Source organism: Pezoporus occidentalis, unplaced genomic scaffold (assembly GCF_034315485.1).
Source record: "Pezoporus occidentalis ecotype Australia unplaced genomic scaffold, CSIRO_AGI_Poc_V1 ctg397, whole genome shotgun sequence".
NCBI lineage: Eukaryota > Metazoa > Chordata > Aves > Psittaciformes > Psittacidae > Pezoporus > Pezoporus occidentalis.
Genome location: NW_026915721.1, coordinates 2,955 through 121,020, shown reverse-complemented (window position 1 = coordinate 121,020; position 118,066 = coordinate 2,955). Strand labels below are relative to the sequence as shown.

At 51.2% G+C, this 118,066-nt stretch overlaps 2 protein-coding genes and 2 long non-coding RNA genes across 9 annotated transcripts; 3 read left to right on the top strand and 1 right to left on the bottom strand.

The window, feature by feature from the left end:
• Positions 1-21,610: 21,610 nt before the first annotated feature.
• On the top strand, positions 21,611-37,126 carry LDLRAP1 (low density lipoprotein receptor adaptor protein 1). 2 transcript variants are annotated; one of them, XM_062632761.1, is made up of 9 exons: positions 21,611-21,777; positions 24,061-24,203; positions 25,103-25,215; positions 27,757-27,871; positions 29,962-30,034; positions 30,454-30,531; positions 31,810-31,937; positions 33,431-33,465; positions 35,308-37,126. In XM_062632761.1, the coding sequence occupies exons 1-9, from the start codon at positions 21,693-21,695 to the stop codon at positions 35,450-35,452; spliced, it is 915 nt and encodes a 304-aa protein (XP_062488745.1). In that variant the 5' UTR covers positions 21,611-21,692; the 3' UTR covers positions 35,453-37,126. The 2 variants fall into 2 exon arrangements, with proteins under 2 accessions (XP_062488745.1, XP_062488744.1); XM_062632760.1 differs by having other exon boundaries at positions 31,807-31,937.
• Positions 37,127-42,179, top strand: LOC134170950 (uncharacterized). Of its 5 annotated transcripts, XR_009967422.1 has the most exons (4): positions 37,127-40,394; positions 40,470-41,010; positions 41,562-41,629; positions 41,740-42,179. It is a non-coding gene; the product is annotated as an uncharacterized LOC134170950 (long non-coding RNA). The 5 variants fall into 5 exon arrangements; XR_009967419.1 differs by having other exon boundaries at positions 41,562-42,179; XR_009967420.1 differs by lacking the exons at positions 41,562-41,629; positions 41,740-42,179 and having other exon boundaries at positions 37,127-38,722; positions 38,855-40,394; positions 40,470-41,159.
• An 11,177-nt stretch (positions 42,180-53,356) lies between these two features.
• Positions 53,357-54,352, bottom strand: LOC134170952 (uncharacterized). Its single transcript, XR_009967423.1, has 2 exons — positions 54,222-54,352; positions 53,357-53,490 (listed from the first exon to the last, which is right to left on the bottom strand). It is a non-coding gene; the product is annotated as an uncharacterized LOC134170952 (long non-coding RNA).
• A 1,952-nt stretch (positions 54,353-56,304) lies between these two features.
• Positions 56,305-113,553, top strand: MAN1C1 (mannosidase alpha class 1C member 1). The gene is made up of 12 exons (XM_062632759.1): positions 56,305-56,852; positions 74,508-74,604; positions 95,941-96,056; positions 98,181-98,261; positions 100,315-100,409; positions 103,277-103,400; positions 105,794-105,887; positions 109,058-109,173; positions 109,362-109,581; positions 111,643-111,815; positions 112,616-112,731; positions 113,349-113,553. The coding sequence occupies exons 1-12, from the start codon at positions 56,307-56,309 to the stop codon at positions 113,467-113,469; spliced, it is 1,899 nt and encodes a 632-aa protein (XP_062488743.1). The 5' UTR covers positions 56,305-56,306; the 3' UTR covers positions 113,470-113,553.
• The last annotated feature ends 4,513 nt before the right edge of the window (positions 113,554-118,066 follow it).

Below are 118,066 nucleotides of genomic sequence, written 5' to 3'. Positions count from 1 at the left end.
GTGTCCCTCTGGCCAGCGGGAATGAAGCTGCAGGTACCAGCTTCAGTGCAGGACAGGGGGTGAGCTGCCGTCTGCCTGAATGTAGCTGCTTCCTCGGAACTGTTTAACCAGGACAGACTCATGGTTTGCTTTTCCTTTTCCTTTCTTAATTGTTAAATCAGATTTGGAAGTTGTTCGCTTATCCTGAAGCACGCTGGAGTTGCACACTGGAGTAACTGGCTCCAAGAGTGATTCTTAAACCAAAAGAAGTGTGCCTTCAGCATGTCCTGATCCTGCCAGTGTGTCCAGGAGCTGGCTGCTCCACGTATGTTGCTGTTGATGGCGTTTGTATGCAACAGATGGGTTTTTTGCACTTTGAAATAAAAATGAGACTCCTTCCAATAGCATTGGATAGGAAAGGCTCTGTTAAAATGTTTAACCATTTCCTTTACCACTAGTGCCTGCTATTGAGAATAAGACTGTTCCCAAGATTAGCATCTGAGAGTGGGACGAGAGCCTAAGCCAAAGCCTGCACCTGAGCTGCAGGCAGGTTTGTGTACTGGTGGCACTGAGTACCACTGCACTGCAGCAGTGCTGCGGGTTGGGGCTTCTTTTGTTTGGGGTTTTTAACGAACCTCACAAGTTTCAGTCGCAAGCTCGGTGGCTGTTAAATACTCATCGGAGTTGGTGTGCAGTGAGGTATGTGTTTCTTACTACTGGACATTGCCTTTCTCTTGGCATTTGGAAACCAAGGTCAGAAACAGACCTTCAGCAAGTTAATACTAGCAGATTATACAAATTAAATCTGTGATGCCTCAGTATCTTAATTGAATCAGCTTCTATGATGCACTAAAATAACACACAACCATTTGCATCATTCTAACAAAAGAGATTAGGCAGAAAAAAAGGGCAAGAATCAATCAAGTTCAAATGCAAGTGGCTCATGTAGCTATAATATCTGAGTGGCCACGATGCTGTTCTAGAGCATCTTGTCAGGTTCAGAAGATACTGGTTTGTACTGCTTACAATGGAAGTCTTTGTCTTACCTAATTAAGAAATTATTTCCCATCAAGATTTAGCTGGTATGAACAATAATGGTTTGGTTATAATAACATAACAGTGGCAGTTAGGGAGAGAGTAGCCTGCTCCTTCACCTTGCCAGAAATGCTCCAAGAGCAGTCCATGTTTTGTGGGGAGATACACCTTTTTCTTGCTCAGCTGCTGCTCTGGGGTAAGCAATTTCCCTTCCCGACAACACAGCGTGGTATCCTGGCCATAAACCGTGTGTCAGCTTCAGGTGAATTTTCTTACCCTTTGCTTTCACGCCATTCCATTCAAAGTCTGATTGAAACGTTCCTTATGCAAAATGCACGGCAAGCGTTTTAACGACGATTTAAGATGGTGCTAAACCCAAGGGATTATTGCAGGTGTGAAAGAACTAGCATTTTACAATCTTTATCTCTGTAATTGCTCACTTAATCTGATCTATTTCTTCATATGTTTGCCATTGTATCCTACCTTCCATTAACACTGACTAAACAATTTGGTCTCCCGATGATGTTTTTGGCAGCCTCTGTTTGTTTGTAGACTTTTCTGGTGCGTTATCACTGAAACCCACCTGCTTATTTGTAATTTCTTTGGGGTTTTTTTTTTAGCTAGGTCTAGGGTTTGTGTTTGCTTGGTCGGGTTTTATCCTTAGCCCTCGCTCTGAATTACCTGCCCTATAGAATAACTGCAAGCAATTTCTGTCATGTAGAAGATTTATGCTTCATCTGCTTTTAGTCCCATTATCAAAAAAGCCAATTGAAGGGATTGTATAAGGTGCATCTGTTACCCATGGGAATATGCATTTCTGCCTGCAGAGCCCCTGGGCTCTTTGGAGGACATTAGAGCCCCCATCTGTAAAGAAACCAAATCACAGCCATCCTGAGAGAATGGAGCTTTAAAATGTTGAACTCTTTTGATAGGGAAAGAAGTTGAAGTAGTCTTTTATCCATGATTAGCTTGAAGAAGAGAAAATCCAAGTCCCCGTGAATCCTAAGGAAACTTGGATCCGAACCCAAGTGTTGTGGTTTCCAGCGAGAGTAGTTGAGATCTGGGGGGCCCAAACCCAAAGCACACGAGGCTTGGAGCTCTCTGAAGGGGAGGAGAAGAAAGGAAAAGTCCTTTGCGTTGGCTGCAAAGAGCCACGAGAGGGCCCAGGCAGCCTGTGCTGAGCCTGGCCCCGCTGAGCGCGCATCAGGAGCCCTGCTCAGCCACCAGCACCCCGGGGAAAAGCCATTGGTTTCTAACCGGACTTGTGATGCTATTCCATAGTCTTCCTGGTGTGGGGGAGAATAGGGAATCCCTAGATGGAAGCCCGGAGAGCTCAGGAATACATGGATTTACGTGCTAATAAAAATCAATATGCCCACATTCTCTCCCTGAGAGGCTATAGAGAGATTCAGAGAGGGAAGAAAGAAGGCTTTGCTTTACCCTCCATATCCAGAAGCCTTTCTGCTGCAGAGACTGCAGCGATGCAGATCCTTGGTCGATGTTTGATGCAAACACAGGAACCGTTGCGCCCTGTGTACACCTGTAGCATTTCACCCATGTTCTCTCCATGCTGATGGTAGTTACCTGCTCGACTGCCTTTACTGGGTGTCTGCCGGTGCAGCCGCAGCTTGCCTGTAGCTCTTCTCTCTACCTGCTTACCCATCTGTAAAATGGGCTTTTTGTTTCTTGGCTTCTCAGGGATGCACTTGAAAGCTTGCTCTGTGTTTATTGCTGCTTTGAAGGACCTCACTGAGCTCAGGTATACAGGAATGCAGAGGGTGCACGTAGTAGTTTTCAGGTAGGGATTTCTCTGACAGGTAAATATTTGGCAGCAAATTAGTAACAATAAAAGGAAAACTTAAATGCATGTGTGTTTTTAACACAAGAGTCAGCTATCTTCTGGTTGCTTTTACATTTGTTACTGATTTACCGTAGCTAAAGAAGAAAGGAGGGGTATGTAGTAACATGGTGGATGGAGACCAGCAGGACCCACACTTAAGGCACTGACGGGGGAGAAGCTGGAGGAATTGAAACCATGAGTTTTACTGCCTATTATGGCACCAAGTAACGCATTAACAGTCTGATTTTCATGCTGTGTTTCTAAATGGCAGCAATACTTAGAAAGACAAAACGCTTCTCAAGTATTCCAACACAAAGGCGAGAGTTACTCACTGCAGAGGGAGCCTGATCAATTATTCCACGTGTACAGAGCCACTCAAAGGGGAGCATTATGTGGTGGTTTAAACAGAGCTCAGCAAAGCCCTGAGCAAGGCGAAGTTCTGCTCTCAGCCCTGTCACTGCGACTTGATGCCGAAAGGGGGTTTGAATTGAGAGCTGGTAAGGCAGCTTCTTGCCCCATAGAAACTCATCTGGAGAGACACTGGGGACTGAGGAGGATTGAACAGGGTTTTCTCAGTGCTTGCTCCTTATTTTTGTCACCTCGGCGTGTTCAGTGATAGTTACATCAACCAACACTCACTGATTCCCGTCTGCCTTTAGCTGAGTTTCCTGTGCAATCCCTTTGCGTTTCAGTTCTGCCAGCCATGTGCCTGCCCTGCTTTTAAACAGATGGTGATCCAAGGAAGCATAAAGAGTAAGGGTAAGAAACACTGCTGAGTTCTTCCCACCTTGTCTGTGTGCCCTGGTTGACTCTTTAGTGAGCTTGTGAAACAGCAACTTCATTTGTTCTGCGGCAGCACTTAAAGGAGCTGTTGGACAGGGGTGCAAAGTGGTCCCTGGCAGCTGTGCACTGGCACGCATTGGTGTCCCCATTGGTGTCCCTCTTGCTTTTCTTGTGACCTCTGAAATTCCTGGGGCTCCCAGCACAACTGCACAGTCCCATGAGCCAAAGCAACCCCTGAGCTGAGGTATCTTGCTTGACAGGTCAGGTTATACCCCTGTGCTGGGCTCTCCATGCAGTGCAGCTCCAAAGATGTGCATCTCCCTCCACTCGCTGCTTGGCTCCTCAGTCTAAATGAGTTAATTTGCTTACCTGGACCTCTGTCTTCATCTCCCTTGCTTTGTGCAGCCAGTAAGCAGCTGATGGGGTTTCAACCTGTTGCATGTTTGTGGTCTTTCTTGTTTGGGTTTTGTCTTGCATGGCTGCCCTACTATTTCTCGAAGCCCAGGCTTTGGAAATCGCTTAGCCTTATGTTTGGCAGTTCAGTTAATAAGTTGCATAATTACAGTTCTAAGAGCAGGTCCAGTACCTTTAGAAAGTGCAGGGGAACCTAAATACCCTCTTCCTTCTCTGCCTTGAAATGGTATTAATTTCTTTCTCCTCTAAATGGCAACAGAATTAATTCTGGAGAGACCTGTTGCTCAAAGTAGAATCAGTGGATTAATAAAAGTGTTAATTATTCAAGCCTGCAAATGCTCCCTAATGATTGTTTAGTGCAAAGTTAATGTTTGATTGGAGAAGGTCATCTGCAAGCCTGAGTAGGAAATCTGTCTCTGTAATAGCAGGTGAAAGCCCAGCTACAAAGCACAATTCTCTTCATGCTATGCACTGGTGCTCTCCACTGCACTCTGCCTCACCATCCTGAACAATGGGCTTGGAAGCAGGGCTGGTTTTTGCCATAGGGCAGCTGCAACCCGAAGGATCACCCTTGTTAATGAAGTGGGAGCAATCGCACCCATCGCTGTGCCACCTCACTGCAGCCCTACCTGCAGGGGAGCCTCGGGCTGAGCATGGCTGCTCGCGTCTTGCACTGCACGCAGTCTCCTGAGAGCTCAGCCAACACGTGGCAGGCATGCAGAGGAAATCAGCGGGTGCTGTGGTTTTGCACCCATAGTCCCTGCTGCAATGCTGTGCAAATGGAAGCGTCCAGCAATCACTGGTGCTGCAAAACCTCAGCCTGCCGTGGGGCTGGGGCAGAGCTGTCAGCCCCAAACCTCTGTGTGCACTCCTCAGGGGTGGTTGAACCGGATGGCACCAGCAGGTTTCTTCCCCAACAGAGACAAGCACCCCATTGCTCCAGCTCAAGAATGAGTTTCTCTGTCAGTTCTAGGTCTAAGTCGCGCTGCTGAGCCTTTCTGAGCTTGCAGGGGCAGGTTAACTGCAGGACAGCCACAGCCTGGGACTGCTGCAGGACCGAATCCTGCGCTTTGACCGGTTTCCTCTACTGGGATTTAACTGGAAAGGACATCAAGAACCTGGCTTAACCTGGGCTTGGTTTTCCTGGCAGTGCTGAGGCTGGGAGGAGACCTCCCTTTTGCCAGCCGTGGCCCTCACTGCGTTTGTGGCTTTGGGCAAACCTGTGTGTGCTTGGAGCTGGTTTTCCTGTTCAAAGGGAGGACGGTAAGGTCCAACCTTGCGAGACCCCCTCGGAGGAAGGGCGTTGTGTCAGCGCTGCCAAGGTCTGCAGCTGTCAGAACGGATGTTTAACTTTACAGCCTCAAACCAAACAAACCCCTCTCTGAGTGAAGCCTTGCCTGGAGCTGCTGGGGTTTAGGCATTAATGGTGCGGGTCCCTGTAGATGCTCCTCGTTGCTCCATCAGAGCGATGAAACTGGTGTGTGTCTTGCAAAAGGAAGCGTAGCAAGAGGGGAGTCTCTGCCAGAGGTGAACCATCACAACCAAACAGGAGGAGAGCAGCCCCAACGCTCCTTGGTGCAGCTTAACCTCAAGGGAATGAGGGACACAACCTCCTTTGTAGCAAGCAAGGCACTCAGTAAAAGCAGAGCTGGAAAGAGCTGTTGCTGACATGAAGCTGCTGCTTTGACTTTCCCAACTGCCAAAGGCTTTGGAAGCGCCTGCTATGGAAGCGCTGCTCCCCAACAGGAAGAGGATGAGGGCTTTGAGATGTCTCCTGCGCAGCAGCAGCAGAAACCCCATCAGTCCAGTAACAGACTGTGGGAGATCATCAGGTGGGAGAGAACTGAAACGATTCCGACCTTTTTGGGTAGGAAAGCTCTTGCGCTTCATGGGCTGTCCACGCGATTGCTGCACCTTGGGGGATCTCTTCATTAACCTCTTGGATGTTCACAGGCAGGCTCAAAGCTTCTGGCTGCTGGGGTTTCGGCCCCGTGCTTTGCAGTGAAAGGGGATTGAGCAGGACCCAGGCTGCGCTTGCTCCCATCACGTCTCCTAACAGATTCTGACAAGAGGAGCCACGGTAGCAAGAAAACAAGCAGGCACTGTCTGGGACTGCAGGGGGTTGTGTATGCAGCCAATTGAGACTTCCCAGCCCTCTTTTCACTGTAATTCACAGGGACATGGGAATGTTTCCCTTACACCAGCACTGCCAGGCAGTGAATGGCTGCGACTCCAGGAGCTGGGGCAGCTCCTGCTCGTAGCTGTGGCTACACGAGTGCAGGGTGAAGCAGCCTGGCTGTACTCTGCCAGCGCCTGCAGTGAAGCCTGTCCAGCCTGTTCAAACGATGTCAAGGCTCAGCTCCAGGGAGAGGTCTCTCCCTTTCGCTCCCCTGATTTATGCTTGATCACTTAATATCCCCCATTCGAGCATTTCACTCAGCAGAAGAAAGGTCAAGAAGGGAGAGCAGGGTTCTTGGCTTGCGCATCTGCTGCGCCAGGCCCTCGAGGACCTGTCTGACACTTGTGGATCTTCACAGTGCCTGCTGGAGGATGTGGGTGTTGCAGCAGTGATGTAGGTCGGTATTTGTAAGCTGTCTGGGGCAGAGCCTCTTATCTGTGGAAGGATGTGGACAGCAGCTGACGGAGAGGGACCCGCACCTCATACGTGAGTGCTTCCAGAGCTGATGAGGATGAGTGATTCCTTCCCAGAACAGAAAAGCCTCCAAATCCTGCATGCAATTGAAGCTGCAGGAGGAATTAAGGTTGGCAGAACGTCATTATCTATACTGGAGCTCAGCCAGGACCCGGGGCTCTCCCTCCTCCTCCTGAGAAAGTGCCATTGGGTATTTGACAGCTCTATTGGGTCAATCCACTTGGGTTTAGGTATCCTCTGAACGACCGGAGTTGCTGGGGCAGGAACCCCCCTTGGCTTCTTGCTGGAGCTAAGACTGTAGATAGCACCTACCAAATCCTCCCGCGCTTGCAGCACCCAGGCTCCCTTTGGCAATCCCTGTCCGGGTTCTGGCAGCTGAGAGCCTGCTTCTCCGCATGTGGGGTCAGGCAGGATGGCAGCCCGTCTGCAGCTTTGTCTTTATTACTGCTATGGGAGGTGGCCACGGCTTTGGTCCATTTCTGCCCTGCACCCTCCTATATTCAACTGAACACCCCCAGAGCCTGCAGCAGGGAGGGGATGCAAGACAGACAGGTTACTCCATGCCTATGGCTTTTGCTGGTGCAGTTCCCCAAATCCCCTCTCCTTTGGCCACATCTGGACACGCCGGTGCCTGAAGAGTCCTGGTTTCCCTGCTGTGCCTGTGTAACGAGCCAGCCTTGCTCCGTCCTGGTGTCATCCACAGGACTGATGCTCCTCGGTGCCCTGAGGGTGCTCGGTGTCTGCAGGTCACGGCTTTGTCCCAGTGGCCACAACACACCAGGAAAGTTCTTTCTTCTGGATCCTTGACATCAATATTTGATGTGACCCGGGAGCATCCCAGCGGGGCTGCGCGGTGCGCCCTGAGCACGGGCCACGGGGATGGAGGTGGTGGATTAATTATTATGAAACAGCTCTGAGAAATAAATGCAGGTTGCCATGGAAGCACCAGCAGCGACAATGTCACCCCGGGGTTTAAGATGCTTTCAATGCTCCAAACACCATTTCCCTCCTCTTTCAAAACAAAATCTTCCAGGGGAGGGGAGATGGGGCTGTGTCCATAGGCTGTAAACCAGGCTCCCCTTTATTACAGCTGGGATCAACTTCTTGCCTAAGCCATAGGGAGAGGGCACAGGGGCTGCAGGCAGAGGAGCCAACCCAGGAGGCAAAGGGGAGTGCAGGCTGGAGACCAGGGAATAGGCTGGGGATGCAGAGGACAGCTTCTTGTGAGCCCTGCTCCTTGGGAGGTTTGGGGTGTAGCGGGAGAAGAGTTAAACATTAAAGAGGGTTGGAACATGACAGGGAAGCGTCTCTGAGGGTTTGAACGGAATAAATTGAGATCTTGTTTGAGAGAGGGAAAGAGGTGAGCAGAGATGTCGAGAATTGGTAATGCTGATTTAATGAATGCAAAAATTCAAATTACTGGAGCACCGCGTAAAAAACCCACACGAGGAAATGCCTGGAAGCTGGGCTCTGCCTGCCCCCTTCGCTCATCCGGATGAAGCAAGAAAGTGACCTTTTAACCCACTTTATTTTAATGACCCGTCTGTTGCCTGTCTCGCTGCAGGAGCTTGGGGCTTCGGTGCCTGCAGCCCGCACCAGCAAATCCAAGGGAATACCAGCTGTAGCCAGGTCTTGCCCTGTCTGTCCCATCCGCAGGCTGCAAGCATGCGGTGGTGTTTAGCTGGGGCTGTGGTGCCATCTGCCAGCAGAGCCACCCTGACCAAGTGATGGCTCGCTCCTTGTGTAAGCTCAGGCAGCTCCTGCAGCACCTCGGGTGGGCGTCAGCTGCTGGATTCACTGAGCCACTGAAACTTCTCGCGGCCCAGAAACCAACCGTGTCCTGGGCTGCATCCAAAGGAGCGTGACCAGCAGGTCATGGAGGTGATCCTGCCCCTCTGCTCTGCCCTCGTGAGACCTCACCTGGAGCATTGTGTGCAGTTCTGGTGTCCTCAGCATAAAAAGGACATGGAACTGTTGGAACAAGTCCAGAGGAGGCCACGAGGATGCTCAGGGGCTGGAGCACCTCCTGTATGGAGACAGGCTGAGAGAGTTGGGGCTGTTCAGCCTGGAGAAGAGAAGCTGCGTGGAGACCTCAGAGCAGCTTCCAGTGTCTGAAGGGGGCTATAGGGATGCTGGGGAGGGACTCTTCATTAGGAGCTGTATTGATAGATCAAGGGGTAATGGGTTAAAACTGAAACAGGGGAAGTTTAGATTGGATCTAAGGAAGAAGTTCTTTCCTGTAAGGGTGCTGAGGCACTGGAATGGGTTGCCCAGGGAGGTTGTGAATGCTCCATCCCTGGCGGTGTTCAAGGCCAGGTTGGACAGAGCCTTGGGTGACCTGGTTTAGTGTGAGGTGTCCCTGCCCATGCAGGGGGTTGGAACTGGATGATCTTAAGGTCCTTTCCAACCCAAACTTTCTATGATTCTATAAATGTGACCACCACAAGCCGGTGTCCTGCACTCTTCCAGGTGTTAACAGCAGCATTTGTCCTGTTCTGGTTGGGCTTGGCCTCTAACAAACTATTTCTGCCTTTAGAGCTGTGCTTGTTCTGATCCTGCAGTCAGTCTCTCACCCACTTCAGCTCCCTGGTTTCTTGATTCTGTGGCCCCTGCCTCACTTTTGGGGCTGTCTTTGGTGTAGTGCCCTGCATGCTTAAAAACCTGTGCTGGCAGCTGCACAGGGCCTTAAAAGGCTATTTCTGCAGTGCCTGGCTATGAGTAGAAATAGATTCAAAACTGGTGGAGGAAAAAAAAAACATTAAAATTTCATAGGTTCCTCAGAGCCAAAGTCTCTGCTTTCTGAAACCTTCCAGTGCAAGGATCTCTGCTGCCTTGGAGGCTCTTCATGGACATGCTAATTGCTAACACTGAGGGCAGCAAGATTCATCCAGGAAGGGAAGAATCACGGTCGGGGAGCTTGGGTCTGGCTCTCAGGCATAGAATCATAGAATCATTGGGGTTGGAAAGGACCTTAAGGTCCAGTTCCAAGCCTCTGCCGTGGGCATGTTTGCACAAAGGGGATTGTGCCCCTGTGTTTTCCCCCAGACCCTGAGAGGGGTCACTCCACTGCTCAGGACTGGCCTTAAAATCGATCTTGGACTAAAAAGGAGCATTACAACCCCTGTGCGTTTGGAACCTTCACACATGTTCACGGAGAGCTCCTGGGAAAAGGTGTGTTTTAACCACGTAACCAATGCCATAACTGAGCTCAGCCTTCCTTTTGTGCTGTTTGCTGCTGAGGTGAGGAGGCCAAAACCAAAATCAAAACGTAAAACCTCGCAATGCTTTTCCACAGCCTGGGATGGCCCCGTGCAGCAGGAGGACTGCACTGTTCCAGCTGTTCAATCAAGTGATTGTGGGTGTTGGTGATGGGCTGACAGGCAGTGATACCTCCCTGCAGTAACAGCAGGAGCCAGAGCCAAGCCAGCGGGCAGAGATGCAAAGTAAGTACTCTCCTTAGATTCATTTTAATTCCCTCTGTATCTTAGGGTACCCGCTAAATCATCGCCAGCAGGAATAGCATCTGCGGTTCTTAAAAGCAGCCGTCAGTCCACCTGGCCACTGTAGCTGTGCTGACCCCAGCCTGTCTGCCCGATGCTCCTGCTGTGCTGACCCTGCACCTCTGCAATGATAACGGGTGCTGATGGAAAAAAGAGGATGCAAAGCAGAGAAAGATGCACGGAGACGACAGCTGGATCTCTGGTACCTAACTCAGCCATGGGGCACTGGAGAAGTCACCTGAGGCCTGCTTGGCTCCAGCTCCACAGACCAGCCCATGGCCATCACCCTTCTCTCAGGCCTTCCTCTCCTCAGCTTCCCACCCCAGGGTCCATTCGCTCTTATTTCTGCTTCACTCCCAGACCCGATGCCCAGGCTGGTGCTGTTCAGTTGGAGCTCCTCGCAGGGAACAGCAGAGTACAAGGAAGGCAGTGATGGTTTCACGTGGCCTCATCCAGCAGAGGTGTAAAGCAGCATCCTCACATCCCATCAACTGCAATGAGACTTAAACGCTCCCAGCACCCCTTCACCATCAGTTTTAATGCTTTGGCATTGGGCTTGGAGGCTCTGGGGTAAAAGCCCTTCTCGCGGAACGATGAAGAAGGCAACCTCCGATCCCAGAGAGCAAACGTCAGCCTGAAGCTTGGGAAAGGGAGGGAAATAAACACCCAAGGCATCAAAGGGGATACAGATGGTCAAAACTTGATGGAGAGCCCAACTCCCTGGCAGTGAGCCTGCGGGCATTAATGTGAAAGCGATTGTTCTACAGATGCACAGTTCTTCTGACAAACCAACGTCGAGCAGCTAATGAGAAGCCAGGAGCCATGTAACTAAAGAGCAATGCAGATTTAGCACTGCAGTTTCGATGGGGTTTTTTGGAAGCAGTGAGGTTTGGGGGGGGGTTGTGTGTGTTTTACAAAGCCTCCTCTTTCATTTGAGTTTAGAAACAGTTCCTGCGTTTCCTATCCCTTCCATCTCCAACCTGTTTGTGCAGCAGCTGCTGAGGAGCCCAGCCCCACGTGCGGATGCGCAGCACCAGCAGCGAGCAGTTTCCAGCAGCCCGAGCAGTCAATGGCCTTTCTGTGCGGTGCTCAGCTGCTGGCAGTGCCCGTGCTGCTGCAATCAAGCTGCTCACAGAGCCAGGCTGGGCTGGGTGATGTGCACGGGGAGCCAGCCCCACACCGAGCTGTTGGCTTGCTCCAGCCTCCGGCGTGCAGCGAGCGGAGCGCTGTGGCCTGAGGGTGTCCCTGAACTCTTGCCATTGGTGATGAGCCATGTGAGCGTTCTTTTATGCGGCGTTCTTCATGGGTTCATTTGTCTTTTTCTCTTCCTTTGGCAGATGGAGAGCCTAAAACAGAGCGGAGCAACGTTTTGGCCAATTGTTATCATTGAACCCATCTGCAGGAGCCAGAATAAATCAGATTCACCCAAATGCCAGCGCAGCGGCGAGCCATGAGATAACGCTGCCCCCATCCTCTTCTCCCTATCAGGTTTTTTACAATGAGTCTTATTTATGCCTGAAGCACTGGAGTGCTACACACGATTCCAAAATGACTCCCCAAAACTTCCTGCCTCTTTCTGTGCGACAGAGCCCATGATGTGACACCCAGTGTGTAACATGGCACCAGCAGGGCCTACAGGGACAGGGGGATTTGATGCTCCTTTGCCAAAATCGGGCACCTGGGGCTGCAGCAGTTGGTCCCTGTGTCGGGTTTGGAGTGCTGAGAGCACCCTCGGGGAGGAAGCTCTGTCCTCACCGCCGCGATGCTCTGGATTGCTGCTTGCTCACACCAGACACAGACCAAACACAGATTTCTTCCTTACTGGGCCTGTGGTGGGCTGGAGGAGAACCCCGATACCCCCGCTCCTGCCCTGCACAGCTGATGATGTTTCTTGCAGCCCGGCACTCTCCACCCACCTCCTGGAAACTGCACAGAGCTGTTCCCAAAATACACAGGATGCAAGAGGAGCCCCGGCTTCAGCACAGCCCCTCTTCAGCAACTGGAGAAAATGAGAGCTGACAAAAGGTGCCCTTAAGGGTGTCTGCTTCCCAAAGGAATGACCTCAAGGGCGCTGTGAAGTGCACTGATGTTATTAAAAGGATGTGCGAGGGAGGCTTGTCAGCCCTAAGTGAAATGGATAAAAAGATGTTTTATGCAACAGGCTGTATCTGAATCGAAGGGACAATTTAAGCTGCTTTGTGGGTAATAGCATCTCTTTGATTGAGAAGCCGTGTTTTAAATATGGAATTAGTGAAAATGAGCGTGTTGGTGACCCTGTTTTCAGGGAAGGCTCTGTTATACACGTTGCAGTGAGCAATAGGACTTGAGGCACAGCAGAGTGGCTTTAACCATTCAGTGGCTTTCACCTGATTAAGAACAAGCCCCTCAGCTCTTTCCTGGCATGTCTGAGGTCTGGGTCTGGTCCCTGACCGCTCTGTGGAGGCTGTGCTCACTTGGGAGCACCAGATGTGGGGAGTGCAGGTGCTCAGCTGCTGACAGCAGAGGCAGAGCCTCACCAGCCCTGGCTGACCGCCTCCTGTCTGTGCGGGATCAGCCCCTGTTTTGGACAGCTATCACATTCATTATCCTCTCCATTCCGAGCTGTCATCTGATGTTACTGCTCCCTGACACGTTCCACCCCAGATCTTGGCTCCTTTCCAGGGCTCCCTTGATGCAGTTTGGCATCTGCCTGGCAAGAAGTGCTATTGCTGCCACCTTCCCCTATCAGCATCCCTTTCTTGTAGTGCCCTTCTGCCTTCGCGTTCAATACTATCAACTAATTAGCATCACATTATAATTGAATTGTCAAAAGGAGCTTGCATTAAGGTTGAGCAAGTCAGCAGGGTTACTGCTGTATCCTTTGGTCTTACGGCATCTTTTTAGCATCTCTTCTTCATTACTTCATCATTCATTAGTCATTACAACAGCTAAGGATTAGACTGGGAGCCTTTCGGGGCAAGCTCTATGTCTCCGTATCCCTTCTGCAGCACGCCTGCAGCACTGCAGGCAGCCAGAAAGCTGTGTCAAAGGCTGCTGTTTGGTCCCTACCCCGTCACTGACTTGCAGACTCCCTCTTCCTTCAAGCTGTGCTGAGTCTCCAGAGCGACTGAGGAGGATGTTTCCAGAGGCTTCAAGTGGCAGCAGATGTGCAGGGGTTGCCTGCCCAGGGAGTAGAAACAGCCACTAAAGCCAGAGCTGGGTAAAAGGGGCTTGAAGGAGCTCTTGCTCACTGCTGGTGCCTCTTAAGAGCTGCCCCATCCTCCTCTGTCCAGCCTCATTCCTATGGGACTGTGCTCTGTGCCCTGGTCCTGCTTCCAGCACTGAACCCTCTGCACTTGCCAGGGCTGGGGGTGAGCACCTCGACTCCTCTGCCAGCACAGCCCAGCTCCCGCTTGGCACAGACACACGAACGAGCCTCTGGTGCAGCAGGGGCAGAGCTCGGAGCCCGGCACTGCTGCTGGCTGCAGTCTCACATAGACCCACCTCCCTTCATGGCCCTCTCGGCCGTGAGTCTGGGGCTTCCCTTTCGGCGGCAGCAGCAGGGGGGTTGCGGATGGAAAGCAGCGCAGCAGAGCAGCGGGGCCGGAGCAGGAAGGAACCAATGTGGATTTGCCAGGCCCCACTGAACTCACCTCTTGTCAGCTGCCACTTTGCACAAGATGAATGCAGAGAGCACGCAGAAAGTGCCTTGGCAGAAACAAACACGTTTTCCATCCATCTGGGAACCCCAGCAGTCCCTGTTGATGCTCCTGCTCGTAGCCAAGCCACGAGCTCCCGAAACACCACTGGGACCCACTGTACAGCAGCACTTCCAAATAAAGGAATCAGTTCTTGCCCAGCGCCCTGCAGGGCTGAGGAAGCAAAGCTGCGTTGTCTTCTTTGCAGGTGCTTCGACCTCCTCTTCCTGAGGCTGTTCAGCAGCAGCACTTCCATTCTCCTCTCCCTTCATATCCCCGCTCCGGGAAGCTCCGAAATTCCTCAGGGAGCTCCTGTTGCTGTTCCCTCCACAGTGTGGAGAAGAGCCCGCATCACAGGCTGCAGACACCGAGGCACCCGGCTGCAGCGGTGGCTCAGGGGTGGCTGCTTTGCACCCAGCGAAGCTCTTCAGTAAAGATGGGCTCTTCTTTGAGGATTAGGCTGACTTCCCAGCGGATTCACATGCTGACTGAGGGTGGATCCATGGGAAGCACATAGGAACCACCCAAGGGCTGGAGCAAGAGATGTGATCCAGGAGATGTGCTCTGTGCCAGGGCCTGGCAGGCCAGGCCAGGTCCCTTCAGTGCTCCTGTCCACACAAGCGGGTGTCCCAAGGAACCTCTGAGGAGGGGAGGTTCAATTCAATCACTGCTGATGTAGAGGCATAGCTCCAAGGAGCTACTTGTGTGCTGGCCATCAGCACTGACCCGATGCTCACGTTCAGGGCTGCCTCTGGCAGCCCCTTCCTCACTGCTGGTTGCTGGGAACTTGAAGGAGTCCTCCCCTAGCTGGGGCTTGCGAGGTCCCTCGGAGCCTGTGGCACCCAGCCTGGCCCCGCACAGCCCCTGCTTTGCTGCAGGGCAGCAGCCGGTGCAGGCAGCATCACCGCAAAGCCTGCGCAGATGGGGGTTCATGTGCCAGCATAGCAGCACTCACCCCCCTGGTCCCACTGCGTGCTCTGCTGCTCTGTGGATGCTGCATCCCTCCGTGCATACACCCCTGGCCAGAGCCCCCGCAGGCTTCTTGGCTGCTGTATCTCTTTCCTCGCTGTAACTTGAACACCCAGAGCCCTGTGTTTCAAAGCCCTTCCCGTTCTGCGTGGACTGAGCTCCCTGGCTCTGTGCTTCCAGGAGCAGGGGCCTGGGCTTTGCTGCGGGCTGCAGGAGCCAGAGCTGCTCAATGTCCTGCATGGGAAGCCAGCCAGCCCTGCATCCCGTGCCCAGGGTCAGCGTGGCAACCTGCACCCCAGGGCTGCTGGCCAGAGAGAGAGAGCAGCCAGGACACAGCTGCCATCCCACTGCTCTTAAATGGAGCCCCTTAGCTGGGCACGCAGCTGAGGACTCGCCACCAGCACCCTGTTAATGCATTTCCCACGTTACAGTGCACCCCAACTCACACATGATTAATAGAAACCTCTTGTTGCTATGGGACTGACGTATCCCTGCCTCACCTCGTCTTTCACTTTTCGTTTTCCAGGTAAGTGCTCTTTGTTCTTCCATTTTCCTGCTCAGAAGTGGTGGAAAAGCCGGGACTGGGGAAAGCGAAGGGGTGGGAAGGGAGGTCTGGAGCTTGTGATGGGAAATGATGGATTTTTGTAAATACACAGGCAGCTTTTGCATACGGCGCAGCAGGAATAATCTGCTTTCTGTGGATCAGGAGCCATGCAATTGCACTGAGGCTGCCAGAAGGGCTTTCCAGAAGAGAGGCAGCAGAAGGGACCGGATACGCTGGGCAGCTGGGGACAGGGCTGGGGAGGTCACAGGGTGCACGTTAGTCCATCCCTGTTCTCACATGCTCTGCATCCCCAAACATCCAAGGCAGCCAGCCTGAGCATGCCATGATGTGAAGAGCCAGCATTTGGCATTCATCGGACTCAAAGCTGCACATCAAACCCCACGTTTGCTGCTGGGGTGGTCACGCACTTGTTGCATGATCCTGTTATTATCTGCCCTGGAAACAGCACTGTAAATAGCAGCAGGGCTTAACTCACTGCCCCACGGAGCTCAGTGCGGCAGCTCCTCGTTTCCCCACAGGGCAGCAGAGGAAGGGACCTCCCGAGGAGCTGGGTTTGGGTCTCCAAGACCTCTCCCAGGGTTGTGGGGAGCCGGGGTCAGCCCCAGCATGGGACTGATGCAGGGTGGCTGCTGTCGTGGTGTGGAGGCAGAGCTAAAAGCAGCAGCAGGGACCAGTCTGGCTCCCTTTGGGGTTAGCTCCTGTTGGTCTCAGTGCTGTAAAGAGGCCTGAGTCCAACTGTGTCCTTTGTGATGGCAGAGGCAGAGCAGGGACCACTCCTCTGTGCCAAAGATGCTCATGAGAAAGGTGCTAATCCCTTCCCCAGGAGATGGCTGTTCTAACACCTTTTGCTTTGCTCAAGGAGAGTTATCTTCCTTCTTTTAAGTCATTAACGTGGAATTAGCGATACCCATGTTCTGGTTTGTTATACCTCCTAGCAGGGTTCAAAGCAGATAGATTTCCAAAGAAATGTAATTGATGCAGTGCAAATGAGCACAGTGACATTCAGCATCGAGTTGGAGTACGAATCAGCGCTACCCGAGGCACAGGATATGAAGGTGATGCGGGGACCAGCAGCCTTCAGAGGAGCCGATGAGGGCCATGCGTGGATGGGTAGCTCTGCTATACCAGCAGGAGACCAGCAGCCATGGGAAAAGGAAGCTGGATTCAGAGCAAACTGATTTCTCAGCTGCACCTGGCATGAAACAACCTGAAACCCAGTATGCAGCCAGCTGAGTGACTGAAAGGTCAGAGGGGAGGGCTGGGATTGCCACTCTGGATTCCAGAATAGCAGAAGCTACAGGACTTAATTCTCCCTTTCAGCAAGGCTTAGCTTAGGTTTTTCCACTGCTAGAGGATGCAACCCAGCTCTTGACAAATTGCTCCAATTGCCCTTAATCTTGAAACACAGAACACCACAGAATCCCCAGTCTGGTCTGAGTCAGATTTACCCAGCTCCATCTTCCAGGGCTCGGGTAAGATCCCGTTGTCTCCCTGGTTAAAGAGCCTCTTTGGTCAAGCTGCTGTCCCGCAGGATGCTGCGCTGCAGACCCAGAGCGGTGGCTTTGCTCGAAGGAGAGAGAAGAGAGCATCGAGCTCTTTATCACCGCCCCTCTCACACACGGGTCTCCGACTTTCGGCTCAAGAAAACTCCTTTGCTTTGCAGCAGCAAGGAAACAAAAGCCAGCAAAGGGCAGGACGTTTCCAGCCAGGACCCAGTGACTTTTCAGAGCAGTCGGGGCAGGGCCTTCCCTTTGTGGTCACTCAGAGCTGAGCACCCAGCCCTGGCAGCGCCAAGCTCATCAGCATGTGACAGATTCCAGTATTACTATTAAAAGCTCAAGCCCCGGAGCCAGCTCCTCCTCCAGGCCTGAAGAGCACCAACAAAAGTCACATTTCTCTGCTTGCTCTCTGGGTTTTTGAACTCCTTCATGTTCTCGACCACAAAAATCCAGAAACCTCGTGTTTTAGGGGAAAACTTGGGATCCGATAACGCAACCCTCGGGGCTGTGTGTAAAACAAGGAGGCTTGCCAGAACTGGGCCCTCCAAAAGCTACAAAGCACATCCAGAGCAGAGAATGTGACCCCTGCTCTCTGCATGTCCTCAGCATGGAATGTTCTTTTGCTGGCCTCTTCTGCTCTGCCAGCTCTGCCTGCGCCTTCTGCATGGGAAGCAGGGAGGATGCTCTGTTGGGAAAGAGAATCCTTCACAAAGCCTTCGTCTGAGTGGTTGGGCATCCCTCACCAAAGGCAATGTGCATACAGAGGTGTCCTGGCTGCGAGGGATGATCTCAGCACACAAAGGAAACATCGGTCTGAACTGGGGGGTGAGGAGATTATAAGGATTAAACAAGATGGAGAGAGATGTTTACAGTTATTATTAGCTTCAAATTCAGCCCAACGAGAGCAGCAAGGCACTGCCCATCTGCTGTCTGACATTGACACAACCTCAGTGGTCCTGTTCCCGTCTGCACCTCAAATTTGATGTTCTGGTACAACCCCAATGTAAAGCAACACCAGCGGCAGCACAGTCTGACACTGGTGATGCAGCGCTGGCGGTACTGAAACTGCCCTGTGAGAAAAGCTTGGAGAGAAGGAAATAGCCTCTTAAATGCAGTAACCTAACGGGAGAGAGGACAGGGAGAGCTCTGCTGGGCAGGCAAAAGGCAACCCAGAGTGTTCTTAAGGAAAAACTGAGAAATGGTTATAATTAAGAACACATTAAATCGAGTGGTAACACTACATGAGGCGGTCGTGGCTTTTCACACAGTCCAAATTAACTCCCTTGGCATCTGTGTTACAAATTCCCTTATCCATGTCTGCTCTGTAACATGACAGAGAAATGTTGCTCTGAGCTGCCACAGCAGCAAAGCACATGAGTGAGGGGGATGGAGGATCTGCCAGGAGCTGGCTTTGGGAGATGGGAAGAGGATGAAAGCTTTTCCAAAGGAAATACACACAAATTAAGGGATGGATTTTCCGAGGTCTTTCCTAAGAAATCCTCATCTCAGCAAAGGGGCTATTTCCTAGGGAAAGATTTGCCTCTGAAAGGGGAGGACGCTGGACCCAGTGCAATCCTGGAGGGTTGGGGGGGTGTTTGTGCAGGGGGTTACATATGTAAACCATTCCTCAGACACCAATGCATCACTGTTTTCAGCTCATCATAGTCAACTCTTTCACAACGCATAAACACGTCCACATGGGAGCAGGAACCACCCTCTGCAGCGCCTGCCCTGAGCATCCCTGGAAGCCAGATTCTGCACTGGTGGTACCTGTGCTGAAGCCACAGTCCAGCCTCACCTCTGCAGCTTCTCAAAGGCAGCTCCCTTGTCCCCGCAGTGCTCAGCTTGCAGCCCTGGCCCATCAGCTGCAGCTCGTCAGGCACATTGACAAGGCTGCCAGGCCTTGATTGCAATTAGGTTGCAGCTACTCATTACCCCGGGCCTGTTTTCCATCAGCAGGGGCACTTCAGCCTGTGCAGCAGTCAGCCGGATTTTATTGGCGATCCAGGCAAGGCTATGGAGAAGTGAGCATAGCTCCAGAGTAGGATGCAAAAGCACGGCAAAGAATAGGAAATTGAGGCCATGGTGCTTGGGGGAGCACGTGAGGATGGTGCCAGCAGCGGGCAGGGTAATGGGTGTTTTAATCTGGAGGCCCGTGCTGCTGGCTGCCTGCACTGCGGGGGCTGTAAGGGAGGTGAGAGCAGCAGGGGCTCTGCCCGCTGTGTTTGTACCGAGCAGGGCAAGGAGCAGCATGAGCCAGACCCCCAGAGGAGACCCAATATCCCTGGCTCCAGGAGGGGCGGGTCCTCAGCCCCGCAGCTGCAGCTCCAGGGGTTTTAAGGATGCTCAGAAACCTTCCTTTTAGCTGGCAAAAGCTTCAGGATGGCAGCAGAGCCCCGTGCTGCGCCCGACAGCCCCCGTCCGGCTGCTGCTCACAGGAGCGGCTCACCTCAGACTGCGCTTCCCACCTCCAGCCTGGTGCTGCTTCCCAGCCAGCGCTGATCCCGGGCATCTGGCACGGACCGGGTGTGTGGTGCTGCCGGAGCTGGTCCCATCCACAGCCTCTGGAGAGCCCTTTGCGCGGGTGACACCACGACTGCTGCGACTGACACCGACCTCCCGTGACACGCACTGCAGCCAACAGCAGCACAGTGAGATACTGATTCTGCTCTATTTGACACTATGCATATTTATAATGCCCTTTCTTCACAGCATGTTAATTGAGTCATTAACAAAGTGTTAATGACTGCGGGAACTTAAGTCCTAAACATGCCCATAAATTAGAAGTTTGCTGATGATCTGAGGCCTGGGTCGGTTACAGTTCAGCCTCATGGCAGTGGGCGAGTTGAGGCGATCCCTGCTAGCAGGGAGCAGCTCGGCCTTCCCTGCACAGCCGTGGGAGCAGAGAGGACTTTTGTCATCCTGGAGACAGGGAACATCGCCCTCACAGCTACTCTCTTAGCCAGGACAGCTCGAATTATGGCAAACGAATGTCAATGAGAGCACATTTGTATTGCTGGTTTTACTTTCTCCTTAATGAAATGTCAAAGGAAGGGAAAATAGCCGCAAATGTCAGCAATTGGTCTTTTATCACACAGCCCGTTAGACACAGCCCTTTGCAGCAGAGATGCCGATTTATTCGGAGGCAAACCTCGGATGGGTTTGACAGAGTGGAAGGAGCTCAGATTTCCATTAGTGATCACCTTTTCACCAGCTCCAGATGTGCTAATTTGCTCTAAATGCACTTTGCTATAAACATGAAGCCATTAGAGGGCAGGGGCAGAGCCTCGGGAGCAAGCGCTGCCCTGGCGGGGGGATGTGGCTCTAATAACTTGATAAATCAAGGCAGGGAGTGCCTGAGCTCTGGCAGGACAGAATAACGCAGTCACTGGGCTTAGCCTGGGGTTGCCTGTGCCCAGTGCTCCAGAGGATTCAGGGATGGCTCCGGGGGCTGTGGCCCCTCCAGCTGCGGATCTTTCCCATTGGAATCACGCAGTAACTGCTCTTGGAAATTGCCATGGAGGAAAGGATGGGAAGGAAGCAGCAGAGCAGCACACGAGTGCCGAGAGAACCAGAGCACGGAGTGATGGATTTAAGCACAGAAACGGGAAACTAAATCAGGGCTGTATCCGATACCTGCCCGTGGCTTTCTCAGGTTAGTTTATCAGTGAATTAACTGCAAAGGTGTCTGCCTTAACTCATCACGTATTGGCAAGTGGAGAGCCCTCCAGAGCTGCGGGGTGGGAGCTGAGCTTCATCAGCCATTTAGGGAGATGTTTGAGCTTGTGCTTAAACCTCAGCCTTCAGTTAGGTCTGAGCATGTCCTTCAAGCGCAGATGCTTATGTGAGTTCCTGCAGGGATGATCTGTGCGTGTGCTTAAATGTGCTCCTGACTGCGGGGTTTCTGGTGTTTCCTTAGAGAGCCGCTCCATGCGGGGAGTGCTCAGGAGCGTTCCTGCTTCCAAGTTTCGGTCCCCGTTCCCAGCTCACCCCCTGCGTGCTGGTGTTTAAACCAGGCACTACGTGCACGTACTGGTGGCACCTATTTTAGATACGTCCTGGTTTAGATGGGGCTTTTTGGAAGAGGAATTCTGCTCAACCCTTCCAGCACCACCTGTGTGCTCGGAGGGGAACCGGTTCTGTTGGTGACTTCAGTTTGTTGGCCCCTGGCCATAACCGCGAGGGGGAACGTTAAAATTTAACTAAAAAGGCATTTTCAATTCCACAAATGTTTCTGTGGATAATAGGCTTTGTAAGGCATTACTGCACAAATCCCAAATAGGGGGTTTAACCTCCTGCTTATTATCCCTTTAATTTTGGAAAGCCTTTAAGGGCTTTAATCTTCCATACAATTATGTTCAGGCTGAGTTGAGGGCACGCTGGTGCCCGCGGTGACTCGGATGCTCTGGCTGAGCTTTATCAAATGTGGTATTTTAGTATCATGTCGTATTTTATCGGGGGGGGGGGGGGGCGGCAAACAAACACCGTTTGGGGTAAATTCAACTCTTTTGGTGTGTCCTGCTCTGAATCCGGGGGGGAAAGTGGGACCCCCATGGGAAAGGTGTTTGCACTGGGGGGGGGGGGATGCTCCCTATGGACCCGCTCTCGGAGATCCCCCCCACCCAGGTTTGGGTCCCGGGATTGCCCCGCGGGTCGATGGGGGCGTGGCCTCGTGACGTCACTTCATTTGCATGCGGGCCCCCGCCTCCGGACGCGGTCAGCGCTGGCGCCGCAGGAAAGTTTGCGGCGGGGCGGGCGCGGAGCGGAGCGGGGCCGGGATGGACGCGCTCAAGTCCGCGGGTCGCGCCCTGCTCCGCAGCCCCAGCGTGCACAAACCCTCCTGGGCCAGCGGCCGGCACAAGAGTGAGACCCGCACCCCCCTGCGCGACCCCTTCTTCCTCCCCGCCTTTATCCGGCTCCGCGCCCGCTCTTCTCCCTGCTCGAGTTTCCCCTCTCCTCGCTCCCTTTCCGCGCTGCTTTGCCCCGTCCGCTCTCCTGCCCCCCCCTCCCTTCCGTGCCTCCTGTACCCACTTTCTGCTTCAGTCCTGCCCTGCGCCTCTCTCTTCGCCCCTCCCGTTGCCCGCTTTGCCTCCACGCTTTTGCTCCCTTTCTCCCTTACCCGCGGGGCTCTCCCTGTCCCTGCCGGGGGGGGTTGTCCCCATTCCCGTGGCGCGGCGGTTTCTGGCTCCGTCCCACGATCGATGGCCCCCGGGCGGCCGCTCGGGTCCCCTGTGGCCGGGCAAGGGGGGGCCCAGCGCGGCTGAGCCTGCCCGGCCCGCGGGCGAGATCGAGCTTCTGCGTGTTGCTGATGTGGTGAGACCGACCCGGCCCCGCTGCGCCCTTTCGCTGGGATTAAGGGCCTGCGGGAGGCGAGGGGGGGCCGAGCTGCACATGTGGGGTGCTGGCTGTGGGGCTTTGAGGGACTCCACAGAGACCCTTCGGGGCACAGCAGCCCTGACCCTGCTATGGGGTGACCTTGCAAACCGCCCTGTGCCCTTTGCTGCGCGGAGCATCGCACGGGATGGATGCGCCCTTGGCCTGGCTGCAGTCACTTGGTTAACGGGGGGACAGTGAGGTGGTGGTGGATGGTGCAGAATGGGACGTGTGAAGGAGCGTCCGTGTCTGCCTTCTGCTGCCTTGGGTGCTCCTTCCTTACTGAAAGCAGCACTTAAACCACCCAGTTTTGTCCTCTGCCAGTGTGATCTGTGGGTGGCATCATCCTGGGATGCGCAGAGGGTCCCCATTGTCAGCAAGGCCTGGAGCTGCCCTGCGCAGGATCTAGGAGCAGTGCCTGGAGGTTCCATCACCCAGCTCACCTGGCTGTTCACTGGTGCTCTCTGGTTCTAGCTGGGATGCGAGGTGAACGCAGCATCCCTCCTGTCCTTGGGTTTTCCTTTCCACCTCCTTGTTTGGCACCCATGTGTCGGGCACGGAGCCCTCCCGGGACCGCTCCCACTCGGCTGCCGTCACTTTGACTTCCAGCCGCGGCCGTTCCCGGCGCTGGGAGTGGTGCTGGGTTCGTGGCTGCTCGTCCCGGAGCTGAGTCACCGGTCACCCCGGGGTGCGGCCGCCCGGGCTCCACAGGGAGCTGCAGTTTGGCCCCGCTGCGCTGAGGCGGCCGAAGGGGACGGAGCATAAAGGGGGAAGCCTTCAGGGACGTGTTTTGTCTGCGGCGTGCGGAGGCTGCTCTCTGGGAGCCCCACTGCCCCCCAGGGCTGGGAGGCACCTTGGGAGGGCTGTGGTTTGTTGCCACATGCTCAAAGCAAGATCCTCCTTAAGCACGAGAGTGGCAGATCCTGGGTGTCAGCTCCGTGTCTGGAAGTCAGCTCCGGTGGGGCGGTTTCAGGCTCTGAAATATCCCCGTGGCTTTCAGTTTGGTCCCAGACTTATCTCTGTGTTTAGAACCATTCTTCCCACCATCCCCCCAGCACTAAAGGAAGAGGCTGGAGGCCTCCTTGGTGGTTTCCAGGGGAGAGCAGAGACATCTCTGAGGCTTCACCCCGGCAGTGGCTCCGTGGGGCTGCTGGTGACTGATTTAGCAAGTCTGAGCACATCACCTGGATACCTGCGGCTGCACATGGGCTCAGCCAGCGGCAAATCCCAGCTTAGCCCTGGTGGGTGGGTGATGGGTAGCACAGGCTAAGGTTATCCCTGTGATAGGTAACACAGAGTAAGGTTATCCCTGTGATGGGTAACACAGGGTGAGGTTATCCACACAATGAGTAGCCCAGGGTGAGGTTATCCCTGTGATGGGTAGCCCAGGGTGAGGTTATCCCTGTGATGGGTAGCACAGGGTAAGATTATCCCCATGATGGGTAGCACAGGGTGAAGTTATTGCCATGATGAGGCAACCCTGTGTGTGGCTGGGGCTGATGCTCAGGATCAGGTTATGGTGTGGGCCTGGGCACTCACAATTAAGCTGAGGAGCGGATGGATCTTAAAGGGCTTCTGCTGTTTGCTGCAGCTCATGGCTGAAGCATGCTGTCACCTCTTCTGACAGCCCCATCTCCCCCCAGCACCTTGCATGCTGCAGGAGACCAGGCAGTAGCTAAACCAACACCTTGTTCATACCAAAACCCTCCCTCAGGGCTTCTCAGAGGTACCTTGGGGTGTCAGAATCCAAGAGCCTCTTTGTTGCCTCTCTAGAGCTCCCAGAGAACTGGACCGATACCCGTGAGACGCTGCTGGAGGGGATGCTCTTCAGCCTCAAGTACATGGGCATGACCCTGGTGGAGCAGCCCAAGGGAGAAGAGCTCTCTGCGGCCGCCGTCAAAAGGATCGTCGCTACCGTGAGTATCCGTGCTGGAGCAGAGCCCTTTCTCCTGATGCTCAAACCAGCCTGTCATGGGGAGAGCATCAGAAGCCACAGGTCTAGAGACCAAAGTGCTGTCCATCTGCAGGTCCAGCCCTTCCAGGGGTGAGCAGGCTCCTGGTGCTGTAGGTAGAGCTGTGGGCACTGGCACTGGGGAGCCTGCCCGTGGGGCAGGCTGTGGAAAGCTGTTGTTGCAACTCTGAGCTCTGGCTCCCCTTGATAAGCTCGGGTGACCCTGGGTGTGGAAGAAGCCTCTGACCCAGTAAAATCGGCCTTCCCCAAGGCTGTATCTCCTCTTGCAAGGCAGGGACAGCATTTGAATGTGGCCAGCATGTGGCTAAGAGCTGGCGGGCAGTTCTGGCTTCTCCTCGCTGGCATTTGGAGGGTTAAGGGGAGCAGGGAGCAGGAGTTAGCTCCCATTCCCAGCTAATACCACTCATCCCACTGTAACTCGGAGGTTACAGCCGTCCTCTAGCATGGAGCCTCCCTGGAGCCCCTGCTCACCAGGCTCCAAGTGAAATTAACACTTCTTTAAGCCCTCATAAAAGGGAATGAGGCAAAGCCCCGGTTGTACAGTTAACTGTTGTAAAGTCAATGGGGTGTCCAACTGCGCTGGGTAATGGCTGATCCGTGCCTGACATGTGCTGAGCTGGACAGAGGGGAGTGCTCGCATGGAACGGGAGCTGCTGGCAGAGCCCTTCACGTCTGCTCTGAGCAGCCAAGGACAGAGCCTTGAAATGAAACCCCTGGGGCTGAGGCCATTGGAGGGACAGGTCTGACCCCGGAGCTCACATGAGATCCCTGGGCAGCGGGGCTGAGGACCCGCTTCTGTCAGTTTTCTATCAGTGACTTTCCCCTCCCTCTTCTCCTTCAAAGGCAAAAGCAAGCGGAAAGAAACTGCAGAAAGTGACTCTGAAAGTGTCCCCACGAGGGATCGTGTTGAACGACAGCAGAACGAACGAGCTGATCGAGAACGTCTCCATATACAGGTGGGTTATGGGCTGCGTGTCCCGAGGCTCCTCCTCTGACCCCATCTGCACCCAGGCTGAGCTGGCACCTCACCGGCCATCACGTCTGATGGGAAGCAGAAGGTGGGGAGGGAGGGTGGTGGCTAAATTTAAGGTAAATTTACATCATCAGGACAGCTGGTGGGAAGCTTGGAGGTATGTGTGGACTGCAGATCCTCAGCCAAGTGCTTCATGGCCACGTGTGACTTTACAGCCTGTTTGTGGCTATAGCAATGACCAAACATCTGGGGCGACAGGAGGAGGTGGTGAGAGCATCTCTGAGTGGGGGAGAGCACAAACAGCAGAGCCTGGGCTGCCCTCCCCTTGCTGGCTGCTCCACACTTCTGATAGAGTTAAACAGCTCTGGTGAAGAGCAGGGCTGGGGCAGCAGTGGGGACCCAGTACCACCATGGGGAGGGCAAGGATGGATTACCCCATATCCACTCCTCTGGCTTTGACAGGTATTTCATCCAAAGAGGCTGGAGGCAGGCACAGTCCTGGTGGAACAGAGCTCAGCTCCGGTCCGGCCCTTTCCATCCTCTCTGTCCCTCTGCATCCCACACTCTGCTTCTGTCCTTCACCTGCTGCTCTGCCCCCCTTTGCTAAAGGTGGGGTGGGGAGCACTGGGTCGGGGTGCTCTCTGTAACCGGGCTACTAACCTGCTTGCTCTCCTCTTAGTTCAGACTAAGCTGTGTGCTCAGAGCTGTGGTGCTGAGCCCCAGCCCTCCCCAGGAGAGGAACTGCTAAAGAGCAGAGCCAGGATGGGGGTCACTGCTGGGTAGCAGCAGGCAGAGCCATGGGTCTGCACTTCTTAGGTGCTGCTTCAGCTCCCCCCGTTCAGACACTGTCAACAGCCATTGGTAAAGCTGCTCCCCCCGGTCCTTGCTCACCTCCAGGCACCCCCTGATTGAGCTGCCTGAGGTCAGCGCATCCTCAGCAGGCTGCTGGTGTGGGGCCTGGTGCTGCAGGAGCAGGGGGCACAGCAAACACTGGTGTGTGTGTACCTGGGGGGGCCGTGGCCCCACTCTGTGAGCGTGCCCCAGCAGCGGCGGTGCCAGGGCTTCCCTCTGACACCTCGGGTCTTCTCTTGGGGTTCTCTGTGCACCGGGATGATGCTGGCTCTGAGCTCTTGCCCGATCATGTGCTGGGGCAGGACACAGGGGCCGTGGCTAAGCCGCAGGCGCCGAGAGGCATCGGTTGTAACACGCGCACAGGCGGGTGCGAGTGACTCTTTCCCTGGGGATTCAATGGCCATCAGCTCTGGAGCTGGTGCTGGGGCTTTCCCATCTCTGCTCAGCGACCTTCTGCAGCTTTGTCAGCATCATTAAGAGTGGCCAAGCTGTTGTGTGGGAAAATGGGAGAAAGGGGTAAACTTCCAGGGACCTCTTTAATCCAGAGCAGGGCTCAGCTCTGGGAAACAACATCCAGGCCGTTGAGCAGAGGCATCCTCGCATGCGACAAGAAACTAATGCAGCGCAATGCGTTTTGAGTGTGGCTTTCTGGAAGTCATCTGCTGGGAGCCGGGACCTTCCTATCCCCTCCCTGCAACCTCTGAGGGCAGCGCAGGGCCATGGGAAAGCTTTCACCCAAGCGTCCCGCTTTCTCCTCAGGTTTTCTTTCCTTAACCCCCATTTGCTCTGTTGTACGCCCAGGGCAGAGGCTTTGCTCGCTGCTCGCGCCTGCTGCCTTGCACTAAAGCTCCGGGGCTGCTCCAGCCTCTGCTCGCTGCCTTCAGATGAGATGCTCAGTGCTGCAGCTCCTGGCACGGATGGGCCCGTGGGAGATGGTGGTGGCTGATGCTGAGGGACCCACTCACCTGCAGCAGGGAGCCGAGCCCCCAGTCACAGCCTGGGCTCCCCAGGCAGGTCAGCCCCTTGCTCTGCCAGAGCCTTGGTCAGCATTTGGAGTCAGCCCCGCTGCGATGCGGCCATCCCAGGGAGGCTGAGCCTCCTTCCCATGTCCCCTGGGCTCAGGGGTCTCAGAACGTCCTGTACCTCTGCTACTGCGGCCCTTGGAGCCTGACTTTCAGCTTTTCTTGAGCACCTCTGCATCAGTTTCCTTCCCTGGTTTGAGATGAAATCCTAGGCTGAGGGCAAGTCCTCCTCTCTCCTTGCCAGCTCATCCTCCAAAGCGAATCTGTGCGTGTCTCTTGTGGAGGCAGAGCATTCATCAGGCGCGGTCCCAGGTGGGACACTGCAGAGCCTTCCCCTTCCCTAACCTGCCCTTCCCCACAGGCTCAAGCACTTTCTCTCCTCTCCTCCCCTCTCCTGCCTCTGTGCACAAGTGCCCGTGGTTCACACCATGGCTGCCAGAGCCGTGCTGCGCTCCTCTTACGTTCACACCAGTGGCATCCGCTCCTCTGCTTTGGAAGCAGTTGCATTGAAGCCTGTTAATGCTCCTGTTGCTCCCTCTGCCTTCCCTGCTTGGCCCTGGCGCTGGAAGCCCTGGGGTAGGCGCTTCCTGGCAGACGAGAGGAGAGGTTGGTTGATCTCCCCGGACAAGACGTTTCGTTCTGTCTTTCAGGATATCCTACTGCACGGCAGACAAGATCCACGATAAAGTGTTTGCCTACATTGCCCAGAACCAGCTCAATGAGAACCTGGAGTGCCATGCCTTCCTCTGTACCAAACGGAAAATGGTCAGTCCAGAGGAAGAAATGGGGATGTGGCTGTAGGAGAGGGAAGCAGAGAGGGTCCGTGCCGGTGAGATAACGGCTCTGCCCCTAGACAGAGTGAGGGGGCCCTGCCATGGGGGAGCACCCCCCTCCCGCTGCTCGCAGGCAGTGATCCTGGCAGTGCTGCCTGGCCGTTGCTATCGAGCAGGCAGAACTCTGGGCTGGATTCAGCCAAGGTCTAGGGCAGGGGTGGGAGGACCTGGTCCTGCACCCCCCTGAGCCCTGCTGTGTGCTGTGGTCCCACCTGATGGGACCCTTCCCTGCTCACATCCACCTCCCCAGGCTGCCAGAGAGTGCCTGAGGTGGCCTTGCTGATGGGAGACGTGCAGCCAGCGGTGCTGGGCTCGCTGCCCTGGCTCCCATCCAGTGCTTCCCATGCAAGGTCCTCGTCTAATTTTTAGCAGCCTCTCTACAGACCAGAGCCGTGTGCTCCCTCCCCATGGGAGCAGCACAGGAGATCCTACTGCGTGCCGAAGATGGGGCTCAGGGCAGAGACCTGTGTATAGGAACAGTCTCTGGCTCTTGCTTTGAACCTGCTCAGGGGACTTTTTCCTGCTAATTCAGTACATCAGGATGGGCAGGGACCCACACCAGTGAGCTAGAGAGGGAGAGGCATGGGTCGCTGCTGCAAGTGGGGCAAGGAGCTCTCCCTGAGAGAGCCCCACAGCAGGAGGGGGCTTTAGGGGAGAGGAAGGGCAGGTTAGACCCATCTGCCCACAGTTACCCTTCCTCTGCTGCCTGTGGTGAGGCCCAGCTGGAGGATGGGATCCCCTGAATCCACAGGGAATCAAACCTGGGTGCCCATGCATCCCAGCGTGGTGATTCCTGGGTCCTTACAAGCGTTCCTGCGCTCAGCTCTTAATATTCTGCACTTCTCCCAGCTCCTTTTTTTTTCCTGGGGGAGAGAATAATGGGAGCCACAAGTTGTCTCCTTTCCGCCGTGCGTTCCCGTCCGTGCAGGCAGAGATAAGCCTCGTTCTGCAGATTAGAATTCAACTCTCTCCAGTGCTAAAAGCCTTATCTCGGTGCTCCATCAGCTCAGAGCATCTCCCTCCCAGCGCACTTCTCCATGGCTTTTTGTGGCAAAACCTAGATTGGATTGATTGTTTTTAGCTTGCCTGTAAAACACACGTGAGGTGCTGCCCTGCTCCTGGGGCAGGTCCCTGGATGGGCACACGGCTTCCAGGCTCGGGCGTGTAATCAGTCTGTATTTTTAGCCCTTGGGTAATTCTCAGCCGTAGCTGGTCTATTGAACTTGATTCAGATGTGACAGCTTAAACTGTAAACAGCTGTGAGGAGTTTCATACTTAATTATGTATTTAAGGTTCTGCCATAAAGCATTTGCACTCCATCAAGGATGTAAATAGCTCCAGCACTGGATGAGCTCTCCTGCTTGGCTGGGCTGGCACCACCGGCTCTCCTCACCCAGCCACAGCTCCAGGATCCAGGGCTGCGGGCTCCAGCCCCAGCTCTGCCTTCGCTTACTTTGTGACTTGGTAAAAGCAGCTCCCTCCCGGAGGCTGCTGCAGCAGTGCAGGGTGCTCCCGGTTACCCCTTTGTGCTTCAGCTGCTCTCGAGCTCTGCCTCCTCCTGATGAAACCGCCTTTTGTGCCACATTCAGCACCTCCAGCCGCTCGGGCTGGTCAAGGTGGAGGGGTTTTAAATGCTCCTCAGGCTGTCGGCATGGGGAGGAATGGAGGGACTGAAGGGGAAGGTGCTCCTGCTCAGCCCTGGCTGTTGCCAAGCCATCCCACGCTGGTGGTCCAAGCCAGCGAGACCCCAGCTCAACTCGGGAGAGCCAGGGGAGGACCCTGGGGTCTCTCTTATCCTGTCCCATTGCACCTAAAGATGTCTGCAACAAGCTGTGTCCTGCATGGAGCAAGTCTCTGCGTTCATCCGCATTCGATTACCCCTCCCCAGTCAGGAGGGGAGCCCGTGGAGCTGAGGCTGGATCCAGGTTTTAACATGAATCTGCAAAGCCAAACTTCCACGTGGTTGAGCCCCACACGAGGAGCCGTGGGTTAACGTTGTCTTTCTCACCCCTGTCTTCCCAGGCACAAGCAGTCACCCTCACCGTGGCCCAGGCCTTCAAAATCGCGTTTGAGTTCTGGCAGGCAGCGAAGGAAGGTGAGGCTTCTCCCCTCCTCCCCCTCTTCATGTGGAAGCTCAAGGGATGACTTTGGGTTTTTTCCCAGCTTTCAAGTGCCTTTTCCCCTCACCCTCTGAATTTCCAGGGTGCTGTTAAGGTTGATGCAACCTCTGATGTGATTTAAGGCATCTTCCACGTTTCTCTTGACAGCCTTATAAATCCAGCCAGGTTTTGGCTGTGCTCCTCTCTTGCAGGCGGAGAGTGAAGGTCTCGGGTACCCAGAGCCCTGCCACTGGCAGGATTTTTGCTTTCACCTTCAATGAGATGATAAAAGGCACCCAAAGCCTGGGCTGCTGTGGGCAGTGGAGACCTGGTGGTCCCTCCCCACTGTCCATCTTCCCTAAAGACTTGTGGGGAGCCCTTCCCCAGGCAGTGATGGGGTCTCCTCGTTTTGCAGAGAAAGAGAAGCGGGAAAGGTTGGAAGGAGAAGGGACAAGCAGGCCCAGCTCGGAAGCCCCTGCCCACCCCGACACACGTAAGTCCCCAAGAGCAGAGCTTTGCTTTAGGCTCGGGCATGAGGAACAGCCTGAGGCTGCGGGGTTTGCCTTGACCAGGGCATGCTCCTGGGAGGGTTTGGTGACCAGCGAGGAGCAAATGCTTCTGTCCTATCAGGGATGCTGCCCTCAGCAGAGTGCTTGGGGCAAAGTCCTTCCACCCCCAGATACATCTCATGCAGCCCCTCCTACACAGCTGCTGCCACCCCAAGTCTGGTTGCTTCTGCCCCAGGCGTATTGGCTGTAATGTCCTTACGAGCTTAGCGTGGACCCCCGCATCCCAAGTTTGGTTTTGGGTTTGTCTTGGACCCAAAACACTTGCCATCCCATTGGCTGAGGGAGATGGACATCCACATGCCACTCTGCCTCTGGCTTCCCTAAGGAAAGCCCCATAAACCTGCTCATCATTCAGTGCCATGGGTCCTCTGCTGCCTCTGAAACGCAGGATGCATGGCCAGGGAGAAATGGGACAAAAGGCTAATCTCTCTTCCATGCTGGCCATGGAGATTTGGCACAGAGGAAAATAGCATTAAACTGGGCTTCCTTGCAGGATGGCACATCTCATTTCTTCATGTGAAGGCTCAGGACTGGAGGAATCTGTCACAAACAGTGGCACATTGGGATGAGTGAGGCCCGGGGCTGCCACAGGTATAGGAAGGGGCTCCAGCCTCTGCCTGGGGGATGCTCCACAGCTGGGGCACTGATCCCCTGTTACTGCAGGGTGAGGAGGAGGATTTGAGGCTTCCCTGAAACTGGTGCACCAGCAGCCCCAAGGCTGGGAACTGTTCTTCACCCAGGGCAGGATTTGTCCTCAGTCCTATAAAACAAAGCATCTTTTATAAGATGCTGAACCGCACGCAGTGCGCTGAGCTGAGGAGGTCACCCAGGGCTGTTCCCACACTGCATTGGGATGTCCTGGGGTGGGACCTGGCAGCTCTGCCTGGGGCTGATCCTGACTCATCCTGAGCATAAGCAGGTACCTGGAAGCCCCCCTCATGGCTGCTGGAGGGATGAGCCAGCTGGCCCTCCCCTGTGTCCCTGTCAAGAGGTGCCTGAGCTGAGCATCAGTAATAATTCAGGCTGAAACCACAGCGAATGCAGCTCCTCCGTGCTAAAATCTGGGGCCATCCTGAAGGGATGCGATGCAACCGTTTGGTTCCCTTCTAGAGGGGAAGTGCTTCCTGCACAAAGACTTGGTTTCCTGACATCTCTGCTCTCCTCTCCCCTGTCTCATTCCTTCTCCCCTCTGCTCACAGCAGCAGCCACGGGGAACTTGCTGGATTTAGAAGATTCTGCCAAGTTGCCCGTGCCCAGCAGCACAAACTCCCCACACCTGGATAACAGCATGTTTGGGCCCAGCTCCTCTGTGAACAACAACATGGTGTGGGTAAGTACGTGCCCGGGGGTGCCATGCCACCTCCCTTTCCTTTGCTCCAGGTCCCATCACGGGGCTGCTTCTTGGATGGGTGCAGGCAGTGCAGGGCTGCCCGAGCGAGCTGGGTTTGGCGTCCTTGAGACGATCGATCGGTGTTCAAGCACCTCCTGCCTTTCTGAGGCTCTGTAGATAAATGATAGGTACCCTGAGCAATGCCACTGCAGGTGAGTGAGCAGTCCTTATCCTCACGCAGCAGTCCTCAGTGGTTTGGCACTTCATTGAGAGACCACCCGACTGCTCTGTGCAGGGGAAAAGTCATGATGCTGATGGCTTTTGTTTCATTAGAATCAGGTTAGATTTATGGTCGTTTTGCTCTTGTTTTTCCTTTGTTCTTGGTTGTGGCTGTATCTGGCTTGTAAGAGCATGATGCCTTTAAAGTGTTTTCAATAATCTGGCTTAATTGTTCCATGGACCACCACCAACCCAGCCCATGTGCCCATCACCAGCCAGGCTGGGGCTGATCTTTGAACCCCCAACCGACCTGGGACCTCATCCCAGCCACATGTTTCCCAATCTGGAAACAAGCTGAATGTTGCTAGGATTGTGGAGAATTGAATGCTAAATGCCTTTGCCTGAAGCCTGTTTCTTGAGTGTGGCAGGGCTGAGCCTGAGGCTTTTCAGGTTAAGCCTAAAGATCCACTTAAGTCATATCAAATCCTGGAGGCTTATCAGCGCTCTGCAGTCCCTCCCCTATCGCAGAGTTTTCATACTTTACATATTACATTAAGTCTGTGAGTGCATTACATGATTTTGGGAATAGTCAAGTCTGTCCATAGCAAAGCCCTTGCACTGCATGGGAAGCCTTTCTCCTGCAAGCAACTCAAATGCTTAAGAGCAGATCAGAGATAAAGAACCCCAGAGCTGCTTTCAAGCAGTGAAGGTTCCTCCTGTGCTGGTGCAGAGTGGCTTTCTGGGTTCCTGATCCAGATACGCCCCAAGGGATGCCTGGAGCCTGTTGCTGAGCTCCATCCAGGTCCCTCCTTCTAGCAGCACGTACCAGTCGCATGCCGAGAGCTGGAAGAGCTGAGGGCTGTGGTTAACCCCAGAGCGGGATGTGGTCCAGCTGACAGGCCAGATCCAACCCATGGGATCTGAATTAACCTGGTTTGGAGATGGTGGGAAAAGGCCAAGCGCCTGCCCCATCCCTGGGCTCTGAAAGGAGTGGTGCATCCCTGACCCGAGCCTTGGGATCTGCTCTGAGGAAGCCTGGACCACCTGGAGATACATCTCTTACCCTGGAGCTTGTACAGAGAGTGAGATAAAACCTGCCCGAGGAGGCAGATTGCTGAGAGGGCTGCTGCTTTAGGCACTCAGAAGTCAGTTTATACATATATAGATACATACTTTTTTGTCTGCTCTGCTGAAGTGTGGAGCCAGATCCCTAAATACACTTTTGTGCGTTCTCTTAGCAACTACTTCTCTCTCTTTTTATCTCTTTAACAAAGGAAATGGATGATGGTCTCGACGAGGCATTTTCAAGGTAATTCTAATAATTCCCTTTACAAGTTCAAGCCACTGGGGGCCAGCCCAGGAGACTCAAGTAGTGACTGGCTTTTAATAATGCTTCTAATCTAATCAGCTGCTGTGATCTGACCTGGGCAGCTGCCCCATCGGTGCCTCAGCTGTTAATTGAAAGACAGGCTTTGAGGCTGCCTCACAAGCCAAATATTTTGACAACCTTCTAAGGATGGAGGGAGGCTCTGTATGATAGGGAATTCAATTGCCCAAGCAGGCAGTGTGTTTGTTGGGCTTGCTGGAGTGGTTTGAGCCTGCAGCGATGCTGGCCCAAGCTCCTGGCCTGGGGGAGCTTTATCCTTCCTACCTTGTTCCCATCTGTTCCCAACCTGCAGCAGCTGCTGAGTGCAGCCTCCCTGCTCCACTGGCCCTTGCTTGCAGCGTGGTTGCATCAGGGTGAGTCTGAGGCACCAGTTTTGAATTCGTGCACCTGAGCACAGAGCTTGTGGCCATAGCTTCCTGTGCCTTAGTGCACTTCCCAATCCAAATGAAGAGCTTCCCTGCACACACATGTCCAGCTGTGTTAAACAAATCCGTTTTCTTTCAGGTGAGTTTCCCTGTGTGTGTGCTTGTGCAGGCAGCCCCTGCAGGGTGATGGGGATGCTTTAGGGTACAGGGGTCCCAGCGTCCGGCTCTGGGCATGAAGCCACCCAACTGGGTGCTGCAGAAGCCCCAGTTTGGGCAATGAACTGCATTGGATGCAGCTGGTGCAGGCAGCAGAGAGCTCCCAGGCTCCTGCTCCAGGGAGACATCCTGGAAGAGGGAGCTGAGCCCAAGGCTGTCGCCTCCGCCCAGGTTTAGAGCAGTGCAGAAACTGCACGCTCAGCCCTAAGGAAGCAGACCTTCCTGCCTTGTTGGGCTCTCAGGAATGATTTACAGCTTCCACTTCCACAGTGGCCCTGTCCCAAGTTGTGTTCGATAAAGGGGCTGCTTGAATTTATGTCTTAGTGTCATCTGTTTTCCTCACCTCTGTTCCTTGCCCTACTTACTGAAGCAGATGGTGTTGACTGCGGTGTTTTGGTTTGCCCTGCTGGGTGCTGACTGTCACATCAGCCTTGGCCTTGTGGTGACTCAGTATTTGGGCTGCTCATCCACTGGGGTGGGTGCTTCTCAAAGCGTTCCTGCCACAGCACCATCGCTGGACACTTCTTTATTAAAAGATGTGTTCAGGTTGAGGCCGTGCCTCCCCGGATGAAGCACCAAATACTTGAGTTAACCTTTGGCCCTGGGACAATTGATGCTGCAGTGGTGCATTTTCACAGAGGTATTTAATAACGCAGCAATAAATGGGGGCTTGTTAGGTTTTGTGAAACATCTCGTGACTCTGTGATCGGGGATGTGCTGGCATGACCTCTTCAAGCCGATCCTGTGGGTACTAAACATCATCTGAGTCCTGCCGTGTCTTAACCCACGTTGTTAGATGCTCAGGCCGGGGAGCACAGCCTGTGTGTGCACACACCACCGTGAAAACTCACCCGTGGTCAGCAGAGCCCTGCGCTGAGCTCAAACCCAGCTAAGGATGCACCCGCCAACAAGAGCTCAGGGGAGGAGAGCGGCACCGTTCTGCCAGACCATTAATACCTGGGATGTCCAGGCTGTAAATTCCCTGGGTGCCTATAGGGGAAATGTTAGGGTAAACCAGCAGCAAATGTTATGTGCCAGCTCTCCCCTTACTGAATGATTTCATTCCACTGGAGGATTTTGAAATGTGGACCTGCAGCTGGGGTTCAGCATTATGGATGCAGCAAGCATCCAGGCTATGAACTGCACAGATTTGTGTTCTTACTTTGTTTTTCTCCCCTGTTAGACTGGCTCAGTCGAGAACAAACCCTCACGTCCTTGACACAGGACTGACAGCTCAAGACATCCAGAGTGCAGAAACGCTCTCGCCAGTAGACTGGAACAAAATAGATTCCAACACAGGCGAGAAAGATGATCTGTTCATGTTTTGAGGTCAGAGGCATCTAAGAGCTGACAAGAGAATAACCACTGAAAGTCTGTGGACTGAATCATGCTGATCCAGGTGCTGTATGCAAGGGACTCTTCTTGGCTTTTCACCAAGTCAGGTGATGTTACAGCACAGTTTAGACCAAAGCTTTAGGAATCTAATGCAGATTTTTGTACTTTGCTTTTATCTAAACCACAAGATGCTCTTGAGCATATTTATTCATAACCGTTACAGTTTACATATACTATTGGAAGGTGTGTAGAGCATCTACAGTATTACATGGCAATATGCCATGGAAGAACCTTCAGCAGTGCCTGTTCCTCTCTGAAAAAAGACTATGCAACACCAAAGTCTCCCTGTAGATACTTTTGTAGACAAAGATCTGCAGATGCAAATGCAATTGCAAGCACAACTGTTACTAATCCACTGTTTTGGAACACAGCACCTGCCTAGGCGGAGCGGAGGAGATTTGCAGCAGCTGCTAACAGTGTTAAAATCAAAGAGGTAGCAGAGATCTTGCTTTTGTTATGAATGTCTGTGATACTCTCACAGTTGTCAATCACCCTTATGAGTTCTGGCTGTTTCCTTGCCAGCTTTGGATGGGAATTGACACTTTTTTTACCCAAAGACTCTATGAAGTTTTGCACTTTAAAACTTGAACTGAAAGCAGTGGTCCGAGCTGTCGAGGTAAGCAGTGCCTGTAACTTCTCTTCAGAAGCTATTAACCCCCCAAAACCCCAACCCAGCAGTGCTGCAGATCTGTTTCAGAACTGACTGCTCACGTGCACCGTTTCTGATGTGACTCAAACACTAAGGCTCCATTGCACTGTTGGCTTGAAAAGCAGAACCACTGGGGAGCAACAATTTGTTTTGCTGAAGCGTGTTGGAAGTTGCAGGTTGGGTGAAGCCAGTAGCACAATAGATCTGTGTTCTTAGCCCTGCTAAGTGGATTTGGCTGTGCGTGCCTTTTTACTGTCTCAGAACCATTTGGTTGTTGCTCACTCAATAGACTGAAATAGAATTGGATTAGGCAAGGCCAATACCTGGATGTTCAATTGGCAAGAGGTGCCCCTTCCAGCGGTGCTCTGATCCTCTGATCCGTGTCTCCCGCCAGGCTCGGGAAGCTGTCTTCATCTGCTCCTGGAGTTGAAACTAAGTAATGGAGGTATAAAGCTTATGCTAATTAAAAGATTAAGTTTAATGATCCTAAATAGTCGCACTGACAGTTTGCAGTGTTTGTGGCCTTATGTGAAGTATACTAATCTGTTTTATAGATTTGTAACTTGGGTTTGGAACACTAATTCATTCCCCAGATAGCTCTTTAGAACTTGCTTAAAACTGCTTGCAGAAGACAAAAAACCCAAGGAAAAACCTCGTTGTCAGCTGTAAGGATTTATTAGGGAACAGCTGAGTGACTCTGACTAAAATTTGTTCCCCCCCAAGTGTTATTGTGATAAAGTATCGAGGACTCGAGGAGCTGACTCATCATGTCTCTTAATCAAATGTGTGCTTTCGCCACAAAATTGTGTTTAAAGCAAGTTTCATCTGGAAGCTCCTGTGCCTGTGACTTGCTGGTCGTGTGTAGGGCAGCGGTCTCGCCATTGCAGGGGTTACTCCCACTTTGTCCATGCTCTGGAGACATGAACCTATCGCATCAGCAATGCCAGAGCCACGTAGAAGTGGTGATCTCCCTAGGGAAGAGCTTGGGCTGTGGGAATGGCCTGTGAGCATTTCTCTGTACATTGATCTTTCTCCTTTTCTAGAGCCTCTAGGAGCACATACTGAAATGCACAGTGCTACAGATGTACGTATATAGTTTTTTAAGGAAACCTTAAAGAATACCTGTACTGAGGGGAATAAAATTCTACCATTTTTTGGAGTGTCTGTGCTGGGTGACTTCATTTTTACCATGGCAATAGAGAAGCCTCTCTATTTCCAACTGGTTGAATCCTCCATCTTCCTTGATGCATACCAGTAAGCAATGGGAACATCCACGGGAGGTTTCTGGCTGTGGGAAAGCTGTGCCAGGGCCATCCTGGTGGGAAGATGACTGCAGCTGGACACTAGGCCACAGTGCTGCCTCCAGGAAATGCTTGTGGATCTGGATGTGGCCACGCTGGATGCACAGAGGGATGCACAGCAGCCGCCTGCCTGCATCACTGGGTTGGCCTCCAGGTAAGGGTGTGACTGGATGAGAAAAGGGAGGTTGGTGCTTCAGGCTTGTCTGCAGATTAACACAATGCTGGTAACATCAAAACCCCAAATCTCATAATTGATAGAGGTTCTGAGTTGCTCATTTAATGCATCCCCAAAACTGCAACAACCAACCCTCAGCGGCTTCTTGCTGCCAAACCCAGGCTGGGTTTACATGTGAAGTGCATCAAGTGTTGCTCTTTCCTCTCTGTTCAAGGCTTGCTCTTCAGTGATGCTCAGGTCAAATCCAGCTCTGAGCTCACGCACCGGCTGTCGGGGACGGTGCTGTGCGCCGCAGCAGGTACCAGCCTCTCAGCTTCTCTCTCCTTGGGGCACCAAGAGCCTTTGCAAATGTGTGCCAAGCTTGAGCAAGAGCTGTTGTTACCCAGATTGCTCTTGTTTAAAGCACAAGTAGAGCAACATTTCATCTGAACACCTGAATGCTGTTGTTTTTCATAGCCAGCCCCAGGGTGCTGGGGGCTGTGAGCAGCTCTGCGAGGCTTCCTTGTGCTCTGAAGCAAGAAGCAATAACTGTCCTTGTGGACAAGCACAAATGCATTTTGGCCGGGGATGGAGCGGGGACCGGGTGGGGATGGAGGCTGAACGTGTCAGCGCTGCGTGACGCCAACAGCCAGCTGCCAGAGCCCAGTGAGACTCATCCCTGTGGAAGCCAAGGGGTTGAACCAGAACAAACGCCAGGCAAAGACTGAAAAGCCTTGTGCTGGCCTTGCTGGCACCCAGGGCAGGGGCTTGCTCTGGATCAGCAGCCAGTGCCAATGGGGTGTTTTGCAAGTGTGTCACTGCCTTTGCTGTCCATCTTCTTCCAGGGTTTACAGCACTTAATAGCAGGAGATGATGGTGCAGCAGGAGAGCAGAGCAGGGATGGATGCAGCATTAGCAAATGGCTTTTGTCACAGCTTCCGTTGCAGGGAGCAGCGGAGCCACGTGCCATCGTGGTTGCCCTCAGTCCACACAGACAACGAGGGGTGCAGGGTTGTTCTGCCAAAGCCCTTCTGTGCATGGAAGTATATTGAGAAAATGCTGTCATTTCAGTGCCAGAAATTCCACGCACTTGTCGCAGGTAACTTCTTTATGCCTGTCCCTTCAGAGGAAATCCTGCTGATGCTCTGGTCCCCTTAACTGAGACCTCTAGAGCCTCAGTTCATCAGGTCGGTAACTTGGGATTGACAGTGCCCAGGTTGTGCCCCTGCAGCACAAGCCCCGTTGGTCACCTGGAGCCAAGTGAGATGCAACGAGGGCTGGGGAGAACCCAGGAGCTTTCTCCATCCGCAGCACGGGAGGACCCGGGAGCCCACAGCAGCAGCCATGGGGCCAGAAGCTGAAGTGTCCCAGCACAAAGCGAGCGAGCGGGGCCCTGCTGCAGCCTGTGGCTCAGAGGTTCTTCATGCAGCAAAGCAGCAGCTGACTGCAAGCAATCTATCAGGAGTGAGCAGACACTGCTTATGACAGAGGGAGTCTTAATATTGCATTACTTCATTTATTTAGCACCTCTCCTCTAATGCCCAGGGGAAGGACAATGGGAAAGTGTTGTGGGTTGCTGGGGGCTGGTTGTTTCTTCTCTTCCCTGCACAGAACAAACAGCCTCCAGATGGTTCTCGGCTGAGCGAAGAAATACTGGCTTTACAAAAAGAAGGGATGTCAAGTCATTAAAAGCTGCAGGAAGAGAAGTCTTCTGAGATGGGAGTGGAAATGGGGCCAAGAGAGCTGGAGCCAGAAAGCAGATGTAGGAAGCACAGGGAGACGGGAGGCAGTTGCACAGTGAATGCACAGTTAGAAGGTGATTCCTGACCAAGTGCTGGTTCAGCTCCTGCCACCAGCCTCTCTCACTGGACACACGCTCGGTCCCTTCTCCTCTGGGCTCTGATCCCTGTCAGCAGCAATTGCTTCCCACTCCAAGCTCTGGAGATGCTCCTGGCGTGGTGGCTCTGAGCCAGCAGAGCCAAAGGGACCCTCTGCTCTGCCCGGGGAGCGGATGAGGCCTCTGCCATGGGGCCACACGCCGCCGGCCCGCAGCCGGGGCTCTCCATCGCGCCCAGCGCCCGCCTGGCACCGCTCGGCTTTGGCAGCACCGAGCATCTCCTGGGGCATTGACCTGCTGGAAGGCTGCTGGGCTCGGCTGCCAGCAGGGATGTGTGTTTGCAACGGAGAGCTCATCGCCTGTTCCCCGCCGTGCGCCTGGGGGGGCTCCCTGGAAGCTGTTGCAGGAGCAGGGTTGTGCCAGCAAACCCAGCGTGGGAGCGCCAGGGAAAGCGGTGCCGGCTGCGCTCGCAGGCAGGGGCTGTGCCACCTCTCAGCTCTCCTCGTCGCTTTTCCTTCCAGGAGTGAGGTATGGTTGTCACCAGCGTCACTGCTCCCACGTCAGGGCTGTGGGGTCGCTCCTTTCCCTGCAGAGAAAATATAAGGAGAGGCAGGTTGTGAAACGTCAACCCCATCAGGTCTTGGCTCTAAAATCCCCGCTGACTCCTGTGATTTATCACTCACCCAGCTGCTACTTGCAGCTTGGATAAGATAAGCGGGGGGGGGGGAATATGAATTTTAAAAGCTTGGCTTTAAAGCCCACAGAGTAAGGCCAGGAATCCTCTCCTGGCCGAGGTAACAGGGCAAGAACATCACTGGTCACAGCTGAAATAAAACAGCCATCCGCTCCAGGCGGCCCTAGGAGAGGATAATTCTGCTGCCTTCTCTTCCCTGATGTGGTTTTTGACCCATGATGTGAGAAAACCAGTATTTAGGTACAAAACCCCCGCTGCCTTCCTTGTCTTTCCATTTATCACCCAGACACCTCGTTTGCTCTGGTTCCGTTTCAGGCAGCAGAAGCAAACCCGCGCCTGGGACAGCCCTGAGCCATCATCTCTCTGGGCACATGGGGTGATGCCCAGCGGGTTCTCCTTCCCCTCCTTTCCAACCAGCCACTCTGCGAGCTCTGCTCCAGCTCACTCACTTTCTGCCTCCATTGGGGTTTGCTTTGCACCTCTTCAGCCTCAACCATCAGCAGTTTCTCACCCAGCAAAGCCTCCGTCCTCCACGCGCGTTTCCTCCCGCTCTGACAGCAACCTCAGCAGCAGGTTCTGTCCCGGCTGCTGAGAGTCCCACAGATGGTAACACCACTGCAGGCACAGGTATTGCTTAAAAGCCTTGATGATGATCCTTTGCAGGGAGCTATTTGGCTTGTGCCTTTGTGCTTCCATCACCCTACCTGAATCCTGCCACAACAGCCCCCAGACTTGCTGCTTCTTGGGTCTTGTTTTAGCTACAACCCTCCTCCCTTTCCCTGCTTGGCAGCATGGATTTTCATGCGACGTCCCAGCACAAGGCCTGTCACTCGGCTATTGCCTGGATCACAAGCTCGTACGCACAAGCCCCAGGTCTAATGAATGTAATAAAATGTGTAAAAGTACTAAATCTCCTCAGGCGTGACAATTTGATCACTTCTATCCACTGTCACAGCACAAGGAAAACTGTCAGGGAAGAATAAACCAGTTCTGGCTCTGGCATTTTTTATGACTTTTAATACGTTTCCTTTTTTTGTTCCTGGAAATTTAAATTATAGTGGTATGCTTCACTAAAAAAAAAAGGAAGTCTCCATAGCAACAGGAACATCTAAATTATTACAGCTGATCACTTCCCCGCCAGAGTCACATCACCTGCCTTTGCCTTGTAGTCCCAGAGGTGCAGGCCTCTAATAGGGGCTTTGTAACTTATTTATTGTCGTGCTTATTATTTATATATCGTGCTTATTTATACAGTGTGCTTTGTAACTTATTTATTATAGTGCTGTGTACACACAGCGCTTTCTCCATTAATGGAGAAATCCTCCAGAAGGATTTAAGCCTGATACCTGGAGGCTGGGTTTCAGGTTTGCTCTGGGACTCCTTACTTCATGAGTCTTTCTCATCTAGGTGGGTGCTTTGGTCGTCCTGGGTGAAGGTGGAGCATTCAGCTGATGGGAATTCTTGCACTGGGGCAGGTAGGAGACAAGGTGCTGAGCCTGCAGCACCAGGAACGTGCTTGTTGCATTTACAAGCTGGAGTCACTTCTAGTTGTGTTTTCTTTCCAAGTTCCCATTTGTCATCCCAGAAACCTTCCGTGGCTGCTCGACATTCCAGTGGGAAGGTGCCGCCTGTTTTCCAGCCACCACCCCTACATCTGAGCCTCCTCAGTGACTTTGGGCTCCGAAGCAGTTGGAGCTTTCCACTCTGGAGGAATTCCTTCACATTAACTATGAGGAAAGCCTGACCGATTCAGAGCTGTCCAATGGAAGAGACAAATATGCTGGAAGAAATAAAGACTATTTATTTCCCCTCCGAGTTATAGGAATCATATGCATCAGCTGGATCAATAGGTTGAAAGTGCCCAGCCAGAAAGATGTTCTACATAAAAAAGCAGAAGCCCTCCTTTAAGCTCAGGTATTATCATGTTGTAAGTGAAATTATGATAGTAAACCGTGTTTAGAGGCTCTCTTGGAAAGCTCAGGTTAAGAACAAAAGCTTAATAAATGTACTTGTACGTAGTAACAAGATCCCTGTATGTATCTATCAGATCTTATCGTGTTCACTAATAGCAGAGATTTGCTTTTGTGTCCTCTAATTCCCACTGCCGTGTGGTGCGTTCCTGGGTAATCATTTCCTGCCTTTTCCCCCAGAGGTGGCTGCGATTCAGGGACCTGTTTGCAGGGCAGAGCATGGCAATGACAGAGGAATGCAGCAATCTTCACATGTCTCAAACATCACTTATCCCTTACCCTCTGGAGCACAAGAGCTGAGGTGCGGACAAGCGGCTGTGGTTCACTGAGGCCAGTCCAAAGCAGAAACGCTGAAAGCCCAGGGAATGTGTCAGAGTTCCTTGGCTGGCTTGAGTTGTTTGTGAGGATGGGCCAGGGAGCTCCAGAGAGGGGCCTCAAGGAGAGACCCCGCAGGTTCTGGGTACAGCTGTCACTGGGGCGATGCCAGGCAGACGCTGCCACAGGAGCGGGGTGCAGCGTCTGTCAGTGGCTTCCGGATCCATTTGGTTTCAGAGGCGAGTTAAAAAGAGTCAGAGTGAGAGAATGTGGGTGGTGAGAGGCTGAGAGTGATGCAAAGGATCTGTGGGACCTGCAGATCCGGCTCACGGCTGAAAATCACCTCTGTGGCTCCCGCGAAATCACCTTTTAATAGAGTCTGTAACAGGAACCTGTAATTGCGTGGGTGATGCGTGAGCCAGACACAACCCAGTTCACCCTCGTGTAGCTTCCTTACAGCCATGGCTCGAGCTGGAGGCAGAGATTTGCTTTCTGTTGAGCACACAAGATCCTACAGGAATGCTGGCACTGACCTTTGTAGCAGGCAGCAGTCAAAGCTGTCGCTCCCTGTCTCACCTCTCCCACTGTTTCCTACCAGGTTTAGCAAGGAGGTTTCCCTAATCCATAGGTGGAGCTTCTGACTCACCTGAACGCACCTCTTGCCTCTCAGGTAATGAAGTAAATCCCAGAAGCCACAGCCCCAGGTATGTGGGAGCATTTGTCATGCAGTCTGGGGGCAGGGAGATGGGTCTGTGCTGCTCTGCTTGGGATCTGCTTCTTTAACTGGGCCCGATTTGATCCTCAGTGTTTTTGTTTGAGGCTTGGATGCACCCATAAGTGGTCTGGGGATGGGCAGTGGGTCAGAGCTAATCAGCAAAGCGTGATTTGCTGTATGTGGCAGCAGTCAGCGCTGGGAGGGCAAGATCTTTGCTGTTAAGGGTGACAAGAGGGTGGACCTTGTTTCTTCATGGTGGTTGAAACACCGTGATCCAGCGGATGGCTGGTGTGTGAGTCAAGGCTAAATTCTGGGGGAAGACTGTCAGTATCTGGGTCACTTGTTCCTTCGGGGTCTTCCATGTATATATTGAGCTGACCTGACTCACACCTGTGGAATGTGATGGGAAAAGCTGCTGGTGAAGTTATTTAAGGACTTCAGGCAGGTACAAGCGCAGAAGGCATTTTACAACCATGACAGGAGAAACGTGGCGCTGGTTGTGCCTCCCCTGCCCTTGACGCTCCGTGCCTTCCCAGTTCTGCTTTTTACGTGCTCAGAAGGAGAGCGTGGTCTCTTGGGGCTGGGCTGAGGCAGAGCCAGCGCAGGCTGGAGCAGACCTTTCCAGTTACAAATGTTCCCTTGTCTTGTTGACCAGATTGCAGAAGGAGGTGCGACGCCGCTGAGCTCGGGATGACATCTCTTTATTTCTTACCGGCCGCAGCAGCAGCAGATGAGAGGTGCTGCTTCCTCAGAGGTGAGGAGACCTTTGGGTTTCATCTGGCTCATGGGGGCTCCAGGTGCCTGCAACCCCCCCAGCTGCGTGACAGCGGCTCCGGGCTGGCTCCGAGCAGAGCTTTGAGGGCGCTCACCCAGTGTTTCACTGGGATTTTGGGATGCAGCTGGTGTCTCCGTGATACCCAGCAAGAGGCTGTGACTCGACTCCTCCGAGAGCAGGGAACAGACTCTCCAACCCTGGAGGTCCTTTGTGCATCCTCACGCCCCAGTGTCCTGCCTGGCAATATGATCCCCCTTGTCATCCCCTCTCTGGTCCATGATCAGCAGATCGGGGCTGATGGCTGCAAGCTGATCTGCTCGTTTTCCTTGGAGCGAGTGCAGGTGTGGTCCTGCCCTTGTGTTTTCAACACTTCACCCCCTGCCAGCTTTGGCTGAATGTCATTGAATCAGTCTTTTCCAAGTGATTAACTCTCAACCCCTCGGTATGAACCACACGCTGAGCCAGGAGTGACAAGAGCTGGGAGATGAGATTTGTGATCAGAAATGGGAAACACTCCGTCTGCAGCAAGGTGAGCCTAATCCTAACCTGCCTCATGCTTCTTGCTGGGCCTGCAAAGTTTGAAGCAGGGAGTGATAAAGCCTCCTTTAACCTTGATGAGCTTGGCCTTTATGTGATCTGGGACTTACCGAGGCTATTTCAAGAAGGTGCTGAAGTGATAACACAGTATCTGGAAAGGCTCTTTCTGGCTGTGTGGTGCAAATAAGTGCAATAGACTGTGAAGCCAGGGGAAACCATTCCCAGCATCTAGTCCAATTTTAAACAGAAACACATGGTTTGAAGATGTGTCTCTGAAAGAGCTTCCCAGCCCTGACACAGAACTGTAACCCTCTCCTCAGAAGCCTGATCCACTAGTGTGAAAGGCTTTTCAGAGAGCAAGAAGACAGACAACTAGCTCGAGAGCCCCTGCCACATCAAGTGTTCTGCAATCAGTCCGTTGACCATCTGTCCCTGGATTTTACCTCTTGTCTCCAGGACAGCCCTCAGCAATGGCTATTTGAGGGCTGAAGTTCCTCCTCTTTTATCTCTCTGAGCTCCTGATGCCAGGGAAGATTTTTCAGGCTGGAATGGAAAGAGCCCTGAGCAAGCTGGGTGAAAAGCTTTCGAAGCAGACCCTTAGCAAAGCATTAAAGGCTGAGCTGCATTTGCCATTGGCAAGTACACGCAGGCTCCCTCCCAGCCCTGATCTGAGATGATGCTGGTGCTCCAGCCATCCTCAGGAGAGGAGGCCCGGTGCTCAGGTGCAGGTGCCTCTGCCCTCTGCACTGCACAGCCCATGGGCTGCCCTTGAGGCCGTTATGGGCTCGGTTGCTTGTGTCAGTGATGGCTGGAAAAACCACCTGACAAACTGAAGCAGACACAAAGCAACAACCTTCCAGTATCAGTGTAGGTGACATCGCCTTTCCCCCACCAACAGCTTGAAAATGAGCAATTACAACCTCCCGGCAGTGCTCGCTAACTCCTACAAAGGTACTTGAAAGTGTGTGGCCATGGGGATGAACTCCAAATCCCATACAGCACTTACAGCACATGGGCTTGTGTTGCAGGAAGCTCAGCCTGTCCTGAGTGTCCCTGGCTTCAAAGAGCCCCAGAACCTGGGAGAACAGCAGCAGCATGAAGGCTGTTGGTATCGCAGCTCCCCATCAGCAGCCACCAGCCAGGCCAGGGGACACTGTCCCCATGGGTCACACATTTCACAGCTTAACCAAGGAATCTTTGGGGTTTGTTTCCCTTCTGAAGCCAGGATCGGAGGACACTGCCCTGAAACACTCATTTCCTTACCTCTCCCTTCCCTTCCCTTGATTTCCCCCCTCACGCTTCTGATACCTCGCAGGTATTTTTATGATCCCACAGTTGCTGTTGCCTCCAGTTCTCATTTTCTGGTTTACAGCCTGCCCCATGGTCAGAGGCTCTCTCATCGGTATGCAGCGTGGGCCAGTGCAGCCCATAGGAGACCTGGCTTTAAAAATGTGAGCTAACACACAACTGCTTGAGGCTCAGAAATACTGATGCTTCTTCCCCCTCTTTTGAGCACTGCTGCAGCATGAGCACACTTGCTCACACAGACGTATGTACTGGGAGAGGGAGAAAGCACCAACCTATGCAAGGTTGGTTAGGGGCCTTGAAGAGGCTCTGTTTGGCCTGGGCAAGGATCCAAGGAAGATTTTTCTTGTTCTTTCGTGTGGGTTAGGCATTGTCCTATGTGCAAGCTTAAGGAAAAACAAACGTCTCCGGAAATGTAATTGGATCTGTGGGTCCAAGATTTGTCATTCCACGGGATCTCTTAGATAAGAGCTGGAGAGCGATGGGTCGGTGAGGCTGGGCTGGTACCACGCAGGGTTTTCATCTCAGGGAAAGCATTTCCCTGTTCCACAGGGCTCCAGCACCAGAAAATGATACTATTCTGCACTGAGCCAGGACAAACTGAAAAGCAACTGGGGAGGATGCTTCTGAGGTCAGATCAAACCCCACGCTCTCCCACCAGCACACAGCGGGGTCCTGCCTACAGCACAGGCTTTGCTGGTGCTCTTCCACCAGTGAAGCCCCACAGTGGCTGGTACTAGAAAAGGAAACTCCTGTGTCGATGGAGTGCAGTCACCTCTGCTGTGCTGGGGTGATGAGGCACCTACAAGCTGAGCCTGTGTGGAGGATGTGTTTTCCTTGCGGACATCTCCCTTCGCCAGACTTAGACTGGCAAAACGTCTACAGTGTGCTACAGACCTCCCCAGGCTCCGGTATAAACACAGTGCAGACAGTGATTCACCTGAGCAGCGTTAGGAATGACCTGTTTCTCAGGTTGGGAGAGATGAACTTCACCCTGAAGGTGACTTGAAAGTTATTCTGGGCTACGCTGAGCCCTCTCCATACCTCAGTGTTTCCCATGAAGCACGGTGCAGGGTACAGCAGAAAGAAGGCAACCATCTGAGGGGCATCGGGTCTTACTGGGGATAGGGGCACGCAGGGGAAAAGTTGTTTTTTGAGAAAGAGCAGCAGATTAGGGGAAGAAAACAACCTGCAAAATAGGAGTGGGGCTCCAGCAAGGCTGCAAAGTGCAGCTGCTGCTGCTCTTATGGCTTCAGCTTAGGACTTCCCATCATCATGGAAAATCTGAACTCTTTCTTGGGCAGGTACTACTGATTTGGCACTGGAACTCCCACTCTGGAAACGTCAGCTCCACAGTGTCTCTATTTTCCTGGATTGGTTAATGTCTGCATAGGGAAAAGAGTAGTTCCATAACCTTGCACAGCAATGCATAGCAAAGCGCTTCAGCGACTTTTACTCCTCTCTACAGGGAACAGAAATACATTCAGCTGCTGGAACATCTGCCCCATTAACCTTTTCTTTTCTTTCTTCCTAGGCACTATTGATCTCTTTAAAAGAGGTTTAAATTCTGCTTAGCTTGAAGGTCCCTGGGGAGGGACTTCACCTGCCAGGCACCAGGATCCATGCAAAATGTGAAGCATCTTCTCCCACTCAGTAACCTGGCAGCAGATTCAGATCACTGCAGACAGAGGCTGGTAACATCTGAGCAGTGCCAATAAAATACTCTGGAGCCTGTGTATTAGACTTAATATAATTGCCCAAAGGGCATCTACTGACCTACTTTACTGTACAGTTACTGTACAGTTGACAAATGATTTCAACAGAGCCTTAGTGGTCACCCAAGGATGGCCAATATATAGCACTCGAAGCTCAGATCTTCATTGCAGCACATATTTTAATGACTTTTAACTCTCTGGAAGTGCTGCTTTTTCCCTGTAATGGAAGCATTTGCGTTACCCAGTTCAAAAGCTCTAAGGTGTCTTTATTTCTCTTGGCCTGGCTTATAATGGCCTAGTTCAAAAGCATTAAAGTTTAAGGGAAATGAGCTTAGCACCAAGAGGAGCAGGAAAATACTTTTTCCTCTGTGAGCTGGATGTGTTTACGTGAGGAAGATGCTTGCTCTGCAATGGATCAGCTCCTCATTCACCGTGTGCAGGGGAGCGTCTGCAGCGGACTCAGGGTCTTTCCACATCACTTTAGTTTCACAGGGAAATAATCAAGAGGGGCTGAAGGTTTGATCCAATGAGTTTATCAAGGATTTCCTAATCCAACCGAAAGGCAGCAATGCTGGACAGTAAGTTATCCTATTGGCAGACAAATAGCCAGAGGACCTCCATGGCTCATGGAGTTATTGCTTGCCATTACACCTAATAACTCTAGTTGATAATCTGGCCCAAAGGTTTCTTGTACTGTTATCTCTGCTGAAGAAACAAGCCAAAACAAAAACCCAACCAGGACTGTCTGTCCTGTCACAGCTATTTCAATGCGGTTCTTTGCAACCCCCAGAAACTGGTGGGTTTTTAGTCTTTGACTTGTGGTCTCCAAAAAATTCATGTCATAGAATCATAGAATCATATCGAATAGTTTGGGTTGGAAAGGACCTTAAGATCATCGAGTTCCAATCCCCTGCCATGGGCAGGGACACCTCACACTAAACCAGGTCACCCAAGGCTCCATCCAACCTGGCCTTGAACACTGCCAGGGATGGAGCATTCACAACTTCCCTGGGCAACCCATTCCAGTGCCTCACCACCCTTACAGTAAAGAACTTCTTCCTTAGATCCAGTCTGAACTTCCCATTTCAGTTTTAATTGCTACAGAGCAGCGTATTAACCACCAGGATCTGCTAACTGCGAGCTGGAGATCACTGCCCTCATTTATTGGGGCACTTATCTATCAGCCCAGCAGAATTCACATGCTAATCCTCATCTAAAACTATCCCCTTTGGGCAAGATCCTCTTCAGGCTCAGCACCACAGCTGGAAGCTACCAGAGCCCTGCTTGCAGTCGCTGACCCCATGGCAACACTACCATCACAAGTGACAGTTTCAGCCCCGGGTCCAGAGAAGCCCATTGCTCAAGGGGCTGGTATAAACCTCAAGAGCTCTGCAGCAGGTAATGAAAGTGTGTGACTGCCTCTCATCCTTGGCTAAAGCAGAGCAGAACCAAAAGAATACATGGGTTTTTTTTTCTCCTACGCTGTGGACAATGAATCGGATGAGCAGGAAGGCTTCTCCTCCCGTGCTCCCACACGATGATTAATCTTCCCAGCATTTGAAGATGTTGGTCGTTATATCCTGGCTCGCTTTGAAATCCGCTCTTAAAAAGCAGCAGCAGGAGGTTATGTTTATATGATGAAAGATTTTTGTGAAACACGCATTTGTTTCAACGTCCTTGGAGCAAATCTAACCCAAACCCTTTAAGGAGAGCAGAGATTATCACAGCTGGGGGAAAGCAGAGACTGCTGCAGACGGCGATGTCTCTGGGTTCGGGCCTGACAATGGACTACACAGCTGATGGTCCAATGGAAATTCACCCTTTGGGAGGATATTTTCCTTCAAAGAGAAACCAGTCTTCAGTGATGATTACTAAAAGCCTGGCAGTTTCTGAAGGCATCATTCTGCTTGCTCCTTCTGTGGCTGGAAGATTCCTATATGCTGTCAAACAGGCTCCCCGGCGCATTTTGGAGCCATGCTTGGTCCCCACCATTGAAAGGGAAGACTGTAACCTCCTGGTTTCTTTCCAAGGAGTTCAGATGAGTGCATACTCGTTAGGAGACCTTGAATAGCCAGATTTTACCTGAAGAGGAGAGATCTTCCTGCTCCAAACAACTCGAGATAAAGCCTGCTATAGACAGAGCGTCTTTCATTCCCCAGGATGCCATTGGCCCCACCACATCTTACACAAACTGCTTTTTGGATTGACTCCAGGCACTCTTTTGACCCATTCCAAATATTTATGGTTGGTTTCAGACTGTTGGGTTTTCTTAATGCTTCTGTTTGTCAAACCCCCTCCTTGTTTCCCTTTCCTTGGAGTGCCAAGCAGTTTCATCAGCTTGTCTGCGGTTCTGGCCAGCCGGAGCTGCCTTTGCTGACAAGTCAACCCCTTGCCTGAAGATTATTCTTGGCTTTCCACTTGGGATCTTATTTCTGAAGCCATCTAAAATAGGACGTTGCTCCACATTCATGACAGCAAATTCATTGCATTCTCATGGCCCTTACCTTACTTAAGGAGGGGAAAACAGAATACAGACATTCTGATGATGCTGGATTTAACGGGAAACAAACCCAGCTTGTGTAGGCTGCTACATTAGTCACCTGGTGTTCCAAGAAAGGAATAAACTAGAACTGCTTCTGCTCTTTCCTCCCTGCACCTTATGCTATGTTTCTGGTTTTGCATTATTCTTCCTCTTGTTTTCTATTTTCCCTGGCACAGAAGAGGTTAAGACTGTGGAGATGTAGACCTTTACCATAACTAAGCAAGATTCTTCCTCTTGTGAAAGCTCATTCCTACCCAGTTCTGGTTTAAGAGACATAGAACAGATTGTTATCTCAGATGTGAATGACTTTTTCCCTTGTTCCTAGAAAACATAATGCTGGCTGAGGTTGTGGTGGGTTTCATATTGTGTAAATGTCTCTCCTGCTAGCAGAGAACTGCCATTTGAGTTCTCACCAAGGCTTCCGTGCAGCCCTAAATGTGAGTCTTAATTCAGATAATTAATATCTTCTATATATGAATGCGGAGTGAAAAGGAAAGCAGTGAAACCTGCAGAGCAGTGCATGATGATGTGTCTCAGTTCAGAGGTTTGGGGGCTAGATCTGCTGTTTTATGGCATTTCAATAGCTTCCTAGGCAGGGTGAGGTGACTGCCTTCTCTGCATCAGCCATTCGCTTTTGACTGTCAAAGGGATGAGCAGGCTTGGAAGCCCCTTGCTTTACAGGTTTGGCACATAGAATCATAGAATGGTTTGGGTTGGAAAGGACCTTAAGGTTCCAACCCCCTGCCATGGGCAGACACACCACACACTAGACCATGTCGCCCAAGACTCTGTTCAACCTTGCCTTGAACACTGCCATGGATGGGGCATTTATCACCTCCATGGGCACCCTGTGCCAGTGCCTCAGCACCCTCACAGGGAAGAGCTTCTGCCTTAGATCTAACCTGAACTTCTTCTGTTTCAGTTTGAACCCATCACCCCTGTCCTATCACTACAATCCCTGATGCAGAGCCCCTCTTCAGCATCCCTGTAGCCCCCTTCAGACACTGGAAGCTGCTCTGAGGTCTCCACGCAGCTTCTCTTCTCCAGGCTGAACAGCCCCAATGTTCTCAGCCTGGCTCCATACAGGAGCTGCTCCAGCCCCTGAGCGTCCTTGGGGCCTCCTCTTGCTCCAACAGCTCCATGCCCTTCTGTTGAGGACACCAGAACTGCAGCCAGTGCTGCAAGTGGGAGTTTTTATGCCTGCACACCACAGCCTAAATGAAATTGGGGTAAAATCCACCACTGGTTTATCTGTTCTTGTAACTTAACAGCCTGCAAACTTCCTCCTTGGCAGGACAAGATGGTCAATGGATGCTGACAGGATCATTTGGAGGAGGAGGAAGGCTATTCCAAAGATGCCTTAAACTTTTATCACCTACTTTATACTTTAGTTTTCTGGCACCATATGGAGGCTGGTACCCCAGGCTGGAGGGAACTTACTCTGTTGGCTGAAGTTGTCTGAACTATACAGACACGCTGTCTAGGTGACATTGCCATGGTTACGTTATTATCATCACTATTATTACATTTCAGCCTTTCAGGTGTTTTATTAGAATACCTCCTCCCAAAACAATCCCAGTAATCCATCAGCACATGGACTCATCTAACAACAAATCATGCTTTTCACTTTGCTCTTTAAGTAACCCAAGGCACGCTCTCCTAGGTTAAAAGCAAGCTACTACCCACCCTGTGAAACTGCAATCCACTTTCCCAGAGCAGATAACGAAGTCCTTAATTATCTGGGCTGCTCAGGAACCCTGTGTTCTCTGCCTGTATATCTAAAACCTTAAAATAATCAATATCAGACAGTTATCAGCCTGAATCCTTATGGGCCATCAGGGATTGTTTCGCTCATTCTCACTGCCTGTAGACGAGGGAGTTTAGGGCTGTTGTTTGCATAATGTATCAGCCGGTTTAAATGCATGGATTCACCCTTCTCTGATCACAACCAGATAAAAGGAGGGCAGCAGCAGTGGGCCTGACAGCCTACACACATCCAAGCCTTTAAATGGTCATTAGGGCCTCGCTGCTTGCAGGGGAGGAAGAGCCGCCTTGGGGCTGCACAGAGAGGGAGGATGCCTCGGAAGCTCTGTCCTCCCCACACACGGGGGAGAGCTGGGTGGGAGCACCCATCATCCCACATGGTGCAAGCCTGCAGGGACCCGGCAGCTCCTCAGATCAGGCTTCAGGAAGGAGAGCAGCAGATGAGGCTCCGTGCCACCGGGAAGCCTCAGAAAGCCCTTAACGGCGTGCGGAAAGCCGGCACCTTGTTCTGTCAACTGCCGAGCTTGTTCTCTTCGAACTAAAGGAGCCCTTCCTTTTTAAAGCTGGCAATTTCGCCCGGTTCTGCTGTCACTACCTACGCTTTGTAGTAGCTATCAACAGAGTTTAGGTGTTGTCTGGTTTACATGCTGAGGCTGCCCTGGTTTACAATGCATTTCAATGCACTTATCCCTTTCTTTATGCTTGCGTGAGACAAAGCGGGGTGGTTGGGTTTGGGTTTGGGTTTTCTTTCCTTTTGCAAAACCAACTCTGTTAACTCTGAAACTGGGCCAGTAACAGAGAGGCTTCCCTCCATCTGCCTGCTCCATCCTTTCACTGCCCTGATGCCTAAAAACCGCAGGTTTCAATGGTTCTCAGAGTCACAGAGGGCTTTCTGGCTACCACTGGAGTGCTGCTCGAGCACCAGGACACATCTCAACCACTGCTGCAGCCTCAACAGGAGCATTTCCTGCTGTGAGAGGGGGAAAAATACAGCCTATTTTCAAAGACAGGCTGGAGGCTTGAGCGTAATTATCTTGCCAATCTCTTTTGCCTTGAGTATTATCTATCACCCTGTAGTTTTCTTCCTCCCAGAAAAGCAGATATTAAATTCTACTTTTCTTATGGCCATAAAAGTAATTTTCTCCAAATTATTTCTTCCAGTCCTGCTAAAAACAAGACTGATAATGCAGCAGGACCCCCATCCTCCCAGTAATTACACTCTGCCTCCTCACTCCTTCAATACCAATTTCTCAATTTATTTGGCTTCTGTCTGGAGCTGCAGCCACACGCAGAGACTGGGCTCTCTGTCTTCTTATTACACAGACGAAATCGCTTCAAAAATGTAATTAAACGTTTACCTTGAAGACAACGCTTTGTCTTCTTTAAGAAGCATGGTATCTTAATTTAACCTCATTTAGAAAACCTTGCCTTTCTAAGCTTCTACCTTCAAGACATTACGCTAAACACCAAGCAAAACAGAAAGAGTTCCTCATTTAACCTGATTAAAAGATAAGCTTTCAACTTCTCCATCAGTGCTGTGTGAAACAACGAGCTTGGCATAGCCTTTTGGTTTGATCCAAACTGTCTATTTTATTATCCCTCTGCTTCGTTCTCAGCTGTCAATTTTATTATCCTCCTTGATGCCCACAAATCCTCTTAGAAAGCAGCATTCTCCAACCTTTTCAGTCCTGGGCCCATCTGTAAGAAGATGAAGGGACCACTATCACAGTAGCGGAGGTTTTAGGTCTGGGGGGGGGTTTGCTCAGGTTTTGGTGTTTTCTTTATGAGGCTGATACAAAACACAGCTTGAGGTCCCCCTGGGGAAGAGGAGGTCTGAGGAGGGTGAAGGATTATTACATTTAGTCTGAGGCCAAGGTGATAGGGGATGGAACAAGGGATGAGGGAAGCCCATGGTCTGCTGCTGGTCCCCGGGGACCACCGTTAAACGCAGAAGGCAGGGCAGCAGTGGAAGCGCTCCCAGCTGCACCAGCGCTCCCAGTGATGGCTCCGGCAGCTGGCTGTCAGGGTTCAGGACACATCATCACTGAGCCTCAGTCGAACAGCTCAAAGTGAGGGGAGCCCTGACCCAGCAATCAGATCAGGGATTCCATCCCCGTGGTGTCTGTTGCTTAGGAAGGAGCACACTAAAGCACAGGGACTCCAGGAGCAGATGACTTCTTCCCTCGCAGCTCCAGCTCCTTGCCAGCCTGCAAAACGTTCTCTTATAGCTCTTATAGTCACATCAGTGGCTGCAGCTCACCCTCTGCTGTGAGCCTGCTGCCCCTCTGCCTCATGCTGTCCCACCTCTGGTGACCTCCTCCACTCCCCCAGCTCTGAGCAGTTTCAGCTGCCTTTGGGTGCCCTTTTTTCTCTTTCCTCCTAAGATTTTGCTGGGGTTTGGGGGCTTTTTGTGGCTTTTTAACATTTACAATCAGAAACCCTTTGGTTCACCATCCTCCCCTCCGGTACAGCACACCTCACAGGGTGACTGTCAGATCTGGTTAGCGCTTGTACGGCACACTGACGGTTAAGGCGTGTGATGAGGCTTTAAGCACTCGGGATCCAGGTGTGCCTCGTGGCAGCTGGCTGCGGGCTTATAAACCCCAACGGGGCAGGTTTGTGTGCAGAAAGCCCGTTCCCGAGCCCTCTCCGAGGCTCCCGCTCCTCACCGCATGCCAGGCCCCCACGGACACCCACGGACACCCACGGACACCCACGGACACCCACGGACACCTCACCCCGGGCACCCTGAGGGCTGCGGGCCTCGGGAGCAGCGACGGAGAGACGAGTCCCGCACCTGCGCCCCCCGCCCCTGTTTGAAGCAGCCGGACACCCCTCGGCCAATGGCAGCGGGACGGGCCGCCCCCGCAGCCAATGGAAGCGGGACGGGCCGGCCCCGCAGCCAATGGAAGGCCCGCTGGAGGGAAGGGGCGGGGCGGGCGCGCCCCCGGCTGGAGCCGGGCAGCTGTGGTAAACAAGCAGGCGGGTCTCCCGCTTCCTTGGCGTTCAGGGGAGCCAATGGGCGAGCGGCTCCTCCGCCATCCAGCCAATAGAGAGCGAGGGCGGGGCGCGAGCGTCACGGCGGGCCTCACCCGGTCCGCTGATTGGCTGGCGGCGCCCCCGCCACCTCCCCCGCGCGGCCGTTGGCAGGGGGCGTGGCTCGGCGAGGGGCGTGGCCGGGGCGGTGCTGCCGGCGCTGTCGCAGTGAGCGGCGGGTGCGGGCGGGCAGCGGGAGGCTGCGGCGGGGCGGGAGCCGGGTGGCTCCGAGCGAGCGGGGCTTTCCCCCGGTGCCGCATGGGCAGAGCGGGAGCCGTGCCCCGGGAGCGCGCAGTGCGGCCGGCATCGTCCGCTGGGGCTCGCGGGCAGGGCTGAGGTGTTACCACTGCGGGACCCGGAGGGGCTGGGGCTTGCCGGCGGGTGAGTAACGGGGTGGGAGAGCAGCGCGCCGGGGGGGGGGGGGCGGTTGGCGGCGCCTTCGGGGTCGTGCCCGCCCGGGCGAGCAGGGCTGGGCTGGGCTGGGCTGGGGCAGCTCTTTCGGACGCGTGCGGCTGCTTGAACGGGGTCCCGCTCCCGTTCCTGGTCCGAAAGTTAAGCTCTGTCTCCTCCAGTGCCCGTAAGGAAGGGACTGGGGGGGAGAGGCAATGGAGAACTCTTCACAGCGAGGCCGAGGTTTGGGAGAAGGGGGGAATTTGCCGGGATCTGTTCAGCAAAAACAAAACCCGTGGAATTTTTTGCCTCAAGAAACTTATCCCGAGCCGAGCTTTCTCGTGGCTTGTTATGAGCCCGCCCGTCCCCAGCCCCTGACAGCCTGGAGAGCGGCGGAGAGGAGCCCCGCGTCCCCCTCGCTCTGGCCCCTCCGGGGGTTTCCTCGCCGGGTGCGGATCTTCCTCTCCGCTGCCCCGCCAGAGGAGCCCTGGGGACGGTGCAGAGCTGGGAGCCGCTTGCAGGCTGGGGACTTGGTGGCAGATCCGGATAGGGAAGCCGGGCAGGAGGGTGGGTGAGCGGCTGGGGAGACGGCAGCTCCTCCGGGACAAAGGCTTACACCGCCGGCTGCATCCGTCCTGGTGCTGAATGAACGCGCTCTTCTCTCCCCCGCCTCGCAGGGATGCCGCAGCATGAACCCACCGCTTAGAGAGCAGCGATCGCGCCGCCTCGGCACCGCTCCCTGAGCAAGCCCGACAGCAGCGTCCGGCGCGGAGCCTGCACGGGGACTGACGCCGGGAGCCGCTCCGCCGCCCGGCTCCGGCGGGATGCGATCGCCGCCGCCTTCATGCCGGCAGCAGGGACTCTGAGCCGCCGCTCCGCGCCCTGCGAGCCCCTCGGGCAGGGACCCCGGACAGCGGCGGGGCCCCGGACGGGAGCCGTGCACGCATCGCCCGCCGGCGGCTCCCGGTGAAGGCGCCCGCTGCAGCCGGCGCTGCGAGGGGGGCACCCCTGAGCCTTTCGCCGCCGAGACAAGCGGCGCATCCCGGGGTGGCGGCGGGTCCCACCCGGCGGCCGCGATCCGGTGCCCCATGGTGCTGCTGCGGAAGCTGCCGGGCATGCCGGGCTGGCCAACGGCGCTGGGGCTGCGGCTGCCGCAGAAGTTCCTGTTCCTGCTCTTCCTCTCGGGCCTGCTCACGCTGTGCTTCGGAGCCCTGTTCCTCCTGCCCGATTCCTCCCGCTTCAAGCGCCTCTTCTTGCCCCGCCGCGCCACCGCCTCCACCTCCTCTTCTTCCTCCGCCTCCTCCTCCGCCGCCGCCGCCGCCTCCTCCACCCGCGACACCGACCTGCCCCGCAGCCCGCCCGCCGCCGCCGAGCCCCGCCACGCCAGCCCCGCCGCGCCGCGCCGCCTGCGGGAGAAGCTGCGCTCCGCCGCCCGGCCCGCGCCCCGTGCCCGGCAGCAGGTGCAGGGCGACGGCCGAGCCGAGCCCGCCACCGGCGCTGCCCCCGCGCGGGACACGCGAGCCCCGTTCCGCTTCGACTACGAGCGGTTCCGCCGCAGCCTCCGGCACCCGGTGCGGGGCAGGCGGCCCGGCGAGGACCCCGAGACCCGCGCCCGCAGGATGAAGATAAAGGAGGTGAGGAGCAGCCGCGGCCCCCTCGCTCAGCCCTCGCAGCCTCTCCACTCTCCTCGCACCCCCCTCGCTTCCCCAGCCGTGCCCCCACATCCCACACGCCCCCCTTGCGCCTCCTTTTCCCAAGGAAGGCGGTGGGAATTGGGGAGGGTCTCTTTCCAACGGGCGTCCCGCAGCATGGCCCCACACACGTGCCGGTCAGCATCCGCACGCATCTCCTCCCCGGAGAGGAAAGGTGAGGGCAGGCTGTGACCTGAATTTAAAGGGATGAAATTAGGCAAAGGGAAATCTCATCTTGGTTATTAGGGTAAAAAATCATGCTTGGGGTTGTGCAAGAGGCGGCCCTGGTGTCCGTGTAAACGTGGCTGAGCTGCTCACTGATGAACGTTGTGCTGGTCCATGGGGATGGCGGGATGGGATGTGCCCCCGTGGCTGTCCCATAACCCGCTCCGGTGCTTGCTCTGGATGGAGCTGGCCTGGGGCTTGTAACCCACTAACAGCGACCCTCCGAGCCCAGGGAATGTCACCAGCAGGGAGGCACGGGGGTGACGGCGGGGACAGGCTGGCCTGGTGCCTACAGCTTGTGCATAAAAGCCTGGCACAAGCAATGCAGAGCAATCTGTGACCCAGTTAACTGAGAGCTATAGATTCTGTGTAGTATTTGATTGTGTTTGTCGTATCTTTTGCTATGATGGATAACCAGCTTGGAGGGAATTCTGGTCTAGAAAGAGCTGCCAGTAAGTAAAATGCATGGATGTAATTAAGCAGAGTATAATATTCCTGGGTTTGCTCTCTCACAGAGGTGTAGGCATTCACCAGAGTTGCTGCCCCAGGTTGAACAGAGAAGGAAGTCACAGGTAACATGCCGAGGGCTTTCATCCACCATATCCTGCATTTTAAAACCAGGGGCTTTTTAAAGCTCCCCTCCTGGTATCTCTGACCGTCATGAAAACAAAGGCTGCACCGCTGGTAAAATTCCAGCTTCTCTGGCAGACACAGCACACGCAAGGTGCTGTGTTTCTTCATGATCCCAAGCAGGATTGAGCCACCCTGTCCTTCTGCATCTTGGCTGCAGGGTATTCAGAATATTCCAGTTCCCAGCCCTCATGTGCTTGGAGCTGTGGAGCGTGTTGCTTGAATGTGCTGCATATTCCCACTGTCAAGGTATGGTGGGGTAGCAGAGCACACCCATGAATAACCCAGCTTCTACTCTGTACAAACAAATCGAATTGGAAATTGCATTTCTGGAAGCTAGTGGCACACAGTGCTTTAGTTGTAGTTAATTAGTTTTGAAATATAGGATTATTCCAAGTTGCATGGATTCAGCCCCATCTGTTTATAACAGCCATAATCAGTGCCGGGGAGCAGAGTTAGATTTTTTTCAAGGATGAGAATCCGTAAGTACTGGGTTTATGCTGACAGCTAATTACTCTTCAAACAGAGCCCTTATTCCTTAAAAGTGCCTCTGCCTCTATTTATGCAGAGCAAGAGAGAAACAAACACCGTGCTGAGATGGGAGCCTGAATGCACAAAAGGGACACAAGGTGCAGCCTGTGGGAGGGATAAGGTATGTTCTTTCTTCATGACTCAAAAAGACATGAAGAGAACAAACCAAGAGAGGCTGGAAGACAAACGCTGTATAAAAAGAAACAGATAGAAAAAAAAAACCCACCAAAGAAGAAAGAAGTCATGATGCAGCATTTGGGTTTAGCAGAGATTCTTCACGTGATGTGAGAGACGCCAGCAGGGGCAGGCAGTGGGTTTGCTGCTGTTGGAAGGTGGTGTGTGCAGTAGCTTTTCTCTCCTAGAGCTCTAAGCCCTTGACTTTGATAGAACGTGTTCCAGACTGGCCTGGTACTTAAAGCTTTGGGTTCCCTGCCTGCTCTCCTTTAGCCCATTCTTGCAGGTCAGCACCTCTGTAACAAGGAAGATGAATAGGGTTAGGATTTGTTTTCCTCCAGCTGTCTGCCAGAGCCTAGATGAAAGCCAGGAGAAGGAGCTGGTGCAGGATCAAAGACTAGGGCTGATGTGCAACCTGGAGACTTGGATCTTTCTATCTTCTGATAGGACCCTTCCATCTGAGCAGGCGTCTGCTCTTTCCCACCCAGCCTCTAAGCTGCTTGATGCTTCAGCCAAAGAGGAGGATGTATCGTTAGTTTCTTGGCTGTTATGCGTGGAAAGGATCAGCTAATGTCCTGTTAGACATTTTCTGCTTAGAAGACAGTGCTGCCCAGAGTAGGAAACCCACCACTGTGGTGGCTCCCACTTTACTGCTTCCTGGGAACACTCTGAGCAGTGCTGGGGCATCAGAGCTGCTTGCAGATGGGTCTGGCTGGGGGGTTATCTGCCTCACTTGCCATGTGCTTTGAGTGCTGTGTTTCCTACTAATGCAGCAAGGAAGAGAGGTGGGTTAGAGGGTTGAAATGACTCCTAAAAGCCTGTTAAAAGGAGTAAGTGGTGCACTGACCTGAGCTGTTGTGTGCATGCAGGTATACTGGTTTGCACTCGTGGGTAACTTAACAGAGTGGCTGCCCACTTAGGTTTGACTTAAGACAATTCCAGAGTCAATGAGCAGTTGTTTTCCTGAGAAGGAAAGAAGAGATGCTCTGTATTGCACCGGCTGCTGGCTGCAAAAGGTCATTGGTCACCTGGAGAATTGCCTGGGATGTGCTGCTCCGTGGTCCTGTGGGCGGCCGAGTGTCGGCGGCACGCTGACCTTTCAAAGAAAGCTGCAGTGAAACCAGGTGACAATCTCCCTATGCTGCAGGCTGGGAAACATAAAAGGGCCTGGGATTATTCATCTCTTAAAGTGAGCTCTGAGACACGTTTCAGTTGTGCAGTTGATCAGTCAGGCTTGGCTTCGGGAATAGCTGCTTTTTCACACGTGCCAAAGAGTAATCACTGATGTTCAAGAAAGGATAAAAAGAGAAGGGAAGTGGCTGCAGAAACGCCACAGTGGGATTCCAGAGTTATTTGCTCTCAACAATTTCCAGCTCAGATTGTGACTTTTCACTGAGCCAATGGTTTCCCCTCCAAGTGCCACTGCTGCGCACTCAGAGCTGGGAAAATCCGACCGTGTGGTTTCTGCCTTTTGCATCATAATCACTGAAAAAGGTGATGCTGTCGGAGCTGAGCTGACAGCTTTGCTGATGCTGGGTGAAGCAGAACGGAGTGCTCCGTGCTGTTGCTGTGTTGGCTTCGTGGGTCTCACAGGTAGGGAAGTAGTGGGGAGAGAGAACAGCTCTTCCCTAAAGTATTTTTATACCAGCTCTGCTAATGCCACCCAGTGCTTAGGGACAACAGCTGTGACAAGCTGGACCAGAAAGTGTTCATCAGTGGAATTCAGCTAGCGATCTGTCTTCTGGTCATGAGATGATGGGGAGAATGGAACAGTGAAAGAGATTTACTTTTTCTTTTCCTCTTTGGGCACAAAAAGCAAGTTTCCTTGCCTGGTGTCTGAGAATACCCAATTCCTGATGGTGTCCTTTGTCCCTTTCAAATAAGGGAATATGTCAAATTCAGGCAGGCTTTTAGTCCTCCGCTGGGATTGTACCCTTGGGTTTGACACATGCATTCATTTCCTCCAGACTAGTAACACTGAAGCCTATTCATTTTACAATATGGTTCTCTTCATCCTGGCTTTTCTCCTGTCTCCACCTTCCTCTCCCTCTCCTTGCTGTCTCCTGGCCTCGTTTAACACAGCTCTAAAGATGGATTGGCTTTTGAAAACCAGGCCCCAGGGGGAAGAAGTCCATCAGAGGCGGTGCACGCAGCTACCCTGCATCGCTCTCCTGTTAAGCTTAGCAGCTCCTGTTAAGGTAGATCAGTCTTTCAAACACAAACATATTGACAGTTTGTCACGAGAGGATCATTGGCAAGAAGCAGGAATGGTATCAGGAGCTCAGCTCTTCCGGACAGCTTCTTGGTGCTGGCTGCTGCTCCCATTGTGGGGTTTCACAGCCCTGAGCTGCCATCCGGGAGCAAGCTCCTGGTCTTGGGAAGCTCTGCTTCTTCTCCTGAGCCTGAGATGCTGCCCTGGTGGGAGAAGTGCCTGGTGGAGTGGGGCTTGGAGCAGCTTTCAGGTGAGTTACAAGGGGCCTGGTCACACACCTGTGAATCCCATTCTTGGTTGTCCTCAGCCATTTCATACCCGAAGCCAGAGGGAGAAAGACTTCAGACTCTCCCTTTCCCTGCCCTGTGCTATGTGTATTCCTGGAGAAAAAGCCTTTTCTGCCTGTAATCTGGGGGTGAGCACTACTGCAAGCAAATAACAGAGTCCCTCAGTGGCTTCCACCTGTATTTAACACCGCAGCACATCCCCATGCACACCTTTCTCACTGAGATCCATGGAAAACTCTTATCTGAGAGCATTTCTCCGCACTTTGAGGCCCTGGCTGCCTCCAGGCTTGCTGGAGTTTTCCTTTGCTCCCTCTTCCTTCTCATGCATTTATTTGCTGAACCTGTGCAAACGGGTTTTCTATACTGCACATCCCTCAGGCCGTGCATCCAGTGTGGGTTTTGCTTCCCCAGCCTCCGGTGGATTCACACAAACAAAGTTTAGACCTCGCCTGTCTGAGACTCTTTTGGCTCTTGAGGATGCAGGTAAAGGACTGAAAACTTATCTGTCCTATTGGCATGATGCATGAGTGTAGATAGTAGTTCCCATGCTGTGATCCGTGCTGCAGTGCTGTTTGCCATAGAGGTGCCAATGGCACCTTAGTGCATTTTGGAATTTGGGAGTACCGTGAGGATGTTTGTTCTTACCTACAGAATGCAGGAGGAAAGCACTTGTTCCACAACAGCTGAGTTTGGTACAAGGCTGATTTGGAAACTGCCACTTAGAGACAAATGCACTGTTCATCACACGACAAACTGGCTGGAGTGTGCACCTCTCCAGGCAATGTCTGACTGTGTGTGCTGGCTGTGGGGAAATGAGCTTCCAGGACACACACGTGTTGTGCAGAAGGACTTACACCTTGTGAATGCACACAGGCCCTTTGAAAGTTCTCAGCTATAAGGACAAGGGGTTTGGGCAGCAGGGCTGGAGCCTTGGTACCATCCCATACCCTGGGGGGGGCAAGACCAGATGTGGCTATGTCTGAAACAGGGGATGCATGGGGTGAGGTGCCCCTTGCTAGGACCAGAACTAGTATGGGCCAAGCTCCCATCACCCCTTCAGGCATCAGGCTGGGGACTGTGTGTGTGCACTTGTGCAAATATTTACTACAAAGCAGTCGCCTGGGTTAAGATTCCATCTTTCCAGCCAAAATATTTATAGGCTCCTGATTAACTTTTTAATCAACAATTAAATCTGCCCCTTAATGGAGAAAGATTTTTGCGTCTAGTGTTCTTTCCTTTGGATCTGTCTGCAGGGCTTTACCAGATGATGTTAATCAGTCGTGTTTGGTTTACTCTATCAGCCTATTATTGTTTAGCTTGTTTATCATCTCGTTTGGATGCTTTTCAGTATTTAAAGCAATTCAGATTTTAGATGGGAGACAGGGGGGGAAAGGAGAATGTATCTTGGATCAGTCTGTCATTGGGTTCTGAATATGAGACTTAGATGAAGCTGCCAGAAGGGGAAGGAAGGAAACAGCATTCACCTCATTGGTGGGAAGAGGGAATTGTGTGCTTGAAGCATTCTAATTTTTAAATATTCCCAAAAAAAAAGTCCTTTTCCATGAATGCTGTGGCTGGATTTGGCAGGAGGAATGAGCACACTCCATGACTGCTGTCTGTACTGCATATCCCCATGGTGCTGCAGGTCATCCTGTGACACAGTGTTCTGGAAGAGCTCCAGAGAGGCTGTCACCAGCAGTGGTGTCAGTGAGCCGTGCTTAATGGGAGTGGATTGTGCGTGATGGACCCAGACCACTGCAGGACACAGAGCACAGTGGGAACACTGAAGGACTGGGTAATAAACATCCTCTATTGATGGCACAGGGATGTTACTTGTTTGTAATCATATTAGAGGGGGCAGAGCACCTACTGTTAATCAGACCAGGACACATGGTCCCAGGTTCTGTTCCTGATGGCAGATTCATCGAGTCGCTCTATGGATCCAATTTGCATCTCTGTAAAATGGACACAGGGGTTTTTTATTCCTAATCCAGCAAACTGATACGTGGCAAAACTGTTCCAGGCACTTGAACATTCCCTGGGAGTACTCCGGAGTGTAAGTAATGGCTAGAGGTTGTACTCAACTGAAGGGACTTCAGTGCTTCCCTTTTGCATCTGCTTATCTTGACAGCGAAGATGCAGAGTCCCTTGTGTGGATGTCTGCTGTGTGCTAGAATCAAAGGCGAGATCTCGATGGTGTGTGAAAAGGGAAGGTGTGAGGTGTGCTCCTCAGACTGACTTCTTCCCTCAGCAGAAAGGTAACGGAGCCTGGCTCTCTAGCAATAGGAGTCCTGTTGTGACTTTCCCCTTCCTTGTGTCTGTAGTTCCTTCTGTGTCACCCACCCCTGCCCAGTGGCGTCTTCCTCCTCCCCGTGTCTGTGTGAGCCAGAGGTGATGCTCCAGCTCCAGGTGCTGGTACCCACAGCTGCCTGCAGCAGCCTGTGCTGCTCCCCTGCCTTCTGTGGGGCACCCTGCGGGTCCCCCCCCTGCCTTGGGGCTGTTTGCCCTGAACTTCTTTGTGTTTGTGACCTTTACCCTCTGTCAAACCCCATTGGAGTTTTCCAGCTCAAGGGGTTACTGAGGAGGACAGGCAGGAGACAGCGGAGCAGAAAACAGTTCTCAGGCTTCTCTGAGCTAATTGTTGTTATGGTCCCGACTGAGTGGGAGCCAGGAGCTCATTAGCTCTAATCTGGCTTCCAGCAATTCTATGGCATGGCCACAGAACTGTTGTTACCTTTCTCTCCTGGTTTATTAGTGGGTAGAGCGATATCCTAAGAGGAAGGCTGCAGAGAATAATAAATGCAAGAGATTAAGAAATTCTGCAGCATCTCATGGTGCCAACAGCACTTGCACAGGATGATGATATACAATGAAGTTATACATTCAGTACATCCTAGAGAATGTCTCTTCTCCGAGAGCTGGTACTTGCTTCAGAGGATGTCTGACACAGCTCCCACTGATTTATGGAGCTGGATGGCTCTGAGAGGCTGTGCTGAGAACTGGAGCTGCGTTAGTAACGTCCGAGCAAGCCGTGTTTAGACCAGGCTGCTTGCTCTAATTGTGTTAACATGATTTCCCTGGGCACTAAAGAAAGTGCATAACCGTGTTCTTTGCAAAGTAACGAAGGTAATTATAATGTAATCACATTTCATCTGTCCTGAAACCCTCGTGCTGTCTGGGTTAGCCAGCCCAGCTCATGAATAACAGAATTCCAGTGGAAATGGGTTGTTTCTGGCTCTTCCTCCATCCGAGCCTCTGTTTTAATCCGGAGCTATCTAGGAAGGAGACATGTTTATGTTGGTAGCTCAGCATTGTGCTGGATGAACCCAAACCAACCCTTGGCCGATTCCTGCCGCTGTTTTGACGTTCTTGAGAGCCTTGCTGCAGTACTGAGACCACATTAGGGTTCCTGCTGTAGTTGTATTTGATTATCTCATCTATCAGGCATTTGTTCTGCGTGTCGGTGGCCCTCTGACAAGCAGAAAGTTGTCACTGTTGGGTGTGGATCTGCCCACTCTCATCGGTGGCTGCACAGTGCAGTAGTTCCAGAGATGGAGCCTTTGCGGCAGCTCCCTGCCTGGGGTAGGGTGACGCAGTGGGCGGTTGTCTCCTCTTCTGGGTCTGTCATTTCTACATGTCAAAATAAACATTTGAGTGGAGTATTAGGGTGCAGTTTGGTAACCGGAGCAGTGGGAGTTTGTTCCTCAGGTCTCGAAGCACAGTCAGAGCAGTGCTGTGGGAGCCATTTCTGCGTTGACAGGGACATCGAGTTTCTGACCTGGGAGGTGCCTTCTGTCTCTAATTTTGATGAATCCTTATAGTTCTTATCTTTAGTTTATTACCCACATCCCTGAACTTGCCATTTCTTGCTTTATTCTTTCAGTAGTTCATTAATCATTGTTGCATGATGACTGTCTAGTGCAGTGCTGGAGCGAGGCCAGGCACTGGTCCCTGCCGTGATGGGAGGTCAGGCTAAATGAAAGCGAGCCCTTTTCCTCCTGCAGCTCAATTCCAACGTTGTTCCAACATCCACTCCACCCGCCTCGGTTATATTAAAGATCCAGTATCTGCAGCCTGATTTGTATGATTTATTGCTGCCTGTGGGACTCTTGGAAGAGTTTGTCAGCCTCCGGCTAATAAATTTGTTACTGTGGTCCAAGAATTCCTTGTAACACTTCTGTAAGGTGACAACTCTGACTTGGGGCTCTAGGAAGGCTGTGAGCAAGATTTTTGTGTCTGTTATTAGCTATTACCTTTGATAAATTATTGGACTGATCTCTGCTGTCTCCTCAATGCTTGCGAATTGCTCTGTTCCTCTCTTCAGAAGTTCACATCACCAGTAACTTGAAACAGGAGAGGAGGCAGAGGACAGCAATGCTCTGGTCTGTGCCTCGGAGCAAAGTCTGCAAAGACAGATGGGGAGCAGGTGAACCAGCAAGAAAGCATTAAACTAAACCCATCCTCCCACATCTCTCCTGTTAAGCCATCCAAGTGTGCGATAAAGCACGAGGTGTGCTGCCAGTCCTTGACTTCCCTCTTTTTGGCCTGTTCCAGCATTTGGATGGAGACAAAGGCAGTTTTCAAACACATTGAAAAAGAAAGAATAATGTCCCCACACTCCCCCGCCCCGCAGTCTGTCCGTTTTGGGTTAGTTATCACTACAGCTTCTTTTAGAGCATCCCCTTGGGCGCTGGCTTTCCAGAAATGAGAATCCTGTGCAGATGGTGTCTTTAGGGAAGGAGAAAATCACTTACCTTGTCATAATGCAGGTGTGGAAAACCAGTCCCTGCTTAGCATTTGTGTTTCATCTACCTTCCCTTTTAGTGTGGGGGTCCTTTTAGTGTTCTGGCCTGGGTGTTTAATTGATGGATGTGCATAACTGACCTGGAATGCTGGTCGCTTTTAAAGAGAATTTGTAGTCTGTGTGCAATTAGGGCTTCACTGTGAAGACTGTGCTGTACATGCTTGAAGGGATGTAGTTGGAGTGTAAGAGCCCTAAGGCAGCCCGTAGGTATGTCATGGTGCCCAAAATCTTGAGAGCTGGGGGAATTTCCTGCCTGATTTATGCTGCGGGCGCTAAGCTCAGGAGGGGAACTCGGAGGTGACATTTGAAGGAGCACACTTACGAGGTAAGTCATTGTTTCCAGTTCCTTTCCTCAAAGCATCCTGCAATGAAACAGGAGTCGCTAAGAAAAGCCATTGCCAGAGTGCCCAGCCTAGAGGTGACTCGAGAGCCCCTACTGATGGTGCCAGGCACAGTGTGTTGCTCGCTGTCAGGGTCCGCCTGCCATGCATTGTGTTTGCAGCCTGGCTGTAGCTGTGGAGTTTTGTGTTTGACAGACATCTCCTATGCAACTTCGCTAGCAAAAGTAATCTTGGGAGGTGAACCATTGCACGAGGATGTAAGGGTGATGACCTGTGACATAGCAGTAGTGCTGGGGAAGATGCTTGAGATGCCTCTTTGTGCATGGAAGTCTGTCCAGACGTGTTTGGATCCATGGCACTGGCGCTTCCAAAGTGCAGCACATACAGTAATCCCTGAAATGAGCATCACATAAAGTATAGCACAGAGTGATGGAGTTCATAGGTATATTTTAACACTTTTATGGATCTAATATTCTAATATTAGAATATTATTATTTGGTATTCCAGTATTTTACAAAAAGACATTTGTTTCCCATCTCCTGTTGTTGCTTGAGCACATTCTGATGCCTTCTACTTTGAAATCACTTTGAAGTGCTGCAGACACATCCTCACAGCTTAAATTTGCAGGTTTGAAATCTGCATGCACGGAAGCAGTAAATGAGAGCTAAGGTCAAATTTTGCAGAGACTCAAACCCCCCTTAAGGACCTTAAATTGCTTTCCTGATTTCTTCATACTCACAGATGTTGCTGAAATTACTACTTTTGCCTTCATTCTGCAGTAATAACAAGGGAGATGGGAATGATTCCTGTGCTCATCTCTCTGGAAGTGTCCTCTCCAGGTTTTGATCTTTCCTGTATCTCGCTATTCCCTTTCTGTGTGTTTGCTGGCAGGACATCTTCACAAGCTGTACTTAGATTTGCTATTTGACAGTGACCCAAATGGTTTTTGCAGGATGCCCAATTACCTTTTGAGTGTCCATCTGTGAGAGAAACCGTGTCTCAAGTCTGACAGAGTCTTAACAAGGGGTGATGGGTTCAGACTGAAACAGGGGAGGCTCAGGTTAGATATAAAGAAGTTCTTTAGTGTGAGGGTGCTGAGATACTGGAATGGGTTGCCCAAAGACACGATAAATGCTCCATCCCTGGCAGCGTTCAAGGCCAGGTTGGATGAGCCTTGGGCAACACGGTCTAATGTGAGGGTTGGAACTGAATGATCTTAAGGTCCTTTCCAACCCAAACCATTCTATGATAAGAATCTTCATGGGCTTATTGCTTGCTCTGTTGTACAGTGTCAGCTCAGCCGTGCTCTGGGATACTGTGTTTGATCAGTCCCGGTGGCCGAGAACACAAATCCCTTTTCTTTCTCTTACAACTTCCCACAAGCTCTCATTCCGGGAAGCGAAGGAGATGAGGCTCCAGCTCTGCTCGTCACTCCACTAAATCACCCCGTGCCTTGCTCTAGACTTGCATCTTTGCTCTCAGACCCGCTGCCGTCCCCTTGCAGGCTGGCATCTCATTAGGAAACTAACTGCAAAATCAACTGCTCTTGCTGACATGTTTCCTGATTTAGATGCAGCTGGATCCAGCTGGGTCTTAATGCCTCAGACAGCCCTATCAAAGGATTATTATTTTTCCCCTCTTGACACAGTTAAATCTAGTTGCATGAGGAATTTAATTAGGAGTTAGTTTAATTGTGTTTTGAGCTGTTCTCTCTCCCATTCAGCTTCCCTAGCAGGGGCTGTGAGTCAGGAAGACTCTTGGCTTCTATTTCTGTCCTTGTCACTAACACTGACGACCTTGGACTCTGTGCTGGGTTTCTTCAGTTCCCCCAGTGTTCAGGTCCTGCTTTTCTCCTGGCTGTGGTGGGAGGGAGGGAAGGATGCTTCCCCCTGCCCCTCTGAGCTCTGTTTCACCCTGCTGCACCCGCTGCCTGGGAGCAGAACCTGGAGCTCTCCTTTATTGCAGCTTGCTGGAAGGAGCCCTGTGGCTGTCTGATGGAAGGTGATTTCTCCTGCCTTCATAGAGAATTCCTCCTTTGCTTGCAGTGCTGGAGACCAGTTTTCTGTGCCATGGTCTGCTGTGTCTTTGGCTGTTGTGCAGGAGGGAGTGAGCCGATGTGATAAAAACCACCCGTGCAAGTTGCAAAACAAGCTGCCAAGGCTTTGCCAGACACAGCTGAAGCAAAGCCCCACTCACCCGCTGCCTGAATTGCTCGGTTATATTTGCTTACAGATGCAGCTACGTGTAGCAAGTAATTGCCAGTGTCTCTCGCCCATCTAACACGGAACAATCAGCTGCTGTATCTGCAGGCGGTTGGCTGCCGTGCTTTGAAATTTGGGGTTAGGATCTGTTGCAGGAGCTGGAGCCCATGGGAGGAGCTGTGTGCTCAGGCTGGTGCTTGGGCTGGGGAACACCAGCCTTTATCTCGTGCTTAGGGAGCAAGCGAGTACAGCAGTGGCAAAGGGAGCTGTCAGAGAGCGGAGGCTTTCCTGAGCCTTGAGCATCATTCCAAAGGGTGTCTGTGCAGGAACTTGCTTTGGAGGAGGTGGGTTTGCAACAGGAACCAGTCCTGTGTTATCTGAGGGCTGATTGACCTCCTACCCTGGTACAGGGTGTGTAATCCCAGCGTCCCCCCGCACACATCACCTCTTACACCTAAGGGTGTATGGGGAGGGTCAGGAATGGGAAGCAGAGAGGAAATACCCCTCCTGTTGGAGTCAATGAGGTTGTCTCCATGTGGCTTTGGCACTGGGTACAAACAGCCTCAGGTTTCCTGTGCAGTCACCCCTTCACCATCAGCTCAATCAATGTGATCACGTTGGATGGACACTGAGATGAGGCTCTCAGGAGTTACCAGTTGTGTGAAGGCCATGGATGAAAACAGCTGCAATTCACTTTGCTTTATTCCAAGGCGGAAGCTAACATGGATGCTATAAACTAGGCGGGCTACCCAGCATGTCTCTAAATTGCTCAAGTTCCTGTTGGGATCTATTGGATTTACTGTAATCTTTAATTATAAAAGGTAATTACTTCCAAATGGATTATCAGTGTTGGTGTCCGTTCCCGAGGGTTGCTTGGTAACGTCTCTCATGTGCTCAAGCACTGTGTTTTGTGAGGAACAGGCTCGGAAACTCGGCAGGGAAAAGCCAGTGAGTGGATATTAATGTTGCCTAAATGGAACCTTTCCATCACCTGGAGTTAACACGCAGCCTTTTTGTTCTTATTTTGCTGTTATGTAAAAACCTTTCTAAGGGCAGTGTCCCAAAAAGAAGCGGCCTGAGAAGTTATTCAGCTTCACATTAAATTCTAGTATTGTATAACATTCTGCCATGCTGTCTGTATGGAGGTGTCTATATATATATCTCCATATGATAATGTTGAAGCAGCAGCAGATAATAAACATGGTGCTGTTCCATTACCTTTCCCACAGCCAATCCTGAATTATACAAGTTTATGCAAGTCTGATTAGGAGACAATACCATCCATCATTCCCAATCGGAATGGCTCATCCTGATGTGCTCGGGCAGACTTTTACTGTCTGCAAGACTGACAGTTGGTTCCTCTTTTTTCTCTGCATCTGGCAAATCATTTTTATACAGCTGGGGAAAATGGCATTATATTGCAGGTTAAAACTCCAGCCCAGACAAGGGCTATTCTGGGGTAGCAGGAAGGTTAGAGATTGGAAAGAACAGGTCCTAAAATTGAGAGTAATGACAAGTCATCTTCCTCGTGCTGAGAAAGGAAGAGAAACCTTTCCGGTAATTTGAGGTGGCAAAAACCAAGTAAGAAATGCAATTGGGAAAGAAATACTTAAAAGTACACCCACCACCCCTTTTTACTTGGAAAAAATCCCCAACCCACCACCAGCAAGCCCACAACCCCCCTGGGAATTTCTGAGCTAGCCTCATGGTTCAGTATTTGAAGGGGAGTTGAAGAATCGAGATTAAAGAGCCTCAAAAGTGGTTACCTTGTGAAAATAATGGCTTTGTGTAATGTTCCTTGGAAGCACATGGAAAGGGCTGGTTGGTTGCTATATTTAGATTTCATCTTTTAAGCATTTGCTAATTATCCCAGCCAAGATGGACAAAGCTAATCAAATAGCTGTGTGGGAATGCTCCGAGTCTGAAACCTTCCTGCCAACAAAAGGAGGGCAAGTGAGAAGGGGGTGATTTGGTCTTTTCCCTTCTCATCTCTCTGTGTTTTGCCAGTACAGGACACCAGGGACTGTCAGTGGTTCAGTTATTACGTCTTAAAGAACATCACATTTGCACAGCTCTTCAGGGTGAAAGCACTTCCTTGGCCAAGTTTTTATCCTGAGCCCTGGTTCTTCACCAGCTGGATCACTTGCTATAGGTCTTTTGGGGCTGAATTCTTCCTGACTGCCTTTCCATTGGAGTTTGATTTTTCCATGACCTCAGGTTCCCTGAAAATCAGGGAAGATGCTTTTGTTTCCTGGGCCTGGAGTGGTGACTTCCAGTGTGTGATTTGGCATATTTGAGCTCAGAAAGCATGAGGAGTCTTGCTAAGGCACATCAACAGTAAATGGAAATGGGAGAATGGGCAAAGCTGTGGTAGCAGCGTAGGTGCTGCTGTAGTGTGCTCATTAGGATGGAGAGGTTTGGGGTGTCAGTGGAAAGCATTAAATACTTGTGTGATTTCCTGTAGTCTATGAAGGAACACAAGCATTTAGTGTTTGGCCCAGTATTTTAAAGGAGAGTGCTTATAAAGCTGATTTCCAAATGACAATATTTCCATAGATCGGAAAGAAAAGCCCTGGAAGCAGTTTTAACCTTGTTCTACACTGGGTTTGTGCAACCTGAACGCTGCAGTGTCAGGACCCTGCTAAGATGTAGTTGAAGACCCTGAAGCAGCAAAGAGCTTGGTGCAGGACAATGCCTTCAGTACCTGGCTCCGCATGGCTGCAGGGTGCAGCCCCTGTGACATACCTGGGGGCTTGTGAGTGATGTCTCTGTTGGGCTTGGCTGGAGCAATCACAAGCAAAGGTAATGGCCTGAATGATCAAAGTGGCAGGATTCAGTTTAGCTCCTTGCAGTTGATTTAACAGGTAATCATCTGGCCGGGAGCTGAAACTTCTGAAGGTAAAAACGCCCTCTCAGGTTATAGAAAAGAGCCAACCTGACAAGTTCCAGTATAAATTTGGCAGTCTCTGCTATAGATCAGCTGAAAGCCAGGGTGCGGCGAGTCTCAGGGCCAGCTAGATGATTGTCTATCAGATGGCACACTGGTAAGAACAAAATCTAAAATGATGGCTCTATTTCCATAATTTTGGTGGTTCTGGTGCCATTTTTCAGATCTAAACTGGCATAATGCTAATGCTGACGTATTGTGATCTCTCATGACGTCAACGACATAAAATACTGGCTTCTAACGTTGGCATCTCATCGCAAAGCTGACTTGAGCACCTCGCTGTGCAGTTTTGCACCTCTCGGCTCCATCCCCTTCTCTTTCAGCTTGGCATTCGGAACCTCTGTCAAAGCTTCTGAAAGCTCCATCTCAGTCCTGCATGCAGTATATAAATGTGGAGTCCCCACTTTTAGAAACTTGATGAATCTCTGTAGTGGTTTGGAAGTGGAACTGCTAAATTTGGGTTGAAAAGACAGCTGCAGAAAGCCAGAATGGGCAGAATGGTGCAGATGCTTTTGGCTTCTAAACTTTTCCCGTGGCTGCTTTTGGACCCATCATTAGAGGGAGGAAAGCTTAATCTTGGAAAATGGAAGGGTACCACGTTATGCATCCTGCCTCCCAAACACAGAGGGTTTAAAAGCAGTGAGCAAAATCCTGCTCACGTATAGGAAAGCTGTCAGTTTGATGCCGCAGAGCCTCATCCATCCCCTGCCTGATGATCAGCTCAGGGCAGAACAGAGAAGGGGAGTTTTAGACACTGCAGCCAGCACAGCCCAGGAAATCGTTTTGTAGTGGAACTTTTGCAGCACTGTGACAAATGCAGCTTACATGCTTCAATAGGCAAAGAATAAATGTATTAATTCAAAGTGCAAGAAAAGGTAATGGCCTAAATGATGAAAGTGACAGTGAGTCACTCCAGGGACTCTGCAGCAGCCTCACGCAGCTCCTCCTTGTGCCAGGAGACAGCAGGAGAGGAGGGAATTGCCCTGGTAGGATCTAAGTGGCTGTGGGAGGGAAACCTGGGGTAGTTTTTTGCCCATGATGGAGGTACCAGTGAGCTGGTCCCAAAGAGCCAGGGATGGGGCAGAGGGGCCTGCGTCTGGTGCAGGCTCTGCAGGAGGAACTTCAGCCCCGCTGGGATGGAGCGGTTAAAGCTGAGGGAAGGACATGGGTTTCATACTCAGCTTAAAATGAGGCTGATTCAGAATTGCAACACGAGGAGTTTCACGCAGCAGAGCAGAGCCATTTCCACATCCTGTCCATGTCCAGGCTGTCTGTGTGCCAGAAGGGTGGGTCCTCCTTCCTCAGCTCTGATTTAGAAGAGAAGTGAAGCGAATAGATTGCCTGGCTGTTTCCTGCCCGGGGCACGAGCCCTATCACTCACTGGGGGAAAGCTGTCATTATAGGAACACCATCTTCCCAGCAGTAAGCTTCAGGATCAAGCTCTGAGACATGCAAGCATTCACTCAGTACCATCAGAGGGAGTGCAGAGATGCCCTGTTAGGTTAATGAAGAATGAGAACTTCCCGCTCACAATAATGCTGCCACCAACCCCCCCCCCCCCAAACTCAAGTGAGATGATGGAGATGTGTTCGATGGATTCCATGGAGGTTTCTCCCCGCTCCCTGCCTGGCCATGGTTCAGTTTCTCGGGAGCAGAGCGCTCCAAGTGACTGATTGCTCCACGCTGGCTGTGTTTGCCCAACATTCCTTCTCTCGGTGGTGCCGGAGTCCGAACGTTTCCAATCGATTCAGCAAATGTTTATCCTCGTCCGTAGGAGCAGCTCTGGGAAACTTTGCTTTGGAAGGCTGATGTTTGGAAAGGGGAGGGGGGATGTGGTGGGGGGGCTCTCGGTGTGTGTGTGCTAGTGAAGGAGAGGAGGTTGCCAGAGGCTTGCGGTGTTGGGTTTGTGGAGCACTCGGCCGGAGGGAAGGGGAGTAAGAGCTGCAATGATGCTGGCAGTTTCAGACCAAAGAAGCCTACGTGTTCTGGTGCTGAAGCAGAGCAGTAAATGCTGTTGCAGGCACTAGACAGGGGCGCTCTGTAGAGGAATGATTTGGTTTAAACTGTCATTTTCTCTCAAATGTCTTGTTTGAGTGAAGCGTGTTCGAGGTCTCTTCTCTCTGTTGGCTGGCAGCGGAGAATCCTGTCAATGCTCGGAAGCAGCCTTCTCCCCTTGGTTAGCTTTCTGCCAGGGACTGAAGCAAAGAAGGTGCAGGTCACCGCCACTGCTCCTTGTCAGGCTGTGGGTATTCTAAAGGGCAGCTTTCTTTAAGGCGCTCCTTAGAAGCTGACAACCCCAGGCCCTCCTGCTGAGCACAGGGTACTTGGAGGTTTAAGTTTTCCTACCAGCTGGAGCCAAAGGGGCAGGAGGACAGAAAAAGCTGTGCTGGGCTCTGGGGCTGTGTGTGTTGGAACCTGCACAAAGACACTGCCTTGCGGTCCTCAGGCAAAGGTCAGTGGGCTGAGCCCGGGCAGGACAGTGCAGATGTCCCAAAAGGAATTGTTGGAGTTGGAAGGGGTTTCTCAGAAATCACCCAGCCCATCTCAGGATTCGCTTAAGGAAGCACGTTTGAGTTTCATAGGAAGACACCAAAATGTCCTGGGTCTCCCCTTTCTCCTTTATGAGCGGACTCGGTTAATTCATAGAAAACTTCAGTGCAGTCCTTAAACAAAGACCAATTTCTCCTTTGCTCACCACTGTGTTAAGTGCATCCTGTTCCTTCGTGGGCCTGCATGTGGGAGTGCTTTTGCAGTTTGATCAAGTTTTATTTGCGCTATGATAAAGAAATGGGAAAACCAAGAAGGGAACATCCCTGTAATCGGGGATGCCTCAGCTTTGGGTTTTTAGCCCATTTTAATCCCCATCCTGTGTAACCTGCTGGAGGTGGCCCTGCCTTGGCAGGGGGGTCGGACTCGATGATCTCCAGAGGTCCCTTCCAACCCCAGTGGTTCTGTGGTTCTGAAATACTGCTGCTCCATGGAAAAGGTCAGGACTTCTGAGATGGAGACATCTTCCCATCGTGCTGGGAATTGGGGTAGTGCAGGAATGTGCCGGTCCCAAGTTCTACCCAGGATGAGTCTGAGACTCCAGCAAACCGCTGAGTGCAGCGCTGTGCTGTGTTCGGTGCCAGCGGAGGTTTTATAACGGGTTGGTTGTTGGGTTCAGCAGTGAATGGGAAACCCCTGCTCCTTCCCGGGACGCTCGCGGTTCTGTTAAGCACTTCCACTCAATTTTTCTTTCTGCAGATGATGAAATTCGCTTGGGATAACTACAAACTCTATGCACTTGGGAAAAACGAACTGCGACCGCTGACCAAGAACGGCCACATCGGGAACATGTTTGGTGAGTCTTGGAGCAGGGTGGGTGCAGTTGCTTTGGGGTTTTTGAAGGGCACACATCCATGTCCGTTCCTGTCTCTGCAGTGCACTGAGGTACCTGTGGTGGCCTTGATTTCTTTCCTCTTTCTGTTTTTATGACACTTCCAATACAACTCCTAGGGGTTACCTGCCCGCATCCCATCGCCGGGAATCTCATTCCTACAAACATCCCTCAATGCCCAGCCTGTATCACCTGTGTACAGACCTAGCACCAAGCATGTCTGAGAACAGTGCTAAAACCAACCAGTGTCTTTATTCAAACATGAAGGCAGTCCAAACCTGGCGATGCTGCTGTTTCTCTGATCAGATGGACAGCAGGACATGACCAAACTGAGCATTTTCTCTCTTGTTGCTCCACTGTTGAGCAAGATGTGAATCCCATAAAATATTGAATGTCTGAATCAATAGTAAAGGCTCTTTATACCATGTGCTTACTGGGCTGTATAGTTGTACTCTTTAGCAGATTACCTCTCATTGTATGAGCCACTTGCATCATTTCAGTGCCATCCCCTGCCTGTTCCAGTGGGATACTTGTTGACCTTGGAGGATATAAGTTGCTTCTTTCCTCATTTGCACTCAGAGCTTTTCCCTGCTCTGCTCACTGTGCCCTACCTTGCAGCTTTGGGGAGCTGCAAAGGTACATGTGGGAATGAATGTTTGCAGGTGGAAATAGCATCCCAGGTCTGCTAGAATGGCCAAAACCTTGAGGAGCAGCAGTCCAGTTTGGCCTCTGGACTGCAAGGGCAGGTGGCCCTGCTGGAGATGCTAGAGGAAGGGCTGGCTTTTAGTTTAGCCACAGCACAGAGAGAAACCTTGGTGCTCTGCTTGTGCCGCCACCACCAAGTCCTTTTGTTGTTCCAGGTGAGGCACTTGGCTCTTTAGTTCCTGCAGAAGTACCAAGAGCGTTAAGTCACATCTGGCTGTGCAATGCTGCGTGTTGTGTGGAAGCCACGTTGCCAGTTGCTGAGTTCTGGACGTGTGCCTTGTACTGCCAGCACAGGCTCTGTGTGACCAGCCCCTGCTCTGGTCCACACTCACTCGGTCAGGAGCAGTGGTTTGGGTTTGTTTGCCCTTTGCCTTCCCCTTTCAACACCCCAGGAGCAGCAGGTTTCTTACTTGTGAATGAATTTGCAGTCACTTCAGCAGGATTTAAGCGTTTTGTGACTTTTCAATTCTGGCAAACTTGTCAAAATTCCTCAAGGAACGTGCTATAAACAGGCAAAAGTATTGAAAGCTTTTAAATGCAATTATCATGCTGAAACAATTGGCAGTACTTCCGTTTGTTTGCAGCGTGCGGGTGAGCACTCTCAAGGAAAATGCTTGGGAGCACAAGGATTTGCAGGCAGTTGCAGAAAAGAAGCTACGTGGTACATTTCAGACTCCTGATGGGCTTTTCCTCCTTGTAGCTGTGGCTGGGAAGGAATGGGAGCATTAGGCAATCCATTCCTGCAGCCCTGTCCCTCTTGTCTTCAGAGACGTCTAGAAAGGAGGACAGGGCACTACTTGCCTTCTTCATTGTTGCCTCTTCCCCCTCCTGTCACATCGTGCATCTTTGATTCCAGACTGGATGTAACGGAGGCAAATTGGTGCTCTCTGGGCTGGAGGTGTCAATATTAAGCAGAGATTTCTCTGCAGCTGCTTCCATGTGGCAGGGGAGGAACTTTTCACAGTGTTTGTGTGCACGAGAAGCAGTTGAGCTCTTGAAGGGTGATGCGTTTTCCTGTTGTGGATGCGATGCTCCCGTGGAGGCCAGCCTGGGGGAAGGGGGGAGATGGTCTTTATCAAATATTCTCTCTAATCGAAGTAGAAATACAAAATAAACACTCACCTTCTGCTCCTTCATAGCATTCTGCTGCTCTTAACAGCCCCGAGCCAGCATCCCTCCCCTGCATCTGCCCAGGTGGCAGGAAAGTCACAGGCAGAAACCTCTCGTATCTCCACCCAAGTTCATCTCCTTTCTCCTCTGCCTTGGAAGGCAGCAGCTCACATCTGGGAGGGTATCTGTGCAGTTTCCATGCTGCTTCATAGCTGGAGATCAGAACTGCCCACTACCCAAGTAAGTGCAGGGCTGCTCTGTACAGGAGGGCCGCGTTCCCACTCACTTGGACTTCGATCTGGTGACTTGGTCTTAACTTTCTTCCTTGTCATTGGTGCCCTCCAGGCTCTATTGCTAGGGCATCAATTTCATCAAGATTCTCCCATGTTCTCATGTGGCTTATTTGTACAGAAGTCTTCTGATTGCTGTAATTCACAATCATTGCAACCTGAAAGCCCTTTCATTAAACCCACTAGCTGTGGTCCTTTGAGAAGCTTTATTTATTCATGTGTGATGCTTGGGATAAGATGCACCGTGCTAAACATCCCATTCCATGCCCTCCAGTGGGGTAAATATGTTTTATACTTGCAGCCGTTTCAGATGTGTGATGATTTCCCTGGAAATTACACCATGGAAGTGGGCAGAGCACACTAGTAGGGTGGAAGGATGATCTCTGTTAGTATAAAAGCTGCACCACAAGATTCCAGTCGGAATGGCTGCACGACTGTGGGGTTTTCAGGATGATCTGCAGCACTTCTCTCCACACTGCAGCACTCTCAAGGAAGACCTGCAGAGTATCTGGCCACTGTTAGAATCAGGCTTGTTTAAAGTTAAATGGTGTAGCTGGGCCATGGGTAAGGGTGAAGGCTGGAGATGCACAGGCGTGGATTCTGCTCCCAGTTATTTTACCCTTCCTACCCCAGCATCTCACCATTCCTGTCTTTGGTGCTGTGAACATTAAGATCATAGAATGGTTTGGGTTGGGAAGGACCTTAAGATCATCCAATTCCAGCCCCCTGCCATGGACAGGGACATCTCACACTAGATTGTGTTGAATTCCTTGGAGTGAGGCTGCTGGAGAGATGCTTCAAGATGCTCCTGTCCTGTGGTACCCAGCATTAGGTGGCTGTATTCTCATCTGCCTGCTCCCTGCGCCTGTCAGAACCACTTATTTTTCTGACAAAATGGTTTTAAACTCCTGTTAGCTTTACAGAGTTTCTCTGGCTATGGGAGAGTGAGCTGGCATCTATTTCTGCTCGTGCATCAACTGAACTGTCAGCTACATTTGGATTGCAGAGTCTTTTAACAAAGATAAGGTAAGAAGCCTGATTTTCAGATATGTCTTGAAGTGTGCAGTGCTGGCAGCAGAAGAATCCTGCTTTGACTTTTAACCTGAGCCAATTTGCTCTGAAATCAGTGACAGCAAGTAAATATGGAACCTTGCTGTGCTGTTAGTCATTTTCACCACCGAACTACACATTAGTGTATTAATGTTCGTATAAAAATAGCAATCCTTAACTAGGTTCCCCCCCCCCCCTTTTTCCCCTCTCTTCACTTGAAATCATACTTAAAATCATGCCATTGCTTTTCTCAGCGTATGCTGGGTTTGTGCATCGTTGTGAGGCTCTGTAGCTTTATTTGATGTGAATCCATGTCGCAACCGTCACATCTAGGACACAGCCGGGTCAGCAGGCCCGGGTGGTGAAGAGCTATCAGCAGCTGGAGCTAAAAGACGTAACGTGTTTAGGCTGCATCCCGATGTTGTCCCACGTTTGACTGCGTGGTGACGGAGCGCTATCTGCGCAGGATGGATAACAGTTCCTGGAAGAAGCAGTGCTCAGGCAGTGTTTGTGTACTCGGCTCAGCCCTTGGCCTGAGCTGTCCTGACAGTTTGTTTTGCGCACAAGAGGTCGTTGCTCTCGGTTGCCAGGAAATCCTTTGCTATTTTGGCTCTCCAGGATAGGGAAAGGGTTTGAAGCGCTGGGGAGGAAAAGCAGTGACCACATGGGTATGGCCAGAGAGGCCTCTAGAACGTACCAAGGTGATCCTGGCGTTCAGAAACCTTCAGGTGTTTTTCCCCTGGCAAATGCAGGGCGATCCCACCGCGCTTCCCCTGCTCTGTGACGCTGGGAGCATCCCAGCCTCTGCTCTGGACGGAGGTTCAGGTGACATCTCCCTGCAGGACCTGCCACACCAAGCTCCTTTCAGCAGGTAGAGAGCTCTTTGCCAGCCACTCCAGTGCTGGACCCAGTTGGACACAAAAGGCTCCGCATCGCAGAGTTGGTCCCTTCAAGCAGCCAGTTCTGCCTCGTGCGTTTTCCAGATGGCTGCTTCCTTCCTCAGTGGTTTAGCTCAGAAGCCATGAAGCAGGCAGGGAATGTGCCCACCTCAACTAGAAGCAACAGGAGTTGATGTATGAATATTTAACATGGGAAACGTGATTGCATGAAAATATTAATTTAGCCATATCCACCCTACCAGAGGAGAAATGGTAACCTCCAATTGTGCCATCATTTGGTGCAACTTTTCTGCCCTGCCTGTGAGGCTCTTTCCCTGTGATCACAAAATTACAAACCCCTGGAGTGTCCTTTTATCTGATTCAAATAATAATAACAATAATACTAATTGCTCTCTGAATTTGTATGCTGAATTATTCCTGCTGCACATGACACTGGATGGTTGGCTCCATGGGCTCTTTAAAGAGAAAAACATATTGTAAGGAAGGTGTTGCCAGAGCACTGTTGCTCCCTGACTTCATCATCCTTCTTTCTATGCATAATGTTACTCAGTTGAATCTTACTTTCAGGAAGGGCATTTTGAGTTGACGTTGGCTTTTACTGTCACTGAAATCTGCAGCAGTAAACTTATTTCCTGTCAGCAGGAAGCAGTGAATCAGGATATCCTCCCAGTACCAAACTGTTGGAGATTGGTTGCATGAATCATGGTAGAGCTGACATTTATGCCTGTCATGTGTTTCTTTTCCCTGCTTTCTACCTGCCAAAGATCACTCCTTCCAGGCACCAGGGTTGTCATAGGAGATGTGTTCAACTCTGCTCTCACCTTGGGTCATGCTGAAAATGGTGGCTTCCTTCAAACGTGCTGTTTCAAGCATGAGCTCAAACATGAGGGTTTTGAGCCCTAAATTCATGCAGAGATTTAAGCTTATTACAGTGGCTCAGGTTGTAACTTGTCAGCTTGAAACAGTCATTTAAAGAGTTTAAACAGAAAAAAAACCATTAATGCCTCATGTAGTGGCCTGGGGCCTTCTTCAGACACTCTTGCTCGAGCTGGACCCGGTCAGCGCTGTTGTGGCAGCATTCTTGACAAAAATAATGTATTTGAACCCAACAGATTCATCTCCTCTCAGCTGAGATGAGAAACACCTTAGAAACAGAAACAAACTCGAGAAACCCCATGGAGAACAACCTTGGCTCAGAAGCAAAGAGCAGACGCGTGTTCCAGCGTCCTGTTGGGTTCAGCCCTTCAGATACGAGGAGAGTTGCACGGAGTGGGCAGCAAGGGTTTGGTCTGAGCCTGCCTTTAGCAGGAGGCCAGGCAAACTCCACGTTGTCTCAGGGTAAAGCCATTAATCATCCCAGGCTTCCTTACGAGTCTCATGAACTTTCCATTGACCCTGAACAGAGTCCTGAGTTTAATGAGGCCTTACAGTAGAAGAATGTCTTGGGATGTGTCAGAACTACTTTGCACAGCGAAATGGAGGAGGAGGAAACAAGAACATTTAGGAAAAGAGCCCTTAGAGCAGCGAACAAAAGCAAAAAAGGAAGGAAATTGTGTGGAGATGGTATGATCAGAGAGTGTTCTTTGGGACCTCTTTGGAAGATGCTGCGGAGTAGAACATAGAGTGGCGTGGAGGAAGCAAGCCACGTGTGCGCAGTGGATGGGTCCAGGCTGTAACTGTCTCTCTTTAAGGGACCTTCTCTTCAAGCTTCTCTCGTCTTTCTGTTTAATCACCCCGTTATGGATGTTGTTTGTGCCTCATTCTGGACCCTGATTATGCGGAAATAATTGTCTAATCTTCAGAGATACCGAGCGTGTGATTAAAAGGCAGCTGCGAGTGGGAGTACTTGGACTGCTCACCGCTTCCTCGCTGGATTACAGAGGCGTCGGTGGCAGCTCCACAGCGAAAGCCGAGTTGGAGCTTTGGCTCTTCCAACTGGCTTCATCCAACATCTTAACCGGCACCCGCTGTGGCAGCTTGGTAGTAACACAGAACGTAGGGAGCTGGATGCCACGCTTGGAGCTCCTGACTGCACACAAACCCCTGCCTTGGTCAGAATGTGTCTCTCAGAAACGCTGAGGGCTCTTTGTCTTCCAGCCACCGTTTGCAGTCAGATGCTTTCCACAGGGTCTGCTGCAGACACGAGCCCACCTGCAAGATGTGCGCTATGTAAAACAGCAGAGCAAGTGCAGAGGATTTTCAAATGTGCTTTTCGCTCTGCATTTTTATGTTGGAAATATCTTGAGGCTTCTGGTTTTCATATCTGTATCCCTCTGTATTTAGCTTTGCCTTGTTTATTCAGAGGAGATGGGTGGCTATAAACCGTGTTAGCAAAAAAACCCCACTGATCTTCTGTGGTTTTATTTCATTCCTTTTCCACTCTTGAAACTTCTGAAGAGCTGAGGCAGGTTCAGAACTTGCTTTGCTGTGTTAGATCTCACATTTAGAACATAAGTGCTTTATCAGGGAGCTGTTAGAGCGGGTCCGGAGGAGGCCATGGAGCTGCTGCGAGGGCTGGAGCAGCTCTGCTCTGGAGCCAGGCTGAGAGAGCTGGGCTGGGTCAGCCTGGAGAAGAGAAGGCTCCTGAAGGGGAGACCTGAGAGCAGCTCCAGTGCCTGAAGGGGCTGCAGGAAACCTGGAGAGGGGCTTGGGACAAGGGATGTAGGGACAGGCCAAGGGGAATGGCTTTAACCTGCCAGAGGGGAGACTGAGATGAGCTCTTAGGCAGAAGCTCTTCCCTGTGAGGGTGCTGAGGCGCTGGCACAGGGTGCCCAGAGAAGCTGTGGCTGCCCCATCCCTGGCAGTGTTCAAGGCCAGGTTGGACACAGGGGCTCGGAGCAAGCTGCTCCAGTGGGAGGTGTCCCTGCCCATGGCAGGGGTTGGAGCTGGATGAGCTTTAAGGTCCCTTCCAACACAACCCATATTCTATGATCACATCTCTCTTTATGCTACTGCTGAAGTTTCTTGCCACCTTCATTATGTATCTGGTAGATTCTGCCATTCTTCTGTTCACCCTTAGGTGATCACATCTCAAACGGCTCCTGCTCCAGAACTTTCTTTTCTAGAATTTCTCCAGGTCCTTATTTCCAAATTGTTTTTTTTTTATAGATATCTACTGCCTTTTGTGATGAGCAGTCTCGTATCTCACTTGATCACTAGGTTTAACATCGTCCTCTAGGATGCCGACTTCCAGATTTGTCATGGGTTTCAAGGTTGGATTTATGTGTTCAGGATGTTGTGGAAGGCATTTGTCATTTGAAGACCTTGATACCTTTAAAACACACCCCCTTTCAGCCTCCTGGGATTGTTCTTGTTGCTAGAGTGAATTGTTTGGAAGCTCAGGAAAATCCCTTTAGCCTTTGCTGGAGGCATCAGTGTGAAGAATAGGGAGGATTTTTTTGGACTTACTAAAATTGTTCATCCTTCTTCTGCTGTTTTATTCTCAAACGGTCTGCTGCACCCTAAACCACCCTGTAATGCAGCTCCCAAAGGAAAAACAGGAGAAGAAACTCAGTGCAGGGAAAAGAAGGTATTTCAGGTCCAAGTTCTAAAGGCAGAGGTTATTTCCATACCAGTCTCGATATACCCATAACTTCCTCACTCTAATACAAACATGCGGTTAAGAACACCTGAGTTATGCCTCTTTCTTGCCCTGTTCTTGGGGGTCTCATTGCTTCACAGAGCTGGAGGATGGGAAAGCACACACAGTGTGAGTGCTGAAACGGAGTGTGCTCCAGCATGACAGCATTCCTGGTGATGGTCATCGCAGCAGCCTTGGTTTGTCTGCCTCTCGTCTCCATTTCCAAACTCAAATCTCTGCTGTGTCCCACAAGCAAGAGCAGGTAATTCAGGAACAAAGAAACTGAGGATCGAGAGAGCTTTCACTGAGGCCTTCTTCAGGCATCTGGAAGTGGAAGTTGCCTTCAGGCATTAAAATTAACACCTTTTGACTAGGCTAGAACATTCCTTCTCTCTTGGCAGGCTGCATCCTGGTTGCTGTGGGAACCGGCATTTTTAATTTCCTGACTTCTGTGTACATCCAAAATTGTAACTGTGATGTGCTCTGTCACTAAGGTAGCTCTGGGGCTTTGCAGGGAATAGAGCCATCAGAAAGCATTTGACATAGCACTTCCTGCCCTCGGAATCACTTCGGTGTGTCTCAAGGGGCATCTTCGTGAGGCTTTTTTAGGGACCTGCAATTCGTATCAGCTTGATGAGTAATCACAGAATAAAATAGGAACAGTAAGAGGTTGTTTAATCCTTCCCTTCTTCAGCTATCCCTAAGCTACCCCATGTTGGAAAGTCATCACAGGCATTCTGCTTCAGTGCTCTGCAGTGTTGAAGCTTGCACTGGTGTCTGACCTCGCTCTCCTGGGGCAAGTTAAGCTGTGACTGCTTGGCCTCTCCTGTGTTGTGCAGACGGATTTGCCATCCTGTGCTTTGCAGCATCTCTCTGCCTCTTTGCAAAACGATGCCAAATTCCCTTCAGTCTTCCCCCCTCAAGGCTGAGCAACCCCAGACCTTTCCAGCTTTAACTGCAGGGCACGTTCTGTGGCCTTCTCCTCAGGGCCATTGCTCCCCAGTGATGTCTCCAAATGAGCCAAATGTTTCTTGGTGGAGTCTGTGCCCTGGCTGAGGCTCTGCTGGTGCAGAGTGGAGCCCATGAGCCCTTCCACGTCCCTGTATCCATCCTGGGGTGGGGTTTGCTCCAGTTTCCACCATTACTGCATTGTTGGTTGGAGCTGCAGTTGTGATCTGCTGATGCCTCAACACTGTTTGCTGTAGCAAACCATGTATTCTTTATGCTTCATGGTTCGTTGTTCTTCCCTCAGGGCGAAACACATTGTGTGTCCTTATTGGATTGCATCCTGGTTATTTCAGGCTATTTTCCCAATTTGCTGAGATTATATTGATACCTAATCCTGTCAAGCAACATGCTGGAGAGCATTTGGAGACTTTCAGCCAGGGTCTTGTTGATGGGACTTCAGCAGTGTGGGAGAGAAAAGGAAGAAGATGGACAGATGGTTTCAAGTGGTGGAGTTACCATGGCTTGGTGTGTTCATGCTCATCAGCTGAGACATGGTAATGGGCCACTGGCCCTCTGCGTTCACAAGTAACATGTATTTAGATTCTGTCATCGTTGATTATTAGGAATCTTAGCTCATGTGCACAAACCTGAGTGCTTAGCAGGATAGGGGTTGACAGGAGGTGTCCAGGCCCAGAACCTCCCATTCTGTTGCATACTAAACACATAATTAATCCCATTGACTTTCTTTTGAGGTTCCTCTATGTTTGAATTCTGCCCTCACATCTGGGCTCACGTTAAGGACCAGGTCATTTCTGAGAATGTTCTGTGAGAGGTGATGTTTGCTTGTCTGGACTATAGATAAACCCACATCAGGGATGAGGAGTTTTAGAACCCAAAGTAGAACACACTGTCTGTTCTGCAAAGCCCTTCCAGCACTATCTTATCTGCTGATGGAAGTCTGGTGCCTGGCGTTACAAGCTGCATCTCCCTCCTGGGCTGTCATAACACACCTGCCACAGCCGCTTTTTAGGAAGAGAGTTGGGAAGATAGAAGGGCACCTTCTTCCTGCTTATTATAACAAAGTGTCTCTCCTTGGAATAGCAGTCTCTGCTCATTAACTGCTCCCTGGGTCTCCTGGAGCCCATGGATAATAATTGCAGGTAGGATGTGCGTGTTTGTTTTAACAGGCCTGTTGGGACTCCTCGCGTTAAACGATGCAAGTCCTTCAGGAGCTATGTGAAGTAACAATAAATAGTATGTAATCAGATTACCTTTACCAGATAAAATTAATTGCAGGCATCCAGAAGAGGAGAGACCAGCAGTGGTTTGCCCCACTAGTACTGCTGCTCCTGTCTTAACCTTCTTGAACTGTTCCTCCCAGGATCGCTCCTCGCTTGCCGAATTACCTGTATTTGCCAGAAGCAATTTCCTCCGCTTCACCGGCATCTGAGCCCCGTTGCCCAAAAAAGTGCTCCCTTCCCAAAGGAGCATTTGAATGATTATTGCTTTCAGTTTTCTGCTGCGCTCTCTGGAGCCGGCAGAGTCTGCCTGCGGTAGAATCTGCGTGTCATGGGTTGGGTACGTGTGGAGAGTGGATTTGCAGTTATCTCTCCTGTATCGGGGATTGTGCTCCCGAGGCTCAGTCGAACTGCTTCCCCCTCTGTGACACTTTCAAGTAGGAGCAGTTTGATTTGAGCTCCAGGAGGTCTGGAGTCACGCAGTGATGGGACAGTGCCTGGTGTTAGAGGATTGCTAAATGATGAAAGATGGTTGGAGAAACTGGGGAGAAGGGGATTAAAGTGGGGAGCTGCTGCCAAGCATTAAACGCTTAAGACTCAGTCGGCAATATGTGCTTATTGTCTGTCTTCTCTCCCCTTCTACTGAAGGAAGCAGCTATCTGAAGGGCTGTTACTGTGACAAGCAATTCATTTTTATGCTGAACACCTTTCTGTTTCTTTCCCCAGTGTGCAATAAGAGTATTGCTAACCTGTTCCCACCAGCCTGATCTCCACAGACACATTCTGCTTTACCACGTTCCTAAATGAGCATGAGCTTTCTCTTTCTGTCTCTCCCCCATCACTTGTTCAGGGGAGAGCTGCCAGTGCTCGTTCAGTTTGAATGATAGACTTAATTCTTTGGGGGAAATGGATATTTGAAAACCATGAGTGGTTCGTAATCCAAAAAAGCTGTTTCTTCCCCAGCTGGAGCACATTCTGTATTAAATTTGATCATAGCAACCTAAAAGCCAACACTTCAAGATGCTTCTCTGTGATGCCAGATTCACCTAGAGACTGTGCAGCACATCTGCTGACACCCATTGCTTGGTGCAGCTGGAACCCTGAGTCATTATCACTCCCTGTGAAGTCGCTCCTGCTGACAAGGAAGAACAGATTGAGCTGTCTTGTGGGCCAGACGTTTGGGCCATCTCCCTAATGCCTTCAAAATCCCTTGCCTTTAGGTGGGAGGTGCATCATCCTTGCTTGGCAGATGGCTCTTTCAAGGTGGTGTTACCTTTTAGTCTCTGCACAGTCTGATGTACCACAGGCTCTGCTTCTTCCCAACCACATGCTCCGGTATTAGCAGCTCTCCTTCTTCTAAGCAACTTTTCAGGGAATGATCAGCACTTTGATCTTTCCTTAGTTGGAGCGAGTGTGATAGTATCCACCTTGTAGGGTATAGGAGTAGGTTTTGAGTGGATTTAGGTATAGAATCACAGAATAGTTTGGGTTGGAAAGGACCTTAAGAGCATCCAGTTCCAACCCCTGCCACGGGCAGGGACACCTCACACTAAACCAGGTCACCCAAGGCTCTGTCCAACCTGGCCTTGAACACTGCCAGGGATGGAGCATTCACAACCTCCCTGGGCAACCCATTCCAGTGCCTCAGCACCCTTACAGTAAAGAACTTCTTCCTTAGATCCAATCTAAACTTCCCCTGTTTCAATTTGAATCTGTTACCCCTTGTCCTGTCACTACAGTCCCTGATGAAGAGTCCCTCCCCAGCATCCTTGTAGGCCCCCTTCAGACACTGGAAGCTGCTCTGAGGTCTCCACACAGCCTTGTCTTCTCCAGGCTGAACAGCCCCAACTTTCTCAGCCTGTGAAGCTCATAGAGTGACAATAACTTCAGCATTATGTTGAGTGATGCCCTGCAGTAGGTCCACAAAGTATTTCTTCCCGAACTGCAGGAAAATCAGCATCTTAGCATCAGATGATTGATAGCTGAAGAGATCAGAGCCAGCTGGTAGCCTGCAAGGCAGGGTCATGGGCCTGTCCGCCACCAGAGCTAAACCTGGAAGGAATCACGATATGGCAGGGATCAGAGGTGCCATGACAGCGTCAAGGAAGCAGGGCTGGTGTGCTGGGGTCTGCGGCGCCTCGGCACGATCCACCCCGTGTCTGTTGCCCCTGCTGCAGGGCAGGACAAGCAGCAGGGAGAGGCAGGCTCTGAAGGCAAGCAGCCTGGTGAGCTGCAGCCATGGCAATGTCCGTGTGTTGCCTTTGCCTGGAGGCTCCCTATGGTGGGTTCTGCTCTTCTGCACCCTCACCCCCTGCTCTGCCCATCAGGGGTGAGGGTAGCTGGGGGATAACCTTTCAGCCAGTATCTGCAGGGAAGGGTGAGGGAGATTAATGTGAAGGAGATGGAAAACAACCTTGGGTATGAAGTGTTCTGTGCCGAAGTCCCTGAAGGACAGGTGCAGGGGATTCTTTGGAAAGGAAATTAAAATGAGGTTGCTCAAAAGCTAATGGATTATATATTTTTTGTAGTCTGCAGCAGAATGTGGTGATAAAAAAAACCCATAGATCTTTTCTAATTGGGCTACTTTGTGTCCCCTTTATCTCTCCACTGCTGCCTTGTTACTCAGACGCAATTTGTTGAGTTTGCCTTACGTAAAGGGAATGCAGTTACTCTGTGTTGTAACTATCAGGTTCAGGGACAAAAACCTCAGGAACTGAGAGGCAGTGGCAAGGCTGTAACTCAGCTCTGGTGGAACTGGCTTTGCTGGCATGGTCTGCAGTACATAGGTGCTGTTCACAGGCGGCTGGAGGACGGGGTTATAATGAGGCACTTGTGAAGGTGTAGTTCTTTCTTCCTGAACAGGCCCATAGCCTGTTTCCTAGTTCCTTTTGGGGTTTCTGGTTAACTTGTGTCAGCTGAATAAATAGCACCAGCCATGTCCTAGAGGTCACTGACAGCCGGCTTGATTCTACTTGGAATGTGAGCAGGTTGGTTTTCTGCTGGAGAGTATCTTCTGGAACCGGAGCATCCCTCCAGGTGCTGATGCCTCATGGGAGGTTCCTGTGCTTGAGGGCAGCTCCGGTAGGACAAGTTAAAACTCAGCTGGTGGGCTTGGTTTTGTGTGGCCGTTCCAGGGGGGAGATGAGCAGGTCCTGCAGGGTGCTTATGAGCAGAGGCAGAAACATGAGCTGAGACAATGGTGGGTAAACTCAAGTGATGGAGGCAGATGATGAGAGAGCAGCGGACTGGGTGACAGGCCAGCACATGAGGGACTGCTTCCTTAGTGTCAGAGGCACAGCATGTGCCTTGCTGCCTGTTGACTCCTGTTTCTTGTCTTGCTGCGGTGGGACTGAGTAGAATAGACTGAAGCTTTGGTCAGCGGAGGCAGCACTTCTCCTCAACGTGGATTTGTAAATCTCTTCATTTCTGTAACCACCACGTTACCTTTATCTAGATGCTTTCCTCTTGGAGGCAAATGCATCCTGGTATTTTGCTGGCAAAAGAAACTAAGGCCCAGAGCAGGCAGGGAACTCTGGCCTAAACCTGCATCCTAAGGAGCTCAGGATCCCCACACTTGTGCTGCCTGAGGCAGAGCACTCTGCAGAGAGCACGGGCAGATCTCTGCTGCAAAGCACGTTGTCCAAGAAGCTGCAGTGGTTTTCACAGTTTCCCAGGGCCAAGGTGAGGAACTGGACAGTGCCACCCCCAGAGTGTCTGGTGACGTGATCCCAGCCGGCTCCCAGGCTTCTTGCACAAAGCTCTGGATAAATGTCAGCTTCAGCCTGGGCTCCGAGCACTGTCAAGGAGAAAAAGGGACCAAAGGAACAGAAAAGCAGCGCTCAGAGGTGGTCGCTTTCCATTCTCCTGTTTTACCAAGGCGCTGATTCTGATCAAAGCCAGTCCCGGCGTTTGAAGCCGTCGCTGCCAGCATCACCAGAGGAAGGGATCGCAGTGTTTTCGGTTCTTGTTCTTCCCTGCGTCGCCCGCACCCCAAGAGGTGAAGATAAATAACGGTAACGACTGGAGTCTTTTGTGCTTCGCAGTTACCGAGTGCTTCGTGTTTCGTAGGAACTGCATCCTCATTTTTATTCCAAACAAGATTTCAGCTCTAATTTCTGTTTTGACAAATCCGACCTGACATCAGAGCAGTGGGAGTCAAGACCTTTCATTTTTGATCTAGGTTTACATTGCGCTGATCTAAATTCCTCCCCCTTTCGCTCCTGCCTTTCAATTGTAAACTTGGTTATTAAAGTTTGCAGAAAAAGCTATTGGAAACTCTGCTCTGTACCATATAAACAGGCCCGCTCTATGCAAGATTAAGTATGATAGCTTCCTAATGACTTGTGCTGTTCGTTTGAAGCATTGGCACAGTGTGTTACTGTACAGACTTTTTAAATGGCTTTGTTGAAAATGAAGGATTTGGTTTCTGTTCACTGAGAAACTTCATAAAGGCTCATTTGCCAAATGGCAGGGCCAGGCCCCCTGGGGCTTAGTCTCCATGACATCGGAGATGACATTGCTTAACCTCCTTGCTCTAGTGCTTTGGCGCTGCCTGCTGAATAGTTGTGTTGGTGAGGTTAGGTTGGGCTTCCATCCATCTCTGTGGCAGAGAACTCATAGTAGCAGGTAAAGCAACAGCAGGGCTATGGGAATAATCTAAATGCAGGTGATACGGCACGAAGTAGGATTTTATTTGAGCTAAATCCTCCCATCAGGGAGATGTGTTGAAAAGCTGGTGAAGATGCTTCCATCTCCGGCTGCTTGGGAATCATAGAATGGTTTGGGTAGGAAAGGACCTGAAGATCATCTGGTTCCAACTCCTTGCCATGGGCAGGGACACCTCACACTAAACCAGGTCACCCAAGGCTCTGTCCAACCTGGCCTTGAACACTCCCAGGGATGGAGCATTCACAGCTTCCCTGGGCAACCCATTCCAGTGCCTCAGCACCCTCGCAGTAAAGAACTTCTTCCTTAGATCCAATCTAAACTTCCCCTGTTTCAGTTGGAACCCATCACCCCTTGTCCTATCGCTCCAGTCCCTGATGAAGAGTCCATCCCCAGCATCCCTATAGCCCCCTTCAGACACTGGAAGCTGCTCTGAGGAATCCTGGCACCGTGTCCAGTGTTGCACAGGCAGTGCCCGTAGGCACACGCTCAATCCATCGTTATTCCTTGCAGCTAGCCTGCAGAGCTGGTGGGGTTGGAGGCAGGGAGCCAGCCTCATTGCAGGAGGTGTATGTGCCGGTTTAGCCTTGCAGCAGGGCGGCCACACTTGAGGTCCTGCAAGCCACCGTGTTTGGTGGCTGCCCAGGATCACAGTGGCTGTGGGAGCTGGGCAGAGTGGCTGGTAAAAGGCACTTCTCCTTCCTGATGGAGAGAGCTATTAAAGACCCCACTCTCAGCTACCCATTGCTGAAGCATCGCTTCTGCAGCCTTTTTAAAGACTCTCAAGGGGCAGACTTGCAGCTGGGAGCCCTTCAAGTCTCATTTCTGGCCCCTGATACTCCCAGTTGGCTATTTTGGGAAGGAGGGAGTGATGGAAGGCGACTTTCTCTGTCCCTCCCATCACAGCTGCTCCACTTGGGCTGGAAATTCCAACGTTTGCTAAGCTGTGGAGGCTGAATAGGTCCTGGGGTTGGGCCTCTTGTTTAGCCTTTGGGAGAAGCAGTTGCAGGTCTGTGTGCTACGTCTGGGAGCAAAAGGACTTAACAGGTAGATCCTCAGCCTGTAGGTACCATAAAGGGCAGAAGGAAGAACAAGGTCTTGGTCAACTGTATGAGCTGGTGCAGGGAGCATGGCACAGGGGTGTTCTGTGAGATGCTGGAGTGGAATGCAAGCTGCTGGACTGGCTGCCCCTTCTCTTTGGGCCTGTTCTTCTGCATCCTACTTAATACAAACCCTCTTGAGGTAGGTCCGAGGTAAATGCTTTGTTATCAGTGAGTCACTCTGTTGCCTGACTGTTGTCTCTTCTCTTGTCAGTGAGTCACTGACACCTCATTAGAGCTGCCTACAGACCCCAGGCCCTCTTCCCACTGGAAGGAGCGTGGTGGGGCTGTGTTTGGACTGTATCAACTGAGGGATGGCGTGAGGCTGCAAGGTGGATGGGTTTCCTCTGTTACAGGTAACAGTTAGCAGTTTGAACTGGTAAGAGCAGGAGCAAAGCAGGGGAAGACAAACCCTTTTCTGAGCACAGCAAAAACCACAATTTATCTCCTGGTGCCAAGGGAACGCATTGAAAATATCCTGGGTGCTCTCACAAATGCTCTGCGGTCTCTTTGGTTTTCATTTTTCTTTCTTCTTAGCCTGGTTCTGTTCCTCTTTCCTGATTTTTGTGCTTCCCTTCAGTCCCTGCTCACTCCTCAGTCCCGTAATAAAGCGTACCCAGGACTGTGCAGCTCAGCTTGCTCTTGTTTGCCCGCAGGGTGCAGAGGAGGCAGAGGTCCTTGCAAGCTGAAGGTCTTGACCTTGGCTGCAAGGAGCCCCTATGAAAAGTTTCTCTGACATAAACTGTCTCCTGTTGCGTGCAGCTCCCACAGAGACTGAAGGAGAAAGAGCTGGACCCAGGCTAATGTCACAGTCTCCTGATTAAAGGCAGTTCTTTGGTGTGAAGACTTTGTCTTTTGCTCTGCAGATCATCTTCCTAAAGAATGTGATCCTGTCCTTTGAGCCCTTTCTAATGGAGGGGCTCAGCTGTGCTGTGGGAGCAGTGCCTGGATCAATGTTCTGGCCTGATACAACATGTGGGCACCCCTTGCTATGGAAGCAAGCCTGGGTTGTAAATGCGAGCAGATGCCAAGTGTTCACATCAGCTGAATTCACATGGGGCTCAGGAAAGCTTCAGCAAGTCGCATGTAAACTCGTATTGCTCGCCTGAGGATCAAGCATGCGGTTTCTGTTGCATACCTGATGCTGGTGGGTTTGATTTTCCTGTTTCTGCCTAAATTGTCGGGTTTGCTTTGCAGATAATGGGTAGCTAAAAGGAAGTTCACAAATGCAGCAGCAGTTGTGCTCCTTCCACAGTTGTACTTAGTCCCTGCTTGGTGCTTCGCAAGTGCTTTTCAAGTCAATTAGCCCTTACACGTTTGGCAGGAGGTAGGGCAGGTATGCTCCACCTTTGATCAGCCCTCATGACCTCCCTTTAAACTATATGCTGAGAAGAAAGCTGTTCCCTTTTCTGCTCCAGGCACAGGCCTGTGGGATGCTGGAGGAGAGCAGGGCTGTGATTGACGTGCAGAGGGGCCCCGTGTGCTACGCGGAGGTTCTCCACTCACCTCACGTGGAGGCTTTCACCCTTCACAGTCCTCGCTCAGGTTTGAGCTGCACCTCAAACCTGGCACTTCGTGACCAGTCTTCATCTGTGTTCTTTACAGATAGCACTACTGTTAATTGCCATGAAGGCCACCCTGAGACTGAGTTGCTTGAATGGTCTTGCTCCTCCAGGCAAGCATTACAGCCCATTCCCACTGAGGCTGTGGGGAACGGGGTGTGTTCAGTGCCACCTCCTCCCCGTGGAGCGCCCCATTCAGCACCTTTCACAAGCAGCAGTTAATGGGATGTTTGTTGGTGGTTTCTGTGGCAGCGTTCACAAGCGAGCGGGTGGATGCTCATTGCTCTGGGTGGGTGGAAGTCGGAACAGAGCAGCCTTGTTGCCAACATGGATGTCTCCATTCTTCTCATGCACAAAAGAGCAAATACACGTGGGGCTTGGACGGGGTGGTACAGGACCTCCTTCAGCTCAAGAAAAGATGAACCTTTGTATTGCTACCATGAGCTGCTGCTTCTGGTGTTCTGCTGCTCCCTCAGGGCTGGAACTGCAGGCCCTGCTGCTTGCTGCCACGAAGTCCTCCAGTTCGAGATGCCCCTGGACAAGCCCCTGTGTTGTGCCTGAGGTCCCAGTTCTTCCCACCACTCCCAGTGCAAGGTTCCTCCTTCCATTCAGGATGGCCGTGGGCTCTCACTGGGCAGTGTAGGAGCTGGTGTGGATTCCAGAGCTCTGTCCTTCCCTTTTGGCCATCGGTGAAGTGACCTTGCCTCTCCTGTATCTCCACCCCAAGAAGCCAGTTTTGCAGCAGGATCATAGCACACAGGGCCTTAGATTTGTGGGGGCAGGTAGAATCTCAAGCATGGAATCCTGCTTAAATCATTGCTACCATTTCTGGGTACTTCCAGAAGGGTTTCTTTTGAGAATTTCATGGTTTCTACATCAAAACTCCCTCAGAGGGAGTACAATGAGGCTGAAACCAGTAATTTAGAGTGGGGAGTGTCAGCAAGAGTCAAAAGTGACAGAGTGGGTTTTGACTCCGTTTCCTTCTGAAGCTGCTTCCCCTTTGATTATATCCCTCACATTACAACGTGCAGATCCGGAAAGGTGACTGGTTTTTAACGTCTCTCAAAATAAGCAGCATGTTAAGCAAATACCACCACCTTTGTAAGCGGTGCCTGTGTATTGTAATAAACATGCTACGGTATGTATAGCACCATCTTTTGACAGCTGAGTGTAATCAGAGCCGTTGGACATTGTATCATGAGCTCTGTCCTGATGTGATGGAGCGAAGTCTGAGCAGGAAGGAAGATGCTCCTATAGTGAAGAATGAACGTGCCAGTGTGCACAGGGGAGTCAGGATCCTTCCTCTGCATCCTCTGTCCTGGCAAGTACCAGGGTGCTGATGCCCGGTTTGCTCTCTGCATGGTTGTGGAGGTTCTTCCCTGTCATTCCCGTGACGGCTGAAGCTGCCGTGGTGGCTCTCGCTCTTGCGATGGCCGCAGTTAGGTGCAGGAAGAAGGCAGCCGTGCAGTTTGCAGTTGCTTCAAAGCTGGTGCAGAAGAAAGGAAGCATCAACAAGACCCTTGTACCGAGCACGCAGCCTGCGGTTCTTCACATAGCCGCAGTTCAGGGGAGTGTTTAAACAAATGTTTGACAACCCAGCAGGGAAGCAGGCTTTGCCTTCCGTGGTGTCAAGCACAGGGGAGGGAAGCTAAGCAACTCCGAGCTACGCTTTAGTGAGCGTGTTCCCAATCCCCAGTGCACTTCATGTATTTATCGCACTTACTTGCTAAAAACATACAAGGCTTCCTCAGTTCGAGCAATATTCTTCACTTCAATTGATCATCCCAGAAACTTGTCTGTCTCTTTGCTCAGTTTGAGCAAATCCAACTTTTCTCCTTGTCTCTCTGTAGATTATGAAAGGCTTCGTGGATTAGATCATGAAATGCAATCGAGCCTGGTGGTGTTGCGTGCAGAGTATCACAGTGATGGGCTGCGCTCAGGTGGCATTGCCTTTCCTTCTCCTTTGAAACTGTTCTGCCTGCGTTGCTGTGAGCTGCTGTCTCTCCCTGCTAATAGGAATGTGCATAAAGCTCACATAATCGTTAATATTGAAGAATCATTAAGGCTGATAAAAGCAGCTCTGGCTGCGATTATGTTGTTCTTCATGGTCACTGCTTGTGGAAAACATGATAGACAAACATCAGCTCAGCTGCCTTTTAGAACCCACCAGTTGATCTAGTGGCTGTTTGACTCCATCTATTGCACACTCGGAGATAGCTGCAGTTAGATGCTCATTTTGCAAGCCTGCAGGAATAAATGGATTTCTAGAGGCTGTCTCTGCTGCCCTCATCCTTTTTCCACAGCCCCTGTTTCTGATGCAGACAGCGTCCAAAAGGCAGCAATCTGTAGCTGAGCACTGAAGTCTAGGTTGGCTTTTTATTAAGGCAATGATGTGCTGACTGGCGGAAAAGTGTCAAAACTGCAGTCTTGTAACATCAACAAAATAAGGCAGGTTGCCTTCCTCATGGGGACGAGTGCTGAAAGCAAAACGGAGCCCTGCAGGAAACCAGTGGATCTGAGCACTTCTGCTGTGGGAAAAGCATCCGCAGTTGCTTTTTTCCCTTAATAAGGAAAGACCAAAGTCCGAAGGTTCATGACTTGACTTGCCTTTGCCTTCCTCTCCCCTCTGCAGTAGTTCTCAACAGTGCATCCGGCCGGGTTTTCCCTCTCAAGCAGAACTGGAATTGAAGTAACACGGCAGGTGTTACAGGAGGGAGCATGCAGTGAAAGGCTGGGAAAGCTGGGGGGATTTGGGGTAGTGTTCTAAAGTCTGTAGGTGAGCAAAAGGAACTGGCCTGCAGCAAATACAGACATGTCTCAGGAAACCCCCTGGGCACGAGCGGGGTGTGTGAGGCTTTGTGCTTACAGTGGGAAGGGAGATGATGGGGACAGAGCCTGTTCAAGAAACGAAACCTGAACCTCATCCAAGTGATTTCCAAGAGACTCAGCTCTGGCTGTCAGGGGGTGGTAGGAGCGGGGCTGCAAAGGAGCTGTGTGTGTGGGCCCGCACGTGCAGCCTGTCACAGCAACACAGAGGCAGCTTCACGCTGTGGCCCTGGTGCGTTACATGTGCGGAGGGATGAGTGATGAGGGTTCCAAACTGGGATCCTCCACGTGAGCATTAGTGTTTGCAGAGTTACCCAGGAAAGCAATGGCCTTTGTAATGAAAGCACAGAGGGGTTTGAGGCACAGTGTGCTTCCCTACCCTTGGCTTTCTCGTGCTAGGGAATGCTAACAGAGATAAAACTAGCACTGAGATGTTCCAGACCCAGGGTTGTCAGCATGTCTCATTTAACCTCAACTGCTACAAGACTGACTGCCTCCACAGCCACTGGAGTTTTCTTGGCATGCCGTGCCATGCCATGCCACGTCATTCTGTCTCACTGGAAGTTGTCCTGCAGCCCGTCTGTGTAAGACAATGCTTGGCATGCAGTTGTTTTGCATCAATGGTCCAAGTTCTCCGTTGGCATTTGCTTCATCTGCATGTGTCCCATTGCCATCTGCTGGAGGCTGGTGCGTGTGCTCCTAGGGACTGTTGTGCCAGGCAGAGGAAGGGAGCTGCCCCTGAGGCCACCCACTCCCTGCTGAAGATGCGTTGAGGTTAGTTCCTGGTCTGTGCTGCTGGTGATGTGATAGTGCTGTTCTCTGATGTCCTGGTAACCCTGGGTCATGGGATGTGCCTCTGATAACAAACACCGCGTCAAGGACAGAATGACCAAAGTCCTGTCTTGGATGCTCTTGCACAATAAAAGCACCAATTCTCTCACCTACGCTTGTAACTGGGTTAGAAAGAGGCTGAATTTTGGGTTACAGCTGAACAAAGAGTAGGGGTGGGATTGCCAAACAGCTTTGGTGTAGACAAGACTGGGAAGCAAGGCCAAGGCGTGCAGCATGCCCGGTGGCTTCAAGTGTGGACCCTGAGCTCTTCCTCGGGGGTATTCTTTCAGAAATGGAAACTGGGCCTCTCCAAAGCAGCCTGTTTTGGATAGCAGAGCTCACTGGTCCTGTTAGCCACAGCCAGTCTGGACCCCATCCAGACATCCCCACTACTGGGACTGGAAGCTGCTGCCTGTCCCAGCTCCTGCGGATTGATGTACAGCTAAAGAAGACTGCATGGATGGGGCTTCATCACGCTGTTCTGTTTGCAATGCAGGAGGCCTTCGAGGAGCTACAGTGGTAGATGCCTTAGATACTCTGTACATCATGGAACTCGAGGAGGAATTCCAAGAAGCAAAGAAGTGGGTGGAGAAGAGCTTTGACTTGAATGTGGTGAGTCAGTTCCTAGGAATGCCTGTCCGTGTCACCAAAATTCCCTGTATTTGGTCACTTCTGATCACAGCTTTCTCAGAACCATTTGGGGAGGGGAACTGTGGAGTCCGGGGAGGGGAGAAACCACTGTCATGATTCTTCTGCCTATCCAGGGCTTCCAGCCAGGGGCCATCAGCTCAGGCTCCCAGTGTCTACCTGGAAATGAGATTCAGTGTTTAATGTTTCTTGTGTTTTGGTCTGGGTTACAAAGGCAGCTGTAGTCACTAGATACGCCAAGGAAGTTTATTCATCAAAGAACAAGTTCTGTTTCATCTCAGTTAAATGTCTGCTTGTGGTAAGACAAGTTTTCCTTTTGCATTCTGTAGATTAAGATGGAAAACGCTGATCTCATTGACCGGGTGCTTTGTTGGTATGTCAGTGCTGCGTGCACAGCAACGTGCAGTGTCTCCACAAGTGTCCACACTCCACAAGTGTCTGCACTTGGAGCACTGTCTGCAGATCATGTCTTCAGCATAAGATGGACATGGAGCTGTTGGAGCAAGTGCCTGGATTTGGAAGGAAGGGCATCGCTCTCTGGGCCCCTGTCCAAGCCACTTCCCAGAGCTAGTGTTAGAGCTGCTGGGCCTCTGGGTGCAGCACAGTGCTGTCAGATGAAGGATGCTGTCCTTTATCTCACTTTGTGGATGGGGCCCCTTGCATAGCTCTGACCGTTGTCTCCCAGCCAGCTCTCCTAGCTCTCACGGGAGAGCTGATGGGACCTTGTCAGGGGCATATGGAGAATGTTAAAACCCGAGCAGGGTTTAAACTTTGAGGTTTTTAATGCTGGCCCTGTTGTCTGTTGTGCAAAATGGTTCTCCCCATTGAAACAATGCATGCAGCTGCCTCATAGAAAAGCATCATTTGGGAGGGCACGACTGACATTCATGTATTCATAAAAGGAAGACCACATCTGATAAATCTGGTGAATGCTCTCAGTACGTTACTGAATCAATAAACAAGGGACAAAATCAACCGGGAGATAATTTATCTGGATTTCATAAAAGCTTTTAATCTTGGCCTGCAGAATAGATTGATCTGCAAAGACAAGAGTGAATGCTCTGGATTGATCGGGGGAGTCAGGCAGCGCAGCAGAGGGGGAGAGGAGGGAAATTCATTACAGGTTGGCTCTGTACAAGGAGCACTGATAGTCCAGAAACGGGGCTCCACTGCCTCTGGTTGAACCTGGGTGCCGTGATGGCTCGTGCAGTTTCAATCATCATCTGAAGGAAGCACCTGCTCTGCTCTGTAACCTGCAGGTGTTTGGAAAGGGCAGGCTAGTGCAGAGGTGTGGGTGCCTCTTTGTTGCTGTGTTGGTGGAAAAGCTTTCTGAGTTTTGGCTCTATCCACGTGAGGGTAGGAATCTTTTCTCATGCAGATTCAACAGCCAGAAGCACCTTGTTTTTGACAGTACGTTTTGCATGCAGTCATTTTGACGTTGGCTGCTCATCAGCTGAGTAGGTAGAGCAAAACGTGTTCCAGGTGAGCGTGTTCTGAAGTGATTCAGGGAAGCGTAGCCACGTGCATCTGCTGCCTGTGGTGGTGGCACATGGACACCACGCAGGTTGTCTCTGTCAGCGGGCCTGCCACAGGCTCCCTGCAGGCTGCGGTCCTCTCTGAGCCTGCAGATGAGCGAGTTCTTGAGTGACAGCAAATACCTGCCAAAAGCAGGCAGCACACCGGGTCTATCTGGTGCAGTGCCCTCTTCACAGGGAAATGCAGGAAGTCGTTTTTCCTTGTGGCTGCACAATTTTCTCTTAAATGAAGCATTTCAACGGGCAGATTTTTGCCCTGAACTAACTGACAGCTTTCTGCAAGGCATGACCCAAGTCAGGGTTGGATGGATGGACAATGCACCTGGACGTACTGTCAGCTGGGGATGAATAGGCAGTTTGGGTGTTTCTCCTCCCTTCAAGCTCCTTGTGTCACTGTAGAGCAAATAAAGAGCTCTGAGATCTTAGACAAAAAGCTGCGTTTCACTGTGGGTGAGGACTGGGAGACTTTAAGTGTCTGCCTGCAGTCTGTTCCCCTTAGCTGCCATTTGTGTGTGCAGACTTTGCAGTCACGTCTATCATTATGTATTTTCAGAACGGAGAAGCATCCTTGTTCGAGGTGAACATCCGCTATGTTGGAGGACTGTTGGCCACATACTACTTAACTGGAGAAGAGGTTGGTTTCTGCAGCTCTGCATGTCTCACACAGTCACCACTAATGAACTGAGAGGGTTCTCCAGCAGCTCTTCTCTGAGCATCAGAAGATCCCTCCATGAGAACAGGCCAAACCTGTCGTTTGTCTCAATATCAATATGCCACTAATGTTCTTTTAATTAAGTCTCACATAATTACCTTGCACACACTGTGCATGGCTCATTGGTAAATCTGTTCTCCTGTGGGCAATTCCAGCAAGACCCGTTTTCAGCTGGATACAGTGTTCCCTGGTGAAGTGCCATTTGCAGTCATCATTCTCTTTGCCCTTGTCTCTTTGTATTTTAAACATAGGCAGGATTTCATCAAGCATCATTCCAGATTCCACCTCAGACTAAGGAGGGCAACTGCTTAGTGGCAACTGCCCTGAACTCCTAAGTCAAAGTGCCCTGGGCTGCAGGGAAGGGACCTGCATCCTGCCAACAGAGTGCTGCAGCAACGCACCATGTTCCCTTGCCCAGCAGCTGTGGGTGTCACAGACCCATCATAGGGAAGCCACCCTGCAGTGGATGCTCCCGTTCTGGCTAGAGCCATTTCCCTTCTTTCTCTCCAGCCTGCAGAGGCCAGGGCTTAATGCCATAATCTGTTTTATAATGTGCCTGGCCTGCAATTCTACAACTGGCTGTAGAGAGATGAAGAGATTATTCCTTTGCTCTGGAAGTCTTAGGCAAGCAGAAACTCTGATTCAAGGGGGAGTTTTGTGAGTGAAGGAACTGGAAGACTGGTTCTTAAATGAGAGCTTATCTCCCATGCCAAGCAATGACCATGGCTGGGTGTTGTCCACCTTAATCGGATGGGATGGCTCACCACTGATCCGTGGAATCACAGGAGCAGCGCAATTACTTCCGTTGCATTTTAAATGAGTTCCAGGAATGGCTTCTTTCCATGATATCCCTCCAGGGAAAACTCTCAGAGACTCCAGTGCCCCAACTCAGGCCTCGTCTTGCTCACAACTTCAACAGGCTTCAGATTAACAGAGCAAAAAGAAACAGCATTAAAGCACAGAACTCCAGCAGTGACCTCTTGAGATGCAGTCAGCAGTGATGCTCAGCAGCCAGGGCAGTGCCTGGCCTATTCCCACTCAGGGTCACCACACTGAAAGGCAAACCTCATGTCCCACTCTCTTGCTTTCCCTTCTGAACCAAAGCCCCGTCTCCTTGGGAGCGGATCACAGGTCTGCAGCCCCACAGGAGAGCTCGGATTTCCCCAGTGCTGTATTTTTAGAGCAATAAATTCCTGCTTTCTGTGCACTCCTGTGAGAGCTCGGGCTGGTGGGGGGGGGCTTCATCTCCTGAGTCACTTAACAGGCTTCCCTTGATCAGAACTAATCTCTGGAGCAAAGATTGGTGCTTGTATCAGCTTGTGCCAAAATAATTGTGTGCTGCCTTTGTGCTGCAAGCCACCATAAGCTGTAACTCGATTTGAAAGCCCAAAACTGAGGCATCACAAATGGAAAAGGAGCAGCTTAGCCACGAAACCATGAATCCTTCCCGGAAAAGAGTTGCAAGTAAAAGATTGATTGTTGGAAACCACATTTTTTCCAACAGGAGATGACACAAGTGTTGTCAATCTAACAATGCTGCACCCTCGAAAGATGTCTTTGAATGCTAATTCAGTCATTTCACCTCCCTGTGTCCTCTGCCACCTTGGGAAAAGGGCGGAATTTGGCCCCAAAGAGTCCTCTTTGGATGAGTTCAGATCCCAGAGGTCTGCTGCTGAGGCACTGGGGTGTTCTGAGCTCTGCAGCTCTGACTGCGCTCAGCCAGGCTGAGGGTTTGGCAGGGGCTGGGCCAGCTCTAGGGGAGGTTTTTAGAGGACATTCAGGTAGATCCCAACATTCAGCAAGAGTTCTGGTTCGGGTCTGTCGTGCAGTGGAGCGAGGGCAGCAGCGTACCTGGAACGGCAGGCTCTTACAGTGCAGCAGGCGGAGGTTGTTATAATGTATGTGAAGGAACCCGGTGTGACTGGTGCTCACAAGCAGCCCATCACATACCGATCCTCTCTTCTTCTTTTAACAGGTCTTCAAGAGCAAAGCTTTGGAACTGGGAGAGAAGCTTCTGCCGGCTTTTAACACCCCCACGGGGATCCCGCGCGGCGTCATCAATTTGGGCAGGCAAGGCTCACGTCCCTCCCAGCGCATCGTTCTGGTTGTGGATGTTTGTAAAAGGCCAGGATTCAGGCAGGAGCAGCAGCAGCTCCTCAGAGGTGCCCCCCTCTAGTGCACATTCCTCCAGGTCATTTGTTTTGCCAACTCAAACCCCAGAGGTGCCTTGGCAGGGATTGCAGGGGACTCAAGTTAAACCCAGCTGTGTTTCAGTAACCTGGGGCTCTCTGCAGTTTCCTCCTCTACCTCTTGGCAGGGCTCCCTGCTGCAATAGCAGTTTCCTCACCCTCATCTGCTTTGGAAGGTGAAGTGTAGTCTGCACCCAGCACGCATGTAGCTCTGTATCTTTGCAGAGTGCCCAACAAGATGAGGGTGAATTTATCCATGTTTGGAAAACTTGGGAAAGGAACTGGCTGGGCCTGGCTGACAGGTTTGGTGCTAGAAAGGGGGGTACTGTACAGATCCTCCAGTTTTCTCCTTGCTGCCAGCACTCAGCCATTCTCCTTCACTGGGAGCCAGCACGTTTCATGTCAGGTAGGTGGTGGTGTCACGCTGGAGGGGAGCTTTGGGTCAGATACCTTGCTGAAGGTCTCTGAGCAGAGGCACACGAGGCAGCCAGAGCACCAGCCTCTCATTCATGCCAGCAGACAGTGTTCCCTGCCAGTGAGGGCTCGTTGGCTCCTTTTGATGCCTCCACACAAATCCCCCTGGGCAAAAGCTGCAGCTGAAGCGGAGGCAGTTGGAAATGGGGGTTAACCAAAGCCTTTCATCCTCACCTCTTGCAAAACTCCGAGCAGGAACCATGAGAATCATTCCTCATCTCTTAGCCCAGCTCTCCCGTTCCGTTCGTGTCTCTGTGCAGTGCAGGACTTTCAGGTGTTTGGCTCAAGCTGCTCCATTGCTCAGGTACCACTGACACCCTTCAGTTGTCTCGTCTGCACGTGAGCCTGGTGAAAAATGGAGCCACCGCGGCCACTTTAATTGTTGCTTTCACAGAAGAGACTTTCTGCTTCCTCTGTGGCTGATCAGGGCTCTGTGGCACAGAGAAACCTTTCACAGAAATGCCAAACCTCCCCTGCCCTTCCTGGAGACAATTGGAACAGACTCTGCCTGCCTGGGCATTCCCAGCATGTTTTGCTGGTGACCTTGACTAAGAGCAAAGCAAAGCAGCGCTGAGCCTGCAGTCAGAACCAATGTTACTGGCTTAAGCCCTGGCTTCAGGGCCATGAAACTGCTCTGAGGGCTCAGAGGATCGATTGCTCAGGAGCAAGGATGAAGTAGTCTGACTATTTCTACTGACTGCTACTCCTAAATCTGTAGTCTGACTGCTGCAGGCACATGATGAACAGCCAAAGGCTGTGAACCCAAAGGGGCAGGGAGCTACTCAGTGTGAGGTTGCATGCGGAGGTGGAAGCAGAGGAGAGCGAGGTGGTGCTGTGCACGCACACTGACCCCAATGTCAGGGCGAAACCAAAGCCCAGAAGGAATTCTCTCTCCAGTTCTACTTTCGCAAGGATGTGCTAATTCCAGAGAGCCCTCATCAACCCAGAAGGGGGGGAGCCTTGCCACGTGTGTAGGTTCTGGTGGTGTTGGCCCGGGGGGTGTTAAGAATGACAGCCAGAGATTTGAAACAAACAGAAGCTGGCATTAAGTCAATTCCTGCGTGGGTTTTGAGGCCCCAACTACCCCAACCCCCCAGCTCTTCCCAGAGCTAACTGCCTTTATCTCGTCCTATCACTTCACACCACCTTTTCCTCTCGTTTCCCCTTTCCGCTGATGTGCTTCCCTGTGGCCTCCTGTTTTCGCACAGGCACTGTATCATCTCACACAGGCTTGTTTTCCATCCTGCTGCTCCAACTGCCACGCTGTCTGCCAGGTGCTGGAGTACATTGTCTTCCCAAGCTGCTGCTCCGTGCTCCCTGCCTATGTGTTGCTGCACTGTGGTTGCTCTCCTGATGCCTCCCATTCTGGGTCCGTGATCCCTGCTTTCCTTCCCTTAAGCCCTCTACACCTCCAGATTTTTCTTCATCATCCTCTCCTGGTCTTTCTCTTGGTTTGGCTTTGGGTCTCTGTGAGGGAAGGAGATGATCCAACCCCGTTCAGCAGCTTCCAGGTCCTGCCTGTCTGACCCGGCTCAGAAGACAGCTTCTGTTTGTGAGGTGGTGTTTGTTAGAGTGTCCCTTCAGGGCAGTAAATAAAGGAAAAGTAATTGACTCCTTTAGATAGAACATGGTGGGATGGTTTCACACCCCCAGTGGCTGCCAGGTGGTGTCCAATGTGATATTAAAACCAGCATCAGCCTGGGCAGGCTGAAGGCTGCACGGGGAGGTTTGTGCCATAGGCGCTCCATGTTCCTGGGTACCAATTTCAGCTGCACACTGTGTTTTCAAATGAAAAGCTGGTGCTGCAGCCTCCTGACATTTCCCAGGAAGGCTGATGCTTGGCAGTGACTGAGCAATTGGAAACAGTGTGAACATATTGCTGATCTAATGGCTTTTTTTGTCTGGAGGCGAAACAAACAGCTCTGGACCTGAAATGGTTTTCCATAGATCACATGGAGGGGAAGCTTTTTTTTCCCCCCTCGGAAAGACCATTAGTTTTGGCCTCCTGTAAACAGCAGAAACCCTTTTCCTTCTCCCAGACACTTTTCAGGCGCCATCTAGTGCTACCCTCCCCATCACTGGAAACCTGTTCCCTCATCAGAGTCAGCTGCAAACAGAGATGTGAAAATCAAACCACTTCACTTCCGAGTCCTAAAACTGTGTCCTGCTGGGATGTGGTGCATGCTGCAGGCACATAGCGCAGGCAGGGTCTGTGCTGGGGGGACCTCAGGCTGGTTTTCTTGGCAGTGAAGGTTCTGTTTTCTCTCTCTGCAGCGGCATGAGTTGGAGCTGGGGCTGGGCATCTGCTGGGAGCAGCATCTTGGCAGAATTTGGTACCTTGCACTTGGAATTCCTGCACCTCTCGGAGCTCTCTGGCAACCCCGTGTTTGCAGAAAAGGCGAGTACTTCCCAACCTGGTCTTTAGTGAATTGGTCTCTTTATAGTGCTGGGTCCGTGCTGGAGCAGAGCAGCACTGTGGTCTGCCTGCCGCAGATGACATGGCAGCAAAGTGTTCCTTTTCCCCAGTACCAGTAGAGCTCACCAGAGGAGAAAGCTTCCAGAGTGGGACACGGGTTCAGAAACCTGTCTCCAGGCCTCAGAGCATCTCTGAGAAGGAGGCAGTGAGCTCCTGTTGGAGATCCTGCCACACCAAGAGGCCTTGGAAGGCAGCTGGCCCAGTGCTTCCTTTGGCTGTTCCCATTTGCTGCAGCCCCTTTGCCTGCCTCTCCATCACTTGCAGCCCCTGAGGAGACAAAGATGTCTTTTCCAGTGTCTGTTGTGTGAAATTGTAGAACAAACTCACTCAGACAAGGACACAGTCCAAATGAAACCATCTGTTGGATGAACAGATGAGAGAGGCTGTGAGGATAATTGTTAATTCTGATATCCTAATAGTAGTGCCTTGTACTTGCAGACCTCTTCACTCTAAATAGGCATTAAATGTACGCTCCAGCCAGCAAGAGTTCTGCTGAGGTTTCTTGTGTAGGCAAGGCCTGACAGTTGACATATTGGATTCCTTTTGTGGAACTTGTAACTGAAAATCTATTGATATTATACATTACCTTGAGCTTTTTTTTCCACAAGTGATCTTCTAGTGCATGTGAGAGCGACTTAATAAATATGCTGCTGGATACCAGCAAGCCATTGACTTGTGCCATTGACGTCCCTGAGGAGCCAGCTTCGAGGGAGACAAACTGTTCCAGTTAGAATCCAAATGCCCCCATGAGCCCAAATGAAAGGGGGCCTGTCCAGGGTGGGCTGAAAACAGGCAGTGGTTCTAGGAATGCCAATAAAAAGCTCAAAATGTGACTTTTCTAGGAAATGCCCAGTGCAGATCTGTCAGTTGTGAAACAAGAAGGGAATGTGAAGAAGAGACAGGAAGAGAAGGAAGAAGCTAGGAGACCAGAACGGAGAATAGGATGGAGTGTACGGAAAGCAGTAAGGGTGGGGTAAGCAAGAGGAATGTCACAGAGGAGTGAGCAGGAGAGGAAAGCAGAGGGTGAGGGAAAGCTAAGAAACCAGGGGAACTCTGTAGAGGAGATAAAAAAGGACTGGTGATTTGCAATACAGGAGACAGGCTGAAGATCCCTGAGGACAGTGATAATGACAGACTGCCCAGAGGAAGGGGGGAGCTGAGGAAAGACCAGTAAAGGAAACAGTGGTATGGAAAGAAAATGTGTGCAAAGGCAATGAAGGGTGGGGGAAGAAGATGAGCACTGGAATCACAAGGGCAAGAAGATGCTCTGTTAAAAAACTAGAACGGGATCCATGCTCTAGAGCCAAACTGTGGCATTTTGAGCCAGAGTCAAGCCTTTTCCCCAAGCTCATAAGCCCAGGGAGGGGTAAGGGCAGAATGTTTCTACTGGAGCCTGCTGAGCAGAGTGTGCCACAGGACATGTCCTCGCCTTCCTGCTGCCAGCCTCCGAGAGAACACAGAGGATGGTGTGGGCTCCATCTGCCCATCCCCTGGGAAGCTGCTTGAGAGGAGCAGATTAACTCATTAACTTGCAGCTTGGGACTGGTGTGATTTTAGCAGGAGTAGAGTCCATCTGTGTCTTTTATTCAAACATGTCATTACTGTGCCACGCTGCTGGACTCCCGTGAGTGCTCTGCAGCACGAGGACTTACTTGGAAGCACCAGCTTAAGTCTGCAGCCAGCTTTTAGTATACACATTCTCTAATTTGATAAAAGGTTTAGAGTATATTAGCTGCTCTGTAGGTTATAATAGAATATTTATGCTGCATACCATTTAACTTTGTCCCTTATGGGAAAGGCCTATTGGAGTTAATGGGGGTGAAGCCAAGGGAGGTTTTAGAGCTGTTCTAGTGTATTAAAGAAGCTGTCTGTTGTTGAAATTAAAAGCCCAAATTTCTCATGTTAAGTGACCACATGGTGAATTCAAGTAGTATGTGAGTCACTCACCCCTGCCACTGCTTTCCTTCGGATCACAATAAAAATCACATACCTTTCCACCCAGATCCCAAATCCTCAGGACTGCTTCTGCAGCACTGTGAGCGAGCTGTTGCCACTGCTTGCTGAACTGAACTGGGCCTTGCAGGGTTTGTAGGATCATCTCTAAAACCCCACAGAGCTGGACAAAGCTTGTGCTGAGGAGCCAAAGCTGCTTCTCCGTTGCAGAGCCTTGTCACAGGGCTCTGCCTGTGTGAGGACTCACAGGCTGCTGTGCCTGTTCAGCAGGGCCCAGCGCTGCAGAGCTCTCAGTGACACTGCAGGACCATTGGCTTCTTCAGCAGAGAAGTAACAGAGCTCTTGTCTCTCATCTCTCCTAGGTGATGAACATCCGCAAGGTCCTGAACAGAGTTGAGAAGCCACAGGGCCTCTATCCCAACTTCCTCAGCCCGGTGACAGGGAATTGGGTGCAGCGTAGGTATCACTGCGTTCACAGTCCTGCTGGGAGCGTTTCAGTCTTTGCATTGCTCTTTAGGAAGCAATAGTAACTGTCAGAGCAGCACGCCAAGAAAATGTCTTGTCAGGCAGCCTCTTATACATGTGATTAGATAACACAGCCCCATTTGTAAGATGCAATATAGTAATTGTACGCTTATTCCATCAGGCTTGTTTCCACCTGAGTGTCTCACCTCCAGAAAGAATTAGGGCCTTTCTTGCATGGGGGAGGATAATGGTACATGGTTCATCACACACATGTCAGAAAGCAGCACAGCTCTTTTAAGACCTCATCCTGCAGGCATCACATAGCCCACAGGCCTGCCTGGGAGTTGCATGTGTGGCTGTGAGCAGAAGCACAGTAAGATTTCCTTCCCGAGTGTGCTGCAGCAAGTAAGGAACCACCAGGAGAGGCAGAGGGCTTATGGAGCCTCACATCCCCTGAGGGTCTAGGGATGCATCCTCCTGTATGCATCCGTGTACCTCTTACCATGGTACCTCTGTGTGGTGCAGTTTGGTACAAGGGTACAACAAGGATGTATTCTCTCTTGTTGGGAACCCAGCACTGGCCAGCAGTGAAGACATGGGCATTGAATAGATGCTGTTCTGATACGAAAGAGGAGCGATAACTAGGAAGGCACTTGAAAAGAGCAAGGAAATGATAGAAGCAGTGTAACCAGGGGAAGGTTATTTACTTCCCTGCTCTACCCACACAGCCCCTTCCTTACCCAGAAAAGAGACTGTACTTCTCTTTTTGTGCCACCAAAGGGCAGAAGCTTGCCTTCTGGTAGGCACATGAAAGGCTACTTCTGCTGTTGTGCCCCACATCTCTGACCTCTCTGTTGGGGATTTGCTTGGTTTGGTTGCTGGATTTCCTGTTGCTCTGTCAAAGGAAAGAAAAGTCTTGGGTTTTTTTTGCAGAAGCTGTTTTTAACCTGTCCCTGGGTTATGTTTATCTTGTTGAAGCCGTTTTCTTCGAGTTACTGCATTATGTGGTGTTCTCCTGACTCTTGCACTGTTTGCTCTGCTCCAGCCCTTTCTAACTACTGTGCTAATGGCTCTGATTGTAGCTGACAGGCAGTTGCATGAGACAGAGTGGGAGCTCTAACCCTGAGCAAGCTCTGGCCTTTCACTGCCGCAGCAGTACCTCTAATGATAATTGACAGGGCTTGGCTTGAAAGGTGTCCCAACAAAGCATCTGAGTGGCTGCGGTTGTCCCATTAAACCAGAGCTGGCCTTTGGTGCCATGAGGAAAGAAAATAGGCTTCTGTGTTTGTCCCATTCATTGATGTTCAAAGTTATCCAGTCCCTTTGTAAGCAGTTCAGCTGCTCCTCCGCACTGCTCTCTGCAGAGTTGCTGCAGTATGTTCCGCTTGGAAAGCGAATCTCCTGCACCCTGAGGTGCCATTTTCCATGGGTTATTCCCAACCAGCAGCCACCCTTCACGTTTTACCAGACACAGCATTAGTTCTGCCTATTCAAGGGTGCTGAGAGCTCTCCTAGAGCTCCACGTCATGAGGGCAGCTCATGGGGCAGGCTGTTTGCAGCAGTGGTTCATGATAGAGCCTTGCGGTCTGAATCAGCCTCTTCTGCATGTCCAGTGGTGAGAAAGAGATTAGGACCGAAGCAGGGAGGCAGCTGCAGCCTGTCACAGAGATGTCCCCTGTAGGTGCCAAGCTCTCATTTTCTCTCTTGTCATTAAAGCTCTTTGCAGGAAGCAGTTTTTCTTGGAATTGCTGTGATTTTCTTAAAAGGTGTATCTTTGACCTGCCTGAATGAGCACATCTTGCAATGAAGAGGCAGTGCTGCGCCTCTCCCGAGTGCAGTCCTTACCTGGAGAGAACTAAAGCACAGTCCCCTGATGCAATCAAGAGTTTGATTATGCAGTGCCTTGGAGGCAAATGCTGGCAAAGCTGGTGCCATATGGAAAACAATTATGTACCAGAGCTCCTGCTTTGGTGCTTTTATGAATGACACGCTCAGGATCACAGAGCTGCTCTGTAAAGACAGGCTGTGCAGGCCGTGTTTGCAAATAGTCTGTCCTCTGTTTTGTTGAATTCATGTGTCTAATCTCGTTGTTTTGCTTTGGATTATTCCTGGATCATTGGGCACACTGTATCAGCAATATTTGCTCTCCAGGTCAGGATGTCATGGCTGTTGATCACTTCTTTTGCTAGGATTTAGCATTTAGGATAAGTCTCAGGATGTCATGAATGTACAAAGGTAGGGAAAACACAAATCTGACCAGCTAACTCCAAACCCTGCTGCATCTGCTTCATTGGCAACGAGGACGCACACCAAGAGGTGGACACTGTTCCTTAGCAGGGATGGTTCAGTCCGGGGTGGGTAATTTGTCTTGCTCTTCTAAAAAGGGGCGAACTTGGCTGCTTGGAGGAATGGATGCTGCCTTTCCCCCTGTGGTACAATTTGCAGACACACTGCAGCCAGCCTTTCACCCAGGCAGGATCCTGCCGCTGCCATCCCCATTTCACAGTGCAGTTCTTCAGCATCCTCCTGTAAGGTCACAGCTCCGTGTGCTCAGAGCCGATCGCCTTGAAAAGCTCTGCAGAAGGAAATATTCAGTGCACATCCTCGGACCTGACTTTATCATTTTAATATGCCGACAGCCCCAGCCTTCCCCAGGGCACTGAGTCCCACCGTGAGCCAGGAATACAAATGGCATGATGGAGAGGTCCCTACAGCAGCCCCTTGCTGGCAGCTCTGTGTGATCCAGCATGCTTTTTCCCTTTCCTGAGGCAGGGAGGCAGAACCCAGTGGCTTCATATAAGTAGAGATCTATCAATACCTGCCATTGCTTTTGGTTTATGAGGCTGGGATTTATGATGATTGCTTCATAAATAAGAAGCATCTTCAAGTTGCAGTATAAATAAGTTGCAAAGTTAAGACCTCTGCATAGTTTTGGTACGGGATACTGATGCTTTGTAGAATGGCAGAACATTTTTCTTCTGATTGCACTTTCCATCTTTCTTGCTTTTTGAAAAAGAAATGCTGCAAGCTCTCCCCAGGAAACTGGAAAGAAGATGGAGAGAACAAGGGCATTAAACAAGACATGGTTGGTTGTTCTTTGTAAAGCAGCTGCTCACTGTATATCATGAAGCTGAAGTTCTCTTCTGGCTTTCCCACTACAGATCACGTCTCCATTGGGGGGCTTGGGGACAGCTTTTATGAATATCTCATCAAATCTTGGCTGATGTCGGACAAGAAAGACTCTGAAGCTAAAAAGATGTATGATGATGCACTAGAGGTAAGGAGCAAATTGCTGCTCTATATTTTGGGGGAGGAGGACATTGGTTGTCAGACTGTTTCAGGCAAAAAATATCCCAGATCTTTGGGTTCTGTGGTATTTACTCCACTCCTTTCCACTAAGTAAATACTTAATAAGCGACTTACTGTCCACTATGTATCTCAAAATCCTGGTTTTCATCCCTTTAGGCAATAGAAAAGCATTTGGTCAAAAAGTCAGCTGGAGGATTGACCTACATCGCTGAGTGGAGGGGTGGTGTCTTGGATCACAAAATGGGCCACCTGGCTTGTTTCTCTGGGGGTATGATAGCCCTTGGAGCTGAACACGCTGGAGAAGAGAGGAAGCAACATTACATGGATCTCGCTGCAGAGATAACAAGCACATGTCATGAGTCTTATGCACGCTCAGGTAAACCTGTGCACTGCCTGGAAAGTATTAGTAAGGGGTCACCTACAGCCTTAGGAGGCTCAGCTTTGGTGTGGCAGAGGTTTGCATCCCTGTGTGTGATTTTCACTTGTCTTTTCTGGGCTATCTAGAAGAGAAAGCAATGTGGTTTACAGCTGGAGCAGAGGGACAGGCAGATGGGAGCTCCTGTGGCAGAGCTGGGAAGACAACCCACAGCTTAGTCCCACCCCCAAGTCGCAGAACTGGCTTTCTCCCAGCTAGACTGTAGTTTGAGTCTATCTTTTCACATCCCTTCGCAGACAAAAAGGGGAGCTTAACAGATTAATTGCAAAGCATCCCACTCGATGGAGCAGAGCAGCTGAGAAGCCCAGCAGCAGAGTGTGGGAGGCCTGCAGCTGCTGGTAGGAACAAAACAAATGAAGTCTCTGCTGCTGTTGAAGAGAGGCTGGCTAAATCTTGCTCCTTCCCAAGGCCTGGAAAATTAGTTTCAGCACCCAGTGTGCTTATCAGGGAGGGCTTTGGGTGAGCAGTGACCTGATGAATGAGAGTCTGGGTTATTCTGTGCCTGCAGGGCTTTCAGCAAGAGGGGCTTGCTTTGGACACCACTCCTTCCTTTGTAGGCATCTCTGTAGCTCTTCTGAGACTGCAGGCAGCAAAGCAGCACTCTGCTTTCTTGGACCTTGTCAAGCACAGGTCTGTCTGCTCAAACTGTTCCCAAAGGTTGTTTCACACCTTCACCACATCAGCAAGCCCATGCTGGCAGCCAGTGTCCAGCACGTTTGCCCAATGAACTTCAAGCTAACCTGAAATGTTCACAAATAACTCTCCTTTTCCCCCCAGCGCTTCCAGAACTCAACCAAGTCACCCAAACTAATAACCCCCTGGTTGTGAGTGCCTGGAGCCAATTTTCACCTTCAGCAATACCCATCAGCATAGAAAGGACGGTAGCAATCTGCCCACACTGGTGACGGTGCTGTCACTTCAGCAAGCTCATTGATTTACAGAGAATGCTTGTGCATGTCACCCTGGCTCTCAGCAGATGGCCCAGCACTGTTAGATCCCTGTGCCCGGGGGAAGGTGTGCAGCACAGCTGGAGAAAGAAAATGACTCCCTGAAACACGACCACACATGGGACCAGCAGGAGAAACCTTGTGGCATGAACACAGTCATAGAGTCACAGATTGGTTTGGATTAGAAAGGATCTTAAGATCATCAAGTTCCAGCCCCCAGCTTTGGGAAGGGATGCCTCACACCAGACCATGTCGCCCAAGGCTCTGACCAACCTGGCCTTGAACACTGCCAGGGATGGAGCATTTACTGCTTCTTAGGGCAGCCTGTGCCAGGGCCTCACCACCCTCATGATCAACCTCTGTGCTCAGTTTCCCTGGTTTTTGAACACAGAGAGGGTTGGTGTTGGAAGTAGGGATCAGAGTGCTAGCCAGTGCTTGCAAGAGGTTGAGATGCTCATGTAAGGGAAACTCCAAAAGACCCAGGTACTCTGAATGTGTTACTTACAAACTCCCAGTGAAATCAATGAAGCCTTCCCCATCATCCTGATGTCTTCCTTCTCAAAGAGGCTGCTTGTGGACCAGAGGAAAGGCAGAAGAAGTGATTGCAGGTCCCAGATACCACTTCTTACAGCCCCCTTGCTGCAGTGCAGGTGGAACAGCTCAGTCTGGTGGACAGATAATTGTGAGGCAATTCCTAGGAGCAAATACCAGCCCAGCAAAAGTGCTAGGCCATGGGGTAGATTTGTGCCTGCCCTCTGCATGCTCAAATCTGCCCCAAGTTTGTGTTTTTTCCCACCCTCAGAAACACTTCACCCTCACCTGGATAGTACCACAGCATGAGCAACGCCTCGAGCAGCAGTGGGCACAGCTTGTGCACTCTGTGGAGCTGCCCCTGTTTTGACATCAGCGTGAGGTTGATCTGATAGACAAGCACGACTGCTCTGCTCATGCAAGCCTTAAGGACACATTGGCAGGCTGAGCAGTATAAAAGCACGTGGAGAGTCTGTTTCCTTCTGCTCAAAATGATTATTGCATGTGTGTGATTTTTGTCCAGATACCAAACTGGGCCCCGAAGCCTTTCGCTTTGATGCTGGAACTGAAGCCATGGCAACCAGACTCAGCGAGCGCTACTACATCCTGCGGCCAGAGGTGGTGGAAAGCTACATGTACATGTGGCGGCTGACACACGATCCCAAGTACAGGCAGTGGGGCTGGGAGGTTGTGAAGGTATGGCTGGAATAACGCTTCCAGGCTGCTGCATTCTTACACAGCTCTTTCCTTTGGAGAGAAAAGAGCAGACTCTCAGTTGTGTTGAGCGCTAAGACACATTAGCCGTGCGGCAGGAATGCACAAAACAGCTCGATGTAGTGCGGTGTCTGTTGATCATTGTGAGTGTTTTCTTCTCCCTTTCGGGCTACACTAAAAACAGTCAATCAGAACAGTGGAGGTTTATGGAGAGGAGTGCTGCAGACAGCAAAACCTGCTATTAATGAAACAGCCCTCTGCACAAAGGAGTCAATGTACTATCTGCAGTATCTAGGCTGCTCAGAACCATGGGTTTGTAATGGGCCAGGAAACCTGCCTTTGCCCTGGCTTCTGTCTTCTTCCCACAAAGACCTCCGAGCCAGAAAGTCCCTCACCTCTTTCTAGCTCATGCAATAGCCTGTTAGCCCCTGCCCACATCCTAGCAGGAGCTGCATTTCAGTGGCACAGCTGTCATTTGTCTTCTTCCTGGAAAAGAGCCTCCACAAGCAGCAAGTTACCACTTGAGATCTGGTTGTGCTATTTCTGTAACATCAAGGTCAATCAATCAACTAACTTAGGTGGTTGATGTTTCTCTTGCTATTTCATTAGAACCAACTTTATTTCCAGAGTCTGGAGTAATCACTACACTCCTAGTGAGAGACAGAGCCTACTGTAATCCCAGAATTTGATTTGTAAAGCTGACTTGTAATGGACCTGATGATGATTAATGAGTTCCTACTCCATGCTGTTGTGTGTTACTGAGATTTCTTTTCCTTTCGCAGGCCCTGGAAAAGCATTGTAGAGTAGAAGCTGGTTTCTCTGGCATCCGAGATGTTTATACCACAACCCCGACCCATGACAACATGCAACAGAGTTTTTTCCTCGCAGAGACTCTGAAGTAAGTCCAGTGTCACAGAGACCTTTCAGAGTAGCATAATTCCTGCAGCATCAACACTCGTCTGCTTAATTAGTCTCTAATAATAAGGGGGAAGTCTTACTCTCTGTGGGGAAAACTGGGCAAGGCTGTGGGTGCTGCAAAGCTTTGGTAGTTTCCTCCTGTAGCACTACTGCTGTCATTGGCACTCTCAAGGTTTTTGCTCATGTGGGGGATTTAAAGGACTCTTCCTGTGATTTATTGCTGTTCTAAGTGGGAGGCTCTGACTGCTGAGCTCCCTTGCATTTAGCTAAGAGACAGCATGTCTCCTCTGCCAGGCTGATGCCCTGTATACAGAGATATGACTGTGGCCTGAATTTGCTGCCCCTTGGTGCAGAGCTGCCTTTCACAGGTAACATGAGCCAATGTTGTTGCTGATCACAGATGCCCTCCCCATTGTTCCACCTTTGCACCAGGGCTGGTAATTTCAAGCAGGAGAGCCCGGCAGGGAGTGAGGGAACGTGTTACCATAAACTGTGGCAGCTGAGGCCAGTGGCAGCCCCCATCACAGTCCTGGTGCCAGTGCTTGTGTGTGCCTGGAGTCCCACTCGCGTTTCCTTCCATCTCCCTCCCGGCTCCAGGTACCTCTATCTTCTGTTCTGTGAAGATGACGTGCTGTCTCTGGACGACTGGGTGTTCAACACAGAGGCTCACCCCCTGCCAGTCAACCACACGAACTTTAAAGCAAGCGTGCAGCAGTGAGGCCACTGCCCAGGCCCTGCTGCTGCGGCCTCGGCGCGTTACAGCTTTTCCTTTCCATTAAAGGAATTTGCATTGTTCCTGAAATGGTATTTTGGGGCATAGTCCAATTCCGGACAGTATTGTATGGGGAAGATGAAACCATGATGTAAGCACCTTCTTTTCCTCTGTGAGGAGCAATATTAGCCTGATACTGAGATGTTTATTCTGGGCCATATTGTACACAGTTCATAGACATTCCTTTATACAGAGAATTTATATGAAATCCACTGACTTTGCTTTATAGTGGCCAAAGGACTGGAAGTTTGCCATAAAATAGACTTCACACACACACAAACATCCTCCTTTCGTTTCTCAGTTTCATTCTTGCCTTTTATATACTCCTGGATTGATCACCTTTGTAATGAACAGTTGCCAATATACGGTGCTTCCTAGGCACTTAGAAAGGGCAGGACAGGAGCATGAGGAAGGGGAGATGCTCTTTATGTGGGAGAGCAGGTGGAGCGCATGGAGCTCCATGCTGACTGTGAGCTTATGGGTTAGGATTGAAGAGAAGACATACAAGTGACATTATAATGGGTGTCTGCTATAGGCCACCTGACCAGAAAGAGCTCACTGATCAGCAAGACAGGGAACCTGATTACATAGGACATGGAAACAGTTGAAATACCAAATGTCACCTTTGTCTCAGTCTTCACTAGCAAGACTTGTCTTCAGGAATCACAGGTTCCATAGACCAGGGGGAAAGGCTGGAGCAAAGATGTACCTTTGGTGGAAGAGGATCAGGTCATGGAATACTTAAGCCAACTGGACATAGATAAGTCCATGGGCCTTGAGGGAATGCACCCACAAGTGCTGAGAGAGCTGGCAGATGTCACTGTCTCAATAATCTTTGATTGACCATGGCAACTGGGAGAAGTGCTCAAAGACTGGAGTAAAGCAAATGTTCCTCCTGTCAACAGGAAGGGCAAGGAGGAAGACCCAAAGAGCCATACGCTCATGAGGCTCACCTCAGTCCCGGAGAAGGCGACATTATCCTGGAAACCATTTCCAGGCACAGGAACAACAAACTATTCCTCAGGAGTAGCCAGCAGGGCTTCACCAAGGGGAATCGGGCTTAGTCAACTTGCTAAACTTCTATGCTGAAATGACTGGCCTGGTAGATGAGGGGAGAGCAGCAGACAGAGTCTTCCTGGACACTGTCAAAGGAGATCATCATAGACAAGTTGTTGATCTATAGGCTGAGCAGCCAGTGAGGTGGGTTGAAAACTGGCTGATGGTTGGGCATAGAGGTGGTGATCAGTGGCACAACGTCTGTTAGAGGCCAGTAGCTAGCAGAGTATCACAGGGATCAATACTGGTCCAGTCCTGGTTAATGTCTTCATTAATGATCTGGATAATGAGGCAGAGTGTACCCTCAACACGTTTGGTGATGACATAAAACTAGGAGGGGTGGCTGATAGACCAGAGGGTCGTGCTGCCATCCAGAGGGACCTCAACAGGCCGGAGAAATGGGCTGGTAAGAACCTCATGAAGTTCAGTAAGCAGAAGTGCAGAGTCCTGTACCTGGGAAGGAACAAGCCCATGCTCCAGCATGTGCTAGAAAGCATCTTGGCAGAAAAGGACCTGGGGGTCCTGTGGACACCAGGTTGACCATGAGCCAGCAATGGGCCCTTACTGCAAAGAAGGCCAGTGGTATCCTGGGCTGCATTAGCCCCAAAGCATTGCCAGCAGGGCGAGGGAGGTGATCTTTCTCTGCTCGGCCCTGGTAAGGCCACAACTGGAGTGCTGTGTCCAGTTCTGGGCTCCTCAGTACAAGAGAGACATGGACATAGTGCAGTGAGTGCAACAAAGGGCCACAACAATCATTAAGGGACTGGAACATCTCTCCTACGAGGAAAAGCTGAGAGCTGGGACAGTTTACCCTGCAGAAGGCTCAGGGGGGAATCTTTTATATATACATGCATTAGGAGGGAGGGTGCAAAGAGGATGGAGCCAGGCTCTTCCCAGTGGTGCCCAGTGACAGGACCAGCACAAACTGAAACACAGGGGAGTCCTGAACATCAGGAAACGCTTCCTGTACTGTGCTGGTGACTGAGCACTGCACAGGCTGCCCAGGGGGCTCTGGGTGGCCGTGCTTGAGCAAGGGGTTGAACCAGATGCCCCAGAGGCTCCTGCCAACCTCACCCATCCTGTGATTCTGTGGTGTCAAAGCTGTAACTAAATCAAAAGCTGTCTGCAGAGTTCTTGATTCTAACGTATTTTTGTATACTTCTTCTGTGCTCTTAAAACACATTTCGCACACGTGACATCTCATTTCACTGCCCTTCATCGGTTTTGTGTTTTTCTACTTTCATTTGGAACTAAATGTTATGAGTCACTTGTAATAATTTCACTGCTGTAATAGTCAAATCTGTGAAACAAAATAAAGTCTTGTAACATAAAAAGCATGTTTGGGTTGATCCTCTGTCAAGCCATCTGGCAGAGACCTGCTACATCATGCTTGGAATAACTAGGTGACAATACTGCTTGATTTCAAGAGTATTTCACAATAGATGTTGATTTCCTGAGTACTGTAGCCAGTGTGTGTGGACAGCAATTCCCATCTGCACCAGCTCTCTTAAACTGCTTCTTCCCCATCTGATAGGGGTTAGCAGAAGCTCTACTAAATGTCTCGTTTTTCTAGCACAAATAAATAATCCCCAGCCAAGTTTGCGCTTCCGTGTGCGTTGTTTCTGGAATGAAGTAACACAAGGAAAGGAAAGGGAAAAGCCCGAAGCCAGGTTGTTCCATGCCTCAGGCCCTGAGCCAGCGTTCAGCCCGTGCGTCCTCTGAGCGGGACGAGTGTGCAGGAATGCTCACGCACAGCTCCTGCTCCAGTTTTGAGTACCTGCTTCACGCTTCTTGCACCAAGGGCTGGATCTGGGATCTGGAATCGGCCTCCTCCCTCCCAGCAGCCGTTCCTCTGGTCGCTGCAAAGCTGCACGGCCCTTGGTGAAGGGTTCTGTGCCTTCTCTCGCTAACTGCTTCATCCAGCAACTTGGGAAGAGAAAGTTGCTTTGAGCAAGCTCGAAAAACAAAAGATGTGTTTCTGAATTCATGCCTGTGTAATTCCCCAAGAGAAATACAGTTGTCAGATGGGGACTTAGCATTATCCCAGGGATAAAGCTGCTGGCTGGTAAGCTTGGCCTAGAGGAATGGGGTTTGGTAAATAAACATCTTGGGAGTGAGTTACCGGAGAGATTTGGATACCAGGAAGCTGGTTTAGCTCAGAGGGGTTTTATAATGGATTAAGGGAATTCCATAAATAAAAATGTCCTGCTCTTGGAGTAACTCAAAGCTCTTTGCCTGGCAAAATGTAAATCCCCAAAATAAATAGCATGGTTCTAGTTTCCTTTAGAAATAGATCCTTGGTATTATATGAAAACTCGCTGCTCGTTTTCTCTTCCACACAAGTGAGCAAGAAGAGTATTTGTAAAGTCACATCCACACACTGCTGAAGGAGAGCTGCTGCTTCCTGCGCCTCAGTGGCTGCATCACAAACAGGGAGGGGGTTCAGCTGCCTGGTGATGTAAATCTTACTGATAAATTTGCTCACCAAGACACTTGTATGGGGCTTAGCACCAGCCACAGCAACAGCTTTGTGTTGCAAACAGCCATGCTTGGAAATTGCTGCTCTTCCACACCACAATCCTGCAACTATTTCTGCCTGTGTTCACAGATACCCACAGTTAAAGCCCTGAGGCCAGCGGATTAATTGCAGGCACCAAGTTAAGCATGCATGTGTTTAGCAGGAATGAAGATTCATCCCAAGGATCAGCTTTGTTCCAAGGACTGGCGCTGGTCCACAACTGGGATTTTCTGTCCTATGACAACGGAAGTAGCAGGGATGTTTCCCCCACTAGTGTGTTGAAAAGCTGATGCTCTTGCCTTGCTCCTCTGCACACTTGAGCCTTGGCTGGATGCTCTTCCTCAAGCAGAGCCCTCAGCTCTGGGAGCTCTGTGTGCGGAAGCAGGTTCTGGGATGCCCCCTCTCATCTTCCACCTACCTTGTGTCCTTCCTGCTCGGTGGGGTGGTGGGATGTCTGCATCCAGATGGACGATGCACATCTTTGTCTTCAGACTTGGAGTAGGTAAAGAAATGGGGTATTATGTTGAACCAGAGGTTTGGTTTTAAATGTCTAATGGAAAGGACCTGGGAAGATGTGTGTGCCTGAGCTGCTTTCCTGCCTTTCAGTCTCACGCATGTGGGACATCAGTAGGAATGCTGCTCTTAATTTACAGTGGGTTTTTTTACTTCGGAGTTTCCTTACCAGGAAATGCGACGGGCCTACATGATTTCCCGTTTCCCCTGTTACACTCACATTCAGAAGCGGTGGTTTCTCATGTTAAGTTTCACCATCAGAACATGTGGCCTTATTTATGTCGGCAGGAATTTCTTGTAAATGAAGTTCTAATGAGAAAGTTGCATCAGTCAGAGAGATGAAAGCTCCTATGGCTTGTAGAACGCCTTAGCTGTTGTCACCGCCCATACAAGGAGGGAAGACAAAACCATGCAGAAAACAAATGCATCTTTTTGTAAGCCACACTTCATTTTTAC

Coding starts and splice junctions, on each gene's coding strand:
- LDLRAP1 (XM_062632760.1), top strand. CDS start 21,693: ATGGACGCGCTCAAGTCCGCGGGTCGCGCCCTGCTCCGCAGCCCCAGC. Junction 27,872..29,961: donor TCTGTACCAAACGGAAAATG/GTCAGTCCAGAG, acceptor CTGTCTTCCCAG/GCACAAGCAGTCACCCTCAC. Junction 30,035..30,453: donor CTGGCAGGCAGCGAAGGAAG/GTGAGGCTTCTC, acceptor CTCGTTTTGCAG/AGAAAGAGAAGCGGGAAAGG.
- MAN1C1 (XM_062632759.1), top strand. CDS start 56,307: ATGGTGCTGCTGCGGAAGCTGCCGGGCATGCCGGGCTGGCCAACGGCG. Junction 56,853..74,507: donor GCAGGATGAAGATAAAGGAG/GTGAGGAGCAGC, acceptor TTCTTTCTGCAG/ATGATGAAATTCGCTTGGGA. Junction 112,732..113,348: donor TTCCTCGCAGAGACTCTGAA/GTAAGTCCAGTG, acceptor TCCCGGCTCCAG/GTACCTCTATCTTCTGTTCT.